Raw genomic sequence first — 144,179 nt, forward strand, 5'->3', positions numbered from 1 at the left:
GTAGGACCCTTTCCACAGAGGGTTCTACTTGGAACCAAAAAGGGTTCTCCTATGGGGACAGCTGAAGAACCCTTTTGGAAGAGTGTACACTGCTGTATATACATTTTCCACCATATAAGTTTTCATCATTTGTATTCCATTTGTCCATTTGAAGAGATATTTAAATGAAGTCGCACCTACAATGGTTCAAAATGGTTCATTCCCTCAAGACAAGACTTTGAATATGTTTCAATAACAATTCCCCCAGATATCTGGAAGAGGTCCAGATGTTTCCAATACTACACTGCATGTTGTAGCAGCTGGTCTCACAGTTTCTCCCTATGGTCAGTCTGTGTCCCTTTTCACTCATCGCTCATTTACACGTTGAGACAAAATGGATGCCGAACACACATCCCTTGGCTGATCATCAGCACTTCATTGTTTGTCAGTAATGGGGGTTTTTCTCTACAGATTCAGTAGGTTACCACTTGACTCTCCTCTTCGACTGATCGTCAGTCTCACAAAGCCCAAACATGGGACAGAGTAAAAAAAAAAGTTAAGTGGGCCAGTTGAGTGTACTTTAGTTCAGTTTTAAATGTCACATGGCAGTGGTCCGTTCTCTCAGAATTGCATTTGTTTTCTCATTCACTAAATTATGTTTCTTTCTTTCCCACCATAATATTATCACTCCAATAAACACATGTTCAGTCTGGATGCAGTACTCATCTAACACATACTGATACACTGTTCAATTCTAGATTTTGTACAACAATATAATAGATATAGCTTTATAAAAAGTGATACAAAATGTACAGTATGATGATCACATTGTGTTTACATGTGTTTAGGCAAAAATAAATGTTTGTCTTGTAAATCTTTATCTTTCAGAGTGTGTCTTTGGAAGCCACTTGCTTTTGAGACACTTTTCAAACAGGGAATGTGAGGTGAGGACAGAAGCAACATTGTTTGTTGAATCCTTTAGTGTTTCTTACCCCCTGAACGCAATGTGTGGCTTGTGTTTCTATGGGGTTGTGTTTATTTACAGATGCCACTTGGTGCTTTGACATGCTAAGGGTCTCTTATAGAGCAAAGCAAAGCAAAGCACACACACTCATTTGTACATACAGACAGACAGACAGACAGACAGACAGACAGACAGACAGACAGACAGACAGACAGACAGACAGACAGACAGACAGACAGACAGACAGAGATGCCCATAGGGGGCATAGAGACAGGTGCCCCCCTCAGATTTGTCATGTTTAATTAATTTATTATGTATGTATGTGTGTGTGTGTGTGTGTGTGTGTGTGTGTGTGTGTGTGTGTGTGTGTGTGTGGTTGTCGTTGTTTTCTCTGTAATATTACTAGCCACCTAGCAATTCTATAAAGTTGGTTTTAGCCCAGATAGGTTCCCAATCTCCCGACCGCATAAATAGCTACCATGAAGCCACTTCAGGCAATCAAGTTCGAGTAGCTAGCTTGTCTAACTATCTTAGCTGGCATGCCTGCTGGCAAGGTTGGCAGACTTTAGAAAAGCAAGCGTTTACTAAATGTACTGAATAAGACTCACATTCCTTTCAATCTTTTACCCAGATTTTAGCAGAGATGCAGAGAAGCATATTTAGTTTGTTTAAAAAAAGAACCACCAGTAAGGAGGATACAGACAGCTCAAGAGGTATGCGTAGATATGCAGAAAAATAGACACATTTTGACATATAATGAAGCATAATTATTATGTCTCTAGACTGCAGAAAAAAAGCTATTTCAGGTGTTTGAAAAATGTCAAATTAGCCCCTCTCAGGACCACCCCCCAGCCGTCTTCACATACATTTTTGGGGTGCATGACATCCCTGCACACACACACACACACACACACACACGTTAAAGTACCCTCCAAACCTCCAGGGATGAATTAGATACGTTTTCCCCCTTTTACTAAGCCTATGCCTTCTACGACCACAACGAAGGAGAAAATAAACATTTAGACTTTAGAAGATCTTGTGCTTTTCTACATCTATGACTGTCACCCTAAATTACACCACCAGCTAACAAAGATGTCATCTACTGAAAATATAAAACATCCATTTAAACATCAATGAGCAATTATAAGAATGGGTAATAAGTAATAAGGCACTTCAAATTGCTCAGTATACAATGTGGCGATATATTTGTCTGTTCAGATACACTTCATATACCACATCGCCTTGGAAACACGGCTAGAAGTGGCAGAAGTAGCCCAACTATCTCAACTAGAAACAGAGACTCAGGATGCTCCCATCTCAATGGGTACTAACTCTCTGCACAAGAACAGACCAAACAACACAGTAACAATCTAAATAAATACTCTTTCACACACTTGTCAAGTACACTATCAAAACATCACAATTCTAACTAACTAACTAACTAACTAACTACTAAACCAAAACAATCCCCCAACATTTAATCAATCACAATCAAACATTTAGGGAAAAATACATCTCCCTAAAAAGGTTTAGCCCTTTGAAACAAGCCGTGTGAAGAGGAGCCCAGCTAGCTCAGACGGCACATGATGATCTGTTGACACCATGGAGACAATGTTTATGTGATGAAAGGGAAATATACAGTACCAGTGGAATGAGGCTCTTTGTACGTTGACAAGTGAATCCACTCAATGAGAAATACACCCCCCCACATGGACAGAGAGCTATGTCCTGTTGTTACAGTATGGTAATAAAAAGTCTAGCCAAAATCCATCTGAGAGTTACTGTACTCCATCACCTTGTTTCCATCATTCCCTAGACTATACAGTAACGTGTGATTCCTGAAGGACGGGTTATTTATTTTGTGGAAACCTTTGGCTGACCCCCTTTGGCTGAAATGGCTGACAGTATCCAAACATGGTACCTAAGATGTGAGAGCCTGTTGTGTATCCTGTGGACGACAGGCCGCCTCTCTGCAACTGTGACTACAAATGCGGGCTTATCAGACCGTACAAAGTGGACAGCGCAGGATTTATTTTGTCCTGTTAGTCAAACGACATACTGTTGACAGGTGAGGAGTGCTAAAGGGGTGTGAGCTTTCCACTTTGTCTGAAAGCAGCTGAAAGAGCATTCCGCTGAGACTCAGTGAGTGACAGCCATCTTGTCTGGGGGCGGTGAACCCTGTCCCTCCATTGGTGATAAATGGCTGTCACTTTCCATCAAACACCCGGATAACTGTTCTCTAAAAAGACCCAGACCACCAGTTGTGTTGGAGAGCACTTACTTTCCTGCTGGTATCACTCAAACAACAGCTTAAACTGAGCTGAATCAGACATTCCGTTCTGGGAAGCTAGGAGGCTCTTAGCAACACCAACCACTAAGACATGTGACAGATGACACCCAGACATGGGTCCACTTATCAACCTGACGGATGGCTGGATTGTGAACTTGGATGGGTGCCTCGCGCACACTGCTGGGCTCAGGCAGTTGAACAGATTGACTGAATTATACATGCCAGGCTTCCAGAGGACAACCTGCATTTAAATAAGGAAGATTGGAAGGATTCAGAGGATCTTCATCCTCTTCCACTTCCTTTGCCATCACTATTTCCATTAAAAGCAGAATTTATTAATAATTACTCATGACCTAAATTTCGTGTTATTTTGACGCCTCTAGTGAATTTGCAGTAGGTTGCGTTGTCTTTTATCTTTATAATATTGGGGGCGATGTTAGTCATAACAATGTCATTAAGGGGGAGGAGACATTGGGGGACAATGTCAGAGAGAGAGAGAGCGAGAGAGAGAGAGCGAGCGAGAGAGAGAGAACGAGAGAGTGAGAGAGAGAACGAGAGAGAGCGAGAGAGATAACGAGAGAGAGCGAGAGAGAGAACGAGAGAGAGAGAGAACGAGAGAGAGAGAGAGCGAGCGAGTGAGAGAACGAGAGAGAGAACGAAAGAGTGAGAGAGAGCGAGAGAACGAGAGAGCGAGAGATAGATAGAGATAGAGAGGGATAGATAGTAAATGTAAATATGATGTTCCTTATGTTTCACAGGCCTTTAAACAATGCCTGATATAGGGGGCGTCACAGTCACACATAACGGGATCAGGAGCAAGTGGGACACTAAGTGGGACAGGAGGGGATGGGCTGTGTAAACCGAGCACGTAATAGCCAATCTTTAATCTCCAGTCGGTGTTCCACATCATTTTATAATCTGATCAGGCTCATGGTGAGTTTCCATTAAAGGCCTGTCCCATATCTCTCTTTAAGGAGACTGCCTTAAGGGGCTGCTCAATGCTGGTGTCATTTTCTGTTAAGCCCCCCTAGCAACCAACGTGGCTACCATCCCATGGCTGCTTTATATTCATTACTTAAATTGGAATACATTAGCATGTCAGAGATAAATGGACTGTGTTGAAGATCAGCATACGGTGTGGACAAAAAGAATGGACACAAACAGTATGACACAAAAACATGGGAATTCTAGTATTGTATTATTTCTAACGTCATTAGACTGTGATCTCATTAAAACAGACATACACAAACAGTACAGACTTCATCTATATTCTATATTCATGTGATGAAACACACACACACACACACACACACACACACACACACACACACACACACACACACACACACACACACACACACACACACACACACACACACACACACACACACACACACACACACACACACACAGCTAACCTTGTGGGGACACACAATTCAGTCCAATTCAAAATCTTATTTTCCCTAACCCCTAAACCTAAAACTAACCCTAACCCATACTCTTATCCTAATCCTAACCTTAACCCAAAAACCTAGCCTTAACTCTAACCCTAGCTCCTAACCCTAACATGCTGACCACACCGCTCACATTGCGTGCGCTCGTTGCAAAATAAATTTAAATTTAAACATAAAATAAATTTAAACATACATGTTATTCAATTATTGCACGCCCCACTGCTCGCAAGCGCCAACGAGTGTCTGCGTTCCCAAGCACTAAAATACAAGTTTTATTTGTGACGCTGAACACGGTGCAAGTCCTGCTTCTCCCATCTCCTCATTGGTTTATAGAAGCAGATACCCATGTGCCATCTCCTCATTGATTATACCCACGTGGGTGATTGAAAGATGAACTGAGTTCGGTTGGTCGTCAATGTAACTATAAACTACATAAGTCCAAAAAAGACAAAGCCTGGAAGGAGGAGCGATGACTAGAAACGATTCAGTTGACCGTTTTATGTGTGGATTAATTGTCGGAGTAGAGGACCTTGTGCACTTCAGGTAAAATAACAATTCAACGTTTATATCCCAGGAAAAATTAGCTAGCAACAGCAAGCTAGCTAAATAGGACAAATTAGCTAGCAACTGCAAGCTAGCTAAATAGGACAAATTAGCTAGCAACTGCAAGCTAGCTAAATAGGACAAATTAGCTAGCAACTGCAAGCTAGCTAAATAGGACAAATTAGCTAGCAACTGCAAGCTAGCTAGCTAAATTGCCATAAATGTTTAATACTTTTTGACCTGTCCCCAAATGAATATAATTGGTTCAGAGTTTGTTTTGATATTTTAACCTGCGTGTCTTGATCGCGTTTGGGGGCACAACATCAATTTTGGCACGATGGCACACGCGTGCGGCCAGTTTGGGTATGGTGTAACCCTTGCTACTAACCCTAACATCAGTCTAACCTTAACCCTAAACCCCCTAGAAATAGCATTTGACCTCGTGGGAACTAACAAAATGTCCCCAGTTGTTCAAATTTTGTTTGTTTACTAATAGTTAAACACGCCCACACACACACACACACACGCACAAACGCACGCACACACGCACGCACACACACATGCACACACGCACACGCACGCACACACACACGCACACACGCCCGCACACACACAAGCACACACACGCACACACACAGATGTAGATGAATTAGTACATCTAACATTGAGTAGCCCTTATAATTCACAAGGCCATGGCCTGTGATTATTGGTATTTAACCCCATTCCGGAGTAACAACAGAAACATGGACTGAAATAACCTCTAAAATCTCCACGATATGACACTCTTTCAATCCCTCTACAACCTTGGTAACCCCTACTCAACGAATACAAACCACCTCTGATGACAGCAAGAGAAAAATACAACCCTTTTCAATCTCTCTCTTCATTATCAGTCAGGACTGACATACAACAGGCTCTTGTCACAGGCTGTAACATCTGCAACACAGCGGGATTAAATTATGTTGAAAATCCAATCTCAGAGGAATATCCAACTCACCCCTGGAAAAGCACAAGATCCCTTCCTGTATAATTGAATAGACTTTGGCACCAAGCCCCTGCCAACTGCCACCCTCTGAATGTATTTACAAGCTCCAAGCTTCAACACACTTTTAGAAAACAGGCTCCAAAAGGGTTCTGAAGCTGTCCACATAGGAGAACCCTTTTTGGTTTCAGATAGAACCCTTTTTGTTTACAGGTAGAACTCTTTTGGGTTCCATGTAGAACTCTCTGTGGAAAGGGTTCTACATGGAACACAAAAGAGTTCTACTGGATCCAAAAGGGTTCTACCTGGAACCAAAAGGGGTTCTTCAAAGGGTTCTCCTACGGTGACAGCCAAATAACCCTTTTTGGTTCTTCTACCTTTTTTCCTAAGAGTTTAGACTATCTGACAAAAAAATATCTTAATATACAATCAAATAAACGTCAAACTCTTCATGTAATGAATTGTAAGAGATCAAATCGCCGATCATCTAAAAGTATGTAGAAAACGAATAGCTAAATAATGTAATTGAACAATGCCTTTTTGGATGTATTTTTAAATGATCTATTTATTTGTTTACTTGTGACCTTTTTTCAAAACAAGTTTCCTAACCTCAGTCCTGCGTTGTGGTGAGAGGTGACCCTGGCCAGGCCTGGTCTCTGTCCTGCTATGCCCTTCAGGGGCCACTTATGGTCCATCCCTGGAGATAGGAAGGCTCCCAGCCATATTACTCAGTCGTATATGAACATGTCAGAGAGGAAGTTTAGACAAGCTGCTCTGCTTTGTGTGCCGCCAACACAGAGTGCATACAGATAACAGTTTGTAGTATGTTCTGTATGTCCTTGTGTTGTCTTTACTGGCGGACATCTCCACTGAAACTGTGTGATGGATCATTCTGTCACGCTCAGACTGATGCACGCACACACACACACACACACACACACACACACACACACACACACACACACACACACACACACACACACACACACACACACACACACACACACACACTTAGATTTTGCGTATACATTGATATATACAGGTTTCTTTTTTTTACACTGAATTTCAAACGGGAAGTATGTGAATTCAGTCAGCCCTATTTTCCCTTAGAATTCGTCTTGTGCAGTGCAGAGCTCTCTATCCAACTGTCCTTTTCATGTTCGGTCTATTTGTTCTCCTGGCTGTGTGCTTCTTTGTAAGTCTTATGTCTCAACAGTTGCATCACAAATCTCATTCATCAGAGCCAAACCCAACATGGCTGCAGGATACATGTTCTCTTATGAGCCGTAGAGTAAAAACATAAAAACAAAGGAAAGGGACCACATCATAAACCTCTCTCTCTCACACACACACACACACACACACACACACACACACACACACACACACACACACACACACACACACACACACACACACACACACACACACACACACACACACACACACACACACACACACACACACACACGCTCACACACTCACATCCACACTCGCACACTCACATCCATATTCATCTAGCTGACCTAATGTTTTTGTATTGGCAGAGGAGGAGATGTTTGAATGTCTTTTTGAAAGTGACATTGCAGAGGGCATAGCAGGCGGGGTTGATGGTGCTGTTGATGTAGCACAGCCAGTAGCCGATAGTCCAGACTGTGCTGGGGATGCAGCTGGAGCAGAAGGTGTTGATGAGCACCATGACATTGTAAGGGGTCCAGGTGGCCACAAAGGCCACCAGGATGGCCATGATGGTACGGGTCACCTTCTTCTCCCGAGACGGTGGCGCTTTCTTCTTCTTGGGCGGCTGCTTGGTCATCTTCACGATTTTCCGCGCCACGTGGTTCTGCTTCTCCGTGGCGGGGACGATCTCCACCGTGGCGTTGGAGGGCGTGTAGCAGTCCCCCTTGGGAGACTTGGTCTTAATCTTGATGCAGGTGAGTTTGGAGCCGCCTGTCTTGGCCCGGTGGCGGGTTGGCTGCTGAACGAGCTCGGTGTTGCAGTTTGCTCTGGATGGCACCGCTTCTTCTTCTTTGTGGTTGGACGCCGCTGCACTGCCAGATGTCGAGTCGTTGGAGCTCTCTTTCTCCTCTCCGTGGGCACAGTTCTCCCTACCCCTGTCCACGCCCTCCATCTCCCCCTCTCCACCCGTGGTGGACGGGCCCTTGCCGTTCTGCAGTTTACCGTCGTGCTGGTTGGCCACGTCATCTATGGCTTGGGTCCTGCCCTGCTCTGTGTCCTCTGCTGTCAGGTTGTTGTTGATGGGCTTGGCAGTATTACTGGCCCTTGCCTGCTCGTGGGACAGGGCCTCTGGGTTGGGCCCTGACGGCTTCCTGGTCTCCTTCTTTACCCGGCTTTTACTGGCTATAGAGATCTGTATGTAGAGAATGACCATGATGATAACGGGCAGGTAGAAGGCTGCGATGGCCGTGCCAAAGGTGACTGCTGCATTAGAGAAGAACTGAATGTAACACTCCCTCTCAGGCACTGTCCGCCCGCCCACGATGAACTGCCAGAAAAGGATGGCCGGGGCCCACAGAATGAAGGACAGGACCCAGGCAGCAGCAATCATCATCCCTGCCATCTTGGTGGTCCTTTTGACAGGGTAGCTGAGGGGCTTTGTGACACAGAAGTATCTGTCAAAACTGATGATGAGTAGGTTCATGACAGATGCGTTACTCACTACATAGTCCAAGGCTAGCCACAGATCACACACCACAGGCCCTAATGGCCAGTAGCCAATCACTATGTATACTGTATATAAGTTCATGGAACACAGCCCGATGATTAGGTCAGCACATGCAAGGCTGAATAAAAAGTAGTTGTTGACAGTCTGTAGGTTCCTATTGACCTTAATGGAAAGCATGACCAGGATATTTCCAATAACGGTGACCAGGCTGAGGGACCCAGCCACCAATACGATGAACACCACCTCCACAGTCTTGTATGGGCTTTCGGGTTCAGTGACAGACCCTGCGTCAGTGCCTTCTGAGGCATTCCAGTAGGTGAAGTTGGTGAAATTGAACATCTCCATTGCATCTGGTCTTGGGGATGTTCTTCTATTCAGTTGGAGTTCAGGCTTTGAATCGCCTTTGCACCTATGGAGGGAAACAGAGGAAAACAATGGATTAGATAATTAAGTAGCCTACATGCATCCATCAAAATTAGAATTTTGAGAAACTACTGAAAACTAGGGCTACTTCCACACATATAACATCATTAGCATGTATCTTTATTTAATAATAATGAATGTGTGCGACAAGGTGATTAGCGGAGATGTGCTATGAAAACAAAGTTGTTTACAAACAACGACGAGGACTAATGAGATTGTCAAGTTAAAACAAGACATTCGACAACTTGCTGGTGGTATACTGCTGTTGAAAACAGGCCTGGTAAACAAAAACTATTGTAGCCTACATGGGAGGAGATACTTTCAACAGGACAACGAGACAACCAGAAGTTGGAGAGGAAGCCACATACTGACAACAGTTACAAGAGAAGACCCTTTTTGTCTCAACAAAAGAAAACACCGCAAATGAGATGCATTTCTTCCTATTGTTTACAAAAAAGCAATTGAATTGACAGACCAATACATTTGTCTCTTGTGTTGTGTTAGGTTATCTTACATGCAACAACATCTATTACTGGTAGGCGATGATTCAGTGTAGGCCTAACAGGGCCATGCAGACCTAGCAGGAGCTCCCCACATCTACAGTACCAATGCACTCTCTCACTATGCTGCTCCTTCCACCATTTCACTTGATGTTTTCACCCTGTACCTGATAAGCTACGTGCGTTTCAGGCAGGTAAGAGCTGGTAGTATTATATCCAGCTGTGTTTCAGGCAGGTAAGAGCTGGTAGTATTATATCCAGATGTGTTTCAGGCAGGTAAGAGCTGGTAGTATTATATCCAGCTGTGTTTCAGGCAGGTAAGTGCTGGTAGTATTATATCCAGATGTGTTTCAGGCAGGTAAGAGCTGGTAGTATTATATCCAGATGTGTTTCAGGCAGGTAAGAGCTGGTAGTATTATATCCAGATGTGTTTCAGGCAGGTAAGAGCTGGTAGTATTATATCCAGATGTGTTTCAGGCAGGTAAGAGCTGGTAGTATTATATCCAGCTGTGTTTCAGGCAGGTAAGTGCTGGTAGTATTATATCCAGATGTGTTTCAGGCAGGTAAGAGCTGGTAGTATTATATCCAGCTGTGTTTCAGGCAGGTAAGAGCTGGTAGTATTATATCCAGATGTGTTTCAGGCAGGTAAGAGCTGGTAGTATTATATCCAGCTGTGTTTCAGGCAGGTAAGAGCTGGTAGTATTATATCCAGATGTGTTTCAGGCAGGTAAGAGCTGGTAGTATTATATCCAGCTGTGTTTCAGGCAGGTAAGAGCTGGTAGTATTATATCCAGATGTGTTTCAGGCAGGTAAGAGCTGTTAGTATTATATCCAGCTGTGTTTCAGGCAGGTAAGAGCTGGTAGTATTATATCCAGCTGTGTTTCAGGCAGGTAAGAGCTGGTAGTATTATATCCAGATGTGTTTCAGGCAGGTAAGAGCTGGTAGTATTATATCCAGCTGTGTTTCAGGCAGGTAAGAGCTGGTAGTATTATATCCAGCTGTGTTTCAGGCAGGTAAGAGCTGGTAGTATTATATCCAGATGTGTTTCAGGCAGGTAAGAGCTGGTAGTATTATATCCAGCTGTGTTTCAGGCAGGTAAGAGCTGGTAGTATTATATCCAGCTGTGTTTCAGGCAGGTAAGAGCTGGTAGTATTATATCCAGCTGTGTTTCAGGCAGGTAAGAGCTGGTAGTATTATATCCAGCTGTGTTTCAGGCAGGTAAGAGCTGGTAGTATTATATCCAGCTGTGTTTCAGGCAGGTAAGAGCTGGTAGTATTATATCCAGATGTGTTTCAGGCAGGTAAGAGCTGGTAGTATTATATCCAGCTGTGTTTCAGGCAGGTAAGAGCTGGTAGTATTATATCCAGCTGTTTGGGGGACGGGCTCTGCAGCTCAAAGAAAAGACAAATTGATCCATGTGTTTTCAGGCCCCTAGTATTTTACCTTGTTTCGTGGCCTGTAGTCTATCCTGTTAGCCTGCCTCAGACGAAGCTACCAGTCTCACGGTAAAGTGTTTGGAGGGAACATGCTCTCAGAGGTAGGCTCTGCACATTTGCTACATCTCTGACAGTTTAATAATGGTTCAGCCGATGGCAGAGCGATCTCATTTGGTGTACAGCATCTGACTGAGTTACTCAGATTGTCTCTGAGTAATTTGTCACTTTGAGTAGTTGTTTTGTGATACTGGATGGTTCAGGGACCTGTTTGACTGTCACAATGCACAATTGGTTGATGTGAATGGAACTTAATGAGGAGGTATTGGCTGACAGCTCATTATCTGACACTGAACAACTCCTATCTTAGGTCCTGCTTTTAGGCTTATGCCCCTTTAACAGTTGAACACAGCCTCTGAATAACTAGCGGTACAGTAATTTACTTATCTGCTCTGACAGAAATCCCTAATCATTGCATTAGGCACAGAGCTAAGCTGAACTAATCCGCATCAAATGTTTAAGTCCACCAATTTATATGTTAAAACATCCAACAATACAAACAGGACACACTTGTGGCTCACTAGAGAGAAGTGGATTAGAGAAAGGAAGTGGATGATTCAGTGAGGAGAGACTGAGGATGGGGGAGTCAGTATGTCCCTCGGCACATCTTTGTCCACCTCCAGCTAACATAAGCCTCGTCCTACACCTGAAATCTCTGCCATAAAAGCCAAAGCTTTGCCCTTCCGGAACCAAACAGAGACAGTCCCAAATCCCTTCTCTGTATTACTATGGCACATAAATGTGGCTTAAGGGCCTCTAGAGAAAGTCTTCTTCTAAATGTCTCCTCACCTTGTCATGGTGACATCACCCTGCTGAAGACATTGCATTCACACTCTACGGAGCCCAGCCAGTCAGTATTTGACATTTCCCTTGAGAGGATGGGGCACAGATGCCTGATGCCCGATCCGGGGCTGCAGTCTGGTTACTCATTTGACTAAATGGGTAACACCTTATTTGTAGATTCTCTACGGACTATCAGTAACATTTCAACGAACTATCTACTAACCCTAACCCTAGTCCTAACACTAACCATGTCCAGCTCAGGGGTAGGGCGACCCGTAGTTCATCAGGCTCTCCCAGGACTATAAGGCCAGGGAAACTATAAGACCAGGGAAACTATAAGACCAGAGGAACTATAAGACCAGGGGAACTATAAGACCAGGGGAACTATAAGACCAGGGGAAGTATACGATCAGGGGAACTATAAGACCAGGGAAACTATAAGACCAGGGGAACTATAAGACCAGAGAAACTATAAGACCAGGGGAACTATAAGACCAGGGAAACTATACGGGCAGGGGAACTGACCAGGGAAACTATACGACCAGGGGAACAATAAGACCAGGGAAACTATAAGACCAGGGAAACTATAAGACCAGGGAAACTATACGATCAGGGGAACTGACCAGGGAAAACTATAAGACCAGGGGAACTATAAGACCAGGGAAACTATAAGACCAGGGAAACTATAAGACCAGGGGAACTATAAGACCAGAGAAACTATACGACCAGGGGAACTATAAGACCAGGGGAACTATAAGACCAGGGAAACTATAAGACCAGGGAACTATAAGACCAGGGAAACTATAAGACCAGGGAAACTGACCAGGGAAACTATAAGACCAGGGAAACTATAAGACCAGGGAAACTATAAGACCAGGGGAACTATAAGACCAGTGGAACTATAAGACCAGGGAACTATAAGACCAGGGAACTATAAGACCAGGGGAACTATAAGACCAGGGGAACTATAAGACCAGGGGAACTATAAGACCAGTGGAACTATACGACCAGGGGAACTATATGACCAGGGGAACTATAAGACCAGGGGAACTATAAGACCAGGGAACTATAAGACCAGGGAAACTATAAGACCAGAGGAACTATAAGACCAGGGGAACTTTAAGACCAGGGAAACTATAAGACCAGGGAAACTATACGATCAGGGGAACTATAAGACCAGGGAAACTATACAACCAGGAGAACTATAAGACCAGGGAAACTATAAGACCAGGGGAACTATAAGACCAGAGAAACTATACGACCAGGGGAACTATAATACCAGGGGAACTATAAGACCAGGGGAACAATTAGAGCAGGGGAACTATATGACCAGGGGAACTATAAGACCAGGGAAACTATAAGACCAGGGAAACTATAAGACCAGAGAAACTATACGACCAGGGGAACGATAAGACCAGGGGAACTATAAGACCAGGGAAACTATAAGACCAGGGGAACTATAAGACCAGGGAAACTATAAGACCAGGGGAACTATAAGACCAGGGAAACTATAAGACCAGGGAAACTGACCAGGGAAACTATAAGACGAGGGAACTATGCGTGGAGTTACTCACCGTAATGGACCTAGTGTCCCACGACATTGAATGGTATAGTCACCGTGTCATGCCTTAGCCTAACATCCTAAGACATTGCTATACACACCCCATGCATGGACCCACATGGTAACAAAGAGAGGAAGCCCTCTGTTTTATTTTGGTCACTCTAGCAAGTGGAAATCCACTCCCTGTTTTTATTTAAGCAAAGCCATTTACAATCAGTCTACTTGTCCTATGGATACCCTAGCCAATCCTAGGGTATCCAACCCGATCCTGCCCCTCCCCAAACCCCCAGTCCCCGTTGTTATTATCTTCTTCCAGAATGACGTCAAAAAAGGGGGTTTAGTAGAAGTTCACGTTTCACTGCACAACGCCTCCGTTCTGGTAATTCCCCGGGCTCCACTTTTGGGTGAAGGTGAAGGTGCTGACGATGGAAGTAAGTCTGCTGATGCTGCAATCCCTGGCTGACCGCGAGCAGAGATGCTCGGCCCTCTCCTTCCTGTTTTTCACGATGAATTCCCGCCTTTATGGCCTCGTGCTCCCTCCGACCCAGAATTAGCTGTAGCTCAGCAGGAGTGAGAGTTACATCCAACCCCCGAGTCACGACACATGCTCACCTCTCACCATTACCAATAACAGGGGAGGTTAGTATGTCTCGGGGGTATGATCTTCGACCGTGTGTAACTTTCTCACTCATCAGTATTCACGATTAATTTCTCCATTGTTTTCAGCAATACAATGTAGCTCATTATTTGAATTCTTTATTTTATACAGTCTTTATTGCTCATCTTTATCAAAAGGTGTCAATCATTTCTGAACTCACTCTATATCCCCCAGTGATTGGTGCCGAGACACAAAATGTGACAGGGAGATAATGGTGCCATTACAGCCTGTGAGGTGAATAATGGTATCTCCCCTGCAGTCGTTGACTTACAGGTGTAGGCTTCCAGCTGTACAGCGGCCCCGCTGTCCGTGTGTACAGTTCAAACCGCCTGAGGCGAGGCCTGGAGGCTCAAGCATGGCCATCAATCATTGAGGTTGCCTCTCATCAGTCATCAGTCATCACTGAGATCCAGTGCACCTGGGTGATCTACACCTGGGCTCCTAAAGATTTAGTTTATTTTCGATTGCCCTTTCATGTACACTGTTTCCTCCTTGGCTAAATCCTATTTTTTTATGTTAGATTATCTTATGAATATATCTATATTTGTATTGCCTTCCTGTGATTTGTGGTGTAGTCCCATCTCCCATGTCATTGATTTCCACTGTCCCAATTTCCCCATGTTCATGTTTAAAAAAGAAACGCCAAGGAGAGTAAGTTGCTGCTGTGGGGTGGATGTGTGAATAAATAAGTTGAGTATTGTGCCACATTTGGACTTAGCTGGTCCTGGAGCTGGATCACTAGAGCTGAAAATTGCCTGTGCTCTTTGGGAGGCAGTGTCACGACTTCCACCGAGGTCGGCTCCTCTCCTTGTTCGGGCAGTGTTCGGCGGTCGGCTCCTCTCCTTGTTCGGGTAGCGTTCGACGGTCGACGTCACCGGCCTTCTAGCCATCGCCGCTCCATTTTTCATTGTTCCATTTGTTTTGTCTTGTTCCCCGCACACCTGGTTATCATTCCCTAATTACATTGTGTATATATATATATTCCTCTGTTCCCCCCCATGTCCTTGTGTGGAGTTATTTGTTTTGTTACATGTTCAGTGTGTTGCGCCAGGCTGGTTATTTCCTCCCTGGGTATTCTTGTGTAACCTATAGGAGGTTGGATTATTACGTTTGTTTTTGTGACTGTATTTAGCGCAGTTCTCTTTTGCATGTTGGCTGGAGGTTTGACGCTGTTGTGTCCGTTCGTTGTGCTTCTGCCCAATAAAGAGTGCGCCTGCTCACAACTCTCTGCTCTCCTGCACCTGACTTCAAACACCAGTAGCGCATACGCTGACATGCAGGGAGGGCCAACTTCTCCCTTTTTCTGCATTTATGTGGGTATCCATTTTCTCTGTACTGTCTAACCCCGGTCAAGTCAGATCACCAGTACGCAAAACGTAAAGAAAAGTTTTCCCGAAATCTAATAAATCAAACTGATAGTTTTGACCAAAATGTTTTTTTTAGGTATACTTTCCAGGTCATATTTGTTAGATTCACAAGCAATATTCTGACTTCAACTATGTCCTGGGAGACACACAAGCATAATTTCATCTTGATTCTGTATAAAACATGCAAGGGAATGTGATTACAGGGGTTATTTAGCTGCACTTAAAGTGATGCATTATGCTGACTCCCCAGGGTACAGATTCTCATTCCCATCTCCAAGCACTGATTCAAGGTAAAGCCCAGGGCAGTTACCCCCTGTTTCAGATGATTAAATGCGTTTTTATTGCCTGCTCTCCATGGGAATACACAGGGTTAAGGCCTTTGTTTACTGAGCTGTTTGTGGCGAGGCATGCCTGGAATACACAGGGTTAAGGCCTTTGTTTACTGAGCTGTTTGTGGCGAGGCATGCCTGGAATACACAGGGTTAAAGCCTTTGTTTACTGAGCTGTTTGTGGCGAGGCATGCCTGGAATACACAGGGTTAAGGCCTTTGTTTACTGAGCTGTTTGTGGCGAGGCATGCCTGGAATACACAGGGTTAAGGCCTTTGTTTACTGAGCTGTTTGTGGCGAGGCATGCCTGGAATACACAGGGTTAAGGCCTTTGTTTACTGAGCTGTTTGTGGCGAGGCATGCCTGGAATACACAGGGTTAAGGCCTTTGTTAACTGAGCTTTTGTGGCGAGGCATGCCTGGAATACACAGGGTTAAGGCCTTTGTTTACTTAAGGGCAGGCTGATTAAGCTTAAGGGTTGGCTGATTCCAGTGCAGTTAGTAGTGGGGAAATAAATGCTTATATTGAATGTCTGCAGTTCTATCTAAAGAGGTTGTCTTAGGATCAAAGTTGTCTTTTAGTGGAATGTCAGAATCAGACTGACACGTCTGTCAGACGAAGGAGAAAAAGGTGCAGCGTGGTATGCGTACATTCTAATTTATTAAAAGAATGAACACTGAACAAACTAACAAACAAAACGTGACGCTAATATGAATAGTGCAGACAGGCAACTAAACATAGAACAAGAACCCACAAACACAAAAGGGAAATGACCACCTAAATATAATCCCCAATCAGAGACAACGATAAAAAGCTGCCTCTGATTGAGAACAATATCAGGCCACCATAGACATATAAATACCTAGACCTACAAAACCCCTAGACATACAAAACCCCTAGACATACAAAACCCCTAGACATACAAAACCCCTAGACATACAAAACCCCTAGACATACAAAAACCCTAGACATACAAAAACCCTAGACAATACAAAACTAGCATACCCACCCTTGTCACACCCTGACCCAACCAAAATATAAAGAAAACAGAGATATTAAAGGTCAGAGTGTGACACAGACTACATGTTGCTCAAGTCACCAATGTGTACACACACGCACCTGAAAATGTTATTATGTGAAAATCAGTCAGAACGGCATTTAGACTGTACTAGGCGTTGTGTCCATGCCCTATTGTCTGTACAAACCCATTTGAATGAAAGTGTTTTGGAATTGTTTACAGATGAAATGTTGATCTTTCATCTCAGCTGAGCTCCTGTGGATTTTCAACTGCCACTGTGAGGTTGACAACCCGGTTAGGTAAATATTGGCTCGTTTCATCACAAGTGTGTGTTAAGTGCATGCAAAATGGGAAATGGTATTGAATACACCCACACATCAATAAACTTCCAGTATGTTAAATTTGTGATTCCTATAGGCTATTGGAGCATTGTGGTGTTAGTCATTGGAAGTTTAATGGTTGTGATCTTGTCGAGTTGGTGGATGCCATCTTAGAAAATGTCATCCAAAAATTGAAAAAAGGCAATTTCCACGATCTACTCTCATAAGGCTATATGGTGATGAATGCGTTCATGAAGACTGTAATCTTCAGTCGCTGGATTATGCATACTGTATGTAGTTTATTCAATACGGTTTGCGTTCATTTCCTTGGAGCATCAAACCCAGTGGGATCATAATGTGAGCCACAGGACCTTTCCCTTGACAGCAGCCTGGAGAAACCTATACATTTGAACCCAGAGTGTGATCCACTTCTCATGGGATGTTTTGACCTTTATATACCTCCCATGGAAAGTCTCTCTGATATTGCAAACAGCTTGGGAGGCAGACAAGCAGTCATCAGATCAAATCAAAGGTGATTTTTCACATGCGCCGAATACAACATGTGTAGACCTTACCGTGAAATGCATACTTACAAGCCCTTAACCAACAATGTAGTTCAAGGAATAGAGTTAAGAAAATATTTACTAAATAAACTAAAGTGAAAATAAAATCTCAAAGTAACACAAGAAAATTACATAACAATAACAGGGCTATATACAGGGGGTACCGGTGCCGAGTCAATGTGAGGGGGTACAGGTTATTTGAGGTAATTTGTAATAATGTGACTATGCACAGATAATAAACAGCGAGTAGCAGCAGTGTAAAAACAAAGGGTCAATGTATATAGTCCGGGTGGCCATTTAATGAATTATTCAGCAGTCTTATGGCTGTGGGGTAGAAGGGGCCTTTTGGTCCTAGACTTGGCGCTCCGGTACCACTTGCCGTGCGGTAGCAGAGAGAACAGTCTATGACTTGGGTGACTGGAGTCTTTGACAATTTTTGATAACTTCCTCTAACACCGCCTAGTGTATAGGTCCTTCATGTCAGGAAGCTTGGCCCCAGTGATGTACTGGGCAATACGCACTACCCTCTCTAGTGTCTTTTTGAGGATCTGGGGACCCATGCCAAATCTTTTCAGTCTCCTGAGGGGGAAAGGTATTGTCGTGCCCTCTTTACAACTGTCGTGGTGTGTTGGACCATGATAGTTCATTGTTGATGTGGATACCAATGAACTTGAAACTCTCGACCAGCTCCACCTCAGCCCCGTCGATGTTAATGGGGGCCTGTCCGGCCCTCCTTTTCATATAATCCACAATCTGCTCCTTTGTTTTGTTCACATTGAGGGAGAGGTTGTTGTCCTGGCACCACACTGCCAGGTCTCTGACCTCCTCCCTATAGGCTGTCTCATCGTTGTCGTGATCAGGCCTACCACTGTTGTGTCGTCAGCAAACTTAATGATGGTGTTGGAGTCGTGCTTGGCCACACAGTCATAGGTGAACAGGAAGTACAGGAGGGGACTAAGCACGCACCATTGAGGGGCCTCACTGTTGAGTATCAGCGTGGCAGATGTGTTGTTGCCTGTCAGGAAATCCAGGATCCAGTTGCAGAGGGAGGTGTTTAGTCCCAGGGTCCTTAGCTCAGTGATGAGCTTTGTGGGCACTAAGGTGTTGAACGCTGAGTTGTAGTCAATGAATAGCATTCTCACATAGTTGTTCCTTTTGTCCAGGTGGGAAAGGGCAGTGTGGAGTGTGATTGAGATTGCGACATCTGTGGATCTGTTGGGGCAGTATGTGAATTGGAGTGGGTTTCCGGCATGGTGTTGATGTGAGCCATGATCAGCCTTTCAAAGCACTTCATGGCTACTGACGTGAGTGCTACAGGGCGGTATTCATTTAGGCAGGTTACCTTCGCTTTCTTGGGCACAGGGACTATGGTGGTCTGTTTGAAACATGTAGGTATTACAGACTCGGTCAGGGAGAGGTTGGAAATGTCAGTGAAGACACTTGCCAGTTGGTCCGTGTATGCTTTGAATACATGTCCTGGTAATCCGTCTGGCCCTGCGGCTTTGTGAATGTTGACCTGTTTTAAGGTCTTGCTCACATCGGCCACGGTGAGCGTGATCACACAGTCACCCGGAACAGCTGGTGTTCTCATGCATGCTTCAGTGTTGCTTGCCTATAAGTGAGCACAAAAGGCATTTAGCTTATCTGGTAGGCTCGCGTCACTGGGCAGCTCTTGGCTGTTTCCCTTTGTAGTCCGTAATATTTGTCAAGCCCTGCCATATCCGACGAGCGTCAGAGCTGGTATAGTAGGATTCAATCTTAGTCCTGTATTGATGCTTTGGCTTTTTGACAGTTCATCTGAGGGCATAGTGGATTAGTGTCCCTCTTCTTGAAAGCGGCAGCTGTAGTCTTTAGCTCGATGCGGATATTGCCTGTAATCCATGGCTTCTGGTTGGGAAATATACGTACAGTCACTGTGGGGATGGCGTCTTCGATGCACTTATTGATGAAGCTGGTGACTGTGATGGTATACTCTTCAATGCCACTGGATGAATTCTGGAACATTTTCCAGTCTGTGCTATCAAAACAGTCCTGTAGCGTAGCATCCTCATGATCTGACCACTTCCGTATTGAGCGAGTCACTGGTACTTCTTGCTTTAGTTTTTGCTTGTAAGCCATAATCAGGAGGATAAAATTATGGCCAGATTTGCCAAATGGAGGGTGAGGGAGAGCTTTGTATGTGTCTCTGTGTGTGCAGTAAAGGTGGTCTAGAGTTTTTCCCCCCTCTGGTTGTACATGTGACATGCTGGTAGAAATGAGGTAAAACATGTTTAAGTTTGTCTGCATTAAAGTCCCCGACCACTAGGAGCACCGCTTCTGGATGAGCATTTTCTTGTTTGCTTATGGCATCATGGCCTTATACAGCTCGTTGAGTGTGGTCTTAGTACCAGCATCGGTTTGTGGTGGTAAATAGACGGCTACGAATAATATAGATGAGAACTCTCTTCGTAGATAGTGTGGTCTACAGCTTATCATGAGGTATTCTATCTCAGACGAGCAATACCTCGAGACTTCTTAAAAAATAAACATTGCGTACCAGCAGTTATCGACAAATACACACCCCCCCCCGCCCCTTGTCTTACCAGACATAGCTGCTCTGTCCTGCTGATGCACAGAGAAGACAGCCAGCTCTATAATATCTGTGGCGTCGTTCAGCCACGTCTCGGTGAAACATAAGATATTACAGTTTTTAATGTCCCATTGGTAGGACAGTCGTAGATCATCCAGTTTGTTTCCCAATGATTGCACATTGGCTGGAGGAAAAGGGGGAGGAGGGCGAGGTGCCTTGTAGGAATTTGCTGATGAGTAGGTAAACCACCACTTCCCTCCGTATTATTGGCCAACGTGGAATCACAAATACTTACAATGTACCCCGCCCTCCTCCCCCTTTTCCTCCATCTTTTCTTCAGCTGATGACTGAGATTTGGGCCTTGTCTTGACAAAGCAGTATATCCTTTGCTTCGGAATCTTAAAATAAAAACATCTTCATCCAGTTTGAGGTGAGTAATCGCTGTTCTGATGTTCAGAAGCTCTTTTCGGTCATGAGAGACAGCAACATTATCAGCAACATTATGTACAAAATGAGTTACAAACAATACGAAAAAATAAGGATTAGGAGCCCGTAAAACGGCAGCCATCCCATCCGGCGCCATGTTTCCTCAGCATGGAAATGTCTGAGCAGGTGTGACAAAGCATACAGTTCACAGGCGCCGCAGAAGTGGCAGAGTGGACACAAAGCGCGAGGGGTTAATGGAGAGTTGACAAGCAGTAAATGACATTCAGCGCAATGGAAAAACACTCTGGGCTGTGCAAACACTGCCTGCTGTCCTCTCCAGAGATCACTGACGGGCCATGTGGCACTGTACGTGTGTAGAAGATGGAAGTGTGTTTGTCTGTGTGTCTGTGTGTGTATGTGTGTGTGTGTGTGTGCGCGCATGTGTGTGTGTGTCTGTGAGTGTGTGTGTCTGTGAGTGTGTGTGCGCATGTGTGTGTGTGTTGTGCATGAAGAGCAGAGTAACCTTGATCCTCCCAGATAGTATGTGACACCTCCTCATCAACTTGGGTCGGTCCCCACTGTGAGGGTTAACCGAATCATAAAAACACCTCTGCTCTCCCTCCATTGCTTCCATTGCTTTAGATCACGTCAAACTGATTCCACAGAGGGCCGAGTGTCTGCGGGTTTTCGCTCCTCCATTGTACTTGATTTATGAACTAAGGTCACCTATTAGTAAGGAACTCCCCTCACCTGGTTGTCTAGGTCTTCATTGAAAGGAAAGAATAAAAACCAGCAGACACTAGGCTCTCCATGGATTGAGGTTGACACCTCTGCTTTAGATGAACCCTCTCTACTCCTTAGAAGATGAAGAGCCCACAACCTGACCTTTACATGCCACTTCCTAGAAATTACATTCATCCTGATGTACTACAAATGATACTTTCCAAATACAAGGTCTGTCAGTTTAAAGTGTCCCCTATTCCTCTCCCCTGTCTGCACGGCTCTCTGAGAATGCACATATATGTGCTTATTCATATGCTGGCTAGTTTTCTACAGCAGTCTCCAACGCCATCTGTGAAAAATGACAGTGTCATGTACGACCTCTAGCGTCCTGTCAGACCACACCAACAATAGGGCTGTGCTGATTTACAGCACTAGAGGAGGAGCTCTTTACACAGGAACAACTTAGCAAATGCCACAAAATAGACCTTGGACAATGTAATGCAAAGGTTTAACTCATAGGTCATTCCTGAAGATGAAGCATTAGCCAACTATAGGACTAACTGTTGTGCTCTACAAAGTTTATCTAAAAAATGTAGTCCTTCCTTGACCAGTTATGCAAATACCACAGTATGACAGTATGAATATGCGAAGTTGTTTTGTCAGATGAAGAGCAAGAGAAATATAACCTATCACTTAGCCTGCTTTCAATTGGTAACAGTTTCTGAGCCATGTGGGCAGGTCAAATATCGCACAGTGATATGGCAAAATTGCTATGGAAAACAAATATACACACAGCCCAAATTCTAATGACAAAAAAAACAAAGTTCTCAAGCAAACGAGTCAATTTCCTCCTGTCAAATTGAGTGTCCCCGCGTGGCTGCCACCACTTGACAAACACAATCACGCTGCTTACCCAAATGCTACCAATATTGCCTTTCACTACACATTACTGCGTTCATAATTGACCTTTGACTGAAAAACACTGGACGTATGTTTCCTGTGTGAGATGAACGGTAATTAGCAGTCTTTGTGTATTGGTGAAGTTCGGTGCATTTTCAGTAATCTTGCGATCATATAAAATCTAAACTAGATACCATGTTTTTGGGGTTAGGATAACCATTGTTTATGCACTGAAAGAATGCAGACCTCCTGTACGAACAGGGATAATTAAGTCAAATTAGACTTTATAACACAGCAAGACTTCTAACACGACAGAAAGTAAGAGTTATTATCTCTAGTGAAATCTTGTTTTGGAAAGTGTCCCAGGTGTCATTGTTGGCAGACGGATGTGCCATGTTTTCCACTGGGCTACAAGGACAGTAGCGGCACCCCTGAAATAGCTCATCATCGATAGGCAGACATATTAACGCCAACATCTGGCAGCCAGGTCATCACTCTGGCGGAATGCCGAAGGTGACAACTGCCGGGACAGGCACCATGTTAGGGAGGGGGTATTGGCACGGAAAGAATGTGCACAATGGTAACTGTCACTGGTACACCTTGATGGGCTAACACTCTAAAAACAGACACTTCCCATCAGCTTGTCACTATATTTGCAGTATTCTTCCCGGCAGTGCTAATGACTGGCAAATATACAAATATTTGTTTTTGAATTGAAAGATAACTAAATCCTGCTGTGGCACGTAGCAAGATATAGTGCTGGGTTCAGCCTCATTGGAGAAGGTATCCTGGAAAACAGAATCACTACAGTGTTGTGCTTGGCTGAGGCTACGGTCATGAAACCCATTACACTTGGTAATGTGACGCTCTACATGGCCACTGTCATCATCTCAGCGTATCTCCCAGGTACTACGCTCCCGTAGAGAATGACAATATATCCTGTTTCCTTTTTTTATACTGCTGGGGGACTCTCCTGTTGTCCACAGCCATCCATACTATGCATGGCAATGAGCGGGCCTGCCGCACCGCCTCTCCACTCTCTAGGTGTTTGTGGCTCAGTAGTCGTATCACGTTGCAGAAATAACCCATTGGCCCTGCCCTGCGCTGAGGCCTCCTCTATAATGGCTTGGTTCCATTACGCCCTGTGCTACAGTGAAGGTCCAGAGCCAGCTGTCTCACAGGTACGGGGTTAGGAACAGGTGTCTGGATCTTTTACAGATGCTGGGGACAAACTTGGAGCAACATGGAATTAGGGAATTAATGGAAACAATTTGGTCAAGTAATTAGATTATGGAAATGAAGCACACCTGGTGTGAAGGAGTACATCCTCTAATCTGATGAACAAAGTCTTCAGTGATTATGAATAGAGCAATCTACAGTACACTACATATACAAATGTGTACATATAGAAATTTGGCTATTTCAGCCACACCCTTTTCTGACAGGTGTATAACATCGAGCACACAGCAATAATCTCCATAGACAAACATTGCCAGTAGAATGGCCTTACTGAAGAGTTCAGTGACTTTCAACGTGGCTCCGTCACCTTTCCAACAAGTCACTTCGTCAGATTTCTGCCCTGTTCCAGTGAAGGGAAATCTTAAAGCTACAGCATATATTCTAGATGATTCTGTGCTTCCAACTTTGTGGCAACAGTTTGGGGAAGGTCCTTTCTTGTTTTAACATGACAATGCCCCCGTGCACAAAGCGACGTCCATACAGATTATTTTTTTTGAGATTGGTGTGGAAGAACTTAACTGGCCTGCAGAGCCCTGACCTTAACCCCATCGAACAACAATGGGATGAATTGGAACGCTGACTGTGAGCCAGGCCTAATCGCCCAACATCAGCTACGGGAAAGCCTTGGGAGGCTTTCCCGTAGCAATGTGGAAAGCCTTCCCAGAAGAATGGAGGCTGTTATAACAGCAAAGGGGAGGGACCAGCTACATATTAATGGCCATGATTTTGGAATGAGATGTTCGACAAGCAGGTGTCCACATAGTAGTGTATGTAAGGAAGTTGGAATGTGATGATTTGGTGAAATGGAAGTGTGAACAAAAACATTATTTATATTGGTCGCTGAATGTTGATAATACTGGTATAATATGGTTAGTATGGTGGTTTTGAGGATCTATAACGACTCTAGCCTCATTCTGTGCATTGCCTTTTCACTGCATTAAGAGAGTTCATCTCGTTCTCTCTCTCTCTGAATGTATTACATTGAGGACATCAATTGACTCTGGGTAATGAGCCCTTATTGCACGAGTGCAGTCACTTGTTGTACAGTGCATGGTTCAGTCTCATAATGTGTGGGATGTGGAGGACTCAATGCACTACCCACTTTATGGGAGAGACAAGGGCAAGATATATGCATTCAGGTCAAGATGAAATGTTTTCTTTAGTAGATTAAGGCCATTTGAAACGCCGCGTCTGAGTGGTTTTACTCTCAGCACCAAAATACCAAAGTCATGACTCGTGGAGTACTTTAGGGTTTATGCCAGTATGAACAGCCAGGACATCACGGTGATTGGATGAGTCAAGTGTTATTTGAGAATGCACAGTGAATTGCACACCGGATTCAGCATGGTACTCAGGGGACAATCTTTCCTAGAATGTGTTGTTAGATGTTAACTTGCTGGTAGGTACTATGATTTAACTGTCATACAGCGCAAGTGGAGTCCTCTCACACACACAGTTTTTTTGGGAAAGTATTCAGAGTCCTTGACTCCCCCCCCCCCAAAGAAATTACGATACAGCCTTATTCCAAAATGGGTTAAATAAATGTTTTTCTTCATCAATCTACACACAATACCCCATAATGGTAAAGTGAAAACAGGTTTTTAAAAACAGAAATACCTTATTTACATAAGTATTCAGACCCTTTGCTATGAGATTAGAGATGGAGCTCAGGTGCATCCTGTTTCCATTGATCATCCTTGAGATGTTTCTACAACTTGATTGTAGTCCACCTGTGGTAAATTCAATTGATTGGACATGATTTGGAAAGGCACACACATCTGTCTATATAAGGTCCCACAGTTGACGGTGCATGTCAGAGCAAAAAACAAGCCATGAGGTTGAAGGAATTGTGTTGTACAACTGACAAGATATCCCCCTTTCCTTTCCTTTCTTAAATGGAAGAAGTTTGGAACCACCAAGACTCTTCCTAGTGCTGGCCGCCCGGCCAAACTGAGCTATCGGGGGAGAAGGACCCGATGGTCACTCTGACAGAACTCCAGAGTTCCTCTGTGGTGATGGGAGAACCTTCCAGAAGGACAACCATCTCTGCAGCACTCCACCAATCAGGCCTTAATGGTAGAGTGACCAGACGGAAGCCACTCCTCAGTTAAAGACAGCCTGCTTGGAGTTTGCCAAAAGGCACCTAAAGGACTCTCAGACCATGAGAAACAAGATTCTCTGGTCTGATGAACCAAGATTGAACTATTTGACCTGAATGCCAAGCGTCACATCTGGAGAAAAACTGGCACCATCTCTACGGTGAAGCATGGTGGTGTCAACATCATGTTGTGGGGATGTTTTTCAGTGGCAGGGACTGGAAGACTAGTCAGGATTGAGGGAAAGATGAACGGTGCAAAGTACAGAGAAATCCTTGATGAAAACCTGCTTGAGAGCGCTCAGGACCTCAGACTGGGACGAAGGTTCACCATCCAACAGAACAACGACCCTAAGCCCACAGTCAAGACAATACAATAGTGGCTTCAGGACAAGTCTTTGAACATCCTTGAGTGGCCCAGCCAGACCCCGGACTTGAGTCCGATCTAAAATCTCTGGAGAGACCTGAAAATAGCTGTGCAGCGATGCTCCCTATCCAAACTGACAGAGCTTGATAATTCTGCAGAGAAGAATGGGAGAAACTCCCCAAATACAGTTGTGCCAAGCTTGTAGCGTCATACCCAAGAAGACTCAAGGCTGTAATCACTGCCAAAGGTGCTTCAACAAAGTACTGAGCTAAGTTTCTCAATACTTATGTACATGTGATATTTCAGTTTTTATGTTTAATACATTTGCAAAAATTACTAAAACATTTTTTTGTGGGATATTGTATGTAGATTAAAGAGGGGGGAAAAAACAGTTTAATACATTCAGAATAAGGCTGTAACATGTGGGAAAAGTCAAGGGGTCTGAATACTTTCTGAATGCACCGTACATAATCAGTATAATGGCGTTTATCCTACTTCAATCACAAATGGAACCTTGTAAACTGAATAGAGTAACAGCAATCATTTAAATTCACACCATAGATTTAATAAAGCATTAATACCTTTTTCCAAATATAGGCTCCCTCTTTAAAGAGAACACAGGACGCCTGTGTCGTTCTCCGCCATGATGTCGCTCTCACTCCTTCTGTGTGAATCAGCGTGGCTGTCTACTCAATCTTAATTGCCCTGTATAGTGTTCTGCCAGCATCGCCGTCACCACGCTCCTGTCCTCTCCCCGTCCCCCCTCTGTGTCCTGCTTGTGATGTATTGCTCCTGCACTCTCCGTAGATGGAAAGCTCTGCTGCTCATTAAGATGGAGGAAGATAGCGGGAGTGGAAGGAAAGGCAGACGAAAGGAAGGAGATAAAACATGGGCCTGTTGGATTTGTTCCACTTCATTGTTTTTGTATTTTCAGCCTCTTCCTCTACCTTTCTCCTTTGACGCAGAGCTTGACGACAAAGCCAAGCTACATCGTCCTTGAGCAGGTTGTTCCATTCACCTGAATGTTCTTGTCTGCTTTCCTGGCTGCTCCCGTTTGCACAGGTCAGATAGAATAGATGAATAACGCATAGGAATAGGTCAAGGGAAAATGTGCTATAGTTAAAGGGAACATCTATAACCATACTACCCTGTTCACATTACTTGGCAGTTTTTCCAACAGGTTCAAGTTGTCTCTGTACTGCACCTTTTGTTCTGTAGCTTGACTTGACTCATTTTCTTACTGCCAGGTACAATCCAGGACACACACTTGCAACCTGTGTAGCTTCCTCACAGTGGGTTGTGGGAATTGCGGTTCAAGAATCATTAATGCATGAAGGTTCTCTGTGGTCATTCACCTGCAGTAGAATCTGTCTAACACTTGTAGAGAGACAACTTCAACTGTGTCAGATAAGGGAGGAACAAAATGTGCCACATGCCAGACAAGTGGGTGACAACATTCCCTTGCAGTAATCTCCAGCCCAAAGCCCTGTGATGTGTGACTGGAAATGAAACAGGCTGACTGATGCTAATCCACGGAATACAACCTTGATCCAAGCATCAGATTCCCAATGCACAGCAATCACAGACACTAAGGCTTTGAGAGGCGATGTCAAGACAGGACAGGTGGGAGCAGAGGGTGATCATGACAGAAATCACTTAGGTAGGTCTTATCTCTGCTTCATCTTACTGTCATTACCTCTCATTCCCCTCCCAATGCAAAAGCCTCAGTATAGATGAATACATGACAGGTTGTATATAACCCGACCACGCATGCTGCTATTAGCACAGAGTCAAAAAGAAGATGGAATTCACACGGTACCTCAGAGCCCATTAATGGGATTTCTCACATTGTCTGCTCTCCTGACCTTAAACACGCCTGCATAGTGTGTTAATCAGCTTCCATCAGTCCCTCAACATTGTCTGCTCTCCTGACCTTAAACACGCCTGCATAGTGTGTTAATCAGCTTCCATCAGTCCCTCAACATTGCTTATTGTTTATTACTTTTGCTGTGTTGGACCCAACATTATGACACTTTAGACAATGGTTACATATTTTCACCAATACCAGGTATTCTTGATCAAGTCCTCTCAAAGATGCTAATGAATGTCCTAATGCTCTATCCATTGACATTGTCAGAACAAGCCTCTTAAAATTGCTATAAAAAAAAAACCCTCCTCCAATTAGCGCTCAGTCTCGAAAGCCCAGCTATATATTTCACAGGCACTGTCATAAATGAATCATGCTGTATATTAAACACTTCAGTTTCCCACTTTTCTCTCAACTCATTTGCATTACAGTGAGGGGCCGTCCCGGCAGGAATAGCTGTCCAAAACGGTTACTGCTTCGTTAAATGATGCTCACAGAGTTTACTAATAGTGCCTGATTTCTTAGACAATGATCACATAGTTTACTTTTCAAACATCAACAGCCACAGGGGAAGAAGTTCAACAGAGATGTATGAGCAAATTCTATAATTGAGCCAGGTAAGCAGTACGATCAAGGGACTTTCCACTGGGGCAGATCGGCCTCAGTGTTCATGCAGTTCTTCAACAGGGACGGACAAACCAATAAGCCGTGAAGACAGAACAAAATCAGCCTCATTAATTAATTAGGAATGTGGACGCAAGAAGAACTTATGATGCAGCGCTTTGGCAATTTGAAGACACAAGGTCTCAGCTGCACAGTTAGCCCCCCTCAGCTCTCTTGCTCTCTCTCCTCGCCTGCAGAATTGCACTCCCCAGTGTTCTGATGGACACCACAACTCAGAATCTCCAGAGGCACCAGGCTGCCGGACTTTGGCACATAAATCCCCACTCTCATGCCCCTCGAGACACGGCTAATTGGGTTTGCGGATTGGTAGGAGCAAATACAGTGCGCCCGACACAGCATCTCATCAAAACTCGAGCCCAGAGCCAATCAAAAATCAAGGCCCAGCAGCAAAAGCATTCATTACAGCACTGACTCCGATGAAGGTTATTTTTGTTTGTCAATTTGCTGACTTTGTCAGGGGACCCGGCCTGAAGGAAACTTGCTGTCAAATCTGATTCTGTTAATTGGTGATGTCAGTTCTGAGTTAATGTGGCCTCTGGTCAGAAATGCCTTGAAAAGGGCCGTTCTTTGACCTGGATAGTTCTGCACTTCTGACTGCAACCCTGTTTCATCGACACCATTTCTTCAGAATAGAGAAGAACCCTGCTCTGAAAGAGCACATCTAACTTCCAATTTGCACACAGCAGGCAACAGGATTACCACTTGCAAACCCAGTGAGTTATTCAACAGAACCAAAATTAGCTAAACATGACTGTTTCTCCTTTTGAACATACTTATTCAGCTCCTAGCGTTTGCTCTACTTCAGTTGATTCGCACGAACTTTGTCCTGGTTTGCATCTTGCTTTGGGATGTACTAGCAGCACCTTTCCTGAATACCCTGACAGTCTTGGGTGTGTACAGCAGGCACGGAATGAAATCTCCATGAGAATTCACACGTGTGATCCTTTCACTACCTACTATGCCAACAGCCTGAGGTTTCACCAGGAGGGTTAGAGGCAGGAAGCTAAGACATACAGGTGACACTTCAGTGAGGAAACACATGTCTTGTCACTATACATCATGTTAACCTGTCCACATTCATTCATGTGTAGATGTATGTGCCAGCTACCGGTAGTTCCATTGTTCTGGGCTTTCCATCCCCAGTCAACATGCTTGACATTTAGCACGTTGACATACAGTATAGAGTATTGGTTTGTGCTAAATATGGTTTTGGAGAGACACGACTTGACCCAATTGATGACGACAAATGCAGAGCATAGCTGTTGCTAAGCAGGATATGGAACTTTATTCATGGTTCATTAACAGTTACAAAAAGTGAATTGCCGACTGATTGAAGGTATCCTATTTGTGCATTGATAATTGATATGTTTAAAAAAACATGTTTTACCTTACTCTGAGCTAAGGACTACTGTGTGAATTACTAGTCTTGCTTTTTGAGTTTATATGTAGAACAAAACATACACTGCAACAGGAGAAATCGAATGCTGATTAGGGTCCTACTAGGACTTGTATGTCATGTCAAGTGAACTAAGAAAGAGCATAGAGCAGTAATCAGACATTACGTTTAAGGGGGCCTCAGGAAATGCCGGCGCTGAATGTCTCTCATCTACAGAAGTACATTGTGACAAAGCATGTTTCTGCACGACTGGTTTCTCAAATGTATCAGAGCCTGTTGGAAGAGCTTTCTTGCTGCAAGTCTAAACCAACATCAGCAGACTCCTCGGGGGAAATCTGATATCTTTACTAATGGAGATCGTTGACCGATTTCATGGTCAAACACATCAATGAAGTTATTCACAGTCACTGCCGAAGTCAAGAGGTTCTAAGAGCGTCTGAGGAAGCCGCCTGAAAGACTAGAAAGACAAGAACTAAGGGTTGTTTTCTGATATATTTGGTTAATAGCAATAGTTGCAGTTTAAAATCTATAACTTCAGAAACTCTGATCTGAACACAGTGTAATGGCTTCCTCTCATGACAGTGTCGGCATTTATATCAATGCCGTTACATTAGCTGTGAGGTTCCAATGGTGGAACCTTTTCACATTAACATTTAGAGTAGAGGTTTTTCGATGGAGTAGCCTATCTTGGGGTTCATTGGCAAACATCCAGTCAAGATAGGGTAAACAACAAACATTACAAACTGATACTGGTCTAAGAAATGAGACAGTGCAAGTGAAAGGCTGGACATGAAGAAAAGTGGTGGATCCACGGGGGGAGAGGAGCTGGATGGAAACACTTCAGATCAGTACCCCATCTTGTTTTCTGAGATGGAGCTGTGTAAATGATTTTTCAAGCTGTCTGAGCTATGATGAAAATGGATGCTGCATTGGAGTATTAGTCAGCCCCATCAGCGGCTACAGTACTTGATCGGCAGAGACCTACAAATGATAGACGTTAAGAACTGTTTTGTGACAATGGCCTCACAAAGGCCAGTAGCCCATTTTGAACATGGTAACTCAAGTGATGAAAAATGAAAGGGGCAGAATTCTCTTTCTCTACAAACTTTTATCCTTTGAGCACAATTGACCTATTACTCCGATGGGGGAGATGATAGATTCGGATTAATTCAAATGCATGCAGCCCTTTCTGCAAAAGCCAGATGAGGATCCATCATTCACAGAGAAATGACTGTGATTTTGATCCCCCTCTTTGTCATACGATTCAGATGAGGGTAACTGAAAAATGATAATTGACCAGAATGAAAAAGTCCTTGTCTCTTGAGATTAAATTCACTTCTGTCTCAGCCCTCGGTGGCAAGGCCAACCTACCAGTGTAACGATAGTAAATCAGTCAAACACAGAGAAAAGTTGACAAGCTGAACTATGAGGAGCCTTGAACTGCAACACTGTGGATTAACAGAAGCCCAATTTATCTGTGGTCTAATGTTCTTATGTTCGAAAAAACATGATTTTAGTAGTTTTCTCACATAGTGTGATGGTACATGATCTATTATTGTACAATATATTCGGTAATGTATATAAGTATGTACAGTATAGCAGCACTTCCTTCACACGCAAAAAATATGAAAATTACCCTTTTAAAAATGAGTCAATCTTGTATACTTTATTTTAATAATATGCGCTCTTCCCAGGAACGCTAGTTGTGATGTTCCAGTGTTTACTGGGAAAGCTTCAAAAGGAACAAAGCAATGCAATATGTTCCAGTGTTTACTGGGAAAGCTTCAAAAGGAAGCAATGCAATACATGTATTGGGCAATTCAAAGGCACTTTGTAAGCATTTCGTACTGCTCGCCTACTCACTGTACTTCTTGGAGCACAATTTTGCGCTTTTGTGCTTGTAATATATCCCAGCTAATAGTTCTCTCTTTCTTAGACCATCAATGGAGTAAAGAAAATGTTCCAACTCTGCCATTTGCCTGAAAGAAGTCTGCAACCTTGATTTCCAAGTAAGTAACCTTTTCACTTCTATCAAGTTGAAATGTCATCCTAACAGAAACAGCTGTGTTTGCTAGTATACCTAAAGATAGCTCTGCAATGCTGCTATAGGGCACCACCATTCACCAGGTCAGATTAGTTTGAAAAGGGAAGGAGCAAAAAAGACTGGAACCATGCGCAGGTAAATGAGTTGAACATTTTAGTGTAGGGGATTTGATATGGTATAGCTGTGCTGGGAAGCCCTAGTGCTGGGAAGGCAAAGTGTTCCCATTTGCAACCATTTTATGTGTCTGAAGGTACAACTCTGCATACCCAGCAGACCCCGAGAGCAAATCAAGTGCACCTATAGGCCTACCGTTGGACAATCAGATAGCTCAGATCAACGTGTCTGTACAGTTTCCTCATGCCATAGACTGTAAAAAGAAGCCTGGAAGCCAGCAAAGTTGATAATGTGAGACTTCAAAACCTTTAAAACCACGACTAGAGAGAAACTCAACTAATACAGCGAAGAGTGGCTGTTTTTATGAGCAAGTTCATGTTTAAGTTGTTATTCAGCACTGTCAACACTTCGTTCAGCACTTTTATGAGCCATAAAATGTGCATTCTCCTTACTTTCACTCGCGCTACAACCAGCACTGCAGCTGTAATGAATGAGTAGCAAAGTGTTTCGACAAGCTCGCATTGTTGTTATTAACGCCTTGTCTTTTTTAATATCGAGGAATATTTCACGTTCTCTGGTCATAGGAGTAACAACATGAATTGGTGCACGAAGCAGAAGTAATGCCGTGCAACTTAAGTTTCGTCATCAGCTGGAAGAATGTGTCCCCTTTTCTGAACGGAGGGCGGGAGTGAAGAGGGTAAGTCTGGTGAGAGGTCAACCTCACCACTGCTCCCTCCATCCCCCAGTCTGACCATCAGATGCAGGCCATCAGTCCAGTAAAAGAAGCACATTATTATACTCACTTAGCTGTGCCTCACAAGTAATACAACACATCATCTATTACCAGTGTGATCATGTTCCTACAGTTTTGAAATAGTTTCAAAATGGTCTGAGAAGAACAACATTGACAGGGCAAGTCAAGCTTAGCCAATATGCAGTGATAATGTATTGGGCCTGTAGCCTGCTGCACAAACCTCATTGCTACAGAACTGTTTTTAATTGGTTAATGTTGCATAGGCTTGCATTTGGACTCAGAAAGTGATCTTGACTCAGAAAAGGTTGGTGACACGTCTCTAAACCCAACAATGCAGAAATCAGTAACAATGTCATACTAAAAATAACAAGATAGAACAAAAACACACAAGATATAAAAATAAGAAGAACACACTAAAGTAAGTAAGCATACTATACACAGGGTCAGTTCCAGCACCTTTTTAACAATGTGCAGGGATAGATACTCTAGGCTCTGCGTGTTCATCGTTTAAGCTAAAGGTCACACATTACACTAGGGATGGCTCTTGCTGAGAACCTCAATGGGCCAAAGGTGAAACACACTGTGCTCTATTCTGGGCAATAATGAGATGCACTGCTTCCTGTTTACCTAAATGCTAAACTAAGGCATCTGTTGAAATCCTTGAACTTTTAGATTCACCAGTTTCAACCACAGCACTCCAGGTTTTCCTGCTCATCCCACCAGAACATGAGAGAATGCTTGAGAATTAAATGTTTCCTCAATAAAAAAGAGCAGATTAACCAAGTATATATATTTGATTTGAGGTGAATAATGGATATTTAGCATTCTTTAAAATGCTCCCTAGGTTGTGTTGGTTTGCCTTAGTGCTTATTTGTTTATTCTCTCATCATGTCTCAGCGTGATTTCTCCTTGTCCCCTGTTGAGCTGTGCCAAATGAGGTGTAGCTTCTCTCCTGGAGACTGCCACCATATACTTCCTGGAAGTTTGGGTTTTACTCAATACGATCCCCTCGCAGAGGAAAAGATGGATTTCTGTTTGTTTATGCGTTGGCAGTTGCAACATTTTTGGAGTCAGGCCTCAAACTACTCTCTTGTAATGTGTTCTACTCAATGTGAAGCTTCGAGGTAATTGTTGCATCTACCTTCTTGCCCTTTGTGCTGTTTTTTATATCCCCCGTCCCCGCAGGAGGCCTTTTACCTCTTGGTAGGCCGTCATTGTAAATAAGAATTTGTTCTTAAACTGACTTTCCTAGTTAAAATAAGTTAAATAATAAATAAATAATAAACCCAGATAAAAACTTTTTTTCACTCTCCCTCTCTCAGCCGTCCCGTCTCCCCGGTTAGCTATCTGTGCTTTCTCATAATCTGATTAGGAAATCCCATTTGAGGTCTGATTAATCAGCCTAATAAGGGCTCTCTCTCTCTCTCTCTTTCTGAGCCTTCGTCCCCGTTAGCAGATTAGCATCAGGCTGTAGCTGTATGATTGGTCCTAGTGTAGAGTCTGACTGTGTAGAATCTGTTCAGCACCGATGTGATGAGGAAGGCTGAGCAGCCAACTCTTAGGTGGTCCTATTGATCTGATCATTTCCAAATGAAGAAGGCTAACTGGAGAAAGCCGACAAAGCCCAGGTTAAAGGTGGAGTTTCGTTTTGGCTGCAGTTGATTAACATGTTCCCCTCTTATCTCAGGATGAAAGCAATTGCTGTATTGGCTTGACAGCAAACAGTAATTCCGGGGGGGGGGTTTGGCCGCGAAGGGAGGTGGGTTTAGGCTCATCAGGCGTTTATGACAGTTGGATGAGAAACATTCAATAGTAAATTGGTTACAGGAGCCAGCCAATACAAATGCTTATCAAGTGTCAGGAATCAGGGCGAGTGCAGTCTCTCAGATCTGGCATAATGTTAGTGTTACAAATGGATAATATCATGGCCTACCACACTGGGCGCACCTTGGCTGGGACAGAATGCAGGACATTTAGAAGGGCAGTGTCGGGGGAAGAAATATTGTTTGTTTGGGTGAGGTAAGGAAATGAGATTATTCCATCTGGCTGTGACCCGGTGTTATGAGTATTATCATATATATTATTATACTCAGTTATGCATTTATTCTGGCAGTGATGGAGCGGAGTGTGGTTTTAATCTGCAGCGTCCCGCTGTCACACTTTCATGCTGTGGTGGGTTTGATAAACTGGGGCTAAGCGCTCGGTGCTATGAGTGGGAAAAAGGGAGAGAGGGAGTTTGCCACTACCAGGCAACCGTCCAGCTGGACAGTTCCCTGCCCCAAGTTTGACATTGGTACACTGCTTCCTTATCATATGTGACTGGGTTGGAAAGGGGAAAAGAATGGACATCAAGAATGTATACAAGTTTTACATTAAACTATGATGGGTTTTGTTTTTCGCTGACTCCTCAAGGGGGTGTTGCATTTTACAATCATCCCTCTTGTGCAACCGTTGTGTTATCTAAAAGGAAAAGGTCAAACGTATTACCCACGTTTTCAATGTGTATGTTTTACATTTAGATTGGAGTATTGTCTCGGGTCACAGGCCCAAATCTGCAGTGCACAGGAAACGAAATGTAAAATCTCTCTCTCTCTCTCTGAGTAGCTGGGTTAGTGTGCAGCCCTCTCTATTCTGAGACAGAGTCATGAAAGGATCATTATCAGTGACCCCTGAAGTAATAAAAGCACTGGCTTTGTGCATGAAGAGGGGAGGCTGCAGCGAACAGGCAAAGAGGCCAGGCTTCAGTGATGGGTCACTGCACGTTCTTAGCACAGTGCTTTTCAAATATTTTTTTCCCCTCCCGCTGCCTTCACACAGGGACAGTTTTCTCTCACCGCAATTTCTGGAGTAATTACAAAAAGTTTCAAAGTGAAAATCTGTCAAGTTACAACAAGTGTTGAGAAGAGTAGGTTGTGGGGTAATTTATATTTCTTTTTCAGTGGGTTTGAATTGTAACTTGTTTATTTCTTGTTGGGGAAAAACTATTTAGGTTGGGTGATGATTTTTTAAAAAGCTTTAGAAATGCCTATTGATGGATGGCATAGGCCCTAGGATTATATTTTAGAAATGCCTATTGATGGATGGCATAGGCCCTAGGATTATATTTTAGAAATGCCTATTGATGGATGGCATAGGCCCTAGGGTTACATTCTAGAAATACTTTAGAAGTATTTATCTCTCAGCCTAATAATACAAGCAATCAGAAAATGGTGACGTGTGTGTGCGGGTGTGAGTGTTCGTGTGTAACAATGAGGTGCATGGTGGTGGTTTCCATTAATGATGACATCTGGAATCCATGTGGACATATGATAGTGTATGGCTCCTGGTACTGGCCTGCCCCATACCAGTTTAACATTGATACCAGAGATAGGTTGTCTAACCATGTTCTCTGTTAGCGTAGAGGGATGGAAGTGCTGTATGTATAGGTCACACATGAATCTAGATGCATTCAGCAGATCTCTTGCTCTACAGATGAGAGATTTGATTTTCCAAACGTTTTATTTTTATTAATGTACGAATGAAAGCTGGTGACCAGATAGGAGCGCCTCCAGCGTATCTTTTGCATATAAGACAGCTCTAATTGTAACGATGACACTGTCAGGAAGCAAGTGGTGAGTTTATTATTATTATTAATAATAATTATAATGATGATGATGATGATGATGATGAACATAGAGCGATACAAAACAAGCGCCACATCTGGACAGAAACACAGAATTAATACTGCCTGAAGAGTGATGCTAGGGAGTGCCAGATAAAGGGGGACTAATCAGGGTAGTGATGGAGCCCAGGTGTGTGCCTCATGATGAGGTGCAGGTGTGCATAATGAGGGTTGTCAGGTTTGTGTAATGATGGGTTGCCAGGTGTACGTAATGATGGGTTGCCAGGACCGGGGGTTAGTAAACCGGCTACATCGAGTGCCGGAGCGAGGCAGCGGGAGTATACATTAGATTCATGAGCACTCAATGTTCCAGGCGCTGACCAAAGCGCGTTCCACTTCTACCTACCTGTCAAAAACACATTTAAAATAGGGAAATACCGAAGAACTAGTGCCTTTTTCCTTTGGCACCTATTTGGTCACAGAGAGAAGGCATCAACAACATCACATTCCATACTGCAATGTGTTAATTATCTGATGGATTACGATGTTATGATTCAGTCTGTGCCTACAGCCCTCTGTTGGGCAGCCAGTGAGCTCAGAGAACGATACATCAGACCATCAAGCATGTCTTTTGAATGACACTCAGAGCAGATAGCTATGCCAAAGCCACAAAGAAGGAGATTTCAAGGCCTGCGTGTCTATTCAGACAGCCTTGTTGGATGACATCAGGGAGTATTGTTCTTGAACTGCCGTAGACGTGGATAGATAAAAATACATACTGTCCCTCTTGTTGGCGTTGTGTCAGAACACTAACACAGTTTATTAGCCTGAATATGACTAGGTGTTGTGATGCTAATGGCATTGAGTAATGCTCAGAGAAATGCAGCAACATTTGGCCACTGATATTGAATCCCTAAATGGCTCGATGTGCCTCGCCCGTCGTCATTTCAATATAGCCTATAATATCTTTTGATAAACTCAAATCTTATATGGTTTCACAGCCGTCAACCATTTCAGTGAAATCAAATGTGCCTAGACAAAGACGAAGTACTCCGCAATATAGTGAAAAAAAAATCCAGACGACTAATTTTCATATGCCTTGAGCTAGGCCTATATATTATATTCTTAATTGTACTTCTCTTAATGGATTGACCGGACAGTGGGGTTCTCTCATCAGACCCGCTGATTGGCTGAGATGAATGGGGGCCCAGTGTAATGGCTAGTGAGAGGACAGCGATTTTCCATTATGCCTAAGTCAAAGAGAGGGCATCTGAGAAATGACCACACATGTGAAACATTGATCACATCCAATTAAGTTAGCCTCTCCACTCCCCCATGATAGACTGCCTGCCTGCCTGGCCTGCCTGCCTGCCTGGCCTGCCTGCCCTGCATGGACAGAGGCCTCGGAAGCTACCCAGCTCATCTTAATCTCATCAAGACTACGCCTCTCTTTCCCTCTACCTCAACGTCACTCATCTGTCCACACATTTATTAATTTAGTCATTCTGTCAATTTGTTATTTATGACAGGTTTGTTTATTAATTAAATACACAGAAAGATGATCAACCCCTGAAGTCTCCCTGGAGGCACCAAGACTATAAAGATCCATCCTTCTACAATATTCCATGACAAAATCCAGTGCCAGTGGAAGGAACCACTACTTCCTCACACTGCACAGTACAGGGAAAAGTAAGCTGGCCAATGCAGGATAACAAACACCTGTCAGCTAAAGGTTAACCAGCTCCAATATAACAACAGAACGAGACAATTAGAGAGGGGGAATAGAGTCATCTCTGGCACTCTTCCACCCTCTAAGCGTTGGGGAAAAGTTCCTTGACAATGTCCATCCTGTTGCATCCATTCAGAAGCAGGGATTACTTAATGCGATTACCAGGGCCGCCAAATTAGCCGTGGTGAACAGAGCCACGTAATTACAGCCGCGAGACGAGGAAGGTGTTTGACAGAGATTAGGAAAGGTGAACTGCAGTGTCCGATAGGGACACAATACTTTTATACAAAACACTTTCACTAAAGGTTCAGGAAGAGTGTGTTTACAGAAACAAAGAGATTCTCGACAGGTAGACGTTTTTTCTCCTTATGAAGGTCACACTATGTCCTATGCTGCTCTGGAATGGTTAAGTACCATTGATAGTCTACATTCTTCAACATAATGCTGAAATGATTGATGATGGTAATCATAGTAGGCTATAGCTGGTTCGACCCAGATCTGACATGACCAGATTAGTTTACCTGAAGGGAAGTATGACAGTAGGTTTGCATCATCAATGAGTTTGGCCTTGACAAACCATGACAGTTAGTCAACCACCCCATTCACCCTGTTACTCCCTGGCTAGATGTCTTTCATATGAGGAATGGTATTCATTCTCTCCCGTCATGTGGGAATTGACATTTCATTTGCTAGCGAAGGCCCTCCTGTGGATACGGTTACATGTCTTGAGTGTCATTTCTGAAGACGAACTCTGGGAGATTGAGACCTTCTTAATGATACACGGATGAACATTTGATTTGTAATTACGCAGATGAACTTGCTCGGCGATATGAGCGCTATCATGTTGCTTCTCCACTAAATGGATTGGATGGGAGAAGTAATTAAGTGGTTGCCTGTCTCTGAGATTGTTTAACCATTTTAACTACATATCTAAGCAGTCTATCATAAGGCCAGCAGCTAAACCGCCCTGCACCCTCCTTAAAGTATTGAGCAGGATATCAATACTCTATTGCTTTTCTAAATAAGCCCTGATGACCGCCTGTTAAGGTGTAATGTGTTGACAGTAAGATGGAGAGGTCACGACCCTTTAAGGTGCCAGTAGCATATCACTACAGGGACTCTATGTGACGCGTGTGTATGTTTAGTATGTAATTGGCTGGTAGATGTAGAGAAACATTCAACACCTTGTCATTTAGTTTGGTCTTTCCTCCCTTTAGCACATCATTCAGAGCACGTAATTACTTTCCCAGTTAGACATTTTTCTTCAAGTGTGCCTTTAGGCTGTATGTTGAGTCAAGCGGTTGGCAGCTTATTTGAATTGGGAGACATCACTTGCAATTTGTGTGAAGTAGCATTGCTTCAGTTACTTCACTTTGCAATAAAGGAGCTTAATGTCCAGGCGGCTATAGTAGTTGTTTTCTTTGGTTTGGGACAGAGGAGGCTGTGAATGGCTTGTAGTCTTGAGTTGGAAATTGTGTGTTTGTGGCATTCGATTCTTGTTGCTTACATTGGAAGTTATAAGAATAACAGAGAAAAAGGTCATGTTTTAGTGTTAAATTGTAAGGGTTCTCGTCCTCCTCTTCTGAGGAGGAGTAGCGAGAAGGATCGGAGGACCAATGCACAGCGTGGTAAGTGTCCATAATGTTTTTTAATAAAGACAATAGAACACTCGAACAAAACAACAAACGATGACGTGAATATACAAAACCGGAAACAGTACCGTGTGGACGAAACACTCACACGGAAAGCAAACACCCACAACCCAAAAGTGAAACCCAGGCTACCTAAGTATGATTCTCAATCAGGGACAACAATTGACAGCGGCCTCTGATTGAGAACCATACTAGGCCGAACTCAAAAACCGACATAGAAAACAAACATAGACTGCCCACCCAACTCACGCCCTGACCATACTAAAACAAAGATATAATAACAGAGCTAAGGTCAGAACGTAACAGTACACCCCCCCCCAAAGGTGCGGACACTGACCGCAAAACCTGAACCTATAGGGGAGGGTCTGGGTGGGTGTCTGTCCGCGGTGGCGGCTCTGGCGCGGGACCTGGACCCCACTTCACCATAGTCCTTGTCCGCCTCTTAGCCCGCCTCCGTGGCCTCTTTAGAGCGGCGACCCTCACCGCCGACCTCAGACTGGGGACCCTAGCAATGGGCCTCGAATGGACGGGAGACTCCGGCAGCGCCGGACAGGCGGGAGACTCCGGCAGTGCCGGAGTGAAGGACGACTCCGGCAGCGCCGGACGGGCGGGAGCCTCCGGCAGCGCCGGACAGGCGGGAGACCGGACAGGCGGGAGACTCCGGCAGCGCCAGACAGGCGGGAGCACCTGTAGGGAGGAGACAGAGAGACAGCCTGGTGCGGGGGGCTGCCACCGGAGGGCTGGTGCGTGGAGGTGGCACCGGATAGACCGGACCGTAAAAGCGCACTGGAGCTCTTGAGCACTGAGCCTGACCTGGTTGAATGCTCTCCGTAGCCAGGCCAGTGCGGCGAGGTGGAATAGCCCGCACTGGGCTGTGCTGGCGAACCGGGGACACCATGCGTAAGGCTGGTGCCATGTACACTGGCCCGAGGAGACTCACTGGAGACCAGATGCGCTGAGCCAGCTTCATGGCACCTGGCTCGATGCCCACTCTAGCCCGGCCGATACGAGGTGCTGCAATGCACGCGCACCGGGGACACCGTGCGCTCCACCGCATCCACACCGCATCCGGTCCCTCTCACTCTCTGGTAGGCACGGGAAGTTGGCACAGGTCTCCTACCTGACTTCGCCACACTCCCCGTGTGCACCCCCCAAGACATTTTTTGGGGCTGCCTCTCGGGCTTCCAGCCACGCTGCCGTGCTGCCTCCTCATACCGCCGCCTCTCTGCTTTCGCTGCCTCCATCTCTGCCTTGCGGCGGCGATATTCCCCAGCCTGAGCCCAGGGTCTTTTGCCGTCCAATATCTCCTCCCAAGTCCAGTTCTCCAGGTATCGCTGCCTCTCGTCACCACACTGCTTGTTCCGTTGGTGGTGGGTGTTTCTGTAACGGTTCTCGTCCTCCTCTTCTGAGGAGGAGTAGCGAGAAGGATCGGAGGACCAATGCACAGCGTGGTAAGTGTCCATGATGTTTTTTAATAAAGACAATAGAACACTCGAATAAAACAACAAACGATGACGTGAATATACAAAACCAGAAACACGGAAAACAAACACCCACAACCCGAAAGTGAAACCCAGGCTACCTAAGTATGATTCTCAATCAGGGACAACAATTGACAGCTGCCTCTGATTGAGAACCATACTAGGCCGAACTCAAAAACCAACATAGAAAAACAAACATAGACTGCCCACCCAACTCACGCCCTGACCATACTAAAACAAAGATATAATAACAGAACTAAGGTCAGAACGTGAAATAAATTAAACATCAACTTATCAGTCGAGGTTGAAATAACATTTTGTTTGTATCCTATTGGCCTAATCTGTTTTGTTGTAAAGGACAGTAGATTTGAACTGTCTCAAACCCATCCCATGGGGGCTAACAGTCACACCAATGTGCTTGTATAAAGGGCCACATTGTTCTCACATATTATATTTGGGAACATCTGAGTTAATTAAACATTTATGTCTGCATATGACACCACAGCGACAGTGGCTCACAATGCAGGTTGGGGCTCTCAGAAGAGTATGCCACCATACTATGTCATCTGGTACTATATAATCTGGTACTATATCATCTGGTACTATGTCATCTGGTACTGTCATCTGGTACTATATCATCTGGTACTAAGTCATCTGGTACTAAGTCATCTGGTACTAAGTCATCTGGTACTATATCATCTGTTTTACCTGCAAAAAATTAATTATGTATCTTTCTCTATGTGACTGTAGCCTACATTTTACCCTCATCCAACCGCTGCCATTCATAATTTCTTGGGGGTAAGAAGGAAGTCAACCAATGAGAGTATAAGGGAGTAACAGGAAATCGTGTCCAAAGTGACACCCACAAGGTCTCTGATTTACAAAAAAGAAGAGGAATCCCGTCTTTTTATATATCACCTATACCAAGGACACATGAGGCTTATCGCCGAAGCAGTCGGCCATCCATCAGCGACTTCTCTCAGTTTATCAGGCTGCCCAAGTCGAAACACACAAGGATGTCAGTTTATCAGACTGCCCAAGTCGAAACACACACTATGATGTCAGTTTATCAGGCTGCCCAAGTCGAAACATACACAAGGATGTCAGTTTATCAGACTGCCCATGTCGAAACACACACTATGATGTCAGTTTATCAGACTGCCCAAGTCGAAACATACACAAGGATGTCAGTTTATCAGACTGCCCATGTCGAAACACACACTATGATGTCAGTTTATCAGACTGCCCAAGTCGAAACATACACAAGGATGTCAGTTTATCAGACTGCCCAAGTCGAAACACACACTATGATGTCAGTTTATCAGACTGCCCAAGTCGAAACATACACAAGGATGTCAGTTTATCAGGCTGTCCAAGTCGAAACACACACTATGATGTCAGTTTATCAGACTGCCCAAGTCGAAACACACACTATGATGTCAGTTTATCAGACTGCCCATGTTGAAACACACACTATGATGTCAGTTTATCAGACTGCCCAAGTCGAAACACACACTATGATGTCAGTTTATCAGACTGCCCAAGTCGAAACACACACTATGATGTCAGTTTATCAGACTGCCCAAGTCGAAACACACACTATGATGTCCGTTTATCAGGCTGTTCAAGTTGAAACACACAGGATGATGTCAGGTATGAATCAAATGATGAGCCCTTACACTCAGGACTTAGATGGGTGCCCTTTCTCCATTCCCAGAGCTGGCCGCTGTCCCTGCGGTGTCTCTGAGAACCAGTTTAACCTCTATGAATCTGAGGACCTCGCATGTTGGAGAATGTCGGAGCATGTTGAAGAATGTTGAAGCATGTTGAAGCATATTAGAGCATGTTAAAGCATGTTGAAGAATGTTGGAGCATGTTGAAGCATTTTGGAGCTTGTTGAAGCATGTTGGAGCATGTTGAAGCATGTTGGAGCATGTTAGAGCATGTTGAAGAATGTTGAAGCATGTTGAAGCATTTTGGAGCTTGTTAAAGCATGTTGAAGAATGTTGAAGCATGTTGAAGCATATTAGAGCATGTTAAAGCATGTTGAAGAATGTTGGAGCATGTTAAAGCATGTTGGAGAATGTCGGAGCATGTTGAAGAATGTTGAAGCATGTTGAAGCATGTTAGAGCATGTTAAAGCATGTTGAAGAATGTTGGAGCATGTTGAAGCATGTTGAAGCATGTTGAAGCATATTAGAGCATGTTAAAGCATGTTGAAGAATGTTGGAGCATGTTGAAGCATGTTGGAGAATGTCGGAGCATGTTGAAGAATGTTGAAGCATGTTGAAGCATATTAGAGCATGTTAAAGCATGTTGAAGCATGTTGAAGCATATTAGAGCATGTTAAAGCATGTTGAAGAATGTTGGAGCATGTTAAAGCATGTTGGAGAATGTCGGAGCATGTTGAAGAATGTTGAAGCATGTTGAAGCATGTTGAAGCATATTAGAGCATGTTAAAGCATGTTGAAGAATGTTGGAGCATGTTGAAGCATATTAGAGCATGTTAAAGCATGTTGAAGCATATTAGAGCATGTTAAAGCATGTTGAAGAATGTTGGAGCATGTTGAAGCATGTTGGAGAATGTCGGAGCATGTTGAAGAATGTTGAAGCATGTTGAAGCATATTAGAGCATGTTAAAGCATGTTGAAGCATGTTGAAGCATATTAGAGCATGTTAAAGCATGTTGAAGAATGTTGGAGCATGTTAAAGCATGTTGGAGAATGTCGGAGCATGTTGAAGAATGTTGAAGCATGTTGAAGCATATTAGAGCATGTTAAAGCATGTTGAAGAATGTTGAAGCATGTTGAAGCATATTAGAGCATGTTAAAGCATGTTGAAGAATGTTGGAGCATGTTGAAGCATTTTGGAGCTTGTTGAAGCATGTTGGAGCATGTTGAAGCATGTTGGAGCATGTTAGAGCATGTTGAAGAATGTTGAAGCATGTTGAAGCATTTTGGAGCTTGTTGAAGCATGTTGGAGCATGTTGGAGCATGTTGAAGCATTTTGGAGCATGTTGGAGCATGTTGAAGCATGTTGGAGCATGTTAAAGCATGTTAAAGCATGTTGAACGACATGTAGTCTTATGAGTTGTGACTTGGGTTCTGTCACTAGAGAGGTCACTGTATGTAGTTAATAATTGCATTGGCATTTTGCCCTGTAACATCTTTTCTGTTTGACTTATTAATGTAAATACAATTTGATGACCTTAATCTAACCTTGGATTAAATAGTGATATGAGAGAAAGTTGAGGTACTCTCACCACTCAGTTTCTTGTGATTCCTATGGAACTCTGTAGTGTTGATCCTGTATTGAAGGTGAACATTTCGAATCCCCAATTCATTAGTAAAAACCAGAAGTCACCAAAACATCCATGTTTTTCTCCTGAAATATCAGAGAGAATAGCTTCCCTTTGATTTCCAGTTGTTACCAGTGATTATGAATGAGCTGGGAAAAAAGCTTGTTGTTGTTCCTCCTCCTTCACCATAACAACCTGCACATCTAAAGGACTGCTGCATATGCACTATACCCTGCCTGGAACAATCCACTTTCATTCAGAATGCAGTGGAATGAGGAGATGAGAGTTTCAGGGGAAGGGTAGGGTGCTGTCTCTTATTTTTAGACTCCCTGCTGATCACTCACTTTCTGCCATCTATAAATTACCACGACAGTTGTCCCATTGATATGATTAACTAGATTGTTTGTGACAGGAGAGGTTTAGCATCAACCCAGTGTTGTACCTTATTGTAGCTCGTTGTAAATGAGCAAAGCACACAAGTAAAGAGGATCTGGCTTAGATAGTTATTTGGACTCACATTGATTCTGGTCCCCTTTACTAACGGAGGAAGTGAATTATTTCAAATGGAGAGATCTCTGGGAATGCAAGGCAGGGAGCCAGCTGTGATCCACCCTGCCACACATTTCTCTGTTCTCTCTCTCTCTGTCTTTCTTTTCTCTCTCTCTTCTTTTCTCTCTCAGTCAGACTGTCCATCAGCATCAGAGAGTGAATGTTTTGGATGCCCCATTTGTTTAACTGAACATCTTTCTATGAGGAAGAGGCAGAGAGAGTGGGTGAATCCATTGTAGCGCTGCAGGGCCTCCGAGGCTGCATGTCACTCGGGTTCACCATGTACATTTTCACTATAACCCTGAATGTCTGCGCTGCACTTTGCCAAGATCAGACTCTTCCGAGATCAGACATGAGCGCCCCACTCTGAGGGCCAAGTGTCTCGATAAACCTCCTGGCTGGTCTTCCAGCGTCAGCTTCGACATCACTAAGCGGGGAAGTCACCCAGAAAATTACATTTTTACAAGTTACACACTCACTGGCTGTCACATGCTAATTCTAGTGTGCCTGACTCCTTTACATTTCTTAACTCACTCGGAAGGAAAGCTAAAGGCTTGTAATGGGAGACTATGTATACATACAATTGGTGTTGAACACAGACACAATATTTGGTATTGGGCCATTATGAGTGTGGCATTGTAATTATAATAGTGGTGATGAATGGTAATGACCCACAAGTGTATGGCTTTATCGTGGTCCCTCTGCTAATGCTATTGCTAACAGACTCTTGTTGGAGTCCCTTTATGGCTGCACACTCCTGTCTCAGAAGACAAACAGCCTGGATAGATTACTCAATACCTTTACTTATTAATGTACAGCTAGGAACCCATTTAGATTGATGCAAAACTAATGTCTTTCCAAGGCGGATTTTTCTACACTTCAGTAAACTTGACTAAGAAATAGCTAGAGGAAGAGTAGACATAGCATATCGTAGCATATCCAGTCACTCTCTTTGGATGTTACAGGCCGTAGCATATCCAGTCACTCTCTTTGGATGTTACAGGTCGTAGCACATCCAGTCACTCTCTTTGGATGTTACAGGTCGTAGCATATCCAGTCACTCTCTTTGGATGTTACAGGTCGTAGCACATCCAGTCACTCTCTTTGGATGTTACAGGTCGTAGCATATCCAGTCACTCTCTTTGGATGTTACAGGTCGTAGCACATCCAGTCACTCTCTTTGGATGTTACAGGTCGTAGCATATCCAGTCACTCTCTTTGGATGTTACAGGCCGTAGCATATCCAGTCACTCTCTTTGGATGTTACAGGTCGTAGCATATCCAGTCACTCTCTTTGGATGTTACAGGTCGTAGCATATCCAGTCACTCTCTTTGGATGTTACAGGTCGTAGCACATCCAGTCACTCTCTTTGGATGTTACAGGTCGTAGCACATCCAGTCACTCTCTTTGGATGTTACAGGTCGTAGCACATCCAGTTACTCTCTTTGGATGTTACAGGTCGTAGCACATCCAGTCACTCTCTTTGGATGTTACAGGTCGTAGCATATCCAGTCACTCTCTTTGGATGTTACAGGTCGTAGCACATCCAGTCACTCTCTTTGGATGTTACAGGTCGTAGCACATCCAGTCACTCTCTTTGGATGTTACAGGTCGTAGCACATCCAGTCACTCTCTTTGGATGTTACAGGTCGTAGCACATCCAGTCACTCTCTTTGGATGTTACAGGTCGTAGCACATCCAGTCACTCTCTTTGGATGTTACAGGTCGTAGCACATCCAGTCACTCTCTTTGGATGTTACAGGTCGTAGCATATCCAGTCACTCTTTGGGTGTTACAGGTCGTAGAATATCCAATCACTCTCTTTGGGTGTTACAGGTCGTAGCATATCCAGTCACTCTCTTTGGGTGTTACAGATGCATCTTTTGGGAAAGTCGTGGGCTACTCTGTACCAGTGCTGTGGAGCACTCTGAACCTGACGTCTGCTGTGTGACTGTTGCTGGGATGAGCCAATCTCATACCTGATCCAACTTTTATTGGACTGCTATCACTGTTTCCACAGCAACTAGCCTCTCATTACCCATCAGTGACCCTGATCAATCCACTGATGATGCAATAACCTTTTTCATTAATATAAGTGGGCTTTTTTAAGTGTCACTATTGGGCTGTTTGGCTATTTATATGCCCATGTGGAAACCTCCTTAATGTGTTAGAGGCTGGTCCAATCATGGCTTCACCTCCTCACTGTTTGGAGGCCTATCTATAGAACATGCATAATTCACTGAGCGTATCTGAACTCTGGGAATAGATTCATCACCACAAAGGTAATAGATGGCAATGTTTGATTGGTCACATGTTGAGTGGATAGGAACTCCCATAAATTCTATGCCTCAATAACAGTTCAATGGAGGTGGGAGACATTAATTTAATATACTGTATATTAATGTTATGGAGAATAGTATGAATAGTCTGCCGAGTGCAGCAGAGTTCTAAGGCACTGCATCGCAGTGCTTGAGGCGTCACTACAGACCCGGGTTCGATCCAAGGTTCTGTCACAACCGGCCGTGACCGGGAGTCCCATGAGGCGGCGCACAATTGGCCCAGCATCATCTGTGTTAAGGGAGGGTTTGGCCGGGGTAGCTTTACCTGGCTCATTGTGCTCTAGCGACTCCTTGTGGCGGGCCGGGTGCCTGCAGGTTGACTTTGATCGTCGGTTGAGCGGTGTTTCCTTCGACACATTGGTGCGGCCGGCTTACGGTTGAAATGGGCAGGTGTTAAGAAGCGCGGTTTGGCGGGTCACGTTTTGGAGGACGGATGACTAGACATTCGCTTCTCCCGAGCCTGTGAGGGAGTTGCAGCGAGGAGACAAGATCGCAATTGGATATCACGGAATTGGGGAGAAAAAGGGGGTAAAATACAAAATAAAAAATATTAAAAGAATAGTATAATATTAACACATATTGAATTAGGCCTATTTCCAGCATTCGTGGAAGCCTGTAAATGTGTTTAGCGGCATAGCCCAATCAAGCAGATATTCTGAGACATTCCCTTTGAAGAAATCCCCATCGGGCCACTCGCATACCTGACTCTAATCAATGACTTGGTTCCTATAATTACTGTTTACCTTCGCTCATTATTCTCCCAGCTTTAATTAAACCATACAATAGTCTTCATGTGGAGGAAATGTGACCTTATTTGGGTAGTTGCCATGGCACATATATCCGGCAACGGTGGTATTGTACACAGAAGGAATAGAGGTCAGAGATCAAAGCTGCCTAAGGCAGAAGCTTTTCAATCACCCTCCCACACATCCATCCTCTCTCTTCTCTCTCTGCCGTTGTGTCCATTTAGAATCTCTTTGTAATTGCCCACCGGGTCAACCAGAAACAAAAGATGAACAACAGTTCTTTGGAAGACTGAGCCACAACAAATTGCTCACACATAGCGGTTCAAACAACAGTGCAGAGCGATTCATATCTTGACATTTAGAACCTAATTAAAAGCAAGGAGGGAAATGACCCAAGAGCATGGTCAACCACTTATTACAAACACACACACACACACACACGCGAGGGCAACAGAGATTCGGTTGTCACATCTGATTTATCTAGTGAGAGAATGCCTCGCGGACACTTGTTTCAATCACAAATAAGCAGGCTTCACTGGACATAAACCCATCGGCCGAGTGGTGGCTGGCCCTTTATGCAACAGACCTGATAAGGCCACATAGAGCTAGTTGTATAGAAATAATAGTTTGATATTGATTTCCATTTTGTTATGGTAGGGTGTTCTGTATAGAGCTCTGTAAGCTGATATTGGTATGAGAAGGTATAAATAGACTATGGAAACAAGTCCCAATGCTCTGTGGCCTGGAGTAGAGATTTACAGTATAATCAGGAAATTGTTACCATTCAATAATCTAACATGCATCCCACCCCCTGTTTCTCCGAATACTCTCAGGGTGCTCTGTGGTATGGCCTTCCATTCAAGGCCTATCAAATAAGATGACATGAGACATTGTTCGTCATCCCATAGTGACTGCCAATGCTGTTTCTTTCCTGTGCTCTATTCACTGAAAGGTTCTCTGTAAGTACAGTGTACCTAAAAAAGAACAAGATTGAGGACAGCAGCAGACATTTCCGTTTGCCGCCCCCACACTCCTCTAATGATACACCGCCATGTCATATTTGTGCATGTAGAGACTGCTGTTGGGACATATTCAATATACAGTACATCAAGCAAAACAAAAGCCAGGGCTCAGTAGAATATTTTCCAATGTAAATATTACTGCACCATCTCTATTTAGAAAAGGGAGCCGGTTTGAAGACATTTTCTTCAGGAAGATACAGCTGAAATACTTCACAAAGTAGTAGACAGACAATGGATAAGTCAAAAGTGTCTGTAACTATAGATGAATCGATAACCACTTGCAGAAATGAGCTCAGCTAGCATGCTTCTGGTGTCCTCATATTGAAAAGCAGCAATTTCTAAAAGCTTTCGCTGTTTTCCATTGACAGAACTGGTGGTGACGTACAGACGTTGCCAGGTCAGGAATCCAACCTGAACTCCAGCCATTGTTGTTGCTGCTGAGATATATGATGGCGTACAATTCCACAGCATTCTAACCCAGCACATTGAAATATGCCAAATCTGCTCACTAGTTGTTAATCACATCAGCTTTTAAGTATGCAACCTGCTTTAATTGTCCCATTTTCATGCCTAATTGCCTATCCAGCGCACACATTGACAGAAGCAGAAACCTGTGGACACTGTAGATGAGAGGCTAAAGCGGGATTAAACTAAACAGGAATCACTGAAGCAAGGATCTCCAGCTCCTGGCAGACAGTTATTTGAAGGTGCTGCTCTCTTTTCCTTCTACCTGTTTTTTCTACCTCTCAACTCTCCATCTTCCTCTCACCTCACATCTTAATTCTGCCCCTCCGTCTGTCTATTTCATATAATATCCTTCTTGAGACATGTCCACATCTGCCCCCATCCGTCTCAGATTCCAGACCCCATACTCAACTTCTTTGCATCATGGCACATTTAGCCAGCTGAGAATGTTCTCACTATGTCATTAAGATTCCAGCGATGGACCATGCTGTGTTGTCATGTGTTGCTGCCCTGCCTATGCTGTTGTCTTCGGTCTCTCTTTATGTAGTGGTTTGTGGTCTCTCTTGTTGTGATGTGTGTTTTCTCCTCATAGGTGGAGAATCTCCCAAATTCCTCAGTGTTGAATAATGCGGAGCAAATCCCATGAAAACCCAGCCTCTCCAACACCTGCCTTTGAGAAGAAATACCATTTCAGTCAGTGCATGTGCTCAACAGTATGTTATTACAAGCAGCACAGAGGACCTCTCACCCTGCATGTGCACAGGCCTTATTTATTTCCATGGTGTTTTCTTGTCTCTTTAAATCACCATGTCTGCCTGTCATTGGATACACTAGTCCAGTAGTATGAAGGTGTGATGAACTATTAGATCTATTATAAGTCACACCAGGATTGATTCATTGCTTTCAACCCATTCACTTTCGGGGAACCATCCGCACCGTGTCCCTTTGTCCAACGCTCTATTTCTACAGGGACAATAGCGCATCAATATGGGCCTCCTCAATCTTGTCACTTTAAGCGCGATCAATGCGACTTTCCCTCTGACTGAATGCAATTGGATACCAGCCTTCCTCTGCTTCTCTCACAGTGGATTGAACATAACGATCAATACAATCTGCTGAGGGAGAAACCCAGCAACAGCAACAACTAAGAATGCCTAGGCTGAATGAAATGCTTCATGAAGGTTGAGCTTGACAACAACTAAAATGCTGGCGTTTATCAACAAGCCTTTGGACACCGCAGAGGTTCCTCTTCAGCATTAGAATGTAATGAAATTCATTCTGTAAATAACTATAAATAGCATATTTAGCATATTCAAGCCTAGTCTTGAAAAGGTTACATTTTTCATTGTCAAAGCCTTTTTGTAAAAAAAAATATATATATTTGCTCATAGAAATGACATACAAGAGTGACCATCTAAAAAGCGTAGCATATTGCATAATTCACATAATGCTACAAAACACTGCCATAAGAAAAACACAAAATGGCTATAGAGTTTTATATAGAGTGGGAAACTACTATTTTTTGGGGGGGACATCAGTGTTTTTCTTGGGGGGGGAACAACATTTGAACAGTTAATTTTATGGGTCACCCCTCTTCCTAATAGGTGAATTGTCACATGACACGTGTTCATGGTGATGATCAATGAGTTGTCAGTGGGTTGCAGAGTGCTCCACTCCAATGAGATGGAATGAAGTGAGTCTTGGACCACAGTTCTCAGCAATGTAGATGAATCTACATTAACAGTTCAGTCTCCTGTTGGTTGGGAGAGGTATAAGTGCCTGGTGTTTGGCCATACTAATTGTGAGTTGTTTGCCTTAAGGATCGTTGAACATTGTGCGTGTGTGGATGTTGTTGTTCTGCTACAGCCTAATGCTATGTGAACACTTGAGTTGAATAGTCCTATATGTACTATATCAACTGGTAATTTTCCGTAACTGTCCAGTACCCTCTTCACACACCGCACAAAGGAGTGAGTTGCTGCTGGCTCCTTATCGCTTCGGGTACTAGAGGCCCAGTACAGGGCCAAATTCTTCTTCTATTTGAATAGGCTTTAAAGAACTCATCACTCCCCTCTCTAAGACACGCAGGCTGTGAGAACTGGTTAGAACATGTTCTTGTTTGTTCAACGCATTAAGGAAGTGGAGCCAAGTCCCCCTTATCTCTCAACTTAGCAGCTCTTTGTGTAGAATAAGTATATCATGACTGTGTGATTCTGTAACTTTTCAGTTCCTCTCCGGTTTATCCTGAGTGTGATCTCCCTTGCAATTGCTTGAATAAACTCTTATTAACTTGACCATGAGCTCTGCCTGATCCTTGGAATGAGTTTTCCTCAACAATGTGAATACATCTGTGTTTCTGTGTGTGTGTGTGCTCAGGTCTACGTGTGCATCCCTGTCTGGCCTTGGAGCCCGGGCTGAAAGCAGGGCAGGGTTGGAAGGTTACTGGTTGCTAATTGGAAGGGCACTCCCACTGAGCTCTGTCAGCACTGGCGCTGCCCTCTCCTGTCAATCCCTGCCAGAGAGCCGACGAGCACAGCACCACACTGACCTGACAGTCCTCTGGGAAGTGCTCCCTCTCACACGGCAAACAAACCACCGCTTTGATGCTGCAGCTCCACCAACAACACTACTGTTGAGAGGCAGGCACTGCCACGCCATCTACACACAGAACTCTATCTCCATCAGAGATGCAGAAGAGCTTTGAACTGAGAGGGAAAGTGTGGCTGGCAGGGTGGACTAATACTGTGTCCTTCATTATCTCAGAATAACCAGTGAGGCTGTTGATATGGAGCACTAGGCTAACACATTGCTGTCGTTTATATGGAGCACTAGGCTAACACATTGCTGTTGTTTATATGGAGCACTAGGCTAACACATTGCTGTCGTTTATATGGAGCACTAGGCTAACACATTGCTGTTGTTTATATGGAGCACTAGGCTAACACATTGCTGTTGTTTATATGGAGCACTAGGCTAACACATTGCTGTTGTTTATATAGAGCACTAGGCTAACACATTGCTGTTGTTTATATGGAGGACTATTTTTAAATTTTTTAATTATTTAACCAGGTAGGCTAGTTGAGAACAAGTTCTCATTTGCAACTGTGACTTGGCCAAGATTAAAGCAAAGCAGTTCGACACATACAACAACACAGAGTTACACATTAAATAAACAAACATACAATCAATAATACAGTAGAAACAGTCTAGATAAGGAAGGTAAGGCGATAAATAGGCCATGGTGGCGAAGTAATTACAATATAGCAATTAAACACTGGAATGGTAGATGTGCAGAATATAAATGTATATATGTATATATGAATGTGCAAGTAAAGATACTGGGGTGCAAAGGAGCAAGAATAAATAAATAAATAAATACAGTATGGGGATGAGGTAGTTGGATGAGCTATTTACAGATGGGCTATGTACAGGTGCAGTGATCTGTGAGCTGATCTGACAGCTGGTGCTTAAAGCTAGTGAGGGAGATATGAGTCTCCAGCTTCAGTGATTTTTGCAGTTCGTTCCAGTCATTGGCAGCAGAGAACTGGAAGGGAAGGCGGTCAAAGGAAGAATTGGCTTTGGGGGTGACCAGTGAGATATACCTGCTGGATGCATGCTACGGGTGGGTGCTGCTATGGTGACTAGTGAGCTGAGATAAGACAGGGCTTTACCTAGTAGAGACTTGTAGATGAGACTTGTAGCCAGTGGGTTTGGCGACAAGCATGAAGCGAGGGCCAGCCAACGAGAGCGTACAGGTTGATAGACTTCATCCAATTTGTTGAGTAGAGTATTGGAGGCTATTTTGTAAATGACATCGCCAAAGTCGAGGATCGGTAGGATGGTCAGTTTTATGAGGGTATGTTTGGCAGCATGAGTGAAGGATGCTTAGTTGCGAAATAGGAAGCTGATTCTAGATTTAATTTTGGATTGGAGATGCTTAATGTGAGTCTGGAAGGAGAGTTTACAATCTAACCAGACACTTAGAATATGTGGACAAATACCTAAGTCAGAACCGTCCAGAGAAGTGATGCTGGACAGGAGGGCAAGTTCGGGCAGCGATCGGTCGAAGAGCTTGTATTTAGTTTTACTTGCATTTAAGAGCAGTTGGAGGCCACGGAAGGAGAGTTGTATGGCATTGAAGCTCGTCTGGAGGTTTGTTAACACAGTGTCCAAAGAAGGGCCGGAGGTATACAGAATGGTGTCGTCTGCGTCAAGGTGGATCAGAGAATCACCAGCTCAAGAGTGACATCATTGATTAATACAGAGAAGAGAGTCGGCCCGAGAATTGAACCCTGTGGCACCCCCATAGAGACTCCCAGAGGTCTCACAGGCCCTCCGATTTGACACATTGAACTCTATCGGAGAAGTAGTTGGTGAACCAGGCGAGGCAATTATTTGAGAAACCAAGGCTGTTGAGTCTGCCGATAAGAATGTGGTGATTGACAGAGTCGAAAGCCTTGGCCATGTCGATGAATACGGCTGCACAGTAATGTCTCTTATCAATGGCGGTTATGATATCGTTTAGGACCTTGAGCGTGGCTGAGGTGTACCCATGACCAGCTCTGAAACCAGATTGCATAGCGGAGAAGGTATGGTGGGATTTGAAATGGTCGTTAATCTGTTTGTTAACTTGGCTTTCGAAGACCTTAGAAAGGCAGAGTAGAATAGATATAGGTCTGTAGCAGTTTGGGTCTAGAGGGTCTCCCCCTTTGAAGAGGCGGATGACCGTAGCAGCTTTCCAACCTTTGGTAATCTCAGATGATACGAAAGAGAGGTTGAACAAATATGGGTTGCAAAAATTTCGGCAGATAATTTTAGAAAGAGAGGGTCCAGATTGGCTAGCCCGGCTGATTTGTATGGGTCCAGATTTTGCAGCTCTTTCAGAACATCAGCTATCTGGATTTGTGTGAAGGAGAAATGGGGGAGGTTTGGGCGAGTTGCTGTGGGGATTGGAGGGCTGTTGATCGGGGTAGGGGTAGCCAGGTGGAAAGCATGGCCAGCCTTAGATAAATGCTTATTGAAATTCTCAATTATAGTGGATTTATCGGTGGTGACAGTGTTTCCTAGCCTCAGTGCAGTGGGCAGCTGGGAGGAGGTGCTCTTATTCTCCATGGACTTTACAGTGTCCCAGAACTTTTGAGTTTGTGATACAGGATGCAAATTTCTGCTTGAAAAAGCTAGCCTCAGCTTTCTTAACACGGAGGCTATACCCAAGAATACCCACGCATCCTCTACTGATGGGATGAGGTCAATATCCTTCCAGGATACCCGGGCCAGGTCGATTAGAAAGACCTGCTCGCTGAAGTATTTTAGGGAGCGTTTGACAGTGATGAGGAGTGGTCGTTTGACCGCAGACCCATTATGGATGCAGGCAACAAGGCAATGATCGCTGAGATCTTGGTTGAAAACAGCAGGGAAGGGCAAGATGGTTAGGAGGATTTCTATGAGGGTGCCCGTGTTTCCAGATTTGGGGTCGTACCTGGTGGGTTCATTGATCATTTGTGTGAGATTGAGGGCATCAAGCTTAGATTGTAGGATGGCCGGGGTGCTAAGCATGTCCCAGGTTAGGTCATATTGAGCAGGTCTAGAGTCTCTACAGTGAAATAAGACAATAATCACTAACCAGGACAGTAATGGACAAGGCATATTGATATTAGGGAGAGGCATGTGTAGCCGGGTGATCATAGGGATCCAGTGAGTGGTTGGGCTGGCTGGAGACATGGCGATTCAGACAGCTAGTAGGCCTGGGATAGCAAGCTAGCAGAAGGGCCTTAGAGGGACGTCTCAATGGAGAATAGTCTGTTTTAGCCTCAGCGTGTGGTGATGTCGATAGACCAGTCGTTCTGGATTAGTAGGGTTCCAAGTAGCAGAGAGGTCCAAGTCCAATTGGCAAAATAGGTATAGTGGCCCAAGAAATTGGCCAATGGATCTATTCAGCTAACAGTCCAATATGCTCTAGACAGCTAGTGGGCCACGGCTAGGAGGCTAGCAGATGGACATTCAGGCGACGTCGCGATGTAGGGGCCAGTTGAGTTCCCCTTTGAGCAGATTAAGTCGCAATCCAGTCGTGAAGGGTCGGCGGGGTTCCGTGCCTCGCACCAGCAGTAGAAGGGGTCCAGGTATTGTAGCCCAGGAGTGGCTGGTGGGCCTCTTCAGCTAGCCGGGAGAATGGGCCTAGCATGGGCTAGCTCCAGGCTAATTGGTGTTTGCTTCGGGACAGACGTTAGTCAGGATTAGTCACTCGGGTAGCAGCTAGCTAGTTGCAATGATCCAGGTGAAAAGGTCCAGAGCTTGCGGTAGGAATCCGGGGATATGGAGAGAAAATAGGTCCGGTATGCTTTGGTTTGAATCGTGTTGTACAAACTGGCGAGAGCTTTCCAAGCTAAAGGTTAGCTGATGACCGCTAGCAGCGGTTAGCTGACTGCTAGCTAGTAGCTAGTGAGCTGGCTAGCTTCTGTTGGGGGATTCCGGTTCTGAGGTAAATAAAAATACTTTAGAAAAAACAGATCCACACCACATTGGGTGAGGCGGGTTGCAGGAGAGTATTTTGAAGTTGAGGTTTAGAAAAACTATAAAAAAGATATGCGAAGAGAAATATATAAAAATATATATACATAGGACACGACAAGAAGAAGGACAAAGACGTCTCACTGTTACGCCATCTTGGAACAACATTGCTGTTGTTGATATGAAGCACTATGCTAACATATTGCTGTTGTTGATATGAAGCACTAGGCTAACACATTGCTGTTGTTGATATGAAGCACAGCGCTAATACATTGCTGTTGTTGAAATAAAGCAATACACTAACATATTGGTATTGTTTATATGGAGCACTAGGCTAACACATTGGTATTGTTTATATGAAGCACTACGCTAACACATTGGTATTGTTTATATGGAGCACTATGCTAACACGTTGGTATTGTTTATATAGAGCACTAGGCTAACACATTGCTGTTGTTGATATTAGAGGTCGGCCGATTATGATGAGGACCAAAAAAGCCGATACCGATTAATCTGCCAATTTATTTATTTATTTTTATTTTTAAATGTATTTGTAATAATGAGAATTACAACAATACTGAATGAACACTTATTTTAACTTAATATAATACATCAATAAAATCAATTTAGCCTCAAGTAAATAATGAAACATGTTCAATTTGGTTTAAATAATGCAAAAACAAAGTGTTGGAGAAGAAAGTAAAACTGCAATATGTTCCATGTAAAATATGTGCCATGTAAGAAAGCTAACGTTTCAGTTCCTTGCTCAGAACATGAGAACATATGAAAGCTGGTGGTTCCTTTTAACATGAGTCTTCAATATTCCCAGGTAAGAAGTTTTAGGTTGTAGTTATTATAGGAATTATAGGACTATTTACCTCTATACCATTTCTATTTAATTAACCGTTGACTATTGGATATTCTTATAGTCACTTTAGTATTGCCAGTGTAACAGTATAGCTTCCGTCCCTCTCCTCGCTCCTCCCTGGGCTTGAACCAGCAACACAACGACAACAGCCACCACATGAAGCAGTGATACCCATGCAGAGCAAGTGAAACATCCACCCCAAGGCTCAGAGCGAGTAGCGCGCTAACTAGCCAGCCATTTCACTTCGGTTACACCAGATAGGCTTGAAGTCATAAACAGCGCAATGCTTGAAGCACAACGAAGAGCTGCTGGCAAAACGCACAAGAGTGCTGTTTGAATGAATGTTTACGTGCCTGCTTCTGCCTACCACCGCTCAGTCAGATACTTAGATACTTGTATGCGTGTATGCTCAGTCAGATTATATGCAACGCAGGACACGCTAGATAATATCTAGTAATATCATCAACCATGTGTAGTTAACTAGTGATTATGATTGATAGTTTTTTATAAGATAAGTTTAATGCTAGCTAGCAACTTACCTTTGCTTACTGCATTTGCGTAACAGGCAGTCTCTGTGTGGAGTGCAACGAGAGAGAGGCAGGTCGTTATTGCGTTGGACTAGTTAACTGTAAGGTTGCAAGATTGGATCCCCCGAGCTGACAAGGAGAAAATCTGTCTTCTGCCCCTGAAAGAGGCAGTTAACCCACCGTTTCTAGGCCATCATTGAAAATAAGAATGTGTTCTTAACTGACTTGCCAAGTTAAATAAAGATTAAATAAAGGTGTAAATAATAATAATAATAATAATTACATTTTCCAGTTTTCCTCCCATATGAGATGCTTTTCTCAGTCTCCTGAGAGCTTGAACAAGCTGCTGAAATTCCACATTACCACTCTAATGAGCAGTAACAAGATGAACAGAGATAATCTCCACATCAACCTTCAGAATGTCACACACACACCTCACAACTATGCTGCAGTGACTGACTGGCCCATGCCTCAGGCACTTATGAAGATTCACCTCAAGGAATTATACAGGGGAATGGCAGAAGATTGGATGTGGAATGATTCATATTTATTTTACCTTTATTTGACCAGGTTAGTCTCATTGAGAATAACCATTTATTTTACAAGCAAACGACACGCGCTTATACCAGGGCAGGCACACGACTTTTCAAGTAAACATTAAGGTATGTACATTTTAAATCCATAACGACACAGCAGGGTGTATGCTTCACTGTCAGTTAGAAGTGAACTAGTTATGTGCAGTCAAGTAAAGGATTTAGGGTCTCCCTTATGTTGCTGTATCTTATTGGTTGAAATTTACACACGGGCTGTGGACTGTGCACATTTTTAAGCCAACCTAAGGCTGCAAAATTTCACACATGAAAATACACAGAGCTCATACATTCAATACCTACTTAGCTCAGATACAGGACGGCTGTTAATGGCCCAAGCTTGAGGGTGTGAGCTTTGGCCAACAGATAATCTTCTCTATTTGCAATTAATAAAAACTGGATCATAGGCAATATGTGACTTTGCTTGACAAAGAACTTCAAATGCGAGCATGTACACCTTTGAAGCTCCATTTCCAATATATTTGAGCCATTAGCGTACAGTCATGATCCAGCACTCTGTTTGTCGTCACATTCTGGGTGTCCTTGTTAGATATAGCACTAGTGAGATTAATGGAGCAGGGGCCAATGCTAACAGTAGAGCCACCTTCACATACCAAACATTAGTTGTGAAGAGTTTCAAGATATTTTAAGAGAGAAGGAGTGGTGAAAGGGAGGTGATTGTTGCTTGAATAGTTTCATGAGTAGAACTGATAATTATGGTTGTGTATGAAGGCCAGGGACTTTGTTCAAGGGTGGAACATGTAACTGCCATGGGATTTGCTCTCTCAGCCCTACTGCTTGATTTATAGTCTCCTTCTCCAACCCTAAAGCACCTGTAAACCACGATTTACATAATACATACACTCCACTAGACTAAGCTAATCATGATATGCAAAAGTGTCTTGGCCGCCTCACATGTAAATGAGCATGGCCTAAGTTCAACCTCACATGCCACATCTATAAAACCCATGCCACTTTGAGAAAATTTCCCCTGAGCACTCAGTTACCCGTAGTTCCCTATGTGGCGCTAACAGGCAGCTTGATGTTGAAATGCTAATTTTGTGTCACTGCACCTTGCAGAAATCAAAATACAAAAAAAAGAAGAAGTGATTTCTTGACAGAGAAACTTTGTGCTCGGCGGAGCTAGCATGTTGGAGTGAACAGCTGTGTGTGAGAGGCTCCTGCAACTTTTTTTGCTCCTGCAACTTTTTTCTTTCATTTAACCTACTTTATGGCACTTTTTACAACAAACGTTTCTTTCTAATACAAGATTGTAACTTTCTATGTGAAAATACCGAGTAATAAGCGACCAAAGGACAATAAATCCACAGCGGAGGCCTACTCCCCACTAAACAACGAGACAGACATGGCGGAAGGCACAGGCAACAACGTGACACTTACAGAACTTACCCGGGCTTTGGGGGAGCTACGTGTTGCTATGGCTGAGGATCTCAAGGCTACTATTGCTGAACTGGACACCAAAATCGAGAGCATCATTCGAACGGTCGCTTCGCATTGCCAGAGTATTGTGGACCTTGAGAAGGCTTCTGAATTCAACGCTGGTAGGATCGACGAGTTAGAGAAGCTATGCACGTCATTGCAGGATAGTGTGCAGAGGCTTTCTGTGAAATTGGTTGACCTGGAGGGCCGATCCAGGTGTAGCCGATGTGAAATGGCTAGCTAGTTAGCGGTGGTGCGCGCTAGTGGCGTTTCAATCGGATACGTCACTTGCTCTGAGACCTTGAAGTAGTGGTTCCCCTTGCTCTGCAAGGGCTGTGGCTTTTGTGGAGCGATGGGTAACGATGCTTCGAGGGTGACTGTTGACGTGTGCAGAGTGTCCCTGGTTTGCGCCCAGGTCGGGGCGAGGGGACGGACGTAAAGTCTATACAGGCGTAATAACCTTCGTGTTGTTGGTCTGGCAGAGGGGGTGGAGGCGGGCTCTCGCCCAACCGACTTCTTCGCCAAGCTATTGAAGGATGCAATGGGATCGGATCTTTTGTCTTCGGATCCCCAGCTGGACCGTGCACATCGCTCCCTTGTCCCAGTGCCTGGACAGGGCCAATGTTCTCGCCCAGTAATCATCTGTTGTCACAGTTTTTTAAAATGTTTTTTTTTAACCTTTATTTAACCAGGCAAGTCAGTTAAGAACACATTCTTATTGTCAATGACGGCCTGGGAACAGTGGGTTAACTGCCTGTTCCGGGGCAGAGCGACAGATTTGTACCTTGTCAGCTCGGGGGTTTGAACTCACAACCTTCCGGTTACTAGCCGGTTACTACTGCCGCCCCGGCGTAGCGTAGTGACAGTGCAACCTGTCAGGGCAACCTGTCACATAAAGGGCACCCATTCCGTGTCTATGAGGATTATGCGCCCGATGTGGTAAAGCACCGCGCCGGCTACAGAGATGTCAAGACGAAACTCTGCAAACTCCATCTTCACCCAGCCTTGCTCTTCCCTGCAAGACTAAGAATTACCCCGCCTTCCGGTGAGAAGATTTGTCTCTCCTCGGTTTTGGACGCAGATAAATTTATCCGGGAAAATGCGCCAATCCCCCGTACAGGTTAGAGTGCCTTGTCATTGTGTGTTAGGGTCTGCTCATGGACTCAAATCCATACTATACCATAACGGGTGAAACTGTATTAAACGGACTCAACAAGGGCTACCGAACATGTAAGACGCTGAGCCGACCAATGGATGGCGGTCAGAGCTCTCATTTAACGTTAAGTTCACTTTCATCCCGGCTGTGCTCAGAGCGATGCGTATTTGGGAGGCCTTCCAGATCATTGACACTTTCGGATGGATATACTTCTATTCCCCCATTTTTGTTTTGTTTCGTTATTTATTTTTCAATCCTTACATTATTCGTATTACCATACCATTTACTTATTGCTTGCAGGGGACTGGGGGTTATGGTTGGGCAGACGCAGACGCAGGCACCTGGTTAGCAAGTTGATGTTTTGTGCCGTTCTGCCTTTGTCTGGCCGTGGGCCGCTCTCCCGACTAGTTTCCCACCAGCCCTCTGTAGTGCTTGTGTCTGTGTAGGTGTGTGTACATATAATTATTATTTGTACTTTATTATTATTTTCTCTTAGCATTTTAGTATTATGTACGTGTATATTTTAAATCAGTGTAGATTGTTATTCTGGGGTATGAATGTTTGTATGTGTATGTGTGCATATGTATGTGTGTGTATATGTGTGTATGTGCATGCATACATATACATACATATATATTTTTATATATTCATTTTTTTGTATGGGTGTGTGTGTGTGTGTGTGTGTGTGTGTGTGTGTGTGTGTATATATATATATATATATATATATATATATATATATATAAAAAATATATATATATTTTTTTTCCTTTTTAAGATTAAAAAAAAAAAAATATATATATATATAGTTCGTTTCTTTTTTGATTGAGGGGTACGTTTAATTTAGCAAAATCCTTGTTCTGATCTCCTGGCCCACAATATGTAAAGGTACTGCTGTCTATGTCGGTTGCGGATGGTTTATGTTTAGACCGGCATTGCTTAGCAATATAATCTTGTTATGCTATATCTTGCTTATCTCAGGGATTGACCCAAGATGACGCTTAAGTGCGCAATATGTTTAAGTTGCAACTTATTATGTTTAGGTTTATTAGATGCTAATTGAACACTTTATTCGCGGGAGCCTCCATATGTTAGTAGAAGTTCTAGGATAGTGAGAGGTGAACGTATAGTTGGGAGTTTATTTTTGTTTTACCTCTTGTTCGAGGTCACGCCGTGCTTTTTTGGCATCGGCCAGACAATGTTGATTAATTTGATTTCTCAATTTTTTTTCTCTCCTATTTGTGCATGCCTGTTAAATGTGGGTTGATGGGGGGGTGTAAGTGTTGGGGAAATTAGGGGAACAGGGTGGGAAGTAAAGGTGCTTGCAGGGGGGAGGGGTGGGTTGGATACTGGTCGGGTGTAGGTGCTACATATGCTGATCATGATGGTTTGGTGCACTCTCTTAACTTTTTATCGAGTTACATGTTATGCAGGCCACCATAGGAACTACCAACGAGAGGAGGGCGGGGCTTACATTCACTTCCTGGAATGTCAAGGGTTTAAACGAACCAATTAAGAGAGGCAAGGTCCTAGCCCACTTGAAAGCACTATCGTCGGATATTATATTTTTGCAAGAAACCCATCTGAAAAATAACACTCATAGCAGACTTAATTGTAGGTGGGTGGGGCAAGTGTATCACTCTAACTTCTCTGCCAAAACGAGAGACACAGCGATTCTGGTATGGAAAGGAATTCCCTTTCTACATAAAACCACTATTGCGGATAAAGAGGGTCGTTATGTGATCGTAATAGGAGAAATCCACTCTACTTCAGTAACTCTACTAAATATCTATGGGCCAAACTTTGATAACCCCTCTTTTTTCAAAAGAGTCCTTGCCCTGATTCCAGATATCTCCCATACTAACCTGGTCATTGGAGGGGACCTTAACTGTGTGCTAGACCAATATTTGGATAGATCCTCTACCTGGCGAACCCCTACCTCCTATTCAAGCGAATTCTTGAACACCTACATAAAAAAATTCAAACTTATTTGATATAGGGAGGATCACTAACCCTACGGGTAGGGAATAGTCCTTTTACTCTCATGTTCACAATGTTTACACTCGAATTGACTACTTTTTGGTTGATGCTAAACTACTCCCCTATACCTGTAATGTGAGGTATCATGATATTATAATCTCGGACAACAGTCCACTCACCTTCTCCCTGAGATTGGGTGAGATTGTACCAAACGAGAGGGTCTGGAGGTTGAATCCTCAGCTCCTCACAGAACCAACATTCTGTGAACATTTTAAAGACCAATGACATTTTTCTTTGATACCAATGACAACACAGAGACTTCCCCAGCATTATTGTGGGAAACACTGAAGGCTTATCTAAGAGGCTGTATCATCTCCTTTCAGACTGCCAGGAGTAGGCAAAACAGAGGAAAACTGGAAGAACTGGAGGGACAAATTCACTTACTGGATAGGGAGAATGCTAGCCATCCATCTATGGAGAAACATAAAAAATGACCTCTTTTAAACTAGAATATAATCAGATTCTCTCAGGTAAATTGCAAAATCTTTTCTCTATGCCAAGCAAAAATATTTAGAGTTTGGTGACAAACCACACAAATTACTTGCCAGACAACTTCGAAAAAATGTGAGTGACCGAATGATTCACAAAGTTAAATCTGCATCTGGGGAATTACTCTCTTCCCCCAAAGACATCAATGACAGATTCCGTCAGTTTTATGAGACTCTGTATACATCTAAAGCAGATCCTAACCCCTTAATTATGCAAAACTCTTTGGAGGACTGTAATCTCCTGAACCAGGAAGATTCTAACTTCCTGAATAAGGAAATATCTCTGGAAGAAATTTGAGAAACAATTACATCTGTAAAGAGTGGCAAGACCCCGGGCCCAGATGGATACCCTGGTGAATTCTATAAAACATTCAGCAAGATGCTCTCTCCCTACCTGCACAAAATGTTGGTTCAGGCCAATGAGAATGGAGCTCTCCCATCTACTTTGGATGAAGCGTTCATTACAGTTATACATAAGAAGGGTAAAGATCCGGAAGAGGTAGGGTCATACAGACCAATATCACTCCTTAATACAGACCAAAAGATTTTAGCAAAAACTCTGGCTAACAGGCTTAGCACTTTAATTGGCAAATTGGTCCATTCGGACCAGACCGGCTTTGTCCCTAACAGAAACTCATTCTTCAATCTCAGGCGCCTCTTCAACATTATGAGGTTACCCAACGTGGACCTTGCCGTTATATCTCTTGACGCTGAAAAGGCCTGTGACCAAGTTGAGTGGCCCTATCTATTCAAGGTCCTACAGAAATGTAATATTGGAGATGGGTTCATAAATTGGATGCAGCTTTTATATAGGAACCCCTGTGCGAGAATACTCACCAACCAATCATTGTCGCAATACACGGCTATAATACTAAAGATACTCTAAATAAGATTTCTCTATACGCAGATGACATCCTCCTCTATGTAACAGAACCCCAGGCTAGTATTCCAGCTATTCTTGATGTGATCAATTTGTTTGGTACAGAATAAATTGGAACAAGAGTGAATTAATGCCCATACGGTTGCAAAACACCTCCTGGCTAGAACATCTCCCAGTTAAGTTCTTCAGAAATCTTCAGTAAAATTTACCTACCTAGGAATTGTAGTTACCAAACAATACTCTTTACTATTTAAAGAGAATTTCCCCTCTCTGATGCAATAACTCAAGGCAAACATACAATTTTGGAGAACTCTCCCAATTTCTCTGCTCGGAAGAATTAATGCCATTAAAATGGTCTTCCTCCCACAACTGCTCCCAGTACTCATACCTAAATCCTTTCATAAACAACTGGACTCAATTATCAATCATTTCATCTGGGATTATAAAACACACAGGATAGGTAAAAAACACCTCTGTAAATCCAAGATGGAAGGAGGATTGTCTCTCCCAAATGTTATATTTTATTACTGGGCCGCTAACCTCCGCTTTGTTACGTTTCTGCTGGATGACGCACTTCCGGCATCCAGCTGGCTTAAAACGGAGCGTGAGGAGTGTCACCCCTTCTCTATTGGAGCTGTGATTTTGTCGCCTGTCAATCTGGAGATGTCACTTTATTGTAACAATCCTATTATACATAGCACAGTCGGAATCTGGAAGCAAATTAAAGTCCACTTTGAGTTAAGACCAATGTCATCCATGCTCCCTGTCGCCAGGAATCCCTCCTTTGCCCCCTCTAACCTTGATAACACCTTTGAGCGATGGGGAGAGTTGGGGATAAGTACCATAGGGGATTTATATATAGAAGGGACCTTTGCTTCCTTTGAGTTGCTGAGGGAAACTTGTATTCTTCCCAGAAGTAATTTTTTCAGATACCTACAAATTAGAGACTATGTTAAAAAACACCTCCCAACATTTGGGAATGCTAAACCTTCCATGTTTGACGGATGTATAAAAATATGCCCCACCTCAGACAAACTGATATCGTGTCTATATGATGCTTTTCAATCTGTTAGCACACCTTCTACAGATGCCTTTAAGGCAAAATGGGAGGAAGAACTAGGGACTGACATTTCGGTGGCAGACTGGGAAGAGAGCTTGGAGTATATCCACACATGCTCCATTAATTCCAGACATCGTCTCATACAATTGAAGGTATTACACAGATTACACTATTCCAAAACTAAACTGCATAGGATATTTCCTGATACATGTGTGATAAATGTCAGGCTGCGCAGGGTACACTACTCCACTGCTTTGCCCTATGCTCTAGCTTGCATGGTTATTGGTGTGGAATTTTTGGGATCCTCTCTGAAGTTTTGGATACTTCATTAGACCCAGACCCGCTTCTGATAATCCTGGGAGTGTCTGAGTCCCTAAACAGATTAACCAACCCCCCAAAACAACTCATCTCTTACAGTCTCATTTCGGCAAAAAAAATTAATCATGTTGTTTTGGAAAAGGAGGGAAGCGCCCTCTACCAAATTATGGCGCAGTGAATTGGCAAACACTGTACACTTAGAAAAAATTAGATATATTCTGAACAATAAATGATCAACATTGATCAAATCTGGCAGCCTTTCCTCTCCTACTTGGATGAGTCGGCGCTGTGAATTTGTACTTATTAACGCACCCTCAATTGTAATATTTTAATCTACCTTTTGGCAGCATGTTCTGGCCCCACCACCTGAGCAGTTGGGGGGGGGGTGACATCTACCCTCTTTCCTTCTACCTGTCTTTGTTCTGTAGGTCTTGTTTTGTATTATTTGTTTTGTACCTTGTTGTTCCTGTCTGCTCTTTTATGTTTAGATAAGAATTGTATACCTGTCTTGTATATCTATACACCATTCTTGTGTGTGTTCAATAAAAAATATTTGAAACAGAAAAATGTCATTTCTTTTAAATTTTTATTTCACCTTTATTTAACCAGGTAGGCCAGTTGAGAAGAAGTTCTCATTTACAACTACGACCTGGCCAAGATAAAGCAAAGCAGTGCGACAAAAACAACAACACAGAGTTTTGAAAGCTTTACCAGCCGCTACATAAAAACACTCCTGGCACTCTACCTTAAGTGGAGAATGAATGTAACACCTGCTTATGAACCGAACCGCAGGCTGCAAAAGAACACGAGGTATTAAAATAAGGAATAAAAAAGACAAAAGTTATTAGATGAGACATAAGCCCTGTGGCTATGGTTGTGTTTTGTACACTGTCATCCCAGAGCAGATTCAAATATGATATTGTGTTCTGTTTATGGGATGCGGGTGTGTGCATTACAGCGCATTCTGCCAGACAATATCCTACTCTGCCTGTTATGAGTAATCACACTGAAACAAGAAGGCAGTTAAGAACTCACAAAGCCCCTCAGAGATGAAATGGCACCCTTGAGGCGTGACAGGCGTGATGGAGGTAATTTTCTCTTCAATGCAGATAACGTAGAGTCCATATGTAAAACTGGTGGGCTACCAGATAATTTCTCTTCACATTGTCCAACGTTACATTGTCCAAATGATTTGTCCCCTGGTGAAAATGTGCTTAATGATCTTTGTTTCTGTGGCTATAATTAATTCATTAGTCTAATAGGAAAAGTTGTTAGTTTGATCAGACACACGTAAAGGAAAGTACACTCTGGTGGGAGCTGATCATGTGGAACGGGTTGGAGGAATTTGTTTAATTAAGGTATTTCTGGCTCTTCAGGGAACACCCCATCCTGACAGTGACAGTCACATGATGACGATACTGGACATTCAGAAAGATTATACGACATGACATTGCCGGCGGCAATTTTGCTGATGGTAATATTAGAAACCATTCAAGGTCTTACATTGGTGTTTTACACATCCTCGCTATTTTGAACACAAGCTATATTTCTCAACATCTGGTTAATACCTGATGCAGATTGCTAGCTGACTAAACATACAAGTGAGGCCGCTTGTAAAGTAGCGATATGGTGATGAAAGACATAAGGAGGCAGCTTCTGCTGAGTTCCAATAAAGTTGAGTTCTTCTTCTCTGTCTGTGGCGCTCTTCTTCTCTGTCTGTGGCGCAAGCTGCATCTGTCCCAGTTGGAGAGTTATCTGTGTGTCAGTGAGAATGCCCATCAGGGCTGTGAAGTGTGGTCTTTGGTTCTCCATGTATCCTGTCTGGCTGTGGCTGCTGTCTTTGTCCATACTCCATCACCTTAATCTTCCCTCATAAATTACCCTGCCCGCTTTGATTTAATAAAGCTGCCTGCCTGTCCCAACAGACAGTCATCGCTGATTTACTCTAGACCTGGCTGGTGCATCGCTGTGTGTGTGTGTGTTTATATATATATATATATATATACATGTGTGTGTGTGTGTGTGTGTGTGTGTGTGTGTGTGTGTGTGTGTGTGTGTGTGTGTGTGTGTGTGTGTACAGGAGGGTCATGTGTAAAAATAAAAGTGTGTGTACGATTATGTGACTGAGTGGGTTTGTGAGGTCAGAGCTGGTGTCCTTGTGTTGGGTGTTGAACATAATGATCTGAACTACTGTAGTAGGTTAGAGGTCATCTGGTGGTTGAGGCAAGGTTTAGATTGTAGCCTATCAATTGTACATACTCTATTACACTTTGTAGCTGAGAATAAGCAACTCAAGATTGAACTGAATCTACTAGGGTTTAGCTGCAAAACATCTGAAACTAATTACAATCTAGACTTTACCCCCCTGTGATTTCAGTGGTAAACAGAAGCCTTCGAGGTAAACAGTAAATTCAATTGTTTCTGATTAGGCAGAATTAAGATATTATAAAAGTAAGCATATGCTATCACTACCATCAATGCCTGAAATGTATGGTGTCAATTTAATCTGTTAGTTTAAGTTACCCCATTCAACCTTGTAAAAAAGCTGCAGATAGCAGCGTATAACGGAGAAGCAGATATAACGGAGAAACTACACCCTACCCCTTTACTCTCTCAGAATCACATTTATAAATATGGCAGCTGCTCCTCTCTCCCCCCTGCCGGTGGGTAGAGTACAGGTGGTGAGGCAGGAAGGCCCAGAGGGCTCTGAGAGGATGCCTGCCATCATGAGAGGATGCCTGCCATCATCACCCCTCCTGGGTCAGTACAGCTCCAGAAGGGCCAGGGGAGCTGCGGTGCTGCGCTGGCTATAAGACGTCTTAATGAGGCCCTCTGTCTCTCTGACATGCCTCTACGGCGTCCTGACTGGGTGACAGAACCATTTATCTGGGAAATCTCTCAGCTCAGCCCTCCTTGAAGAGAGGGGTGCAGACTGCAGATAGGTGCGGAGCATGCTCACACAGTATAGCAGACCTCCATGGGTGTCTAAATAGGCTGTTTCCATATGCACTGGCTTACTGTGAGTTAATGTTGCGCAACAGCTTGCTATGACATTGTGCAGAGAACGATAAACTCAAGAGAGATGTTTATATGCAGCAAATAGTAGACATGAAGTTATACTTCAAATTGTCTCTGGTATAAGCAAGCAAATGGTTTCATCGCTATTCTACCTAGGGAGTGCATTGGACACCCCCTGGGTAGAATAGTTTGCATCATGAACTACGGGGGATTTAATCTATTTATTGTCACTCCCTGATCTGTTTCACCTGTCTTTGTGATTGCCTCCACCCCCCTCCAGGTGTTGCCCATCTTCCCCATTATCCCCTGTGTATTTATACCTGTGTTCTCTGTTTGTCGCTAGCCAGTTCGTCTTGTTTGTCATGTCAACCAGCGTGTGTTGTATCAGCTCCTGCTTTTCACCAGTCTCTCTTTTCTCGTCCTCCTTGTTTTGACCCTTGCCTGTCCTGACCCTGAGCCCGCCCACCTGACCACTCTGACTGCCCCACCTCTGGATTACCGACCTCTGCCTGACCTGTACCTTTGCCCCTGTTGCTGTAATAAACATTGTTACTTCAACTCGGTCTGCTTCTGGGTCTTACCTTTATCCTGATAATTCATATTATGTTTTTAGAGTCATCGCAATTTCCCCTCAAGCAATCCCTGGTGAAATTGATGTTTTATGTCCAAAGACTCTAGCATTTCCATTTGATACCCCTTAGAGACTAGTATAATTCTCCTTTTACAGAAAAACATATTTGCACCGCTATCAAACTGTTAAGTGCTTTGAAAATACCCTATAGATAAAATAACCCATTAAACAGGCCTGCCAGTGTTTCCATTTTGAAATACTCAGGAGGGAAAGCCCATAATGCAATGTTCTAGCATTCGGTGTCCCTCCGCGCCAATTGTCAGGGCCCGGGTTCCAAGTATGGGCTGCTGCTCTATCATGGTTCAGGAGTATGACGAGGCTTGACTCTCAGGGTTCTGGGGCTGTTATAGATCTTAGGGTCTATTCTAAAATGTTTGTCAATGAGAATCACCTCTTAGCTGACGTCTTAACCAACTCTCCCTGTTGTCTACTTTGTGCCTTCCTACCAGCTGTAGTGCGTGTCTCTGTTCACTGCCTTCTATAACGTCTTGATTATACCATTTTGAAAAGCTGTTCGTCAATCAGCCTCTGCTGGTGTGTGACAATAGGCTACATCTCTGGAATGCAGAGCTCTCGCTACTCTCTATTCCATATCTCTGTATGTTTGTTAAAATGATGGATATCTTTGTATTTACTTGAATTGTTATTCTCAGACTGCCTTCCCTAGATATTGATCAACCTCAAATGCTCTCAGCAACCTTTCATCCGTCACAGATGAGTTGCTTGCAGTTGTCTAAGAAAGTGGTGCATGCTATTTTACAGGAACATGCCGTACACATGTGTTTTTGTGTTTTTCTCCATGGGTGAATATGTCTGCAGCAGCTTGTTCATTCTGACGTACCGGCATGAGTCTCAGACACCGGGGGCTGGAGTTGACCGTGTTCAGGCAACACATCTTCTCGGCTGCTACCTGTATGAATACCAATGCAACTGAATCAACGAGATTGATTAGAGGGGTCTGTTGTTTAACCCCAGGGCAGAGCGCTCCAGTTATTAGTTTGTTTACTTAGCTATTAGCATTGCTTTCTGTTTTTCTCTCCCACTCAGTATGTCCCAGTATATTCCTGCTTTGTGTTAACTGCGCTCATTAAGGAGAACAAGGAGAATGAGGAGGCGGAAGGCCTTTCCCGTCACGACGCCAGCGAGGTGATTTAGAGAATGACAATGCAAACATTATAGTAGTTGACCCTGGTGCAGGTAGAGCCCGCGGCTGGCACTTGTTGTCCTAGACCTTGTCACTCATAGAGTTGTCATACCTGTGACTAATATAGGTTCAGATGAAGCTGGCCAAGTGAGCAGTCCCTACACGGATACCATGAATTGTGGTATTCCATGTTTTCCTGACTGACTACATCAACTCTTTTTTTGTGTGTGATTAATTTAGCATGCGGGAGGAAGATTATGTTGAAACAGGTGTTGATCTTGCATTGTGCTCTTTGGAAAATGCATTGTGTTCTATTTTGGACTTCTAATATTCTTGATATGATTTCGAGGTTCTTCTCTCATCAACTGAACAACAATGAATTTGGCTCTGTACATGGAGATGACTGGCAATCATCAAGCATGACATCCATACAGAAACTAGCGTAATGGACTGAAGGATTCATTTATGCTAATATTGGAAGACATTGACAAGAGGGGTGATTGCTTATTAAATCTTCCTCTGGAACTAGCGTATATAATTGTACACAGTCATGAAACCTCCACTCAACCAGTCTTCTATTGCAACTTTTCAATCAAACGCTTCCCTCTTGTACATTTCCCATGTAATCTGTTTATGAGGCAATTTCAGATTTGTGCGTAAACAGCCCAACAACTGGACAATTAGCTCAATGTGAGATGAATATCAACGAGATTCTGTTGCCACCCCCCTCGCTGCTGTCTGACTACAAAAACAGCCTGTTGGAGAATGGACCCCCCATTTTAATGGCTAAAGGAAGCAGGCAGTGAATACTACAGGCTAGTAAACCGGCCTGATAATGACATTCGGAGGTCAGGGGATTTGTTTTTTTCCCCCACATATTATCTAAAACCTGATAAGCAGGTCTGTTCACTCTGTGCTCTCGGACAAAACCATGCAGCCTCTGCATATTTATTCAACCTCATCCCATCCCCCTAGAAATCCCTGCTATTGAAAAGTGGGCTTTTACAGTGTTCATCATCCTTTGGAGGAAAGCAGTCTATTCTGCTGCGCTCTGACTTTACACTGGGATAAAAAGATTTCTGCCTAAAGTTCAGGGGAGAGACTGGGAGAGAATGGTGCGAGGGTTAGCCAGCCACAGGAGGGCTGATAAGAAGTGAATCTATATTAAATCCGTGTCATAAAGGTTAGCTCACACATTATGGCCAACTACTGTTTTCACCATCCAGCATAGTGAGATTTGATTGATTTGATTTGATCAGGTTAATCTTGATGGCAATGCTGGACCTTCCTTTCAAACCTACCAGTATTAAATCTATGTAAATCAGACCTAAACATTTGAAGACTGTAAGAAATGGGAACGGTGTGTGTGGAGCGCTGTATGAACTCATCATCAGGCAGTAGAGTGAATCAACGGTGGCACTCCCAGAGGTTTAGTAGCTGATGGGAAAAGAACGGAGGAGGGGTTTTCTCTGAGATAATATAATTACATTCACAACTAGAAAGAATTCCGGCGAGGAGTCCTTTTAAAATTAAATTTCCCTCTGCAAGAGGAATAGCAGGGGATACTCCTGGAAAAGCAGGCGAGGATATCTGGGTGAAACAAAGGTTACAGGATGGAGAGGACGTCTTCTCTCTCAACTCTGATGTAATACTATCTGAGGTCAGAGGTTACTACAGTGACAGAGATTTAGGCTATTCTGTTCCCTTTGTAGTTTACACGATGCAATTCTCATAGCTTTCCTGTGAACTCCTGGCAGGAACATATAGGAATATACAGCCTTTTTGTGTGAATGAATGCATTGTTTACGCTGTCGATTTGTACTCTGTGAGAACTTGTACAGTTTGTATATTTGACGTTGCAATTGCTGCAATACCGATGGCATCTCAATGGCTCTTTCAGATATTGCTATTTTGCGTTGTTTGGTTCTGTATCCATCGAGAATTGGTTTGTGTTTAATGGATACAACACTTATTTTAAAATTGACTTTTTGTTTTCAAATTTCCTGCCATAACAATGGCCATAGTAAACGCAAATGCTGTTGTGTACGAGAGAAAAGATGGGAATAACTACCGAACCTAGTAAATCCCGTCCCAAACATCAGTGACACTCCCACAGGCAAAGACCAGGATATTGTGTTGTCATCTACAGTCAACAATGCACAGGGATCGATTATCAGAAAACAAAAGGAACTAGTATGTTTAGTATTCAGAAGGTCTGGTCACAATCTGCCAATGGCAAAAACAAGTCCTCTCCCCACCTCGGCCCTATCTTCAGGCCCTTCAGATAAATATCCCAACATATTCCTTCAGCATTTATTATTTCACTGTTTTCCACTGTAATGTTGATCTTGCCCGTGCAGAATAGCCCTCTGCTGTCATGTCCATGTGGGAGAATTGAATTCTTCGGTGAGTGGTGAAGAGGACTTTACGTTCCTGCACGGCACTGATAACTTTCTGCATTTGACCACGTATTGTGTCGAGCCGAGTGGCTCCTGAAAGCAAAAGTACTGTAAGTTGCTTCTTCCCGAAAGGACGCTAAATAGATTCACACTCTTACATCCATTAAAGTTTAGAGTTGAAATGTGGACAAATGTTTTGAAAAGGAAGTAGAGGAGATTGAATTAGGGCAGACTTGAAATATGAATGCGACTTGATCTTTACATTTTCATATTTTGTTGCCATATTTTGGTACTCTTCAAGGAAATAAAAACAATTTCACACACGCTTTCCGTACAAAAAAAATGTTTTATTCATAATGAAATGGGAATGCATAATGCTACCTATCCATTGTGATCAAGTTTGGAAGGCGTGTTTCGAATAGTCAGCAGTTTATTTCTGACTCTGATGGCTTTCTAACTAATTAGTCAAGCCTCGACATGAAAACCTGTCAACTGGATGGTACCCAGGTCTGCTGCTTCTACAAATGACAAGAGAGAAAGTTCTGGAAAAGCTCCATTGACATCCAGGTGATTGGTCATTTTTTGCATCTGTCTCGCTATTTATTTCCATCTCTCACTCTCTTAGCTGGCAGTCCTATCTACAAAGTCATATTTTTCTCCAAATGCCACTTTCAGGGCAAAAATAGTAGCTTAATAATCATGAGCTCTGTAATCTGAGTAGATCTACATGTAGGTGTACGTGGGGTTTTGACCCCAAAAGTGTGAAATACCACTATTGGAACTGGCCAAAACAGGCAGCTTAGACACCATTTCCATGCAGCAAGTCACCCCTCCCAAACTCTCTCCATTCCGCAGCCATTTTCCAGAGCGATTTCTGAGTATAATAGCACTCACAAATCATCCGCTGGGCAGTGGAGTCTGGGAAATTGATGTCCTTTCATTTCAAAACAATGGAGGTGCCTTATGAGGGGGCTCATGATGTCATAACTTCAGGGGCTGACAGACTGGGCAGGGAGAGGGAACGTGGCCCGTGGACAGGCGCAGGGCCAATGGAACCCTAGGCAGGTACGACTCAATCAATCCCTGCACTGGGGAGACGCGGGGCTGTGGTCCAAGTAGCCGGAGACATGCTCAATCACATCACCTCACAGTGAACAAATTGACAGCCTTTACTCTGGGAATCAGCCCCTCCTAATCCCCCCAGTCTGCCAGCCTCTCTTTCTCTCCTTCCCAATCTTACATTCACAGAAACAGGTAATTCAAAGGACAATCTAAGACCATGTACCTCATCATTCTGGCAGACACCGCCTGCACAATGCCTCATTGGGTCAACCGGGCAAAGCATTGAGATCAAAAGTATTCAAAGTTTTTTAAAGTTGCATGATAAACTGAAGACAAAAAGAGAGAGAGAGAGAGAGAGAGAGAGATGTGTTGTCGCAGAAGTTCGGTTTTTATACGTCTCTCAGTCCACCAATATCAAGTCAGGCAGGCTAATATCAGTGTGGATTAAAGAGCTGCTGGGGGTTGTGTGAGACACATTGAGTAATAAATAATTCATGCAGGCCAGTGGAGGAAGTCGATAAATCTCCAGTTTTTGAGTCCTGCATGCAATTTAGATGTCTGGGCATCGTTGGAACGGACGTTCCACTGATTTAAACCCATAGATGAGATGAATAAAACCATCATTTCTAAGGGGAAATTCAAATCATCAACCCTATCCATCAAACCCCTTCTGTGTTCTTTTGATTAATGTTGTTCCCCTGTGGGTTTATATGAGAGCAAGGGTTACCACACCTTCCTAAGAAAATATTAAAAAGACACTTACATACTGGATTACTCCCAACCAAGGGTGAATTGGAAGTGGATTGACTTGGCTGGGCTCCTGGCTACACACCTGGTCTCATACATACATATGGAACGCGACTGCATTTTTGAAGGAGTCGCCCCACGGTAGTAGAACCTTTTCACACCGGAGGCACTGTGTCCTGCCTCACCAAATCCAACCATCACTTCAAAGAGACAGGACAAGGGTGATCTTTGCATGACGGATGGGGCTTTCCTGGCTCTAAGCACTGGGGAATGAGTCGCTATGCATATCTGGGTCTCGCACACCATGGCCTTCCAACAGTCACAAATAACACAGACACTAGAACATCACCCAATCAGGATGGAACCAGCCACCACCCCCGTTCAATGTAAAATGGATTCCTGGTCGGGTTTGTGGAGATCATAGCAAGGCTGGCAGGATACGCATCCGGGGGAATGTGAGGAGACGGTGTGTGGAGTGATGACGTGCTTCTCCCTGTGCTGTCACCGAGGCTGTGGCATGGATGGCTGCTTTACAGACTCTGAGCCGGGGACTGATGGCAGAACGTGAAGAAAACAGACGGGGGGGGATCTCTGTCTGCTTACGTTCGTCAGCGAGGGTCACTGTCACGACGAATCCTCTGATGTAAATGAGGCTAACCGCACTGTCTTGAGACACACACACACACCTCTCTTTCTCAGAACAGAGCACATCTCCAGGGCTGTCAGACAGGGTTGTGAGGTTAAGGGAGGTTGGCACAGCAGAGCAGGAGCAGAGCAGGCTGACTGTCAATGCTGTTGACAGCAAGACGGACAAACCAATACTTGAGGGAGCAACAGGCCCACTTTCCCTGTTTTATTAACACACTGTCCTGTCAGGCATGGATGTCTCCCAAATGCATACTAACCCTCCTTCATCATCCTTCATGACCTGCTATCATTCACCTTCATTTCTTAAGACATCAGTATACACTCATTCACATCCTATCATAAACACCCTACTCCTCCCGCCTCCCCCACCTCCCCACTCACCCCTCCTCTAACCCCAAACAGTAAGCTTTTCCCCCTTTCAGGCCTCCGGATCCATATATGAGAAGTTATTGGGCCAGGCCGGCTGGAGGTAGCACAGTCATTTCTCACCACTCTGTGCCTCGGAGGAGAGTCGGTGATCCCAGTCAACATTAACATCAGCTTTCTGGAGCCGGGCCTCCATTAAGAACCAGCTGCATGGGAAAAGCCCATCACAGCGCTTAGGCGAGAAGCAGAGCTAGAGAGAAAACACGAGGGGAGGGAGGGAGATGGCGACAGACAGGAAATATGAGGCGACTGTGGGGAGAGTAGAGGGAGAATAATGAACAGAAACAGAGGAGGAAGGAGGTCAGGTTGCGATGGAAAGGAGAACAACTGAACCAATAAATCACAAGTTAATAGATCACTGGAAAGACGTCCCCTAGGGATCTCTTTCCAGAGCCACGAAATTACACAGCTTAATTGTCAATTAACTCAGTATAAGAATCCGGGTCCTTCTGGATTAATTCCAAGGTATGTGATGCCTGATGTGATGGCAGACATAGTGATTCTATCCAGCCTATTTCAAATATTTTTGCTTACAGGTTGATACACTGGGAGACAGGAGGCCATATTGGTTTGGATCTATGGAGACGTATTCCAAATGAATCAGGTATAAATCAACTAGGAAGGCTGAATAAGTGGTACTACTCTGGAGACCTTTCCATCATAGCCAATAAGTGGTTGATCCTCCAAATCTAAGCCACTGTCATCCTGTTCACACAGGTTAAAATGTTTGTCATTGTTTCCATGTTTTTCTTTTCTCATTCATGTCACCTAGACTTAATGCTCTCTCCTGACATTATCGCTGCTAGGGAGTTTAAGTGCAGTTCATCATTCCACTGCCCAAAACTGTGAAAGCTGTCATGCCTCCAGACTTCAGTCAATAGGCAAGACCATGGTGAGTCACCACTGGCTCGCAGAAATGTTCTCTCACCATGCACATAATAATGAGAAGGATCTGAGTGACCAAAAGGCAAAATGAGGCAGTTTGGTCGACAGCACCACTCAGCCAACACCAGCCAATTCAGAACCAATGTCTGTGGAGTAAAGATGATATCTACATTGAATGCACATACGTTTAGTCTGATGGAATAAAGCAGAGCAGATTTCTCATTCAACTTTTTTCGGCATGTATTCATCTCTATACAAGCCTATTGTTATATATCCAAAGACATTCTGTTATTTACAGAAGAAAGTAGTTACTCTTTGGCAACCAATCCCTCCCTTTTCCCTGTAGTTCTGTTTAACTACAACAAAGACAGCATTGCAGCCTGCTGTTTATACTCACAACAGGACGTGCTTGTTGAAACGAGCTGCGGGCTTTTCTCTAATGAAAGCCAGGGGTATTTAAGGATGGGGACTGACTGGTAAAAACTACAAAGAAAATTGGATTTTGTCTGTACCTACCGCCACCTCAGGACGTAGGCCAATACGTCACAGACACACTCATCACACGGCATCTGGTCGGATATATCTATGGCCAGGTTGCCACCATCCTGACTGATGAGATAGACCAGTAGGACAATACCCAAATACCTTCCACCTCCACGTTCACGGAACACGGTGAAGCAGAGAGAATAGTGTCTCCTGCATTCTAACAGCTCCCAATTATCTCTTGTCTCTGAGCCGAAGCCCCTCTGATTTTGTCCTTGGAATTATTTTATTTTTTATTGCTCGCTTGCCTGTTCATTGTTCTCTACTCGTCTTTGTTCCAGCTGGTCTGACAAGCCCAGAGTTTTTCTCTGGTTGTGCTTCTTGTTCTTTTTCTTTAGCGTCCTGCCTCCTTTCTTGGATGGTTCCCGGAGAGGTCTGTCAGAGGGTGTGAATTCAGAGAATCTATCCCCCGAGTGTGTTTGTGTTACACGGACACACTGTATTCTCTGGGCCCCCTCGGCAACCCTGTCTCTGTCAACTCAAAGTAACAGCATATCAGACGGGGCTGTTCAGTTTGACACGGCCAGCTGACTCAACGGGGAGTCCAAAGATAATAACGGACATAATAAATCCTTTCATAAACCCACAGAACTCGCATATAAATACCACATGGAATCATCGGGGGGAAGGCCGTGCACAGTTCCTAAAACGCACACAAATGGCTGAAATACACTCTTTCTCCATGGCATTTATTCCAAATGTCAATTCAGCCACCTGGAAAGGGTTTTGTCCACAATGGTTTCTTCATGAATGTCGGGTCGAGTCATGGATCTGGGTGCAGCAGGTCTATAGGCCAAATGGCTGGTCGTTTCTCTCACTGACAGCCTGAGGTTGAGAAAGTTAGCTAGATATCTAGGTATTGGATGATCCGGACATGTTGTGCTTCTGGCTTATGGAAATGTCTCTGAAATATCATATGTCTGGAGTCGTCCTGGTCTTGTTTTGATAGTGGAAGTATGTCATGACCCTGTTTCCTCTTTGTCCCAGTCGCTCTTCCTCCTTGGGATATATCTACATCCTCCAGTGATTACCCTCCACTGTCCCCCCGGGCACAGCTAGACACACATCTTTGCTCTTTCTGAGAAATAACAAGAAAATAACAGACATCTACGAAATGCCATCCAAGACTAACAAGACAGTGGTATTTACAACCGTTATCTGGCCTTTGTCTTGCGTTTACGTATAGTTAGACAGAATGGACAGCCGCAGTAAATCTAACCAGCTGAGCACATAAAAGAACTGGGCTTTACTACACAACATAGTGGAAAAAGAAACAAAAGGTGAGATGAGTTATACCTGAAGCTACAGTATAAACAGGCCTGCACTCACAAATGCACAAGAATTAACTGAGGCACTGCTGAATCTGTAACCTCAAATGATCATTGCCTGCATTAGTATCGCTCGGTTTTAACAGGTGTTCAACATGATCCTCCACCATGGTGGTTAGAGCGTTGGGCCAGTAAACGAAAGGTTGCTGGATTGAATCCCAGAGCTGACAAAAAGATGAGGAAAGACACATTTCAATTGAATGCATTCAGTTGTACAACTGACTAGGTATCCCCCCCTTTCCCTTCCTGCTCCTTAAATTAGCCAGCGTCTTGGACAGGAACATTTTTCTCTGCTATGGTTTCGTCATTATCTTCAGTTCAGGGCCTGTGTTTAGCTGGTGAGAACGTGTAGGCCTGTACAAAATGGAGCTTTTGTGTGAAGCAGTAGTCTCTCCACTACTCTAATTGAAGTTTAATTTTTGCAGATTGCCTTTTTTTCTCCACTGACACTGGTATGGGAGAAGCACAATTGCTTTGTAGAATTGCATAGGCAATTTACAGACTTGCTTCTTTGGCACATTCTGCAGTTCTGAACATTCACCAAAAAAATGATAGTATTTATGTTGCAAGAGGCTCGCAACAGGACTAAACGGAAAAATGGATTGATGCTGTAATTTCGTGCCAATTCCTTTCAATGGTACGTTTTGGCAGTATCTACTGAACAGAGAATGAAATAAAGCGTTCTAGTTTGAAGAGGGGGGGGCATTTAGGGTTCCTTAATGGTCGGAGGACAGGACCAGGGCAAAGGTGACATAGAACTACAGAGGTTTACAATAAGGATTAGTAATTAAGATGTTAAGGCCTTTTAAGAGTACAATTGAATTTAAAGTGTGAGAATGACCTTTAAAACCATGTTAGTCCTTTAAATAGGGGCTGAAAACACTTAGTTCTTGAAAGTGAATGGCAGAGGATGGGAAAACAACAGATCCACTAGGGCAGGGGAAATGCTGAATTAATTCAAGAAATACACATGATTAACCTATCACCTTGGTAGACATGTCAACCTTTGGGGGGAGCCCAGTATCCAGGAGAAAGAGGGCATCATTATAAGGTACATTCTTAGAAAAAAGGTTTCCAAAAGGGTTCTTCAGCTGTCCCGATTCGGGAACCCTTTTTGGTTCCAGGTAGAACCCTTTTTGGTTCCAGGCAGAACTCTTTTGGGTTCCATGTAGAGCCCTCTGTGGAAAAGGTTTTACATGGACCCCAAAAGGGTTCTACCTGGAACAAAAAAGGGTTCTTCAAAGGGTTCTCCTAGGGGGACAGCCGAAGAACTGTTTTAGGTTCTAGATAGCACCTTTTTTTCAAAATGTGTAGATGAGAAACAGGAAATAGAGATGATGACGGTGATCCAGGGAATGGTGAATGAAGAGAAAAGGAGTTTGTGTGTGTGTGTGTGTGCGTATGTGTGCCAGTGTGCTGTGTGACCATGAGTTTATGTGTGTGTGTATCTGTACGGCTTCCTGGAGTGTGAATGTCAAATGTTTGAGATGCTATCTTTCTTTCTGACATAACACAAACTCATTCAGACAGTCTCACTGGTCATGTTAGTGGCTGTGAATGATTAAAGGCCCAGTCCTGTCAGACTCTGCCTGAAAGAGCTCAAACTCACCAGGACTGTAAGGGAGACATTTTTTCAGCCTCGTATCATCGTCCCTCTTCTTGTCTAATTGCTCGTTAGTGTACATGACCCGAAAGGGGAGAAATTGACACAAGGCTCTCTCACAAACATTCACACAGTCAGCAGCAGCAACAGCAGTGGAAAACATCCCTCTAGAGTCCAGTATATTCTGTCTGGGCAGAGTTGGTAACAATAACAGCCAGATGAGCCAGGCTGGCTGTATCATTCTCTACCTACTGAGTCTAGAATGGGGATTGGGAAAACGAATCACCCCTTAACACTTTTCTCTCTTGGACTCATTCTCTGTGTCCCTCGCCATCAAATGCAACTCCAATAGCCAACCTGTGTGTGAGAGGTCAGAGGGCAGGGAGGGAAAACCATCTCTCCATGTATTCTGTCTTCCAATCTTCCAATCCCACATCATGGAGGAATTAGATCTGGCTGCAAAATTACAATGTCACTGCTCCGCCATGGTTCCAACTGGAGCGGGGAGTGCTGAATGTTTTATGGAGCCAATAATAATGGAGCTAGAAGCGCAGTGCCGGATTTATCCGGTGCCGAGGCTTAGTGCAATTAAGCACCGGGAATGGCAGCCGGAATTATTACTGGATGAGTGGCAGGACTTAGGAACACCTGAGGCTTCCTCAGCTATGTCTGAGAACTGAAAACAGGCAGAGAAATATCTTGTGATATCGATGGTACTACTACTTAGTACTACTACTATTACTAAGCAGTCTTGGTTCTCTGTTATGATACAACAAAGGATTCGGCACTGTTTACAGACAGCAGTGGGGAAGCTCGTTCTTCCATCTCTAAGCTGTGTCCCAACAATAGCTGATAGGCTAGCTGCTAGCCCAAGGGTAATGCAGTGAACCCTCTTGATTAGAATGGAACAGTGTCACGGTGCACCTCAAAGACACTGCAACTTTTTAGATGCTTGGCTAATTCAGAGGGAGCAGACCAGGAAAGAGAGTTAGAGAGAGATGCAGCATGGATGATTCATTACAATGATATCAACAGATCTTCAATTTTCTCCGGCCATGATTAAAGCATGTTGACGTTTATTTGGATGAATCCTGTCCTGGAGGGTTACGTTTAAAATCCGATTGTATAACTTTGTGGCTGTGCCAGCTAGTGACTACCCTGCAGAGCTTCCTCCAGTACATAAGCTTTTACATAAGTCATCCCAATAAATGCCAACCTGCATGATTTAATGTATTCAGGTCTCCCCCTGTGGGACACTAAACAGATCACCTAGAACCAATTTTGAAGAGTAATGGCTTCTGATGTATTCTATCAAACTTTTACACTACAATCATCACTGGGTTCATCTGAGGTAGTGTAATTCACCACCGTATAGACTAGAGAGCCCTGAAATACTAAACGGCAAGCTTGGGTTTTACAACCAATTACCGGGTCACTACATCTCTTCAGCATTTTTGATGAAATATGCTGACACAATGCACAGAAGAAGAAGAAAAACACACGACATACCGCTTAGTTCAACAACCTCCAATAGTCTTTGTAGGAAATGCAATGACACTATTTTATTTGATCCATACTTCACAGTGCTAGACAAAGATCTGGAGGAGCATCACTCAGTGCTGTGGAGTTCCTACGTTACACACTATATAAGTTATGAATCCTTCAACGTCAGATAAATAACCCATCATCTGCACCAGGTGTAATGACTGCTGTTATGACAGCACAATTCAGCTGGATTTTACGCGCCGTGGCTGGTTTGATTGTCCGAATTTTTCAATGTTCCTTGAGCTGAATCGCAGGCTTACGAGAACCCTATTGTTACAGGATATAGGCTACAGAGTTGTATCAGGAAATCATGCAACGTGCAACGTAAGTACTTATTTGGAGCGGAGATGGGCATGCTGTATCTCGACACATCTCCGTGTTCTGAGTGGTGGTGACTAGCATGGTCAATGTAGCTGCTCAAGAAACCGTCTGGAGAGGACTTGCTAAACATCCTTACCACTCCATTGTGCTCAACACGTTAGAGTGGAAGGTTTGCACATGCTCTTATTCCATTCTCCCATTTTAGCCTAATTACATCCTCTTCCTTAACAAGCCTCCATCGCTGGTGCCTCAGATTATCCATACAAAGCTCAAATAACATTTGAACTGCATACGAATCAAATGAAAAAGTGTGATTTAAGACCAGCAGCTCAGTGTAAATGTGACAGCCTGCTGTGATTGAAAGCATGATAATCAGGCATTCCTTTCAACTGGTGCCATCTCTCAGCTCCACTGATGTCCACAGCACCACTGCTCCATTAGCCCCACGACCGCTGGGCTACTGCTCTAAAGGCCTACATCCGTTGAATCAAACACACAACCGACTAAATGTCAACTTTTAACAAGAAACCTTTTAAAAAGACACCTTTGCTCCTCACTGCTATATCAAATGCACGCCTGGTGCCAGCCTCTCGAACATTCCATTAGAGCCTGGGTTCATTTAAAAGTGAGCATACATGATGGTGGGAATGTATAGGCAAAGCTAGGAGCGCATTATGTGTTAAGTGTTAACTTTGCAATTGTATTCAACAAGTGAGTAATTATCATGCCTGTTCTGCTCCCACCCTCAGCGGGGAAACATCTTGTTTTCAGGGATACAGTATTTTCAAACTAGCTTCCTTTCCTCCTGAAAACCGGATGCGGGGACCCCGCTCAGGTGTTTAGTTTACGCCTGCTACCTTTAAGTTACTTTGCTCCTAAACAGCTGCTCTTTCAAGTGAGGCAGGGAACCTGTGTGACTTCCAGAGCCATTCAAGTGGCCCCTCTCAAGCAGACACTTGCTGCTCTCCTAACAGACCACAACTCTATAGATGGCTTATATGCAAAACATGAAAGCCATTTAGAAAAGTGTAAGTAACTAATATGTTCTGGAGCAGCAACAACTTAAAAATCACAATAGGTCATTCATCTTAATTACAATTGTCCACCATACCTGCTGGTGGCATTGGCTCACTGCATGTCATGAAGGGGTGAGGAACTCCAGCTGAGCTACTGTACAGTAAACCTCCACTTCCACTGTCAAACAGTCTCCATTGTGTTCAGCCCAGGAAGAAGTCTCCGGATGGGGTCAGCTTGGGGTGCCCCTATAGAGAAAACACACAAATAGCATCTCACTAAATGGTAACTCTCTCTGCCAAATCAACATAGCCTGTCAATTTGTCCCACCTTTAGTGGGATGACATTGAACAAACTCCACATCTATCTCATGGTTGGTGTAGATACATTGGAGAATGAGTGTAAAACAAAAATTAACACTGATAAAAAAAACGACCCTATAGGTAAAAATGAATCAATTCATAGCTTCTCCCTACACACAAACTCAAATCCCATTCTTCCTCTTTACTCACATTGTAAGCCAACCAGCATGTTAACCACAGCAGCCAATATGCAGCGTAACATATTCACATTGATACAGATCTCCAAGTCTATAGAATATAGGTTATGAGCCCTATACAGCGTGTTACCCTAAGGGGTAGTATATACCTATACAGTACAGTATGAGATAATCATGGTCATAAACCACAACGGCACAGGGAAATGATGCTTACTCTTTAATGGTTGCGTCTCTAATATGATATCGACAATATATTGACAGTAATGTACTGACTGTGTCCTCGATGTGTAAACTTAACAAATATTTACTGAAGAAGTACATGCAAATGCTACCATAAGTGGTAAAAAAACGGATCCTTTCCAAAACAACCTCGCTCGGTACAGCTTGCATAAAGTATGATAACCAATACGAAAATAGCTAGAGTATTTACCTGTGGAAAAGTCGACAACGCATTGTATGGATTTCACTGACAGCTTAAAGAATTGTGCAAATTGTTCACACAAATTGTTAGGACTGTGCTGCGTGACCCCTTGACCATGCAGCTTAATTCATCTTAAACGGTAAAATATTATACAAGTGTACTGCTGCTCACCCCACCTACGGTGGAGGAGGGAGGGAATCAGGAAAAATCAGTCGAGTAAGCTTTTCAGCAATTATATAAGGGCCTTTGTATATTTTCAGAAATGTGATGTTTGTGACAGGGAATATGAGGTAGAAAATACCCTCTCAAAAGCTCGCTCACATAATAATGTAGGATACAAATAATCTGATGCAATGGTGTGTGTCTGATCTGCACCATAGCTGATGGCAAGCACGTAATATGGAAAAACGAAATACACCAAATGTATTCCGGGTCTGTACTGTACATGGCAGTGCTGTACAAAAAACAATCGTATTTTCCTCTGGAAATGAAACTAGGTTACCCGTGCATGTTATTTTGCGAAGATAGCGCAAAGGCAATACCAATAACCATTCTGTTAAAGGCTCTTAATTGTGAGCACCAGAATGCACCCTACCAGCCAAGCTGTACCAGTACCAAATACACTTTGCAAGAACCAAACCACTACCAACAATTATTCAGTATTCAATTGGTCTAGTGTTGAGTCTGCCCAGTCTTTATCTCACAAAACCAATTAATTTCAACAATGAATTCAGGGTCACATTGTTCATAATAATTACCAGTGCACTTACGCACGTAAAAGAGAGAGTGCAGAGTCCGCGCCTTTTTGTTAGAAATGATGACCACGTTTTTCAACCTGCACCTGGACCTCAAATGCATCAAGTGCACTAATTAATCAAACACACCAGACACATTAGCAAGAGGTACATTTGCATCCTTCTTCAAAGCATTCGCCCCCTCTGCAATCTGTTAAATGGCCAACGTCATTTAGACTTGGGAGACCAATCAGTAATGCAAGCACAGATTCTTCACCTATAAAATAATTCATGTTTTTTTCTCATTGCCATCATCAACTCGATCAAAAACAGTCATATTTACAGTTTACAGATGGGACAGTCGAGACAGTGTGTCTTTATCCCGGTCTGATAAATGCATATCCTTATGTGAGTCTATGGGGCTATTTATGAATAGCCAGGCACATGTGTTCTCCCGCAGTGTGACCAGAGTTTTATTGGAGATCACAGGGACCCATACATCACATGGGGATGGTAATCGATGCAAAGCACATTTTTCTTTTCCAACCTCAAAAGGCTTGCCACGACTGTGACGTTGTCGTGAGGAGTTGCACCAGCTTCCAGCGACCTCAAAACACAAAAGCCGTGGCTCATTTCAAAACCTGAAACACGTAATGCAACCTACATAATGAGGCAAGCCCTCTTATTTGATCAGTTAAGAAATCTGGAATCGCTCACAATCTTGTTAATGCTGTCCGTTATACAATCATACAATCTGCTAATCTGTGTCAACATGCACCAGCCATATCCAAACTCATCCTTCGGGGTTGCTCGCGCAGTGCCAAGCGCGCTTTTACGCGCACATTCAGTGAGACATGCAGCTTCATCACAGTCGAACAAACCCTGTTGTTTGTCACTAAATCGAAACCCTTCTCTCACCACCACTGCAAAACAACCACGAGTAAACTCATTGCGCATTGGGTGAAATAATTGAAGTTCCTCTCTTGAACATATTCGAGCAGGTATGTTCATGCAGCGTGCTGTCCATTTATCGTTATGATGGTGGGGGGCATAAATTAATGGAGGCTGACGACGAAATCGACAAACCATTCCCTGTCTTCCTTTGTGGGGTAGGGGACACAGCAATAGCATTCTGTCCCCATTGGATGGACAGAGTCGTATTTGCACGAGGTATGAAGGTCTCTAAATCAAGGACATCGAGTCCAAATCATGCGTCAACTTCCGGATGCTTCATACTTCACAGCAAAATGACTACGATTATTCAAAACTTTTATTTTAAAGATTTTAAACATTAACATATACAAAACACAAATCAACGGCATATTTAAATGGTATACCCTCTTTGTGTCGCACAATAGAATAACAACTTAACGCAATACAGTTGTAGTAGCCCATAGCCCAAGCGGAAAATTCGATTCTGTTGAACTTGTTTTGAAAAACAATTTGCCAACTCTCACGAAATGCTTGCTCTTATGCTGGAGAGGTGCCTGGCACGGGGATGCGCAATACCATTCCTATAGAGAAAGGAACCGCTCCATGGATGGATCGGCAACAGACATGCAAATGGGGGAAAATGTAATATTCCCTTTATGATCATTGTAATTATTATGACAACTTATTAAAGATTATTATCGTAACATTGTATACCACCCTTGTATATATCGTTTCATTTTTGTTTAATGCAGAAACAATCCACTGAAAAGAAGATATGGATCATATGAGAATGTAATACTTTTTACTTTTCCAAAATAAAAGAGAATCATTCCAATATTGACGACAACAGCAGGTGATAGAAAACAATCTCCATAGCACTATGATCATTTATTTATTTGCTAAGCTGAATTTCATTGCGCAATGTGACAATTCCATTCCGCATCATGGCATGGCACAATATACAGATACCCATGTCTAAAGCGCAAACCATCTCCACTCCCATGTCACTGATAAACACGTTTATTACATCGATATGAAATATGACTCCTATACGACATTGTCTATTGTATAGCATCGGTTGATTCAGTATAATGTGGTGAATGCCCAAGAAAGACATTCATATACCATAGGTCAAGTCGAACCTTGCTTGTTGCGCACAAAGTTCTGTCAGTATCCTGCCACGTCTGATGTTGTTACATTATACACTTATCCCAAGTAAATTGGTATCCCCCTATCGTGCGCAATTCTCTCCATTCCCTAACCAAACATTCTTAAGATTTGCATGACCTATGTTGGTGAGTTAATTACCTGCTCTCAGGCTTTTCTGCTACTCGTGCAGCGGGTTACCTTCGTCCGGTGCTCTCTGGAAGTTAGTTGGTCCGCTTCATCACACGGCTGCACGTCTGAGGACATGCTTGTAGAGTAAAGCTGGGGAGGCAAAGCTGGCTTCTTGGCTGGAGAAAGTGGCGAGGGAGGAGAGCGTGTATGTGAGAGACAGAGAGAGAGAGAGAGAGAGCGGGAGAGTTAGAGGGGGGCGGTGCACAGTGCAGAATTTCTTAGAATATTTGTTGCTGGTGAAATCCCCTGCGTACCTGTCTTGCTTTTTGACGAACAAAACCGACGGTGATGTTATACACTGATTGTATGCAGAGTTGCAAACTGCGTGATAATTATATTGTATACTATACAAATGATATATGTCCTATCATGGTTGCATTGGTTGTGCTCTGAATGTGCCTAACCTTGATTTGCATTACTTGTGAAATGTCGTCTTGGGTAGCCAAGGCCGTTTGTTTGAGCGGATTGCGTTGATGCCTTTCAGAACCATGGAGAGCGCACACGACGCCTGAGCAAGAAAACCTGGGGAGAAAGTCAATAAGAAGGTAAAGCTGCTGGTTGATCGTCTTCAAAACAGACCTCTGCAGAGGAGGAGTAAAAGGAGTTTAGCCATTTGACCGTACGTGCTGAACTGCACAGCACTCTCAGTGATATGAGATTTGCTTAGCCGCGGGTTAAAACGACTTAACCTATCCCAGAACAATGCCTCCTCATGCTGAATGAGCGCAGCATTGACTGCGCACAGAGGCGTCAAGATCAAAGGGAGCACATGGGCGCCCTCACATGTGTCCTGTTTCATGTTTTATTTGTTGTTGTTGTTTCTTTGTAATACTACTAGCCACCTAGCAATTTTGATGGCTTACAGGCTATCAATCAAGTTCGAGTAGCTAGCTTGTCTAACTATCTTAGCTGGCATGCCTGCTGGCAAGGTTGGCAGACTTTAGAAAAGCAAGCGTTTACTAAATGTACTGAATAAGACTCACATTCCTTTCAATCTTTTACCCAGATTTTAGCAGAGATGCAGAGAAGCATATTTCGTTTGTTTAAAAAAAGAACCACCAGTCAGGAGGATACAGACAGCTTAGATATGCTTAGATATGCAGAAAATATACATATATTTTTTACATTTAATAAAGCATAATGATTATGGTTCTAGATTGCAGGAAAAGGCTGTTTTTCAGTTTGAAAAATGCAAAATTCTCCAACCACCACCCAACCACCCTCATGTAAAGTGCATTCAGATTGTATTCAGACCCCTTGAATTGTTGCACATTTTGTTATGTTACAGTCTTATTCTAAAATGTCTTAAATTGTTTTTTTCCCCCTCATGAATCTACACACAATACCCCATAATGACAAAGCAAAAACAGGTTTTTAGAAGTATCCAGACCCTTTACTTAGTACTTTGTTGAAGCACCTTTGGCAGCGATTACAGCCTCGAGTCTTCTTGGGTATGACGCTACAAGCTTAGCACACCTTTATTTGGGGAGTTTTTCCCATTCTTCTCTACAGATCCTTTCAAGCCCTGACAGCTTGGATGGGGAACATTGCTGCACAGATATTTTATGTCTCTCCAGAGATGTTAGATCGAGTCCAGGCTCTGGCTGGGCCACTCAAAGACATTCAGAGACTTGTACGGAAGCCACTCCTGTATTGTCTTGGCTGTGTTCTTAGGGTCATTGTCCTGTTGGATGGTGAACCTTCGTCCCAGTCTGAGGTCCTGAGGGCTTTTAAGCAGGTTTTCATCAAGGATCTCTCTGTACTTTGCTCCGTTCATCTTTGCCTCGATCCTGAGTAGTCTCCCAGTCCCTGACGCTGAAGAACATATCCATAGCATGATGCTGCCACCACTATGCTTCACCGTAGGGATGGTGCCAGGTTTCCTCCAGATGTGACGCTTGGCATTCAGGAAAAATAGTTCAATCTTGGTTTCATCAGACCAGAGAATCTTGTTTCTTATGGTCTGTGAGTCTTTAGGTGCCTTTTGGAAATTCCAAGCGGGCTGTCATGTGCCTTTTACTGAGGAGTGGCTTCTGTCTGACCACTCTACCATTAAGGCCTGATGGTGGAGTGCTGCAGAGATGGTTGTCTTCTGGAAGGTTCTCCCATCTCCACAGAGGAACTCTACAGCTCTGTAAGAGTGACCATTTGGTTCTTGGTCACCTCCTTGACCAAGGCCCTTTTGGTACCCTTCCCCAGATCTTTGCCTCGACACAATCCTGTCTCAGAGCTCTGCAGACAATTCCTTCGACTTCATTGCTTTGTTTTTGCTCTGACATGCACTGTCAACTGTGGGCCCTTATATCGACAGGTATACTGTATGCCTTTACAAATCATGTCCAATCAATTGAATTTACCACAGGTGGACTCCAATCAAGTTGTAGAAACATCTCAAGGATGATCAATGGAAGCAAGATGCACCTGAGTTCAATTTCAAGCCTCATAGCAAAGGGTAGTTCTGTTTTTCATTTGTAAACATTTCTAAAAACCTCTTTTCGCCTTGTCATTATGGGGTATTGTGTGTAGATTGATGAGGGAAAAAAAGATTGAATCAATTTTAGAATAAGGTTGTAATGTGGAAAACAAATGTGAAAAAATGGAAGGGGTCTGAATACTTTCCAAGGCACTGTACTTTGTGCCCCCTCAGATTTTTGGGGTGCATAAGACCCTGACTGCTCATGCACCCATCTCCCCCACAGGGCAGCCAAGATAATGGCTACCGAGAAAGCATCCGGCCTTTGTTCACATGTAATGCCCATCGCAAGGACGCATACTTGACATTATTATCTCCCTATCCCACCATGTCAACCTGTAAATTCTTATTGGCTGTTGTTCCAGCACAAGGCATGGTTCAAATGATTGTTTGTCATGGCCTCATACATGTAGCCTACAGGCCTCTTGAGATATACATCTCTTGTTGTTCCAATTCATTGTGAAGCTGATGGGATATTTTTATTATGAGACAATGATCTAAGCAACTGGAAATAATTATTTTCGACGATTAGCTCTTGTATAACAGGGATGTTATCATTCGCAAGCTCTCAGTGTGTTTGTCTGTTTGTTTCCCACATTATATTGTTCATTATAATTCTCATTCACTTCCTTTCTCATGGCTTGGCATTGGTTTTTCTGGGGATCATTCCAAAGCAAACAGTGTAGTTGAAACATTTGGGCTCAGAATGTTCTACTGACATCTACTGGGGAAGTCTCTCTGAGTCCTGCTGTGTGTTCTCCTCCCAACACACAACACCTCTATATCAGCTGTGTTAAATAAATGATAGAGAACATTGTATATGAGTATACCATATCACAACACTATGGAGACATTTTAATGCAAGCGACATACAATGTAGACATTGACTGTCTTATAGTCCTGTAAAAGATTTACAGACAGACAGGGAATTTGAAAAGCAGTGGCTGCTGGTGGCAGGGAAGTCAGACGCAGGAGAGCAGAACTAGGTAATAGCCGGAGCAGTTTAATTCCAAAACCAAAGGCATCAAGAAATTAACAACTTGGGTACAAAACCCGATATAATCTACTTTGCATAATGTGAAGTAGGGGGGGGGGGTTGTGAGGAAAAGAAACATGAACAGGATAAAGCCATGGAGTTCCGTTGTTTTCTCGAGATGTGAAGTGACAAGTTTATATTTTCATCATAAGTGCAACTGTCAGCATTAAGCATCTCCCAACACTGTAATTAGGAAGACAAACAAAAAGCTGGTGTTAATGCTCTTGTTAATGGAAGATGTGTTATTAATCAAGTCTGACAAGAACCAGGAAACATAGGACAACAGTCTGATGCATACTGTGCACGCACACGCACACGCACACACACACACACACACACACACACACACACACACACACACACACACACACACACACGCACACACACACACGCACACACACACACACACACACACAGATTAAAAGAGGAGAGGATGATCAAGAGCAGCATATTGAAGTGGCACACTAGAGACAGCTAAAGGTTGGCCTCAATTAGAGGGCAGATGGAGAGAGAGTATCTTCTGTTAATGGACTGTCTTTCATCAAATTCAGATGTGTTAAAGACCCACACGTGAACCAAAATATTCATTAAGGGGCTATTCTTCCACTCTGTATGTATTCAGAGCCATACGTTCTCAAGCACGGTGTTGCAAAATACAGAAGAACTGTCTTCCTTCAGTCCAGTCCAGTGTAATAACCCAGTAATGCTCTTCTCTCCCATGAGCAGGCCTTGGGGAGGTGGAGTATAGTGGGGAGTCCCAATGGAACCCTAGAGCCCTGTCTGCAGCCGTGTCATGATTGACATCAGGATATCAATATGGCCCTCTTCAAATACTTGTGTTCAAGTGCTCCCCTGGTTGACACAGTGTGTTGGAGTTACTGGACACTCATTAATCCTGGGGCTGTCAGAGGATCTTAATTTGACCTATATTGTGATAGCAAATTAATCCTGCAGCAACAGGATTGTAACTTTTAGTCTATAATGTTGCCTGTTCGGTGGTTAGGCTTTTAGCTGGCCGACAGTAGGATACATGAAAAGTACAATACTGTTAATATAACCGTGTGTTAGTGTGGCTTTTCAGCTAATTTATTTAAATCAGGAAGCTCATCTGCATTGGGTTGCAGGAAAAGTGAGTCCCGAATTCCTTTGGGGAAGGATAGTAACATATGTTTTCCCTTTTCCCTGCTCCAGTATCAATACATATCCTGCAGTGGATGCAGCCATTTGACCCAGTCTGGTGCCAAAACACCTATTTCTACTTTTCAACGGATCATCCAGACCGTGACCAGCTAAAGCAGGTGTGATAACCATACACACACCGTGGACCATCGGGGGCAGGGGTGAAGAGCACTACACTATTGTTGGGCAGTGCATCCTAGAGAGTACACATGATATTACGGCACTATCATATCTTTTTACATGAACCTCTCACATTAACAATACATTGTAACGTACGTATCCCCTCAGTGAGCCCCTGACCCAGAATCCTCAGGGTATGGTGTTATAACAGATAAATGAGCATGGAGCAGTTTGTCTTATTCAGGCCTGACAAGTCAATGACAAATTGAGCTGCTCTGAATCCACCTGGGACCCTGGCGACGAGAGGGGTGAAGGGAGAAAGAGGGAGAGAGTGAAACGCTACATCTCACAACATATGCACAAATCAATAAAGAGGCAGGTGGAAGACATTTACATGGAAGCCAGGGACAAGCAGCTGACACAATTTGTTCCGTAACTCATTGGTTTTACCCACCAGTGAAAAGGAAGGACATTTATTTTGGTTTATAACCAAATCAAACATGTAATATAACATAGTTAACTGCAAAACATCACATAAAGCGAAGGGGATGAGATGATTCACTCAATTCCATTGGTTATACAGCTCTTGCTGCTTGAAGCATGACCAATCACATTTCCCAAAGTTTCCCGCCAGCTAATAAGCACTCTGCTGAACAGAGCTTGTTGACACATGGGGCCTGACTATCAAGCAATTACAACACATATTAGCATGAACATATTGCTGTTGCAACATGGAAGAACATTGCTTTCTTCAGAAATAAGAGGCAATGTTCTTTAGTCCCCGCATTCCCTAATGGTCTCACTCAGATTTCTGACTGGTGGGTGACAGTAATGAGTGTATGTAATGTTTTGTTAGCATCAGCCCATAATAGGTGTGTTTTGGTGTCAGTCAGGGGACCTGGTAGCCACTCTTTGCACTATGTTTGGCCCCATTTACATGCTCTCAGCTTCAGTACTATGACATGACTATAGTGTCTTTTATCGTGTGTTTACAGTAAATAATACAGTAAATACTCATATCATACACCTGTCATCCTACGGTATATGTTTTAGACAACACGGTCTGGTTAAGTAGTTGTGTTCGACAGTATGTTCCAAACCCCGGCATCTCTATCTTCATGGCTCCTTTTGATGTCTTGTTGGCCATTTTGTAGAGGTGTCTGTCCATCTTCCATATTTCCAGTTTCCACCTTAAAGTCTTGATTGATTTGATGTCAATCAGTGAATCCCTCCCGTCGCATAGTGAGGAGACGAGCGGCAGACAGGGCTGACATCAAGCTTAGAGTTCATTATCTTCCATTCACCATCTCTGTTTCAGTCTTCATTGTCCCTAAATTAGCTTATTAGCAATTCTTTAGATTGGTTTATAGTGTCTTAATTGAGAGTAATTAATTGAAGTGATAGCGATGGTAGGTTGGACAAAGCACTGAAATCTGCCCAAATAGATGAACCATGAATCTGTCGCTAACGTTGACTGCTCAGGAAAGAAGACCTGAAATCGTTATTCTGTTGTATGAGACTGCTAGAGGACAGGAAGATCCACACATCTGGAACATATCACTGTTTGCCAAAGCTGATGTATCGATTATTAAATAGAACGTTTTCGCAATAGAGACCAATGGGTGTCATCACAAACAGTCTTGCAGTCAGAGACGAATAGAAGAATAGACAACCATCAACCTGTTTGTTGTCACTGTTCACCTCATATGACTGTCATATGAATGTGTGTTCAAACCCAAGTGCATGCCTGCTGTACCTCTAGTTTTTCTGTTCACTTTCTGTTCACGAACAAATGGAAGGAGATCCATATCTGTATTGGCTACTTTGGTTCATAAGGCTACATTGGGATCGGATTGGTCTGTCGTATTCAATATAGTCAAGTTGTTTGAACAATGACACTTAGCAGTGCAGCGCACTCTGTCTGTGACTATTTACAGAAGAGGTGTTTGAGCCTGTATCGTGGTGTTACTGTTGAGGACGTTTAGTCTGAGCCTGGTAAATACACCTTATGTGTATGTTCTGGAAACTCTTAGAGGTGACTTACTGAGACAGTTGCCGTGGTGAACTGCACATACGAGCATATTTGGCCTTTGCTCCCCTCCGAGCTTAGTGATGTTTCTGCCGCGGCTTACCTTTCTTAGACTAGCCTATTATCTGAAGAATATAAAACCTTCGCTGCAGTGGCAAAACATATTGCGTGCATAGTGGAAAGTGTTCCTGTGGATGCAGATGGGGGGGATATTTAAAAGTAAAAACTCTCTGTCTTTTAAAATCAACCGCAGCAGAAGGCTATGTCATTTCACTGCAGACTGCGGAGATGGCCAGAACTGACTTCAAGACCAAAATCAGTGAAGAAATCAGGAAGTGAGAGAGCCTTACTAGAATATATTTTTGCGGTGTACTTACCATGACAAGGACACTGCCCTAATTACTAGTTAGAGCAGGAGTTTAAAAACACTCTGCGGCATAGTTGCATAGTTGTGAGGATCGTAATGGCACGCTGACTTGAAGAAAAATCGCTGAAATAAACTGTGTCCATTGATATAGAACCACATCTGTATGTCATGCTCTCCAAAGACAGCAAATCCTTATTAAAAAGTTTGAAAATAAACTTCATTTAACCCAATGAGTCCCTCCAGCATGATTCTAGACTTCTACCGCTTTTAAACATGGTGTGTTTGAGCTACATACCTCTGGGTTGTACCATTGGATGTGCCTATTTATTGTGTGATTAACAGTGGCTGAGCTAGAGAGGTGTCTGTGAGACAAGGGCAGATCCCGAAGGGGCCCGGGGCCAGGTGTTTTTATCAAAAACATCTGTAGAGTCAGAATAGTTTGAGCTACAAACTATTAAACATTATCTATGAAAGCTATTTTGCTTCATGATGCTCCCAAGCTTTACAAGAGTGATAAGAAGGTAAGGGGTTCCTCTACATAGAAGATCATAGGAAATCCCAGGACATAGTGTCTATAATACTGTAATAAACTCACAAAGTTGCCGTCACAAACTCCACACAGTTGTCACTGACTAGTGAGATATTCATTTCCCACTAAGCAAACTATTTATTTTCTTACAGCGTTCATTTAAATTCATTTTTATCAGATTTTTTTGCTTTGGCTGGCGGTTTTTGTTGTAAAACTCAGGAATGCAACTGTTTATGTCAAATTGGATTCTGCTTGTAGCCCTGGATGTCCTGAAAAGAAAATGGTTAAAACACTTCATTGTGAGGCTGAATATGAGGGCTGGACATGCAGATAAATGGAAGTCAGAGGAATAAAAAGCCAATTTTTGCTAAATCTCGGGACTGATAGGGTTAACAACTATCTGCCAGTAGTACCTGTCAGCAAAAGGACAGTGGCTTCATAAACACGTGTTTCTCGCTACAGATTAGGTATCATTCAGTGATGACATTCTCTTAGACCGACCTCATAGGAAACGGCAGACACACATAACCGACTCATAAAAATGCAAATCTCCTTTTATGAGAAATGCTTTCCTGCATCCGCTCATATTGTCACTTGGACAACAACTCACAGGAAATGGGGATAGGCACTATCCCGTTGTGCCAAATTGTGCATATCAGTGTTAGGAAGATGAGATTTAATTGGGGTCCAAGGTTCAGATTGTTGTAATCAACCCCAAACTATGAGGAGCTCTGTCAAGCCTGGCAACCACACTTGATAGGTATCATTTTGGATTGGAGAACAAGAGAGAAAGGAGGGGACAACCAACAGTCACAGCCTAACACGAGTGCAAGTTATTTGTGACAAACAAGGGCTGAGGATTGCAAAAGAAAATGCCGCTTGAGGGACTAGCAGCTGTTTTACGCGATATTTCTCAATTTTTGTCCATAATGTTTCCGCCATCATTGCCTATGACTGAAAAGAGCTTCTGGACATCAGAACAGCTATCACTAACTTTGAATGAGGTCTTCTACTTCAATGAGTCGGAGGAGAAGGACATCATTTATTGATTATCCCGGATCAGGTCCAAACCCGGAGAAGGAGGAGAGTGGATAAACCGCCTCTACCCTCCGTTCTATTGGCAAACCTGCAATCACTGGAGAATAAACTGGACGAGCTCCTTTCGAGACTATCCTATCAACGTGACCTGAAGAACTTTAATATGCTATGTTTGTCAGAGTCATGGCTGAACAAGTACGTGTCAAATATAACTCTAGCTGGTTGTTCTATACATCGGCAGGACAGGACGGCAGTGTTGGGGAAGCTCAGGGGAGGGTGTATGTGTCTTTTTGTTAAAAACTGCTGTTTCGCAATCTCTAATATTAAGGAATTCTCAAGGTTCTGCTCGCCTTAGTTAGAATACCTTATGATAAGCTGTAGACCATTCTATTTACCAATAAAGTTTTTGTTTATATTTTTTGGAGCTGTCTATTTACCATCACAAACCGATGCTGGCACTCAACAAACTGTATAGGGCCATAAACAAACAAGAAAATGCTCACCCAGAGGCAGCTCTCCTGGTGGCCGGTAATTTTAATGCAGGAAAACTGAAATCAGTTTTACCTCATTTGTACTAGCATGTCTAGATTTCCTTTACTACACACACAGAGACGCATACAAAGTCCTAGATCTCCTTTACGACACACACAGAGACGCATACAAAGCTCTCCCTTACCCTCCATTTGGCAAATCTGACCACAACCTTATCCTCCAGATTCCTGCTTACAAGCAAAAACTCAAACAGGAAGTACCAGTGACGCACTCAATATGGAAGTGGTTACATGAAGCGGATGCTAAGCTACAGGAAGGTTTTGCTTGCACAACCTGGAATATATGTTCTGGGATTCATCCAATGGTATTGAGGAATTTACCACATCAGTCACCGGCTTCATTAATAAGTGTATTGATGATGACAATGTACATATCCTAACCAGAAGCCATGGGTTACAGGCAACATCCACAATGAGCAAACACACAACACAGTCGTGAAGAGTGCACGACAACGCCTCCTCACCCTCAGGAGGCTAAAAATATTTGTGATGGGCCCTCAGATCCTCAATATGTTCTAAAGCTGCACCATTGACAGCATCTTGACTGGCTGAAACCCCGCTTGTTATGGCATCTCCTTGGCATCCGACTGCAAGAGGCTACAGAGGGTAGTACGTATGGCCCAGTACGTCACTGGGGCCAAGTTCCCTGCCATCCAGGAACTCTATACAATGCAGAGTCAGAGGAAGGCCCTAAAAAAAGACTTGCCACCCAAGTCGGCAAGCGGTAATGGAGCTCCAAGTCTGGGACCAAAAGGCTCCTGAACAGCTTCTACCCCGACTCCATAAGACTGTTGAACAGTTAACCACCTATCTGGTGTATGTGTCTTTTTTAAATGGCAACCCAGAATTTTTGCATTGACCCCCTTTTTTTGCATTGACATTCTTGCACTGGCTCCATGCATACAGTAGTCTCTACCCACACACTCACACATACTACACTGACACTCCTACACACACACACACTCACTCACACACAGACACACGGTCACACTTTCCATGTGTACTTCTGCTAGTTTATTATCTATCCTGATTGCATAGTCACTTTTACCCCTTCCTAGAATATTACATCAATTACCCCTGCACTTTAACTCGCTACCGGTACTCCTTGTATATACGTCTACACCTGTTGTATTCGGTGCATGTGAAAAATACAATTTGATGTGATTTCTGAAGCGGGCGGGGATAGATGAAATAGTTTCAGCCCAACCTGGGGTCTCTTGGTCTCAAAACTAAATGAGAAGTAACAATCAATCGTGCCAAGTGGAGCAAGACAGGTATAAGGAAATGGAAAATGATTCCCTGTGCATGTAGCAGTCGTTCCCAGACAGGAAGAGACACATTCATCAGCCAGCTCTGGTCATGGCAGAAGGCAGGACATAGAGCCATAGAACCATCTCCTGAAAAAGCCATTGTTATCAGCCTTTCTCAGGCTTGAAATACAAAACCAGCCTCTCTGTGTCACAGATCCCTCCGGAACTTTCATTACGCACAGCTGGCTCCTATTCCCAGTAATTAGTAATTGTATAAGTGTTCTCTTGGTTTACCAGTATCCTGCCGATTATTGTTACAATGTCCGTTGGTTCGTGTGAGTACCTGTGCTGTGTGTTTTGGCTTTCGTGCCATTGTGGATTGAGCAGATGATTGTGGGGTCTCTTTTGTTTGGGTTTCTACCCTTTGTTTTGTATAGTGTTTGTTTGGTCTTTGGTCTTTGTCCCCGTGCCTATACACGGCACACTGTAATTTGGGTAAAATAAAATAAAAAACGTGCGCTTGTCTCATACCAATGTGACACTGTCAACTGGAAGAGGCTTCCCATCACAAACAATATGGATTGCTATAATCTATACTTACTAACTCAATACAGATCATTTCGGTCACGCCCTGACCATAGAGAGCCATTGTTTCTCAATGGTGTAGTAGGTCAGGGTGTGACTGGGGTGTTCTAGTTTATTATTTCTATGTGGCATTCTAGTTTTCATATTTCTATGTTGGTGTGCTTGATATGGTTCCCAATTAGAGGCAGCTGGTAATCATTGTCTCTAATTGGGGGATCATATTTAGGTAGCCTTTTTCCACATGTGTTTTGTGGGATATTGAATTTTGTATTTTGAGTTAGTGTATGTAGCAACGCTTTAGTCATGGTTCGTTGTTTTGTTTTATAGTTTCACTTTAATAAATTATGTGTAAATGTAATCACGCTGCCCCTTGGTCCTTCTCTACAAACGATCGTGACAATTTCTCAATTTAGAAAGGACAAAATATTCCGTAATGTGTTCCATTTATGATGTGGTTTGTCATTATTCCATGATCAATTAAGCAAAGAACTAAATCATTGCTGTAATAGGCTTTTTCTGTCGCCACCACATCAACACCAATGTAAATAAATAAATAAATCATTTTATGATGTGCCTCACCGCTCGTGTACAGGGAAGAGTGTTTTATTTTTACGGCCATTGTTAAAGTTTAGCAATATGGACAGTGGAGGTGTAAAAGAGATGGTGCTCTTGGCCATGAGTTTAAATCACTTGGCGGGATGAGGGCAATAACAAACCACTGGAGAGGGGAAGAGTGATGGTAGGGCCCTTTATATTCCACTAATGATGCTGAACATTTGAGTGGTGGTAACATTAAGCATCGTCGAGCGAATCTAAAGGGAAATCATGCATCACAATTAATTGGGAATCAGGAAGTTGGTCGATTTCGCCATTTTCTACTTATGGTCAGGTTATTAGGTCCGGCCTTCATATCTGTTTATTTCCCCCTTAGTTTAATGATCACGGAGGTTAGCAGTCCATTCGCCTCTTCTTGGAGAACGGAGGAGTTTCTTAGCAGTACGGTAAAGGCAGGCCTGACGAGCCCTAGGCCAGGCTATCTCAAGGGTGAGGAGGGATGGAGAGCTAATGAGGAAACATCACATTTATCTTCCTTTCTTTGAAACCCCTGAGCGTCTTGGCCCTGAATGCTGTGGCTGATTGCAGTTATTTAGTGTGTATTTCGTGTGGCTGGGGCATTGGTGCTGCTCCTCTGAGCTGCTCTGAGTAGTATTTACCTGTCTGGACCAGTGGAGGCTGATGAGGGGAGGACGGCTCATAATAATGGCTGGAGTGGAGTAAACGGAAAGGCATTAAAACATGTTTGATGTATTTGATACCATTCCACCTATCCGCTCCAGCCATTACCACGAGCCCATCCTCCCCAATTAAGGGTGCCACCAGGCTTCTGTGGTCTGGACTGTATCTGATTGGCATTTAGGAGCAGTTAGATTTGTGCCTTGTCTTTACTTTAAATCAAAGTCAGAGAACAGCCACTTTTGGGTATAAAGTAGCCTACGTTTGTGCAGCAGAAAGTAATGAGACTGCACCGCATTTTGGCAAACCATTTTCTGGTGTCATCTCACATGAACCTCATAAGTATGGTAATACCTTCTATCATTCTGCCACAGGCTGACAAATTCCATCATTACTCATCATACAGCATCCATTCTTGGTTCATACAATATCCCTCAAGACATGTTCAAAATTATTTATTTTTTATACTGATGACATCTTAATGTTATTGTAAGTGACAAATGTGCTGTAGTTGCTGCTAGATGTGTATACTGCAGAAATGCACACACAGACATAGACATAGCCAGACACATGACAAACAATGCAGGATTTTATTACGTCATGCTTGCTTTTAGTACACCAGACAGACATTACACTTGTTGATTTATGGAAGTTTGAGTTACGGAAGTTCCCTTTTCCAGATTCCGTTTCTTCACTGCTCTTTCTAGTTCCTGCAGTGTCTCTTCCTGCCTCTCCTTATCTTCTCACCCATTTCATCCTCTCTCCCTCCCTCTGAGACTGCACCTCATTTTCAATTAACTTCTTCCTTATCTCTCTCTCTCAATTCCATTTAAGGGATTTATTGGCATGGGAAACACATGTTTACATTGCCAAAGCAAGTGAAATAGATAATTAACCAAAGGGAAATAAACGATAATAAATTAACAGTAAACATTACACTTCCAAAAGTTCCAAAAGAATAAAGACATATGTAATGAACACAAGGGGAGACAGAGAGCTGGTTACAAGCGCAGGACGCAGCAGGTGTTTGTTTGTAAAGGACAACAGGAAGAGGCAGGTAGCTGTGTCCAGGGACAGGCAGAAGGTCATACACAGGGGATCCAAAAGGGCAACAGTACAGGCAGGGAAAAGGCTAGTAACGTAGTCCAGGAGATCAGGCAATAGGTAGATAACAGGAAATATGATAGGCTAAAGTACAGGCAAGGAATAGGCAAAAGGCATCATTAGTGCAAAAACTATTATACACGGGAGGGGTAGATCATGGGAAAAACTGAGCTCTGAAAGAAATGTGTCACAAAACAAACAATACCTGGCAGTGATGGGGTGCAAAGAACTGAACTAGATAGTGTGTGATAATGACATACAGGTGTGTGAACAGGTGATTAGAATTCAGGTTATTGGGCTCTGGAGAGTGAGCTGAGTTCAGGGGATCTAGGTGTTTGAGAGTGTGAGTTGGAAGCAGACGTTACAACATATCAAATGTCATATTATGTATATATACAGTGTTGTAATGATGTGCAAATAGTTAAAGTACAAAAGGGAAAATAAATAAACATAAATATAGGTTGTATTTACAATGGTTTTTGTTCTTCACTGGTTGCCCTTTTCTTGTGACAACAAGTCAGACATTTTGCTGCTGTGATTGCACACTGTGGCATTTCACCCCATATATATGGGAGTTCATCAAAATTGGATTTGTTTTCGAATTCTTTGTGGGTCTGTGTAATCTGAGTATGTGTCTCTAAAATGTCATACATTTGGCAGGAGGTTAGGAAGTGCAGTTCAGTTTCCACCTCATTTTGTAGGCAGTGTGCACATAGCCTGTCTTCTCTTGAGAGGCAGGTCTGCCTTCGGCGGCCTTTCTCAATAGCAAGGCTATGCTCACTGAGTCTGTACACAGTCAAAGGTTTCCTTAATTTTGGATCAGTCACAGTGGTCAGGTATACTCTGTTTAGGGCCAAATAGCATTCTAGTTTGCTCTGTTTTTTGGTAAGTTATTTTCAATGTGTCAAGTAATTATCTTTTAGTTTTCTCATGATTTGGTTGGGTCTAATTCTGTTGCTGTCCTGGGGCTCTGTGGGGTCTGTTTGTGAACAGAGCCCACTCTCTCTCTCCATTACTGACTCGAAGTCCTTGAGTCTGGGTACTGGGATGGTTAGTGGACATGATGAGTAGGTGATTTCTCGTTCCCAATGAGTCCTGGGACCCCTCCATTGCCTGGCAGCTAGTTGGGTGGATCTCTGGGATGTTTGGAGGGAAGCCAGCCAGGCCAGCAGAGTCCTGCAGCGACCAGGGAGAGTCTCACTCTGCACCACTGTTCCTCCCTGCCACCCCCCCCCCATCCAACATCTTTAGGAGTCCTCTCTACCCCACTGGTTTGGCCAGCACTCAGGACATTCAGATAGAGTGCTTGAGAGTGAAGCGGATCCCTTCAGATTGGCACAGCGGTACAACCTCACTGTTGGACTTTGAGAATAACTTGTAGATGTGTGATACGACAGTACAGAGAAAGGAGTAGTGAAGTGATGCAGGCCATAGACGGGGGGAAACAATCACTCTGCAGTAACGCAAACAGCAACAGTGCCTCTTAATGTCCTTGTATAGTGACAGTCACTGGCATGAGGGGACCCCTAACATCAATGTTTAAGATGGCCGTAAACGTTATATTGGGCTTGTGTTTGCTCTCGGCCCTGAGCAGATAACAGAGCCTTGAATAAACCCACCTCCTCCAGGAAATGTGTATATGAACAAGTCAAGTCGGTGAGAGTTTTTGAGTAGTTGAACAACTATCGGAAGACGATCAATTTCACGCTTGGTGAGAAGATGCAATGGTAAGAGAGAGGATCTGAAACTGTTCGTTTTTTTAATGAATGATGTGGGATGTCGAGCAGTTGGATCAATATTACTGTGTGAATCCTGGCCGCATTTTACATTGTACATTAGTCAATACTGAAAGGTGTAAATAATGTAGCTGACTAGTAGACCACTGTCTAGACTGTCTGCTCAATCTGAAACATCTATTTCTCACCTTCAGGTTCAAAGGAAATGAGCCATTTTCCATTTTCTCTCCTGAATGCACTGACCATATCCCTAACTGCATAAGTAACATGTTTTGTCATCTAAGTCAACAGCATTGACAAAATATTTATTGTCTACAATTTGAACTACAATTTGAGTCTGACAAATTGTTTGGCAGTGAATTGTTGGAAGCACTTCAGTTTAGGTCTCTATTTCTGCCCCACGCAATGCTGAATATCAACCAGTTTGTGCAAGAGATATTGGTATTTTTGTGGTTTACTGTAGACCCAGAACACACCTTAGACCACTGTTTGTTGACTCATATGAAAATCCCCTGTATACATCATGCTGTAAAAGGGTGTAGAGAAAAACTGAGAAAGCAGATGAAAAATGGGACGTGAGAAGGTGGGAATGTCATCAATCATATGGATGGATTTCCATATACATCTTTGTTGTTTAGTGTACACTTTCATTCCTCCCCAGAAATAATGGCCCGCCCTGACTCTGTGTGTGCATGCGTATTGTTAGGGTTGCGTGAATTCGAATCTGGTATTAGAACAAGTTATAACACTGAGTCACTGATTGTACTCTATGTACTTTTATTAGCTAAGCAATAAATGGCAAATGCAACTTTCGTATATACGGGCTCACTGTAATACCACGCAGGGCAGAACAGGGAACTGACAGAATGTACGTAAACAGTTGTTCTTATACTGTGACAGACATAGTTCCAACCCGTCTGTTGGCCTATCACAGTAGAGGCTGAGCGTGGATTAGACAAGCTCAGCCTATCGCAGGCGCTCAGGCTGGTCCCTGCCTATTGGCGCTTCTTGGAGTCCACCCTCTGTCGATGTATAGATTCTCACTGTTCTGGTATCGCAGCCTAGTTATAACAGTTGCTCAGTTGCTGCTATTGTGTTGTTCAGTATTTTTCCATCTCAGTTAAACCTCCGCGTGATGACCACCCCTCCCTATACCTGATTAACCACAATTTTGTAAGATACAGCAAGTCACACCATGTGCTCAATATTGTTACATACAAACACAAGGACAAAGCATCTGCTGGGCTGTTATCTACAGTTTTGCAACATGCAGGTCACACCATGTTACTCAGTTCTTGTCACACACACACACACATGCAATTAGATGTAGCAAGCAGTTGTTTAATCTCATGATGATGCTCAAGTGCACAAATGCAGATACTTCACACGACCAACATCAGATAATATTTAATCATATATGTGGTAATGACTATAATGTAAAACACAGAATCCCACAGTGTGTGTATGAATGTGCATGTGTGTATTGTGTGTGTCCCTGTTTGTGTTAGAAGAAATAATGTCTCATTTTGCCGCCCCTCCCACCTCCATACTTTGCCCTCTCTATCCGAGTCATTGAGCGCCCCAATATTACACTGCAGCAGCCACAGTGTGTTGAATTATGCTGCCTTCACTTTGTATTCAGCCTCTTAAATAACATCACTTCAGTTAGCCTCAAAATACTCGCACTTGAGTATGAGGTGCTATGAAAAGGTCCTGAGCAAGTTGGAGTCAATGGTCTTTCTATGGGGAAATACCCTCTCAGTATTACTTCAGAGCTTTCCTGAGGGGTATACTACGACGCTAGCTAGGTCTATTCAGGATTATCTAAAGCTAGCCAGTTTCAGTTCTAACTCAGGCTTCATCCATGTTACGAAGGTGGATATTGATCCTGCACCTGCGCGTGCATGTCACACATGGATTGGCCAACGAGTCGAAAGCCGAACTCTTCATTGAGACAATGTTGAAACAGCTATCCATGGCCAGTCAGTACTACATTTTCATTTTTGCTGAAATAAATGAAAGAGAAGCAATTTAATCTATGGTGTGAGATATGCTACTAGAAGTGCCTTTTTAAAAATTAAGCGAATCGTTTATGCCGTCTTTGGTGTGCTTTATTAATGAAAGAGAACCCCTTTTTTCTACTCCTATCGATAAAATCATTGTTTTTAGTCGAACTAAAGTTACTGCCCGTGAAGTTGCAGATGTATGCTGTCATTACTAAATGTGTGTAGTGTGATGCGTATTTTAATATTATTCTTTTTAACACGTAAAACATTTGAATAATAAAAGATTTCATCAAATGAAGGGGATGATGAGTCAATCTTTGCGAGAGGGAGGGAACATGATTTCATTGGTCCTCAACTCGCAGCTCAGACACTTAATTCAGGATCAAATTAGCCTTCCCTGAAGCATGTTAGAGTTTAGGATTCGTTGCCATAGAAATGTACCTGGCTACAAACGTGAGCCACCTTTGTGTCAAAGGTGATCCCGAGTTAAACTCAGAATTGACCGAAGTTAGCTAGTAATCTCCTCTACCCTGCTTTGTAGTATACCCATGGACTCTGAACAGAACACAGAGTTCTTAGCATCACTAGAAGTTGGTACTGATCATGCTCAGTAAGCAGTGGAGTTTTTTTCCAGTCTCTCAATCCACTGCATGGTTGCAAATATTGGATATTTAAATGAAGTCCACAAATGTATTTTCACCACTCACGTTGACTCTGGGTAGTTGATGTAGCTACAGCAGAGAATACCCAGCCTGCTCTTCTCTGATAAGATAAACATCTTATCTGGTGAAAATTGATCGATGTCAAGTCTTCTGAGCAATTACCCGATTAACCCAGTTAGTCTGGATACTTCATTTCTTATGGATCTCTTCCTGTGGAATGCTTAGATAAAGGCTGGGGTATACAGTTGAAGTCAGAAGTTTACATACACCTTAGCCAAATACATTTAAATTCCCTGTCCTCCCATTTAAATTCCCTGTCCTGGGTCAGTTAGGATCACCACTTTTTTTAAGAATGTGAAATGTCAGAAATGTAGCAGAGAGAATTATTTTTTTCAGCTTTTATTTATTTAATCACATTCCCAGTGGGTCAGAAGTTTACATACACTCAATTAGTATTTGGTAGCATTGCCTTTAAATTGTTTAACTTGGGTCCAACGTTTTGGGTAGCCCTCCACAAGCTTCCCACAATAAGTTGTGTGAATTTTGGCCCATTCCTCCTGACAGAGCTGGTATAACTGAGTCATGTTTGTAGGCCTCCTTGCTCGCACACACTTTTTCAATTCTGCCAACAAATGTTCTATAGGATTGAGGTCAGGGCTTGTGTTGGCCACTCCAATACCTTGACTTTGTTGTCCTTAAGCCATTTTGCCACAACTTTGGAAGTATGCTTGGGTTCATTGTCCATTTGGAAGACTCATTTGCGACCAAGCTTTAACTTCCTGACTGATGTCTTGAGATGTTCCTTCAATATATCCACATAATTTCCCTCCCTCATGGTGCCATCTATTTTGTGAAGTGCACCAGTCCCTCCTGCAGCAAAGCAACCCCACAACATGATGCTGCCACCCCCGTGCTTCACTGTTGGGATGTTGTTCTTCAGCTTGCAAGCCTCCCCCTTTTTTCACCAAACATAACGATGGTCATTATGGTCAAACAGTTCTATTTTTGTATCATCAGACCAGAGGACATCTCTTCAAAAAGTATGATCTTTTTTCCCATGTGCAGTTGCAAACCGTAGTCCGGCTGTTTTATGGTGATTTTGGAGCAGTGGCTTCTTCCTTGCTGAGCGGCCTTTCAGGTTATGTCAATATAGGACACATTTTACTGTGGAAATAGATAATTTTTTTACCTGTTTCCTCCAGCATCTTCACAAGATCCTTTGCTGTTGTTCTGGGATTGATTTGCACTTTTCGCACCAAAGTAGGAGACTTTGTCATCTCTAGGAGACAGAACGCATCTCCTTCCTGAGCGGTATGACAGCTGCGTGATCCCATGGTGTTTATACTTGGATACTATTATTTGTACAGATGAACGTGGTACCTTCAGGCATTTGGAAATTGCTCCCAAGGATGAACCAGACTTGTGGAGGTCTACAATTTTTTTTCTGAGGTCTTGGTTGATTTCTTTTCAATTTCCCGTTATGTCAAGCAAAGAGGCACTGAGTTTGAAGGTAGGCCTTGAAATACTTCTAAAGCTTCTAAAGCCATGACATCATTTTCTGGAATTTTCCAAGCTGTTTAAAGGCACAGTCAACTTAGTGTATGTAAACTTTTGACCCACTGGAATTGTGATAAAGTGAATTATAAGTTAAATAATCTGTCTGTAAACAATTGTTGGAAAAATGATTTGTGTCATGCACAAAGTAGATGTCCTAACCGACTTGCCAAAACGATAGTTTGTTAACAAGAAATTTGTTGGAGTGGTTGACAAATGAGTTTTAACTTTTTATGGCTGCAGGAGCAGTATTGAGTAGCTTGGATGAAAAGGTGCCCATTGTAAACAGCCAGCTCCTCAGTCTTAGTTGCAAATATATGCATATTATTATTAGTATTGAATAGAAAACACTCTAAAGTTTCCAAAACTGTCAAAATATTGTCTGTGAGTATAACAGAACTGATATTGCAGGCGAAACCCTGAGGAAAATCAAAACAGGAAGTGGCTTCTATTTTGAAAACTCCATGTACCATAGCCTCCCTTTGCTGGATTTAAAGGGATATGAACAAGATTCCTTTTCCTATCGCTTCCTCAAGGTGTCAACAGTCTTCAGACATAGTTTCAGGCTCTTATTTTGAAAAATTAGCCAGAACGATAACATCGCGGTATTTATAGTAATATTTATTGTATGTAGCGCTATGCTATTCAGCGGTTGTTGATGACACTTATCCCGATATCGGGATTGCAGCCATAACAAGTTTTTAATGACTCCAACCTAATTGTATGTAAACTTCCGACTGCAACTGAACTTGGTTTCAACTTCAGGTCTTATCTGAACTCCATCTCTGTCTATTCACTCTCCACATCCCCCTCTGCCCTCATAGAAGACAGTCTGTAGATGTAATTGCAGAAAGAGTAAATGGCTACAGATGTAGGATCATCATTTGATCACCCTGTTGCATGATTACTTTCCTGATTAAATAGTCTATTTGCCTGGGGGCTAGGGTCAGTCTGTCGTATCTAGTGAAATTCTGGTGTCCTGTGTGAACTTAAGAATGCTCCCTCTAATAATTCTAATTCTCTCCCTCTCCCCTCTCTGAGCTATAGGATGATGCCTCAGGACTACCTGGCCTGATGACTCCTGGCTGTCCCCGTCTCCAGTTGTGCTGCTGCTCCAGTTTCAACTGTTCTGCTTGCGGCTATAGAACCCTGACCTGTTCTGCAGACGTGCTACCTTGTCGTGCTGCTGCTCCAGTTTCAACTGTTCTGCTTGCGGCTCTGGAACCCTGACCTGTCTCTCTCTCTCTCTCTCTCTCTCTCTCTCTCTCTCTCTCTCGCTACCGCACCTGCTGTCTCAACCTCTGAATGCTCGGCTATGAAAAGTCAGCTGACATTTACTCCTGAGGTGCTGACCTATTGCAGTCTCTACAACCACTGTGATTATTATTTGACCCTGCTGGTCATCTATGAACGATCTGGCCTTAATGGCCTTGTACACTTATAATCTCCACCAGGCACAGCCAGAAGAGGACTGGCTACACCACAGTGCCTGGTTCCTCTAGGTTTCTTCCTGGGTTCCTACCTTTCTAGGGAGTTTTCCTACACACCGTGCTTCTACATCTGTATTGCTTGCTGTTTGGGTTTTTAAGTTGGGTTTCTGTATAAGCACTTTGTGACATCTGCTGATGTAAAAAGGGCTTTATAAATACATTTGATTTGATTTGATCCTGCAATGCCAGAAATGTTAAACTTGTTGTGTAATTGGGGTTTAAAAAGGCTTCTGAAATGTTTGTATATTCCACATAGAAATTTCAGACTTGATTTTCCCTTAGGAAAAATGTATCAACCCCTGTAAAGATTTCCATTAATTTTAATCCGTATAATAATTCAAATGTCCTGTTGCTGCAGGGTTATTTTCCTGCTGTAGCAAACTGGCTCAAACAGTGAGTCATTAGCATGACACTACAAGGCTCCTAGCTCTGCACTCTGATCTATATTTGACCTGCACAACAGAACTGTAGCATTTATACTTGTTTGGGGATCGAAGGGACAGAGGAATCAAGGAAATACAGTAAACTACAACAGTAGCTCTTGTTGCTGGTATAGAACATTATCCTTTATGAGACAACTGGGCTATGATGGCTAATACGGAATACGACTACTTGTTCGCCCCCACTAACGTGTTCATGGGTAGAAGGAAAACAGCCTTTCTCAAATTAACGTCAAAAGATGCATTTTTCTGCATTTTACCTAACCCTAACCCTTTTCCTATCCTTAACCTAATTCCCCTAACCTCCTATGTTAATTCTGATAACCTGCTGCGTAAGTTCTCTTAACCTGCTGAGATAAGTCACATCTGTCAAAGCTGTATCCCATCTAGTCAAAACCCACCAATGTTGTTTCTGATGGTGGTTAGGTGGTATATAATAATATATAATACTAACGTATACCTAGACTATTAAATATGGAATTAAGATACTTTTAAAACAAACATAAAAGAGAAGCAACAAAACAAGAGATGATGCAAAACAACTGTCCAACTCATGAAAGAACAAAGAAACATAGAGATATGTTTTACTTTAAGCTTATCTTGCAAAAAACATGTTAACTACAGTGGTCCGGAAGCATCAATCCACCTGATTGACAGGCCAGATGAAAAGTTCCTCAGCCAAAGACTTTTTTTCTCGTTCTCACCCGTCTTTTCCTCCCTCCTAGTTTCCTGGCGATAAGAATGCACAGAGTAATTACAGTCCAGGGTTACTGGTTTAACATCAATAGCGCTGCTTTGGCTGAATAAAATGGGAAAACGACAGCGTGTTCCCAGACAGATAAAAAATCCTTTGGTCCTCACTTTTCAGGCTTTTAATACAACACATTCTTTGATTGCCGTGGCTGTATTTCTTATGCAAGAGGAAGTGACCACTCGAGAGCTTCCCTACCTTAAGGTTAAGTGATAACACAGGGCACATCACACAGTCAGGAAATGGCAAATATTTGCTCTTATTGATTTAATGTATAATAAACATCTAGGAGGAGTTACTGAAATCTTGTCTCTAAAGCTCTTGACTGCAGTTCATAAAATAATTGAACTATTTCACCTATTTCACCTTATCCAATATAATCCAGTGGGTCACCAAGCTGCCCGCATTGAGTACATTGACATTGTTCCAAAGCATTACAGGGATTTTTTAGAAGCCTCCAAGTCAACCCTGTGAACACACGGTGTAATACATGATTAAGTTACTCTAACCCATTCGGTTGGATTACGTTATGGTAATATCAGGTTTGTGTCTCTCCCTCCTCTGTTTCCTGTTGGAGGAAGGATAATAAATAGCATATTAAAGCAGTCTCACTTTATTGTGCTGTGGCAATTCTCCGTGAAGGACAATAAAGAATGGAGGGAACATACTGTACGTGTGCATACCAATCAACTGTGACTGGGTCCCCCGTGGCCTCGCCGCCCTCAACCTAACCGGCTTCCTGCAGCGTCTTCAGAAGCAAGGGCTTGTGGGTAGACACAGAGCACTGCAGTCAATTAAGACTTTTAAGCGCCACTTTATTCTCACAGAATTCAGGGAAGCACTGACCTGTCTACTTTCATAAATCATGACTCTCCACATCAGTGTGTTATTCAGCAGCCTACTGTATTGACCTCATCGACAAGCTGATTGAAGATGCTGTAGTTGGAGGGGGTCCTTCCCCATGCCTTGAGTGTGGTTTGAGGTCTGAGTTGATGGAAAGGCACCCATGCACATTGTTCCATTGTGACAGGTGCTATCACAGTAGCAGACAAACCCAGGCGGCAACCGCACGATTAAAGCATGGTGGTTGATTAATGGTGTGTACTCTTGGTCCCTTGCAGGGGAGAATATGCTTGTCTCAAAGAATATGCTTGTCTCATTAGTTGAGAATAATGAAAACAAAGGAGCACAAGGCAAGACAGTAATATTATTGATTGCTTTAGAGGGAAAAGATGGCATTTGTTGTTTACGCTTATCGCACAGTGCTGTTTGTGGAATCCACACAATATCATTGTTGTAATGGACCGTCTAATGTAAGAGCCATGTGGTAATGTCCATTTTAATGTTTAACCCATCGGCCTAATCTTTCCCTGTTAGTGTTTGATGGCAATTAAACACTTTATACTCAATTATGTCATCATTAAGTAAATTATGTTAGTGTAACAGTATAACTTTAAACCATCCCCTCGCCCATACACGGGCTCAAACCAGGGACCCTCTGCACACATCAACAACAGTCACCCACGAAGCATCGTTACCCATTGCTCCACAAAAGCCACGGGGAACTACTACTTCAAGGTCTCAGAGCAAGTGACGTCACCGATTGAAACGCTATTTAGCACGCACCACCGCTAACTAAGCTAGCCGTTTCACATCCGTTACATTAGAGTGTGTACACAACTATATGAATTTGTATTGATGTGTGTGTGTGTGTGTGTGTGTGTGTGTGTGTGTGTGTGTGTGTGTGTGTGTGTGTGTGTGTGTGTGTGTGCACCCACACACCTACTTGTGTGTGTCCTATACAGGGGATCGATTTCAAATTTAATTCGACGGGACTTTAAAAACCCTGATAACGTCTCAGATCCCTTCACGTGATCACTTCAGTGGCTAATTATGTATGAGAATCTGAAGCGCCTCATTGATCTGTGAAAATCCTGCCCCAGGTTTACTTGTAATCGCTCCGGCAGGAACACCCAGGTCCGCTCGATAGGTCTGGGACTCAGGCTGAGTATCAAATTATACAAGTGACGACTCAATAGGGGCAACACGGGAGCGCTGCTCAGATGTCCTGATGAATATTAGATGGAGACATAATGCGTTGTGTTTACCTTTGCGTCGGAGTGGAGGTTGACTTAGAGGCCTGGCCTGGCTCCAGTCATGTAGGCCTAGATTTATACAAGCAGCCTGAATGAACACAGGGAAATTCCTGCTCACTACAAGTCACTTCCATCAGCTCAAGGCAGAGCTGCCCTGAACCTTGGTGTCCCGCAAGGGCAGCACATGCTACATTTAGATGGATGGCAGGCTTCCAGGTTAGCTCACTCATTTAAGCATGCATTATTAAACAGGATTGTGGGTGGTCCGTTTGGTCACCATAGCCCCATATACTACCCACCACTGCGAACTCTATGCTCTCGTTGGCTGGCCCTTGCTTCATACTCGTCGCCAAACCCCCTGGCTCCAGGTAATCTACAAGTCTCTGCTAGGTAAAACCCTGCCTTATCTCAGCTCACTGGTTACTATAGCAGCACCCACTCGTAGCACGCGCTCCAGCAGGTATATCTCACTGGTCACCCCCAAAGCCAATTCTTCCTTTGGCTGCCTCTCCTTCCAGTTCTCTGCTGCCAATGACTGGGATAAACTGCAAAAATCTCTGAAGCTGGAGACTCTTACCTCCTTCACTAGCTTTAAGCACCAGCTGTCAGAGCAGCTCACAGATCTCTGCACCCGTACATAGCTCATCTGTAAATAGCCCATCCAATCTACCTCATCCCCAAACTGTATTTATTTATTTATCTTGCTCCTTTCTACCCCAGTATCTCTACTTGCACATTTTCTTCTGCACACCCTACCATTCCAGTGTTTAATTTCTATATTGTAATTACTTCGCCACCATGGCCTATTTATTGCCTTACCTCCCTTGTCCTACCTCATTTGCACATGCAGTTTATAGATTTTTGTACTGTATTATTGATTGTATGCTTGTTTATGTGTAACTCTGTGTTGTTGTATGTGTCGAACTGCTTTGCTTTATCTTGGCCAGGTTGCAGTTGCAAATGACAACTTGTTCTCAACTAGCCTACCTGGTTAAATAAAGGTGAAATAAAAAATAAATACAAATCTCCCGCTCCAAGAAGTAATATTGTCATAGTCTTTGACAGAATTCATATTACCTGTGATTAGATTTTGTGATGGCCAAAAAATCTTAGCTTTAAGGTCATGTAATTCAGCAGCTGTCACAGACGGTCAGAAAAAATATATTACATGCTAGGGCCATAAATAGCAGTATTGTTGCTTCTGCATAACTAGGCCTTCAAATAGTGACATTGTTCTCATTGCATATCAATCAGTTGATCTGGTTTTCAGCTGGTGTTTCCTCGTATGCCACCATGTACAGATGGGTTAGAGCATATTTAATGCCGTTTCTTTATGCTCCTCAGTGCCTTCCTCTATTCAATAGGTTTTGACTATAACACGTATAGAATGAGGTAGCAGTTTTTGCACAGGTCTTATTTTGTAGCTAACTGAACAAATTTACTGCCACGCCTGCTCCCGCTCTTCTCCCCTGGTGCTCGAGGGCGCCAGGCTCCCCAGCATTACGCACTCCTGCCACCATCAGTATGCACACCTGCCTTCCCCGTCACGCGCATCAGCGATTATTGGACTCACCTGGACTCAATCACCTCTGTCATTACCTCCTGTATCTGTCTGTTCCCCACTCCAGCATTGTTTGTCGAATGTCGTTGCTTTGCCCGTGTGCTGATGCTGTATCTGTCTTGTTTCATGTCTGTTCCTTACTAAATGTTGACTCCCAGTACCTGCTTCTCATCTCCGGGCGTCGGTCCTTACATTTACTGTATAAGAAAGGCCACCTAGGAGGCAACAGGCCTTGAGGACTTAGCCTAAATGCCAATTCGCACTGTGACAGTTTTGGCTGATAGCCCAGCTTCCCAGTTTAAATTGAGTTCACCTCTGAAGACTCTACGGGAACGGGTTACATACCCACATCCATTGGAGCCTGGGAAGTCCCGCCTAAATTTTAATGAGCTGGTCCGACTGTCTGTCAATTTGTGGTGGAAGGGTACATCACAAGCTGTATAGCATTGAAAAACTGAGAGTCTCACACATCGATAGGAAGTAGTCCTATCATCCTATGACAATCACCAGGGGTGCAACTTTGTTTTAGAAGTGGGGGCGTTCTTTTTTTAGACAGTCGGATAAACACTACCAACGGCCTAGCCGACCGGTTGGAGGCATCCGCATGGCCCTAAAGCACAGTGTTGCTTCGTTTTGTATCACATTCCAATGATAAAACTGGGGTGGACAAAAATACAATTTCAGAATATAGGGGAGACATGTCCCCCCTGACCCCAGTGCAAGTTGTGCCCCTAACAAACACACATGGTTTTATATCGAATTAGATGATTTTAAACAAAATATTATTTGTAGATGTGAAACTTAACAACTTTATGTTCATTACAGATGTATAACTTTAATAGGACATGAAAGCTGAGATTGTGACGGATTTGTGGAGTCGCTAGCCAACTCGCGGTGGGTTTCACAAGGGTAGGGGGAGGAATGAATGAAAGCTGTGCAACAAAAATAAGGAACATTTCCCCTACCCACTAGTTTTATGATGAATTATAATATAAGGCATAAGGCAGCTGAAATCTTATAGGACGTCATTTGTAAAGTTGATTGGAAATGTATGTAGATTATCCCCCCCAAAATCAGGCCCTATTCACCCATTTTTCATGAATAGGAAGTTAATCATATGTGATATTTCATATTTTCATCACATTTGTGCTGTTTACTTGAGCTTGTGTCTTCAAACGTGAGTACATCAAGTCAATAAATAACTATGTTTTATCAGAAAGGTAAGATTCTTATCTTTCTTGCAATATGCAACATATAACTTGTTATTGTTCTGGCCCTCTCATGAAAAGCAATTAGATCCGGGCATAGCCATACAGCCATCCGGAAGACCAGCCGCTATCACTGAACTGGACGTTTTTAAGGCTGGATCCTAATATACCATAATTACATATTCTGGCTATGGGTGTATGTAAACCTCTGTAATTACCCAGAGTATGAAACAATGAGCAGATTAAACACTGGAATAAAATACACATTTGTATGTATACTACTGGTCAAAAGTTTTAGAAGGGTTTTTCTTCATTTGTACTATTTTCTACATTGTAGAATAATAGTGAAGACATCAACACTATAAAATAACACATGGAATCATGTAGTAACCAAAAATATATGTTATATTTGAGATTCTTCAAATAGCCACCCTATGCCTTGATAACAGCTTGCACACTCTTGACATTCCTTCAACCAGCTTCACCTGGAATGCATTTCCAGCAGCCTTGAAGGAGTTCCCATGTATGTTGAGCACTTGTTGTCTGCTTTTCCTTCATTCTGTGGTCCGACTCATCCCAAACCATCTCAATTTGGTTGAGGTTGGGGGATTGTGGAGGCCAGGTCATCTGATGCAGCACTCCATCACTCTACTTCTTGGTCAAATAGCCCTTACACAGCCTGGAGGTGTTTTGGGTCACTGTCCTGTTGAAAAACAAATGATAGTCCCACTAAGCCCAAACCAGATGGGATAGCGTATTGCTGCAGAATGCTGTGGTAGCCATGCTGCTTAAGTGTGCCTTGAATTCTAAATAAATCACAGACAGTGTCACCAGCAAAGCACCATCACACCATCACACCTCCTCCTCCATGCTCACGGTGGTGTCATGACGTGGCCCTCTTTGGGGATAGAGAGTACCATCCCCCTCTCTCTGCACCATCCCCGTTTCTCTCTCACCACCTCTCTCTCTTCCCCTACACCCAGGCTCTGTTATGCAGGTCATAAATTCCTAGAGGAGTCTCTCTCCTCATGGCCAGACAATATAGAGAGAGTGAGTTTCACAGGAGAACAAAGGAACCTCTTCCACCTCACAGAACTTGAGATCTGAACAATGTCCATGTTTTGGAGAATGTGTACACGATCGGGGGAGAATTCAGCTACGACCGGTCCATTTTGTTTTAATGTTTGTGAAACTCATGAGAGACAATACAGCCACATTACCATAACTCTGTTTATACAAGAGTCTCAGTTGTGAGGCTTGCATTTAATTGTTGTATAAAATGAATGAGTAACGATGAAACTATTTGTGAAATTATTATACAATGTAATTTTAAACTGTTTAATGAAGGAAACTCCAATTCCCTTTAGAGTTTAACTAAGTCATAGGCCCGCCCCATGAGCACAGACATTGACCTGGTGTCATAGGACAGCCCTTTTCTTCTATTACGAATATAACCCCCACCTGAAGGATTTCCCAGCAGACCAGCTTACCTCGATTAGGGCTAAGGTTTGAGTAGAGACCAGAAACCTGAGTATAAGCTAAGGTTGTCATGGTTGTCAAAACTCTGAGACTATCGATACCGGCAGAATAAGAGCAAATCTTTGATACTAATTACTAGTCTGCAGCTAGGAATTCTATACCATTGAATGCGAATGCCGACAACCGCCGAAACATCTATCTATAAGAACATTTCTGAAAGTTACTCTGAAGTAGCCATTCTAACCAAAGACTCCAGGGACGCAGAGAGAGGGGCGGATGAACTTCCAACAGAAAGAAGGACGTTTCCAACAGAGATCCCGATGACACAGTGAGCGTAAATATATATATTTATTTGCAATTATTCCCGAATGAGTGAGCGTCCATGTGCAAAGGATTAGCATTTCAATTGCTATAATTATCAACGGTGTAGTGTCTTTTTGTCTTTCGCGCCCTCTCAGTCCCTTTGTCTACCAAGCCACCATTCCAGTTTAGTCCACTAGGGCACATCCCCTATCATTTCCTTATAACCATATCTACTTTGTTTGTTTGTTTATGCATTTCTGTGATTATTTAGTTAGTTAATAAATAAATAAATGATTGAGACAATTAATTTATGGATGATTCATAGTGAAAACTGGGTTCGTGCAGATAACTAACAATTTACGTTAGTTTGGAATGAGACTAACGTGAGGTAAAGAATAATTAATTAATTAGAAGACTAATTGATCAGATAATAAAATATCTGAAAATTATTAGGAAAATGATAACTTTGTAATCTGAATATTTTCCTTGGTGCCCCGACTTCCTAGTTAACTACATTTACCTGATTAGTTAATCACATAATAATAATGACAGAGAATTGATTTAATAAACTAACAGTCTTCAGTTTAATGATGCCAAAGACACGACAGTGGGAAATAAACCCACACCATGTCTCACAAAGACACAGCGGTTGGAACCAAAAATCTCCAATTTGGACCAAAAGGACAGATGTCCACCGGTCTAATGTCCATTGCTCGTGTTTCTTGGCCCAAGCAAGTCTCTTCCTTTACTAGTGGTTTCTTTGCAGCAATTCGACCATGAAGGTCTGATTCACACTGTCTCCTCTGAACAGTTGATGTTGAGATGTGTCTGTTACTTGAACTCTGTGAAGCATTTATTTGGACTGCAATTTCTGGGGCTGGTAACTCGAATGAATGTATCCTCTGCAGCAGAGTTAACTCTGGGTCTTCCATTCGTGTGACGGTCCTCATGAGAGCCAGTTTCATCATAGCACTTGATGGTTTTTGATTGACTTTCATGTCTTAAAGTAATTATGGACTGTCATTTCTCTTTGCTTATTTGAGTTGTTCTTGCCATAATATGGACTTGGGTCTTTTACCAAATAGGGCTATCTTCGGTATAACCCCTCCCCTCCACCTTGTCACAACACAACTGATTGGCTCAAACTCATTAAGAAGGCACACCTGTTAATGTTGAGCATCATAAGGAATGGAATGGCGAGAGAGATTTTGATGAGAAACAACAAAGAAGGAATTCTGGACAAACAAAGAGAGGTCTCCGCAGTCTGCATGTGTGTCATATCTCACACCAGGCCAGATCAAAAGGCTGACTGCAAAAACAAACAAAAAACTCCAAGCTCATCCATGAGATTAACAATCAAAATCCACCTGACAAAGACTTCATATAGCTTCCAGTCCCAGCACAGTTCAGAGATCACAGCAGACCATTGATACTACAGCCAGATATTACACGTACGTGTTTGTTCCCAACAGAAAGCTCCAAAGACGGTAGAAAGATTTACACACAATCCCTAATGGGATTTAGGGGAAGGATCAGACTCCAGAAACACAGGAAGCGTTGACCTTGTCAGTTGGAGCAAAGTCTTAGCGTGGCTAGCAGGTAAACTGCCACCGCAAAACGTCTCACCCTTTTTGGTCTAACTCCCTGTTAAGTCCAGTGTTTCTCTGGCATCAATTATTCATCACAAATAGAACTTGGAAACAGAAAATGGAAAACCAAAATATCTTCACAAGTAAAACCATGAGGGACAAAAAGCACACAGTATGACCCGTCTCTGTTGAAACGCCCAAAGCCGTTTTCTGAGAGAGAAAAAATGCCCTTGGTTTGTATCCTCTCCTCAAAAACCCCTTTAAACCTCTGTGTCTCTTTATAGCTGGTGTGTATATACACAATTTAAAGAAATGGATTCCTACTCAGAGCGCCCGGGGCTGGGCAGAACAAAAAACGTGTGTATTAGTGCTTAGCAGAAAGGAGACGTGCAAGACGGAGAGAAGACCAGAGCCCAGCTGTTCTGTCTGTCGCTGCTCTTTAGTCATTTCATTAAGAAGCCATTCATCAGATGATTTATTCCCAGGATGCACAGCTTTCTCTTTCGCCAGAGTCCCAGTGACTGTGAATTCATCCCGTGGGGGACGTCGCTAATTGAAATGTCATTATGGCTCCGCACTTACATGGCAAAGAGCACTGTTAAAGGAGCTGAATCATGTATGCAACCCACATACTGGAGGATACCAGTCAAGATGAAGTGAGGACTTTTAATATAGATACTAAGGGAATATGAGGGGGCTAGTAAGGTTATTCCAGCAGAAATCTTTATGTTCTTTTTGACCATTATTGACATAATATTTTCCGGAATTTAATTTGGCAGTCCTTGACTCCATTCAAAAATCTAACACAGGCTTGATGTGAAACACCGATTTTATGATCAGTTAGACAGATGAATAGTGCCCAGTGATCGTTCCCTGTGGCATGCTGTTGTTAAAAGGCCCATAAAGAGGATAACTTTACAAACAAGCTGCTTCTCCATTTTAGTGGTCAGTGCTGTAAAATGTGAATGGCCCTGAAAAGAAGCAAGTTGTAAATAATGACTTTGTGAGTGTGAGGATATGTAAAAAATCATTTAAACATTCTAATCGAAGCTAAGGAAGCAAATGGACCCTGAAGAAATGTAATCCTGGTCTGCATGCTAACCACACTTTTGCCTTAAGAGCGACAAAACCAACGTGTATGGTTAAAAACGGCCTATGTGGCATCAATACGTCAGAAACATTTATTCTAGTATCAAAATTGAATGCAAAGTGTAGAATCATTTTCGTCATAAATTCAGTATATTCCAAAACCGAGTTTTGTGATATTTGTGTAACTGAGGATGTCACAACTTGCATGAGGGTTAGGTTTTCATTTCAATCCTGCCCACACAGGGCCACTGCGACTTAATTCACACAGCTTAATTCACACAGCTTAATTCACACGACTTAATTCACACAATTCACACACCTAATTGGTCTTTTGACCAAACACATATGATCTTTTCACGTCAGATCTTTTTCAGAGCTGATCTGATTGGTCAGTGGTTGGTTTAGTGCAAAAAATATATCAGAATTGGGCTGCCTGTCTAAACGCAGCCTGCCTGGCAGTCTAATCACAGTTGGCAGTAATCAAATAATCTGGTGCACGCTATCCAATCTCTCACCAGAATCAACCTACAACCAACCATTTATTTACAGACAGCCAACCTAACCATTAGCACGCAGCGCCTCGACTTGTTTACACAACAAACAAGAAGACATCGTCGCAAATGTAATGTTGAAAGAAAAATTGTTTCTTTTTAACAGCTTGCGTTTATTCCAACTCAAATATTCTCACATTTGTGAACTAACATTTTGCATCACAAAAACAGCTGTCATCAAAGATAGGCTACTACTCTAAAAACAAGCTTCTACTCTGGAAACTAGATACTACTCTAGAAACAAGCTACTACTCTAAAAACTAGATTCTACACTAGAAACAAGCTGCTCCTCTAGAAACTAGATTCTACTCTAGAAACAAACTTCTACTCTAGAAACTAGATACTACTCTAGAAACAAGCTACTACTCTAAAAACTAGATTCTACACTAGAAACTAGATACTACTCTAGAAACTAGATACTACTCTAAAAACAAACTTCTACTCTAGAAACTAGATACTACTCTAGAAACAAGCTACTACTCTAAAAACTAGATTCTACACTAGAAACAAGCTGCTCCTCTAGAAACTAGATTCTACAAGCTACTACTCTAAAAACAAGCTACTACTCTAAAAACAAGCTGCTACTCTAGAAGCTAGATTCTACTCTAGAAACAAGCTACTACTCTAGAAACAAGCTACTACTCTAAAAACAAGCTGCTACTCTAGAAACAAGCTACTACTCTAGAAACAAGCTTTTACTCTAGAAAAATGCTGGTACTCTAGGAACAAGCTACTACTCTAGAAACAAGCTTCTACTCTAGAAACAAGCGACTACTCTAGATAAAAGATATTACTCTAGAAACTAGATAATACTCTAGAAACAAGTTTCTACTCTAGAAACAAGCTGCTACTCTAGAAACAAGCTGCTATACTCTAGAAACAAGCTGCTACTCTAGAGAAAAACTGGTACTCTAGAAACAAGCTACTACTCCAGAAACAAGGAAGCAACCACGTTCACGTTGTCATGCTGCGTCGCGTGTTTGGTATGGTGGCTGTTTGGGATATCACATCCACATCAAACCACACCCCCAAAACACCTCTCACTCATGGCTTCTTGCATTTCTTAATGAGCAAGCTACAAAGCCAGGCCAAATCAGTGAGTTCCTCTTTAATATAATTTCTTTCTCTAACAGCCATCACAGGATTAATTCATCTAATGTCTGCTGAAAGCCATCTAATGCTAAGCGGACTACTATTGGCTTTGCTTTGGTAGAGTGTCATAATAAGAACCTTTTTATGAGCGTTGTTGTGCTGAAGTGGGGGTTGCACCTGTAGCTACTCTATTGAGTTGGTGCTGGAGGGCATTACCCTGTGTCTTTTGACCCCAGCCACTGCACAACACTCTGTTTGTTTACCTTTCATCTCTGTCCCCTTTCTTTTCCATATTCAGCATCAATGGTGGCTGTTATGGCTGATAGTTGTCGCCCATTATCTATGAACAAGATTAATAGAATTGGCGGCGTGGCCCACTTTCATGGCGGTAAATCGGAGATGTGAACCGCTATCAATTTCATTAGGGGCTGAAATGCTTCCTGTCTGTTTTTCCATCATTTTCTTTAGTACTCGCCGTGCTCTGAGCTTTGTTTGTCATCATCGCTTTTGACATTTCTCCTGCTTCATATTCATTTGTCTGCAGTAAATAGGAACATTTCTCAATGTTCTGCTTCCATTCCAGAGATGTCTGATTGTATTATGTCATTTGGCATTTATCTTCTCTCACACAGCTCTCTTAATAAATCTGTTGCCATTGTTGTGGTTTTATACACGGTAGCCAGTGGCGTTGATTGACCGTATGATGACATGTACACTACTAAAAGTTTTAGAACACCAACTCATTCAAGGGTATTTCTTTATTTTTACCATTTTCTGCATTGTAGAATAATAGTGAAGACATCAAAACTATGAAATAACACATATGGAATCATGTAGTAACCAAAAAAGTGTTAAACAAATATATCAAATCAAATAGCCACCCTTTGCCTTGATAATGGCTTTGGACACGCTTGGCATGTTCTCAACCAGCTTCATGAGGTAGTCACCTGGAATGCATTTCAATTAATCTAACATCATTGAGGCCTTCATATGGGGACCTCTTGCTTTGAAGCCTTCCAACTCTAGCTTTGGGTACTTGATGGAACCCCATCACTGCTGATGCAATGGAGAGTCCACCCCACTCTGTGAAGGATGACTTACCAGAACTGTGAGGCCTGCTCTCACTCTGCAAACCTCTTATTGTTTAGGATTTGCAGAGATATGAAGCAATTTCCTTATCACTGTTTCTGCTTTTATGCACTGTCTAGCTGCTCTCCCTCTCCCAGACTATCTCTGTGCTTCAGTCTTTCCTCTCTTGGGTGATTCCATGTTATCTCTGGCTCCAGCGGAGCATCCATCATCACATTACAAGAGTTGGTGAATAGGAGGGCCCGCCACAGACTACAGAGGACCCTTCGCTTACTCCCCAGATCAATTATGGATGCATCTGTGTGTTCATCTCCGAGCAGGGAATGTACTTTCTATTATAAATACTGATAACGTGTTTCCCCGACTGTCCTCTTTATCCATCTCCGCCGGCGTTTCAATAACACCCTTCACAAGGAACAAATAGAAAAACTGTCCCGCTGTTCTTTGAACTGTTCGAAGTACTCCAAAATTCCACGTAGTTCCGTCGGTACGTGAAACGTTAGGTAGGAACACAACATGCATTGTTGGCTCTCCATTTGAGTGTCTTCGTTCTGGAAATACACTATTTATTTTTTGTTATCTGTACGGACCAGTTCCCATACGACTGAATGTGTCTCGTAGACAGGCAATGCTGTGACTTGAAAATAATAACAGGAGAAGTGCTTCCTAGATGGTTTTGGGAAATTATCACCAGTATGTGAGTTCCTTGAGTTATGGAGCTTTGGAGTGTTTGTGGAGAGAGGAATATCTATGAATACAGTGTGACATTTCTCAGACAGAATTGTGCACAAGTTCTGATTGCATTGCAATGACCACAGATGAAGAAAGATAGGAAACTTGAATAATGCGTTGTCAAGAGGCAATAGAGTCAATGTCATACAGGACATACAAGAGCAAACCTTATAGGGGAGTCAAGCGGACAAGGGACTGATGGGGGCCTTACCATTCAGGGTGTCTTTTCTCAGTGCCTGTCTAGAAATGATACTCTTTTGGTATGATAGTTTGATGGTATGATAGCATAAGTTTTACCATCAGGCAATCTTTTCTATAAAAAGTTAAAGGATGATATCAAAATGAATCGTAAAAGGATTTAAAGCATTGAATGAAAAAATAAAACGGCTTTTGAGTCTTGTTTCAATGCTGACCTTCTAGTGTAGGCTTGGCATTAATGTATGTGCTCTCTGTCATCTCTGGGTCTGCATGGCAAATGGCCCAAGACAATGCTCACGGACCAGTCAAAGATAAGATTCCCCCGTTAAGGGGCCAAAAGGCCTCTCTCTCTCACACCGTATACAGCGGACTGACTACTTGAATGTGTGATAGAATTATATATTGCAGCCATGTTTGGTATCTATTTTATACTTGTCCCCTGAGGAGAACTCTGATGCTACCTAATGTATACGGATGTATGATCTCTGTGGTAACTTGCACCTGTACAGGGAGAACTGTAAACTACTGTATGTAAAGGAGTTTTATTGTCTTTAGGAATTCTACCTTAGTTGCATTGGTCTCATCCCCCACAATACCTTTGGATGCTGTGACATCCTGTAGATATTGGGCCTGAGTGATCAGGTTACTGTAACTAGGTATCATTTAATTGTTCAATGTTGGTTGGTTTTGGTTTGAAAAAGTCACACCTTCAAATGTTATAAATGGAATGAAATGCCTTTTTCTGCCTCTTATCCTGTATTCCACCCATGGAAAAAAGCTGTATGATAGATTCTCATTTCCTAGGCTTTTAGACCTCTGGCCAGGTACATTTTCATCTGATTTGTTCATACTTTGCTTTGTAACTCTAAGGTGTGTGTGTGTGTGTGTGTGTGTGTGTGTGTGTGTGTGTGTGTGTGTGTGTGTGTGTGTGTGTGTGTGTGTGTGTGTGTGTGTGTGTGTGTGTGTGTGTGTGTGTGTGTGCGTGTGCGTATATTCAATATTACTTCACTACACTACCTCCAACATAAATGACCAGACCAAACAGTAGAAGACATTAGAAGACTGCACCAAGCTCTACTGCATCTTCACAGCTCAGCCGCTGTAGACTTCTGCTTAAACAGCCATGTTAAATTAAATGCTAAATAAAGCTGGGCCATTATATTCAATTAGGCTTTGTTTACATAAGCAATTACCTTCTAATTTAATAAGTTACTTTAGGGGATACCTGATTGGCTGAATAATGATGTTTACCATTGTCTATCAAACACGGCAGCTCAAGGTTAGCCCCACAGGATTGGCTTGGCTGCTTGCTGTCCTGCTAGTCCAGGTATAGTTATCACGTTACTTTGTCATTGCTAGGTAATGTGTTTTCTCTTTTCGGTTGACCCTCCCACATTATGACTTTCATGCATGAAGACGTTAGCATCAAACATAGTCCACATCTGGACACAGAGACCGGCTGAACTGCTTTGATGAACACCCAATGTCTTTCTCGGCAGAGGCTTTGCTTTGGAGAGTAATGTTAATCGAAAGGATTGGACCCACTGCAGGTCTCTTATGTGTTCTATTCTCACCATACTGAATACTATCTGTTATGTGTTAGTTCCAGGGGCAGCGGGAGGCTCTTGGGGAGTTACACAACCTTTGATTATTCCTCTCCTCTCCTCTCCTCTCCTCTCCTCTCCTCTCCTCTCCTCTCCTCTCCTCTCCTCTCCCTCTCCCTCTCCTCTTTTCTTCCTGTCCCTTCTGTTCTCTTCTCTTCACCCACACCTATGATTCAGAACAGTTCTATTGCTGACACCAAGCACAGAGACAAGGGTTGGTGATAAAGAATAGAGTGCAATAGGAACACTGTTTGGAAAGAAAAGAAGGATGGAAAAGGTTCCCTTCTGAGCACTGACACTTCATTTGGAGACATGTTCGCAGTAGCGGAGGTGACAATTACCCATTGTCAAATCATTTTACCCTTCATTTGGGGGATTGTTATTGCCTTGGTAATGATGTTGGAACATTCCGCAGTGTCGCTCCTACTGAACAGGTACAGTAGATCTTGACTCAATGTTCTCTTCTCTCACCATACAGACTTATACAGCCCATATTAGTTCCAAGTCTACATGTTGTATAAGCCTCTGGCATGGCTTTGCTGAGTGTGGATAATATGGAGGGTCAGTCCCAGTCTCCCTACTGACTCTCATACTTTATTTACCAAGTTGGCTGGCAATCAGTTTCATACATTGCAAGTAAATATGCAGTTTGTCCATGGGAATAACAGAATGTATTGCAAAATGATTTCTTTCCAGTCGTACTTTTTGCACAGGTTTCCACCCACTCTGTATGTATGATGTAATAATTCACCACATCTATGATTTATTTGTGTTATGTGCGGTGGCACCAGTGATAGCCATAAGAGTGTGTGTGTGTGTGTGTGGAGCCTGAGCAGGAATGAGAGATGAGTAAATAGTATTGCCATAATGACTCATAGCATGTGTTTAAACAGCTGTGGACCTTGTCGATGGGAAGATTATCGTACAGAATGTATATGGGGTTGTAATAAAATATGCAGGTGTTATTCAGATGAGGGAAAGCCCTTGATCTTGTGACTTGATTATGTGTGAAACAGGAAACATAACATGATATAGATATATAAACCCTTTAAAATCCTTTGTTTAATAGCATTAAATAATACATGACTACTTTATTGTGCATCATTAAAGCTTGATTATTAGCATAGCTTTATGAATATTAATTTGATGTAAGGCATCAACAGACATGTTATAAATTGCCTATATGCTTTGCATATACTGTATCTTACTGGATGTTGCTCATCATACAATGCTTTAGCACTTCCAGTTCAACCTGCATTCACACAAGCCAAGTGGTTATACATAAAATGTGTTCATTATTTATGTATTATTATTACGTTGTCATGGTTATGGTTTCAGGTGTGCTGCTGATATCCTGCACAGTAAAGTGCAATGGCCAACCTGTGGCGGGGGTCTGACTCTGAACATAAAAAATAATGTTACTCATTATTGTTGAAGTGGACTTCTTGTTGACGTTTCTCCAAGAGGTGCAAATATATCTCCACCCTGGGCAGCTAACAGTATATCAGAGCCTGCTGAGGAAAGGGGAGAGGGACTCATTAAATTATTATGTGTGAGTTGTTTGTCAACTGAATTATTCATAGTGATTTGATTGCTATGGATGAAGGATTTATAGATGCATGGAGGGAGGAAGCTCTTGTTTGTTTGGCTGCCAAATTTCAGAGCTGCTCAATCTCAGGAAGTCTGAGATTTTAGAGGACAAATGTTTTGTATATCTGCTCTGGACTATTAATTATCAACTGACAAATAATGTTTGCAAGTTTGTGGCGTTTCCACGTATTTATCTAACTCCTTATCTCTTTATCACTTTTTCAGTCTGTTGTTTAGTTTCCCTCTCTTGGGTCCTTATACTCTCTCTCTCGCTCTCTATCTCGCACTCTCTATATCTCCCTCTCGCACTCTCTATATCTCTCCCTCGCTCCCTCTATATCTCCCTCTCGCACTCTCTATATCTCTCCCTCGCTCCCTCTATATCTCTCCCTCGCTCCCTCTATATCTCTCCCTCGCTCCCTCTATATCTCTCCCTCGCTCCCTCTATATCTCTCCCTCGCTCCCTCTATATCTCCCCTCGCTCCTCTATATCTCTCCCTCGCTCCCTCTATATCTCTCCCTCGCTCCCTCTATATCTCTCCCTCGCTCCCTCTATATCTCTCCCTCGCTCCCTCTATATCTCTCCCTCGCTCCCTCTATATCTCTCCCTCGCTCCCTCTATATCTCTCCCTCGCTCCCTCTATATCTCTCCCTCGCTCCCTCTCTCTCTGGTCACACTACTGTATGAAACACATCCCTCAAAATAACAAAAGGAGCATTATCTTTGAAACCCTTTAATCAATTCATTATTTTTTTAATTAAGCATTTTAATTAATCCTTAGTGTCTTGTCCCTCGGGTCCTATGATTTGTCACTGAAGTAGAAGAAATGAATCAGTACAATTTCTTCACCAACAGCCTTATACAAGTGCACCAGTGAACTCAGCTCAACTCAGATTTCTCCTCCTCCGCCTCTCCAGTAGGTCTGAGAAAAGGATAAGTCCATTTCACCTTTCAGGGGGTCATCAGATGGCTGCACTTAAGCTAGAGGAGTGGAAGGCTGGCAGCCCATTATCCTTATTTCACCACACCTGGTGTGTGTTCTCAGTCTGGCTCCATTAAAGGGGCTGTTGGCTGAGCAGAGAGACACCGTCTCCTGTCTACCGGGAGCCCGTGGAGGGACACTTATAAAAGAAACAACAGGAAGTGACCTACTGTGTGTTATATGTGTGGCTCTTCGTATCTTCATATCTTCATTTCCACATAAAAGCAGATGGTGAGACGATAATGTCACATGCACATCTATTCATAGTGTGATGCCTATGCATATAGCCTGCCTGCCTGTCTGTCTGTCTGTCTGTCTGTCTGTCTGTCTGTCTGTCTGTCTGTCTGTCTGTCTGTCTGTCTGTCTGTCTGTCTGTCTGTCATGTAACCAATGATGAGAGGCTTGGTGCAACCACCACCAGGGACAAGTGGACATCGACCACAACTTCAGCCAACTCACTACTAACACCATCCATGTTCCCAAAAACCTCTCTGCTCCAGCCCTGAGCACTCACTGGAAGGGAACCACATATCCTCCTCACTTTCCTCCACCTTAACAGGAGACTCACTAGGCCTACATGCTGCAGGAACGGTCAACTGGTTCTCAACAACAGGAAGTGATAACACCAGTGGACCCATGACTGGGTCTTCCAGCGGATCATCACTAATTTCACAAAGTAACGTTGAACAATCCCCCTTCCATAGCTCAGTGAGAAACAGGTAAGCTAAATCAACCCCTGACCCTCAAACAACCTCATGGTCAGCCTGCTGAGGAACCACAACCTTCCCTACTTTGGCAAAGAACGTGTCAGTTAAAGGAATCAAAGAATCACTGAATCAACCTTGGGGGAACCAAATATGTTCTCAGACCACAAAGATAACCCGTTGCTCAGTATTACTTCTTCACTAGGGAGAACCATTTCCTGAGAACCACTGTCTAATTTGGCAAAAAATGTTTTCTCCAAGTCCCAACATAAATCATCTTCCGGCCACACTTTATTTGGATAGTTCGGATTTTCCATCTGTAGATGCTCTACAGATGGTCATACTATCAACAGACTATCTGTTGATTTTAAGCAACTGCTTGCTAAGGTTACGGTTAGGGTTAAGGTTATGTTCAGAATAAGGGTAAGGGTAAGGGTTAAGTTTAATGTTTGGATAAGGGTTAGAAGCTAGGTTTAGTCGATAGTTGAAATATTATTGATAGTCTGTAGAGCATCTACAGATGGACTGTCCAAATAAAGTGTTTACCATCCTCCTCTCTATCTGGTTTGCCATCAGCACTTCTCTGAACAGGAGTAACTTCACAAAGTGGGGATTACGTCAAAACTCTCCTTGAGAGACTCCGCCCCCTGAGACACCTATCTTTTCACTGGTGTTACCCAAACCTGATCACTAGGGGAAGCTAGCTCATCACTCTGATCACTGAAGGAAAGGGGTTTAGTAACAACACCTTCTGACTGACTGACAACATATACTTTACGCTGTCCTTCATTGATCTGCTGTTTCAAGAGTGCTATTTTCTGTTCTAGCCTTGCAATTTCCAACAACCCACTGGGGAAAAAATGGTTGAATCAACATCGTTTCTATGTTATTTCAACCAAAACATTCAATGTGATGACGTTGAATCAACATCGAAAAACGATTGAATTTGCAAAGAGTCATTGACGTTAGGGCATTTCGTCTTTTTTTTTCACCCAACTTTGAACCTAAATCCAATGACGTGTTGACATTTTTTGTTGATTTCACATTGATTTCACTCAATAAAATGTATTTATGAAGCCCTTTTTACATCAGCAGTGCTTATACAGGAACCCAGCCTAAAACCCCATAGAGCAAGCAATGCAGATTTAGAAGCACAGTGGCTAGGAAAAAGACAGAAACCTAGGAAGAAACCTAGAGAGGAACCAGACTCTGAAAATCAACATGAAGTCCAGATCATTCTTCAAGATGTTCAAATGTTCATAAATGACCAGTGGGGTCAACTAATAATCTCAGTGGTTATAGAGGGTGCTACAGGTCAGCGTCTCAGGAATAAATGTCAGTTGGCTTTTCACGTTAGTTGACCTATGAACCAAATGTAAATCAAAACCAGACGAACTGACGTCTGTGCCCAGTGGGATGTCTTCCTCCTGACTGCTATCCAACAGAACCGGGGGCAAGAGCTCATTCCACTTCTCTGATAACTGCTCTGCAACCTCTAACTTGCTCAACTCCTCTGCTATTTCAACCTCTAGCATTTCTGCCACCCGACATAACTAATCCCTCGATAGCTTGAGAAAACCCAAACTATCCTCTATCCTCTAAACACTGCTGGCTCAAACGGCCCCGTAGTCAAAATCAGTACACCAAACCGAACCAATAAATCAACTGACAAAAGTCAGTTAGTCACTGGCTCACCGCTAACTAACCAATACTGTACATGCACACACTCAAAGCCCCTGAGATAACCAATCCTACCAGGCAACAACCAAACCAGCATGCCATGCACGAAATCCACACACCATAGCTACAGTTAGCCACTAGCCTAGCACTAACACTACCTGATTTACCAAAGCTACAAACCATAGCAACCGTTAGCCACTCGCCTAGCGCTAACTCAAACACATGTGCCACAGAGTCCTCGAGACTCCAAACTGGGAAATCTAATCCTGCACACAGCACGAACAAAAGCAACCAAAATCATAGCCAAAACAGTCAACACATAATGTTATGGCCCATGAGAAAAACAACTCATCAGCTCTACAGTAGCTAACAACTACTACCAGCTCCAAACAATTGACTACCTTCGCGGGTGTGTCCACACCAAACATCAGCTATCTTGCTAGCCAGCAACCTGAAACTGACATTAGCCCTACTGATTACCTCACCCAGGATGCTAGCTTGATTGGATTATATTTTGTTCAGATGGTGACAAAACAAACATAAATATGTAAAAAAGGAAAAATACCAAAGACATGCTCAAACAAGACTCAAAACCAAATAAAAGTCCTACTGGCCAACAAACAATCCCAGCAGCCTCACGGCTTGCAAGCAGGGATACTGACTGACGATCACCTTCATTGGCAGCACTTGATGTGCTTACAATCCAGGCTCAGCACATGGACAAGGTTTCTGCTGCCCCCTGGGGGAATGGAGTGTGTAAGTGGTATTGACCTGTAGTGTGCTATCTAAACTGCCTAACCTATTCCACAACAATAGAACATGAGAGTTACATTGAATCTAACAGGTCACACATCCAGATACCAAAGAATATGTTCTTATACTCTTTTAACCTTAGTGTTTAGAATAGGCAATTGTATTTCCACTAACCATTTCAGTTGTTTGGGTTATTTTTGAAAGCCTTAGGGTCGAATTGGGGGTTAAACTAATGCATTCTGGGAAATGTAGTATTTCCCCATATTGAACTAAATTGAAATATATTAACTTAGAATATCCACTTGCAGGGTTTGCTTTCATATCAAATCAAGTTTTATTGGTCACATACGCATGGTTAGCAGATGTTAATATGAGTGTAGCAAAATGCTTGTGCTTTTAGTTCCGCCAGTGCAGCAATATCTAACAAGAAATATCTAACAATTCCACAACAAATACCTAATACACACAAATCTAAGTAAGGAATGGAATAGGAACATATAAGTATAAATATATGGATGAGCAATGTCAGAGCGGCATAGGCTAAGATGCAATAGATAGTATGGAATACAGTAAATACATGAGATGAGTAATGCAAGATATGTGAACATTATTAAAGTGACTAGTGTTCCAAGTGGCCAATGATTTCAAGTATGTATGTAGGCAGCAGCCTCTCTGTGCTAGTGATGGCTATTTAACAGTCTGATGGCTATTTAACAGTCTGATGGCCTTGAGATAGAGGCTGTTTTTTAGTCTCTTGGTCCCAGCTTTCTTTGATGCACCTGTTTGATGCACCTTTGATGCAGGCAGTGGCTTGGGTGGTTGTTGTACTTCATGATCTTTTTGGCCTTCCTCTGACATCGGATGCTGTAGGTGTCCTGGAGGGCAGACCGTACCACCCTCTGGAGAGCCCTGCGGTGGTGGGCGGTGCAGTTGCCGTACCAGGCGGTGATACAGCCCGACAGGATGCTCTCAATCTGTAAAAGTTTGTGGGTTTTAGGTGACAAGCCAAATTGTTTCAGCCTCCTGAGGTTGACTAGGAGCTGTTGCACCTTGTTTTCCTTGATCATTAACTTCATAGCTTGTCCTGAAAATAAATTATTTCAACAATATCTAATATTCATGTATATAACAACGTTTGATGTTTTATGTACAAGATTTCTATTTGTATAGACTACACCTAATATAGAATAGAAGAGGCATTTTAATTCCATTTATTTTCCTGAAATCAATTGTATTTACTTTAATACATTTTTTAATTGCAATTATGTATCCTGTTTACTACTTCAATTCAAATGTAATTCAAATTCAAGAATTTAACAAAAGGAACATTACCTTTGAAACCCTTTAAAGGTAGACTCAGCTAAATGACTTTGACACGAGCAGCACTGGAGATATTGAGATAAGCGAGATGCAACACATCGCTCTCACACAGTAACACACAGTATCTTTGCATGTGAATGGGTTCACTTCACACTGTGTACAGAGTGGTAGCCACAGGACCAAAAACAGAGGAGAAGTTAAGCCTTGCTATTCAACGCTCTTAGTTGTTGCGGAAATTGACCCACTATTCTTTTGACTTTCTGCATCTACGTCATATTGCTGAGTCTACCTTTAATCAAGTCCATTCTTTTAAATGAATCATTTTCTGCCCTGAAGAGCATTTTCACCACACATGGGAATGTCTTGAATGTTATAAACCATAAAGTCCTTTGTGTCTTGTCCCTCGGGCACTCTGATTTGTCACTGAAGTAGAAGAAACAAATCAGTGCAATGTCTTCACCAACAGAGAGAACATCCATTTGTCTTCGTCTAGGTCTGTGCAATTGCTTTAATACAACTGCACTCAGCACTCTTCTCTTCCGCCTCTCCACCAGGTCTGAGTAAATGATAAGTCCAGGGGGTCATCAGATGGCTGCACTTAAGCGAGAGGCGAGAGGAGTGGAAGGCTGGCAGACTATTCTCTTTATTTCACCACACCTGGTGTGTGTTCTCAGCCTGGCTCCATTATAGGGGCGGTTGGCCGGGCAGAGAGACACCGTCTCCTGGACTCATCCATTAGTCTGTCAACAGGGGATCCGTGGAGGGGCACTTATAAAATAAACAACAGGAAGTGACCTACTGTTTTATATGTGTGGCTCTTCACTTCTTCATAACCACATGAAGGCAGGGAGGCTGAGCTGGCGGGACGATAATACCACAGGCACAGCTATTCATAGTGTGATGCCTATCCATATAGCCCCCCCCCCCTCCCCACAACACACACACAGATGTCTCAATTTGTATGTATATTGTGTTGTGACAGGAGAAAATAGACACAGAACAGAAGACACATTAGTAGTCATTGTACTTCCATCTTTGAAAAGCAAATTCATCTAAGATTTTGTTGCATTTTTTACTAAATGTACACAGTTTGTTTACGTTTCCATGCTGTCTGTAAATTGATCCGGCAAATCTTCTGGGTAGGTCATTTATGTTGAGATTTCAGGTGTATGGTAAACGCCCCATCAATGCTTCAGTTCAATATCCCTGTTGTTAATAGAGGAAGGCCCATCAGGATTTACCTGTCCTCCAAACTGCTCTGAGCTACCTCAAGATACCTTCCATCTTATTCTGCAGCAGAAATGGAAAGATGCCGTCTTTATCTCCCCTAAGGCTCTTCCACTTTTCATATTTAGTTAGTTTTGTGAGCCAACAGATAATTGAATGACATAATATTTTTTATAATGGAGAATAACGCAGCCATACAAACGAAACCCCTGCGACACAGCTCCTATTTGGGAACACAGTTTAGTGTAGGATTGTTTCCCAGATTCCCTGGTGTGCTCCATTAAAAACAGAACAAAAGCACATGCGAGCATAAACCTCCACGATGTATTCCTCGAATCTGAACATTCTTTCCCGTTCCCTCTGTTTCCACCCCTCCCCATTGCTCTCTGATTCTCAGCTCAGCTCAGCTCTCCAGGAGCTGTATTAGGTTCTGTGAAGCACTTCTACCTCGCTCCCTGCACTCTGTGGGAGCTCCAAACAGGAACACAAGAGGACCACAGCGTGTTTTATTCCCACTCCCGGTTGGGAGCTGAGGTGAGTGACAGGCACAGAGGCAGAGACACAGGGAGACAGAAGGGGGAGAAGGATCCTGAATAAGTACAGTGCTGTAGCTATTTAAGTGCGTTGGTCAAAAGGGTCCCGCCTTTACGCCCCCTTGGAGTGGGAGATATGTGCCGTTTGATGGACAGCCGTGCCTCTGGTGCCTAGGAATATTTTCTCCCTGCACAGCGTGAGAGTGGATCTACAGGGATGGAAGAAGAAATGAATACGTGGAGAACTGGGGCAGGATTCACTGACAGTGTAGCAGGGGCCTTGTAGGGCCCTATAATGTTTTTGCCTGATTCCGGTTTCCCCCAAATTCTGCTTTCTCAGTTTTTTCAATTTTGATTCAGGTTTTCACTCTCAAAATCTAACTTTTAATAGAAAAACAACAGAAATGGAAGTTCTATGTCCAAAATAAAGCTTAAATCATATCAGAAGACCACTTTTGAGGTCTGTAAAAATTCTTAGAAATGTAGATGTTTGGGTGTAGTTAAATCAACTGGGCACCAGTCAGAGACCATTGTTTGGGTAGGGATGTTTCTGTTGCGTTCATGTGACTGCAGAATTTGAAAAAAAAAAAATGGCCACCGGACTGAGGCAAATAATCATTATATCATTTTGGCAAGTAGTTAACAATTAATTGAGAAGGTTTAGGGAAAGCCTTTCCATCTACCAGTAGAAGTTGACATTACATTAGCCTCAACGCTAACAGAGTGGTAGACAAATGAGCACACACAGACAGGGGCATTCCTATGCCGTTGCCTCTTCAGAAAGTTGAAGGAAAATATGAATCACTGAGGGATTTTGTTCATGTCTTATGATAATCTTGGGCATATTGATTCATTTTCTAATCAATTCAATACATTCAATTGATTCCCTACTAAGTTCAATACATTTTAGAATATTATTGAATTCCATTTTAATGCATTATCCTCAATGTATATTTTATAGGGCTCAACTTGTTTTTCAAAGGCTTTAGACTAGCTATCATCAACTTGTATTTTATAGGGCCCTAGACTAGTTATCCTCAATGTGTATTTTATAGGGCCCTAGACTAGTTATCCTCAATGTGCATTTTATAGGGCCAAAGACTAGTTCTCCTCAATGTGTATTTTATAAGGCCCTTGACTCGTTATGCTCAATGTGTATTTTATAGGGCCCTAGACGAGTTTTCTTCAATGTGTATTTTATATTGCCGTAGACTAGTTATCCTCAAAGCCTTTTTTATAGGGCCCAAGACAAGTTATCCTCAATGCGCATTTTATAGGCCCCTAGACTAGTTCTCCTCAATGTGTATTTTATCGGGCCCTAGACTAGTTCTCCTTAATGTCTATTTTATAGGGCCCTATACTAGTTCTCCTCAATGTGTATTTTATCGGGCCCTAGACTAGTTCTCCTTAATGTCTATTTTATAGGGCCCTAGACTAGTTCTCCTTAATGTCTATTTTATCGGGCCCTAGACTAGTTCTCCTTAATGTGTATTTTATCGGGCCCTAGACTAGTTCTCATCAACGTGTATTTTATACGGCCCTAGACTAGTTCTCATCAACGTGTATTTTATAGGGCCCTAGACTAGTTCTCCTCATCATGCATTTTATAAGGCTCTAGACTAGTTATCCTCAATTCGTATTTTATTGGGCCCTAGACTAGTTCTCCTCAATGTGTTTTTTAGTTTTCAGCAGTACTATACTTATTTCTCTGTGTGGGAGAGACTACTCTTATTCCACACAGACATCTCTCCAACCAGGACCCGAATGGTATATATCGACCCAACCCAACCAGGCGGCAGAAGAGTGTATCCATGGCTCAGACCGACTCAGACCGCATGCTGTGGGGAGGCCAAGTGGTGGTGAAGCTTCCAGTTAGCTGGGTCTGAGTTTCCTTGCCATGGTCTTTGACTGGGGAGCTGAGAGATGGGCTCTCTTCTGTACGCCTGCAGACTGCAGACTCCAGTCATAGCACTGAGGTCCAGGTTAACACAGGAGAACAGCAGGATTATTTGCAATTTCCTGCCTATTGGGGATTTTCTTATCTGTAGAAAGGATGGGGCTTCTCATAGCACACAACTGGATAAGAAAATGTACATGATCCATTTAGGTATCCATTTCATTTAACTTGTATTAACACTGCAGATTAAAAGCGAAAAATGAGATGGGTAGATGCCATATAGATTGTTGATTATTTTTGAAGCAGACAGTCAAACTGTGTACTAAAACCACATGTGAATAAGTCAAAACTGTGCATTGGGGCCTCCCGGGTGGCGCAGTGGTTAAGGGCGCTGTATTGCAGCGCCAGCTGTGCCACCAGAGACTCTGGGTTCGCGCCCAGGCTCTGTCGTGACTGGCTGTGACCGGGAGGTCTGTGGGGTAAAGGACAATTGGCCTAGCATCGTCTGGGTTAGGGAGGGTTTGGCCGGTAGGGATATCCTTGTGCGCCAGCAACTCCTGTGGCAGGCTGGGCACAGTGCACGCTAACCAAGGTTGCCAGGTGCATGGTGTTTCCTCTGACACATTGGTGTGGCTGGCTTCCAGGTTGGATGCGTGCTGTGTTAAGAAGCAGTGCGGCTTGGTTGGGTTGTGTATCGGAGGATGCATGACTTTCAACCTTCGTCTCTCCAAAGCCCATACGAGAGTTGTAGAGATGAGACAAGATAGTAGCTACTAACCAATTGGGGAGTTAAAAAAGTTAAATAAATAAAAACTGTGCATTGAATAACGATGCAGTTTCCTTTTCCTTTCACCCAACATATATTTTAAGGAATGTATCAAGTTCTTCTCTCGTATAGTTAAAAATGGAAAGGTACACGGAGTGTTTAAGTGTTTAAATGTCGAGAAGTTCAACTGAATACGTGCCCTTCCTGTCCCAGGGGCTCTCTGTGAGGAGCACAAACGAGAAACCTAAGTGAGCTGTTGAATCATTGATAGCAGGAGGCTATCTCATCTACCTCTACTCGTCTACCTCTGGGTTCAGGGACCTGGGGTAGAGAGGAAAGAGAGGGAAGCTTGAAAGTGAGACGGCCGGGCCGATGATATCCTCAGCGAGAAGGTAGAATGTAGTGAAACGCTGTTTGTTGGCCACCCACTGTGTTCTCCTCCTTTTAGCACCACATGAGCTCATCTATGAGACGGCCTTGATGTAGTCTGGCCATTCCTCAGCTCTTTCTTTCTCTCTCATTTCTTCTCTCCCTTAATGATTTTAAGTTTGAAAATGTTTTTGTTTTTTTTCTTTATGAAAAGAGAACAAGGACCGAACATTACAAAGAATCATTTCTAATTTCTTATTGAAAAATAAAGAATTGGTAAATAAGATACTTAGACTTCCAGTAGAGCCTATATTCATCTCATTTCCCGACTGTTCCATTTCACCAGTGACAAATGTTTTGAATTAGGAAAATGTTATTTAGCCTCTCCATAAAGCAAGGGAGAGCTGCCAGTGTGGAGCTGGAGGAGGAGTATAAATTGAGTAATGAGTTTGTGGGGTGGAGCGTAGCAGCTGATGTTCTCATAAACTTACATGTGTAAAAGAACGTGCACAGCGGTCTTCAGAAAAATATCCACAATAAGCCATAGTAATAAAGTTGGATCAACGCACACACACACACACACACACACACACACACACACACACACACACACACACACACACACACACACACACACACACACACACACACACACACACACACACACGCGCTGCTGTCATGTCATGTGTGAGCAGAGAATATGAGATATCAGTCTTGCGGCACACAAACCAGCCAGTCTCTCCCCCTCCAGCATCATCAGTCTCTAGTCTCCAGCTCTCCTACAGGCTGCTGATTTTCCTCAAAATATTCGAAGCAGGGAAAGCCTGGGGCTCATCTCAAAAACACCCGGCCATAACAATGGTTGCTCTGGCCATTCCTCAGCCCTCCTCCCATCCTCCCATCAGCCCTCCTCTCCGTTCTTTCTTTCTCTCTCTCATCTATCTATCTCTCTCTCTCTTATCTCTTATCTCTCCCACCTCTCCTCTCTTCTAGTAATTTTATTTATCTCTCTCTCTCTCTCTCTCTCTCTCTCTCTCTCTACCTCTCTCTTCATCCACATCCTCTCTCCCTCGCACAAACTATTTTGCTTCCTCGTTCACTCTCTCTCTCTTCTTCCACTCTTCCCCTCTATTTCACTCTCTCTCGCTCTCTCTCTCTCTCGCTCTCCCCATCCTCATCTTTCCCCCTGTCTCTTTCTCCCTCCCTTCTTTTCTCTCTCTCTCTGCAAAATGCTGACAGTGAGTGAGAAACTTGGTTTAAGCTCAAAGGTTTACCAGACCCTCTACTTCCTCCCTCTGTCTCCTGCCCTGTGGCAATCATCTTGCCATCAATACATTTCTACCATTACTATAATAACCTTAGCGGTCTTCCACGATTAATGTGCAGTTACATGGGCCAACAGCACATTAGGTACTGAAACCTATGCATGTTGCTGCCGGCAGGCCGCCAATGAATTTCAGCTGGTGGATATGTATATATAATATTATACATAATATATATATAGATATATAATTTTATTTTGGATGGTGTTGTTAAAACAGCATGAGCACTGACAGTCTCTTAGCTGCGTGTCTTGTCCCTGTCAGAGCCATGTGAAAATAAATCAACTCAGATTAGTTCATGAGATTAGGCTTCTAAGAGGAAGGCTGCAGACTGGACTGCTGGATGTGTCATTAACAGACTAACAACAGACAACATTTGAATGGGACCTGACTCACCCTGCCGCTGGCCAGCAGCACGCCGGCCGAGCCACGCACAGCCACAGTCGGACGTAGGCGACCATGTTCCTGAGAGCAGAAGATCCTGCTGGGCTGAACTTTGACCCTGCTTGGTATCAGTGGGCCAGTTGGTGGGCAGCCAGAGGGCCAGAGGATTAATGACAACAGAGCAGACACTGAGGCCCAGGGACAACACTGTTCTAATTAGATACATGGGAGAGGAAAGAGGCAAAGTGCCCTTGTCTGACTGGGTATTTACAGTGTACTGTATACAGGCAGAGAGTGGACAGCCTAGCGTTGTTGGCTGGGGCCTTGCTAGTTTGTGTATGTAGAGAGTGTGTGTGCGTGCATGCATGTTTGTGTGTGCTCAGCTTGTCCGATTACCTCACCATGATGTCGTCCAAGTCTTATAATGAGGATGGGGCGAGGGGGGGTGGGCAGCAATCAGGCTCAATTTTCATTGTTACCAAAAATAAGGGCAAGCTGCCGATCTCATTGTGTTGCTGCACGGTGGGCAGGGAGCCATGGAGAGTCTATAGAGGTCGCCACGCTCCTTCAGGAGGATGACTTTACACATAGGATTCCAGTATGCGTGTTCCCTTCCATCTATCTCACACATAATGAACTGTGACATTCCACCTCTTTCATGTTTAAATATGTCTTTTTACTCCTCTTTCTGCTATTGGAGGAAGCATGCCCACCGTTTTCCATCTCTCTCCCTCTCTGTACCTTGGCATATGTTCTACAAGTGTCTGGAACGCTATTGGAAGGATGTGACACCATTCTTCCACAAGAAATTCCATCATTTGGTGTTTTATTGATAGTGGTAGAAAACGGTGTCTCAGGCTCCAGAATCCCCAGTAAGAGTTCAATTGGTTGAGATCTGGTGACTGAGACGGCCATGGCATACATTTTACATCGTTTTCATGCTCATCAAACCATTCAGTGACCACTCATGCCCTGTGGATAGGGGCATTGTCATCGTATGGGGGCATAGCCATGGTAGCCAAAATAATGGTCAAAAATGTGTTCTGCCCAGCATTTATATACATGGCCCTAAGCATAATGGGATGTTACATGCTTAATTAATTCAACCACACCTGTGTGGAAAACCTGCTTTCTATATATTTTGTATCCCTCCTTTACTCAAGTGTTCCCATTATTTTGGCAGTTACCTGTATGTCAGGACAGATGAAGCTCTGATAAAAGAATATGATAATTCCTCTCCTCTCCTCTCCTCTCCTCTCCTCTCCTCTCCTCTCCTCTCCTCTCCTCTCCTCTCCTCTCCTCTCCTCTCCTCTCCTCTCCTCTCCTCTCCTCTCCTCTCCTCTCTCTCCTCTCCTCTCCTCTCCTCTCCTCTCCTCTCCCCTCCCCTCTCCAGTGTAGTGAGAGTACTGGTCACTGGTCTGTGACTTGCTGTTAGTATAAGACTGCAGTCTCCACTCTGTCCAGCTGTCTCCCCAGACTCTCCTGTGTGTGACCGTCACAGGCCACTGACCAGCAGCATCTCACACCAGGCCAGATTTTTCTCAGAGGAGGAAACCCTTGCAGCATGTGTTTATCCTCTCCTCTGTCTCCACCCTAATTCTCTCTCGCTCTGGTTTTCTGTCTCTCTCGCTCGCCCTCCCCTGCACCACACAGTGTGTGTCTGATAACCTCTCCCGGGCTGTCAATATGTTGACACACCGTTGTCACCATCATACTGTCTGGATTCAAACAGCATGGAAAGTCTACATTATATTCACACAGATGTAAACATTTTGACATGTGGTCCATGGCATACTCTGTTTTGTATTTTGAATATCCAATACTGTCAGTGTTCTAGGTGAATGGATAAGGCGGAGTCAGGCGCAGGACACAGGTATGAGTAAAAATATTAGCTTTACTCAATATCAACAATGTTCCAACAAGGATCAACAGGCCTGAGGAGAGACACATGGAACGAGGGGTTAATACGGTAATCAGGGGGAGTTGTAAACCTATAACAAACCTCGTTCAGTCTCCTCAGGACTTTAAATGGCCCCACAAACCGCGGACCCAGCTCCTGGCAGGGCAGGCGAAGGGGTAGGTTTCGGGTCGAGAGCCATACACCCGGGCCTCACTGCGGTGGCGGTCAGCACTCGCCTTCTGCCGCCTGATGGCCCTTTGTAGACGCTCATGGGCAGCGTCCCATGTTTCCTCCGAGTGCCGAAACCATTCATCCACCGCAGGAGCATTGATCTGGCTCTGATGCCATGGTGCCAGGACCGGCTGATAACCCAGCACACACTGAAAAGGTGATAGGTTAGTGGAAGAGTGCCGGAGGGAGATTTGGGCCATCTCCACCCAGGGATGAGAACCGCCCACTTCCCCGGCCGGTCCTGGCAATAGGACCGCAGAAACCTACCCACAACCTGGTTAACTCTCTCCACCTGCCCGTTACTCTCCGGGTGAAAACCTGAGGTGAGGCTGACCGAGACCACCAGGCGTTCCATAAATGCCCTCCAGACTTCAGACGTGAATTGGGGACCCCGATCAGAAACTATATCCTCAGGCACCCCGTAGTGCCGGAATACGTGGGTGAACAGGGCCTCCGCAGTCTGTAGAGCCGTAGGGAGACCGGGCAAAGAAAGGAGACGGCAGGACTTAGAAAACCGATCCACAACGACCAGGATCGTGGTGTTACCCCGTGATTGGGGAAGATCCGTCACAAAATCCACCAATAGGTGTGACTACGGCTGTTGTGGAACGGGTAGGGGTTGTAATTTCCCTCTGGGCAGGTGTCTAGTTGCCTTGCACTGGGCGCACACCGAGCAGGAGGAAACATAAACCCTCACATCCTTAGCTAACGTGGGCCACCAGTACTTCCCACTAAGACAGCGCACTGTCCGACCGATGCCAGGATGACCAGAGGAGGGTGACGTGTGGGCCCAAAAGATCAAACGATCGCGGACATCAGACGGAACGTACAGACACCCAACTGGACACTGTGTGGGAGTGGGCTATGTACAGTGAGTCTGCCTTAACGTTCTGAGAACCTGGTCTGTAGGATAGGGTGAAAACAAAGTGGGTGAAAAACATGGCCCACCTCGCCTGACGAGGGTTCAGTCTCCTCGCCGCCCGAATGTACTCCAGATTGTGGTGGTCTGTCCAAATGAGGAAAGGGTGTCTAGCCCCCTCAAGCCAATGTCTCCATGCCTTCAGAGCCCCGACAATAGCCAACAGCTCCCGGTCCGCCGGGCTGAGCTTCTTCGAAAAGAAAACACAGGGGCGGAGCTTTAGTGGCGTACCCAAGCGCTGAGAGAGCACGGCTCCTATCCCAGCCTCGGACGCGTCCACCTCCACTATGAACGCTTAAGAAGGATCAGGATGAGCCAGCAAAGGAACCGAGGTAAACAGAGCCTTGAGGTGACTAAAAGCCCTGTCCGCCCCAGTTGACCACTGCAGTCGCACCGGTCCCCCCTTCAGCAAAGAGGTAATGGGAGCCGATACCTGACCAAAGCCCCAGATAAACCTCCGGTAGTAGTTGGCAAACCCTATGAACCGCTGCACCTCCTTTACCGTGGTTGGAGTCGTCCAATTACGCACGGCTGAAATGCGGTCATTTTCCATCTCCACCCCTGTCGCAGAACGGCGGTACCCTAGGAAGGAGAAGGACTGTTGGAAGAACAGGACATTTCTCAGCCTTGACGTACAGGTCATGCTCCAACATTCGACCAAGCACCCTGCCTACCAGGGACACATGCTTGGAGCGTGTAGCGGAGTATATTAGAATGTCATCACTACACCCTGCCCGTGCAGGTCCCTGAAAATCTCATCTACAAAGGATTGGAAGGCTGATGGAGCATTCATCAACCCGTACGGCATGACGAGGTACTCATAGTGCCCAGAAGTGGTACTAAATGCCGTCTACCACTCATCCCCCGCCCGGATACGCTCCTGAGGTCCAATTTTGTCAAGAAGTGCACCCCGTGCAATGACTGTCACACTGGCTATGAGAGGTAGCGGGTAACTGTACTTTACCATGATCTGATTTATAGCTCAATAATCAATACATGGGCGTTAACCTCCATCCTTCTTCTTCACAAAAAATAAACTTGAGGAGGCAGGTGAAGTGGAAGGCCGAATGTATCCCTGTCCCAGCGATTCGGTGACATGTGTTTCCATAGCCGCCGTCTCCTCCTGTGACAGAGGATACACGTGACTCCTGGGAAGTGTTGCGTCTACCAGGAGATTTATCGCACAATCCCCCCATCGATGGGGGTGTAATCGAGTCGCCTTTTTTTAAATGTATTTTTTACAGAAGGCAAGTGCCAAATCGGCATATTTGGGGAGAATGTGCATGGTGGAGACCTGGTTTGGACTCTCCACCGTAGTTGCACCTAAGGAAACACCTGCACACCTCCCTGAGCACTGACAGGGCCATCCCTTGAGAGCACTGACAGGGCCATCCCTTGAGAGCGCTCTGTTGCCACGAAATAGTGGGGTCATGAGAGGCCAACAAGGGAATGCCCAACACAACAGGAAACGCAGGAGAGTCCCGACCCCAAAGGACGACTATCTAAGGCATGTACAGGGAAGGGAACATCAACAGGAATAATAGGGATCCCTAATCAAGTTCCCAGCTGCGCCTGAATCTACTAGCGCCTTATGCTGGGAACGCAGGGGAAAACTTAGGAAATTCTATATACAACCACATGTGCGCAACAGGGAGCACTGGGTGAGTCGGGTGCCTACTCACCTGGGATGATCCACCAGCGCTACGCCTGCTACCTCGACTCCCTGGGGAACCTCCCCAGCACCGACCAGCAGTGTGCCCTCTCCGGCCACAGGTGGTGCAGGGAATGGTCCCCCCTCCGGTCCCCCTCATAGCAGCATCTCCCAGCTCCATCGGCGTTGGATCGGAAATGCTGGGGGGTGGAACTGACGGACCCCGATCCGCGGGAGGCCAACAGGTTATCCAGCCAGATGGATAGGTCCACCAGCTGGTCAAGGTTAAGGGTGGTGTCCCTGCAGGCTAGCTCCCTCGCTTAAACTACACCTGTAGTGGTTGATCGGGGCCCACTCATTCCATCCCGCGCCGGGAGCCAGAGTTCGAAAGTCCAGCGCGAAATCTTGTGCGCTCCTCATCCCCTGTCTGAGATGATACAAGCGTTCTCCTTCTCCCTCCCCCCGCTCTCCCTTCAGGTGGATGTTCGAAAACCTCCCGGAAGCGGCGGGTGAAATCCTCATAATTGTCCAAAGTGCTTCCCTTCCCTAGATGGCGTTGGCCCATTCCAGTGCTTTACCAGTCAGACAGGAGATGAGGGCGCTCACTCTCTCGCGTCCCGGCTGAACGGCTGCCAGGTAGAGCTCCAGCTGGAGTAGGAACCCCTGGCACCAGGCAGCCGTTCCGTCATACGCCCCCGGGAGCGAGAGTCGAATCTCACTGGATCCTGGTGAAGGAGGGGCGGACTTCGTGTGTAGGTTGTTGTGGGAGCTGGGGTGATGATGAAGGGGTTGCCGGAAAACCCCCTCTCTCCCATCGTTCCATGGTTTGCAGCAAGCGATCCATGGCTGTACCAAGACTCTGTAACATGGTCGCGTGCTGTTGACGTGCTCCTCCACAGGTAGATGAGGGCTGGGTGCACCTGCTGACTCCATTCTCAAGTGCTTGATTCTGTCAGCGTTCTAGGTGAATGGATAAGGTGGAGTCAGGCGCAGGACACAGGTATAAGTAAAAATCTTAGCTTTACTCAATATCAACAATGTTCCAACAAGGGTAAACATAAATATCCAGAGCACATAAATGAAACCACTTGACAGCGACAATCACGCACAAAACAAAAGGGGAAGCCAGAAGGTTAAATAAGGAACACTGATTATGGAATGGAAACCAGGTGTGTACAATGAAGAGAAAACGAAATGAAAATGAAACATGGATCGGTGGTGACTAGAAAGCCGGTGACGTCGACGGCCGAACAAGGAGAGGGACCAACTTCGGCGGAAGTCGTGACAAATACACAATACTTTCAGCAAAAACACACACACACACACACACACACACACACACACACACACACACACACACACACACACACACAGAAAGAAAGAACAGAATAATCCACATATGTAAGAGCTGTAGTGAAAAGTGTTAAATTCCTCATTGAGACTGACTGATTTTATAGCACGTGTAAAGTTGTCTGAGGCTTTGTGGGACAGTCAAAAGAAAAAGAAGAGTCCCTTTACAGACCCAACTTGCATTTAATGGATCACTTGCCTTAGAGAGTGGGGATCATGGTACTCATTATGCAGTGCTGCTTGTAGCACGACTGTAAAGCACTGGAAGTTTTCAGCTAGGTGTGAACAAAGTCATTTAATGACAATTGCATATTCATACTGTATGGGACTCATGTTGAGAATGCAAAAAACTGTAGTTGCCTATTGCATGTATTTGTTGCTGAATTTATTCCAAAAGCTGTCATTTATTCAACCTCCATACAAGGGCGGCGATAATCCATGCAGGTGTCATTTAGGAATAGTATTCAGAACCTGTTTTTGAACTTGTGGAATAGACATCGGCTGGAATATGATTTTAACCAATCAGCATTCAGGATTAGACCCACCCATTGTATAATTTTGAATACATGCCGCTCTGAGTTTAGAAAATAATACACAGTGGTGTAAAGTACTTAAGTAAAAAGACTTTAAAGTACGACTTAAGTCGTTTTTTGGGGGGTATCTGTACTTTACTTTACTATTAATATTTTGACCACTTTTACTTTTACTTCACTACATTCCCAAAGAAAATATTGTAATTTCTACTCCATATTATTTTCCTGACAACCCAAAGTACCCGTTACATTTTGAATG

General features: G+C 43.4%; 1 protein-coding gene across 1 annotated transcript; it reads right to left on the reverse strand.

Annotated features, from left to right (window-relative positions):
• Positions 1 to 7,653: 7,653 nt before the first annotated feature.
• LOC121839374 (muscarinic acetylcholine receptor M2-like) lies at positions 7,654 to 87,215 on the reverse strand. Its single transcript, XM_042297923.1, has 3 exons — positions 87,055 to 87,215; positions 83,257 to 83,407; positions 7,654 to 9,307 (listed from the first exon to the last, which is right to left on the reverse strand). Exon 3 carries the CDS (start codon positions 9,241 to 9,243, stop codon positions 7,726 to 7,728), a length of 1,518 nt encoding a protein of 505 aa, XP_042153857.1. The 5' UTR covers positions 9,244 to 9,307; positions 83,257 to 83,407; positions 87,055 to 87,215; the 3' UTR covers positions 7,654 to 7,725.
• Positions 87,216 to 144,179: the final 56,964 nt, after the last annotated feature.

This window comes from Oncorhynchus tshawytscha, linkage group LG15 (assembly GCF_018296145.1).
Source record: "Oncorhynchus tshawytscha isolate Ot180627B linkage group LG15, Otsh_v2.0, whole genome shotgun sequence".
Taxonomy (NCBI): Eukaryota; Metazoa; Chordata; class Actinopteri; order Salmoniformes; family Salmonidae; genus Oncorhynchus; species Oncorhynchus tshawytscha.

What these genes read in the sequence shown, in the direction of transcription:
- LOC121839374 (XM_042297923.1), bottom strand. Translation starts at nt 9,243, where the DNA reads ATGGAGATGTTCAATTTCACCAACTTCACCTACTGGAATGCCTCAGAA.